The sequence below is a fragment of the Alosa pseudoharengus genome, unplaced genomic scaffold (genome assembly GCF_046254945.1).
Source record: "Alosa pseudoharengus isolate Yale_2024_CS ecotype anadromous, Long Island Sound unplaced genomic scaffold, YU_APseudo_1.1 YU_APseudo_1.1_scf_11, whole genome shotgun sequence".
In the NCBI taxonomy this organism is placed as follows: Eukaryota; Metazoa; Chordata; class Actinopteri; order Clupeiformes; family Clupeidae; genus Alosa; species Alosa pseudoharengus.
The window spans coordinates 29,727,305-29,846,210 of record NW_027468576.1 but is presented as its reverse complement, the minus strand read 5'-3'; the positions used below and the strand labels follow the sequence as shown (position 1 = coordinate 29,846,210).

At 40.1% G+C, this 118,906-nt stretch overlaps 10 protein-coding genes, 1 long non-coding RNA gene and 11 other non-coding genes across 29 annotated transcripts; 10 read left to right on the top strand and 12 right to left on the bottom strand.

Moving 5' to 3' along the window:
* Nucleotides 1-1,021: 1,021 nt before the first annotated feature.
* Nucleotides 1,022-3,656, bottom strand: cts12 (cathepsin 12). The gene is made up of 7 exons (XM_076275447.1): nt 3,501-3,656; nt 3,238-3,360; nt 2,858-3,022; nt 2,463-2,684; nt 2,018-2,186; nt 1,339-1,444; nt 1,022-1,121 (listed from the first exon to the last, which is right to left on the bottom strand). Exons 1-7 carry the CDS (start codon nt 3,654-3,656, stop codon nt 1,022-1,024), a joined length of 1,041 nt encoding a protein of 346 aa, XP_076131562.1.
* Nucleotides 3,657-7,179: 3,523 nt separating this feature from the next.
* Nucleotides 7,180-13,897, top strand: ankrd29 (ankyrin repeat domain 29). Its single transcript, XM_076277643.1, has 10 exons — nt 7,180-7,283; nt 7,926-8,036; nt 8,603-8,701; nt 9,483-9,581; nt 10,119-10,217; nt 11,348-11,446; nt 12,277-12,375; nt 12,536-12,631; nt 12,888-12,986; nt 13,268-13,897. Exons 1-10 carry the CDS (start codon nt 7,272-7,274, stop codon nt 13,346-13,348), a joined length of 894 nt encoding a protein of 297 aa, XP_076133758.1. The 5' UTR covers nt 7,180-7,271; the 3' UTR covers nt 13,349-13,897.
* Nucleotides 13,898-14,249: 352 nt separating this feature from the next.
* Nucleotides 14,250-20,768, top strand: LOC143117222 (vacuolar protein sorting-associated protein 4B-like). The gene is made up of 11 exons (XM_076278800.1): nt 14,250-14,475; nt 15,000-15,111; nt 15,385-15,529; nt 16,492-16,547; nt 17,166-17,285; nt 17,487-17,643; nt 17,852-18,000; nt 18,238-18,319; nt 18,486-18,705; nt 19,879-20,019; nt 20,111-20,768. The coding sequence occupies exons 1-11, from the start codon at nt 14,449-14,451 to the stop codon at nt 20,210-20,212; spliced, it is 1,311 nt and encodes a 436-aa protein (XP_076134915.1). The 5' UTR covers nt 14,250-14,448; the 3' UTR covers nt 20,213-20,768.
* A 69-nt stretch (nt 20,769-20,837) lies between these two features.
* On the bottom strand, nt 20,838-27,923 carry plekhb2 (pleckstrin homology domain containing, family B (evectins) member 2). The gene is made up of 8 exons (XM_076278802.1): nt 27,827-27,923; nt 27,206-27,261; nt 26,014-26,166; nt 25,638-25,740; nt 24,006-24,045; nt 23,148-23,234; nt 22,888-23,005; nt 20,838-22,684 (listed from the first exon to the last, which is right to left on the bottom strand). Exons 2-8 carry the CDS (start codon nt 27,240-27,242, stop codon nt 22,548-22,550), a joined length of 675 nt encoding a protein of 224 aa, XP_076134917.1. The 5' UTR covers nt 27,243-27,261; nt 27,827-27,923; the 3' UTR covers nt 20,838-22,547.
* Nucleotides 27,924-30,848: 2,925 nt separating this feature from the next.
* Nucleotides 30,849-35,884, top strand: ing5a (inhibitor of growth family, member 5a). 2 transcript variants are annotated; one of them, XM_076278797.1, is made up of 8 exons: nt 30,849-30,954; nt 31,996-32,067; nt 32,183-32,349; nt 32,579-32,690; nt 32,773-32,872; nt 33,887-34,022; nt 34,252-34,313; nt 34,398-35,884. In XM_076278797.1, exons 1-8 carry the CDS (start codon nt 30,918-30,920, stop codon nt 34,435-34,437), a joined length of 726 nt encoding a protein of 241 aa, XP_076134912.1. In that variant the 5' UTR covers nt 30,849-30,917; the 3' UTR covers nt 34,438-35,884. The 2 variants fall into 2 exon arrangements, with proteins under 2 accessions (XP_076134912.1, XP_076134913.1); XM_076278798.1 differs by lacking the exon at nt 30,849-30,954 and adding an exon at nt 30,985-31,653.
* Nucleotides 35,639-37,370, bottom strand: cep19 (centrosomal protein 19). Its single transcript, XM_076278799.1, has 2 exons — nt 36,677-37,370; nt 35,639-36,440 (listed from the first exon to the last, which is right to left on the bottom strand). Exons 1-2 carry the CDS (start codon nt 36,804-36,806, stop codon nt 36,085-36,087), a joined length of 486 nt encoding a protein of 161 aa, XP_076134914.1. The 5' UTR covers nt 36,807-37,370; the 3' UTR covers nt 35,639-36,084.
* An 84-nt stretch (nt 37,371-37,454) lies between these two features.
* On the top strand, nt 37,455-44,270 carry pigx (phosphatidylinositol glycan anchor biosynthesis, class X). The gene is made up of 7 exons (XM_076278796.1): nt 37,455-37,475; nt 38,452-38,554; nt 39,541-39,628; nt 39,717-39,852; nt 42,124-42,343; nt 43,689-43,789; nt 44,052-44,270. Exons 2-7 carry the CDS (start codon nt 38,473-38,475, stop codon nt 44,205-44,207), a joined length of 783 nt encoding a protein of 260 aa, XP_076134911.1. The 5' UTR covers nt 37,455-37,475; nt 38,452-38,472; the 3' UTR covers nt 44,208-44,270.
* Nucleotides 44,271-44,778: 508 nt separating this feature from the next.
* On the top strand, nt 44,779-56,992 carry pak2b (p21 protein (Cdc42/Rac)-activated kinase 2b). Its single transcript, XM_076278795.1, has 15 exons — nt 44,779-44,888; nt 46,193-46,567; nt 46,771-46,877; nt 46,990-47,137; nt 47,604-47,635; nt 47,783-47,911; nt 48,044-48,179; nt 48,271-48,334; nt 48,448-48,496; nt 49,686-49,798; nt 50,009-50,126; nt 50,452-50,551; nt 52,097-52,293; nt 54,322-54,459; nt 55,803-56,992. Exons 2-15 carry the CDS (start codon nt 46,381-46,383, stop codon nt 55,887-55,889), a joined length of 1,605 nt encoding a protein of 534 aa, XP_076134910.1. The 5' UTR covers nt 44,779-44,888; nt 46,193-46,380; the 3' UTR covers nt 55,890-56,992.
* A 4,148-nt stretch (nt 56,993-61,140) lies between these two features.
* Nucleotides 61,141-63,336, bottom strand: LOC143117217 (uncharacterized). Of its 3 annotated transcripts, XR_012985957.1 has the most exons (5): nt 62,846-63,336; nt 62,100-62,225; nt 61,850-61,988; nt 61,554-61,606; nt 61,141-61,445 (listed from the first exon to the last, which is right to left on the bottom strand). It is a non-coding gene; the product is annotated as an uncharacterized LOC143117217 (long non-coding RNA). The 3 variants fall into 3 exon arrangements; XR_012985956.1 differs by having other exon boundaries at nt 62,100-63,336; XR_012985958.1 differs by having other exon boundaries at nt 61,850-61,956; nt 62,100-63,336.
* Nucleotides 63,337-68,264: 4,928 nt separating this feature from the next.
* On the bottom strand, nt 68,265-68,336 carry trnad-guc (transfer RNA aspartic acid (anticodon GUC)). Its single transcript has one exon. It is a non-coding gene; the product is annotated as a tRNA-Asp (tRNA).
* Nucleotides 68,337-85,098: 16,762 nt separating this feature from the next.
* On the bottom strand, nt 85,099-85,170 carry trnad-guc (transfer RNA aspartic acid (anticodon GUC)). The gene has a single exon. It is a non-coding gene; the product is annotated as a tRNA-Asp (tRNA).
* Nucleotides 85,171-85,260: 90 nt separating this feature from the next.
* Nucleotides 85,261-85,332, bottom strand: trnad-guc (transfer RNA aspartic acid (anticodon GUC)). Its single transcript has one exon. It is a non-coding gene; the product is annotated as a tRNA-Asp (tRNA).
* Nucleotides 85,333-85,853: 521 nt separating this feature from the next.
* Nucleotides 85,854-85,925, bottom strand: trnad-guc (transfer RNA aspartic acid (anticodon GUC)). The gene has a single exon. It is a non-coding gene; the product is annotated as a tRNA-Asp (tRNA).
* Nucleotides 85,926-86,578: 653 nt separating this feature from the next.
* trnad-guc (transfer RNA aspartic acid (anticodon GUC)) lies at nt 86,579-86,650 on the bottom strand. The gene has a single exon. It is a non-coding gene; the product is annotated as a tRNA-Asp (tRNA).
* Nucleotides 86,651-87,521: 871 nt separating this feature from the next.
* trnad-guc (transfer RNA aspartic acid (anticodon GUC)) lies at nt 87,522-87,593 on the bottom strand. The gene has a single exon. It is a non-coding gene; the product is annotated as a tRNA-Asp (tRNA).
* A 1,500-nt stretch (nt 87,594-89,093) lies between these two features.
* trnav-cac (transfer RNA valine (anticodon CAC)) lies at nt 89,094-89,166 on the top strand. Its single transcript has one exon. It is a non-coding gene; the product is annotated as a tRNA-Val (tRNA).
* A 140-nt stretch (nt 89,167-89,306) lies between these two features.
* Nucleotides 89,307-89,378, bottom strand: trnad-guc (transfer RNA aspartic acid (anticodon GUC)). Its single transcript has one exon. It is a non-coding gene; the product is annotated as a tRNA-Asp (tRNA).
* Nucleotides 89,379-89,585: 207 nt separating this feature from the next.
* On the top strand, nt 89,586-89,656 carry trnag-gcc (transfer RNA glycine (anticodon GCC)). The gene has a single exon. It is a non-coding gene; the product is annotated as a tRNA-Gly (tRNA).
* Nucleotides 89,657-90,172: 516 nt separating this feature from the next.
* trnag-gcc (transfer RNA glycine (anticodon GCC)) lies at nt 90,173-90,243 on the top strand. The gene has a single exon. It is a non-coding gene; the product is annotated as a tRNA-Gly (tRNA).
* A 9,574-nt stretch (nt 90,244-99,817) lies between these two features.
* Nucleotides 99,818-99,890, top strand: trnam-cau (transfer RNA methionine (anticodon CAU)). The gene has a single exon. It is a non-coding gene; the product is annotated as a tRNA-Met (tRNA).
* Nucleotides 99,891-100,850: 960 nt separating this feature from the next.
* cirbpb (cold inducible RNA binding protein b) lies at nt 100,851-108,892 on the top strand. 5 transcript variants are annotated; one of them, XM_076278793.1, is made up of 8 exons: nt 100,851-100,986; nt 102,640-102,746; nt 102,850-102,956; nt 103,065-103,185; nt 103,496-103,712; nt 103,837-103,886; nt 106,199-106,293; nt 108,741-108,892. In XM_076278793.1, the coding sequence occupies exons 2-7, from the start codon at nt 102,647-102,649 to the stop codon at nt 106,201-106,203; spliced, it is 600 nt and encodes a 199-aa protein (XP_076134908.1). In that variant the 5' UTR covers nt 100,851-100,986; nt 102,640-102,646; the 3' UTR covers nt 106,204-106,293; nt 108,741-108,892. The 5 variants fall into 5 exon arrangements, with proteins under 5 accessions (XP_076134908.1, XP_076134907.1, XP_076134906.1 ...); XM_076278792.1 differs by having other exon boundaries at nt 103,834-103,886; XM_076278791.1 differs by lacking the exons at nt 106,199-106,293; nt 108,741-108,892 and adding an exon at nt 104,228-105,187 and having other exon boundaries at nt 103,065-103,179; nt 103,834-103,886.
* Nucleotides 108,893-109,573: 681 nt separating this feature from the next.
* LOC143117213 (granzyme-like protein 1) lies at nt 109,574-111,522 on the bottom strand. The gene is made up of 5 exons (XM_076278787.1): nt 111,349-111,522; nt 110,708-110,873; nt 110,376-110,511; nt 110,058-110,285; nt 109,574-109,969 (listed from the first exon to the last, which is right to left on the bottom strand). Exons 1-5 carry the CDS (start codon nt 111,407-111,409, stop codon nt 109,820-109,822), a joined length of 741 nt encoding a protein of 246 aa, XP_076134902.1. The 5' UTR covers nt 111,410-111,522; the 3' UTR covers nt 109,574-109,819.
* Between the last annotated feature and the right edge of the window lie 7,384 nt (nt 111,523-118,906).

Genomic DNA, 118,906 nt, shown 5'->3' with positions numbered 1-118,906 from the left:
CAACTTTGTATTCATCTAATATAAAGCAGTAAATATATTTCATCCCAGCTTTACAACATAGGCAGGGCAGTCCAATGTAGGTTTAACATTCTATTAGGACCACACCCTAAGAACAGGAAGAGAGACTGAGAGACAGACATAAAGGGCATTTGAAGAGGCTCATATGGACTGGCCAGTGGATGCTCTCTAGTAGGGAAGCAGCACTCTCATTAATAAATTATAAGACCCTTTTGAAAGCATAACTGCCTTTTCACTGGATAACCCCCCACCCCCATCCCAAAAAGAAAAAATAAGAAAAAGCTCTTTTTGAAAATGCTGTTCATGTTTTCATTCTTTTCATATTGACTTGGTTGTGTGGTGGTTAGCATACAATGAACAAAAAAGGCAGTGCACCGATCAGAGCAGACATCAGCTGTAATACAGTTATTCAATGAATAAACACGGTTTATGGTGTGTGTATGGGCTTTTTTTTACATGATTGTTAGAATGTTATTCTATTTATTTTTTCAAGCAGTCTCTCATTGGTTTAACATTTACTGAACCTCGGAAGTTAATAAAGACAATAACATTTGTAAAATGTATCCTTTTGAAGCATTAAGAGCACCATGATCTGAGCACCAAAATGTGTGTTTTAAACATTAAACATGAACAGATATGCTGATTACAAAACATAAAAAATTTGGCGAGGCCAACACAGTCTCTTAGACTGTATCTGACAGCATTACAAACCCTACCATACACAAAGACTGTTCTGGAGAAAAGAAATAGCAAAAAGGAAAACAGTGCATCTCATCATAAACTGGCTCTTCTTGTTGAGTCAGCTTATAGACACAGATGTCTGCTTACTGTGTCACTGAGTCATGGTTTGCCCTCAGTAAACATCATACTACTAAGACAACTACAATGACAAAACAAAGAAACATGCTACAGTAATTGCCTTTTTGCTTAAGGAAAAAAAAAATTGGCAATTTTTTTATTATTAATCACAAATAAATGTGTTGACTTTTTGATTAATCGCTGTTTACATGACTGGATAGAGGGCGTAGCTGGCAATTCCACAGGTGTTATTTCCATTCCGGATAAGCCGCATGTATCCTCCCTCTCCCCACCCTGAGCCCCAGCTGAAAAGGCAAGAAGACAAGTAAGAGGCTGACTATTACTGTCTCGATTCTGAAGACCACAGAATGTTATTGATTTAGCATGTTAGGAGATGTATTTTCACCGTATTAGAACAACCATTAGGAAACATACAAGATAATTCAGAAATGGGGGGGGGGGGGAATTAGACAATAACGCCATTGTATAATAAGACACAGTGGTGTCTGGTAGTGTGCCCACCTGTTTTTGATGATCCAGTAGTCCTTTCCTCCCTCTGAGCCATAGCCCACCAGCACCACTGCATGGCTAAGGCCCTGAGGGCTGCAGAGAGGCTCCTCATAGATCCCTGTCAGGGCAGTTTCAGAGGAATAACAGTACTAAGAGTTCATTATTTTTAAAGCAACACAATATGGTAACTAGTATACCCCTTGATGTCAAATTTCAACATACTGGATATGGCAGTACCAAGTGTGTCAAGAACTGACAAAGAGGGTCATGCTCCTGCAGGGTTTAACAAAGTTGCGATACCAGGCATTCCAGACACGCATCCGCTGTGTCAGAGGCGCCACTGTCCATTTTATAAGTAAGTTTATCGTTAAAATGCGTTTGAAACTGTTATTTTGAAAGAGTGTTGTGAATTGAACTTAAAATACTTTAAATTAAATTAAAAAAATAATAATATTTTTGTATTGCTGAACTTTTTTGTATATAGAATATCTACTACAATACTACTACTACTACTACTATAATAGAATTCTATTATACAAATGATATTGTAAATTAATTTCCTTTAATTAAATTTAATTTTATTAACATTTTTTCTGCTCAGCACAAAGTCATTTTGTGTATTGAAAGAGTCTTATTTCAGTCTCATTGATTCTGTTCTAAGAAGTGTGGTATGGGGGGGGGAGTAACATACCTGAGCTGTAAAACAGGAAACTGGTGTGGTCAGCATCAATAGCAACTGTGATCGGCCCAACAGTTGCCACAGCATCAGCCAAGGCCTGTTCATCTCCAGCTGGTATGAACCTGTAATCAGTGATCTTGGCCACTGCCATTGCGTTGTCATAGAAACAAGGCTGGGTATCCTAAAAAGAACCATTAAAAACCCTTTGTTAGGAACAACTCTCTATTGGACTGTGATTTGTAATGCATAGCCAAACTAAACTTTAAGTCTTTAACAGATAAAATTGAGTTGAAAAACCCAAACCCAGAAATATGGTAAGTAAACATTACTTAATTACTTATTTACTAACTTATTTATTTTGTCTACTTTATTATTATGAAGACGATAACGCATATGCTGAAAATATCTAAGTATCAACATTACACTAACCTACAATAAACCAAAGAACATACATTACCACTGATGTATAAGGGTACGTGTCAGCTGATTGCAGACCATTTTTCACCACATAATCATAGGCGTTGGCCATCCAGGCACCACTGCAGCCATGTGTCCCAAAAGACTTGGAGCAGTCCACCAGGTTTTGCTCGCTCAGGGACACCAGCTTGCCAGTCTTCTTAAACACCTGTCCCTCAATGGCCCCCGTAGTGCTGAACGCCCAGCAAGAGCCACAAAAGCCCTGTCAGAACATCACAATCAGGAACTTCATACATATCTACTGATGATTTTTTCATATTTCATTCTGTTTTTAAGCTTCCTAATAAAGAAGCACACATGACTCTCATGATCATATTTTTTTAACACTTTATATATAAGACTATTTAGCAAACTATATTAACTTGACAACTCTACCTGGTCCTTGACTTCAGTGACGTAACCCATAGTTCTGTAATCCACGGTGGCCAGCCCCAAACGCTTGGCCCCAGCTCTGAGTTTACGCGGAGACACATCCTTCCCTCTTTTCGCATTCTGTATGTTAATTTTGGCCCCCAGCAGACGCTTGTACTCTTGATGGGTCTGTGGAAAAGGGAAGGAGTTAGATTTTTAAAAAAAGCTATTTCTATGATGTAGCAAATTACCACACCACTGTTAAAAAGAATCTAGCTTTGCAAGGTGGCCATATTTAGCCATTTGAATAGTAAACTCTACAGAAAGTTCCAAACTCTACAGAAAGTTCCAACAGCCCATTATAATGTCGTTGAACTAGTTTGAGTAATTTAATTAGAACTCACCAGGTCTCCATATTTGTTCATGGCCATGGTGAACCCTCTGCTCCCTTGGAGGACGTTCATATTGTTGTCTTTGATGTACCTCAAGTGGCTCTCCCAAATCCCCTTTCTTTCAAAGTCATCCATCTACACACATCCATCTGAAATTTTAACAGGCAACAAAACATCTGTGTGTGTGTGTGTGTGTGTGTGTGTGTGTGTGTGTGTATGTGTGTGTACAGTTGGATTGCAGTTGGATTTTTAACAAGGTCAGTGTGTTGACTTGCCTCTTCATCATATGACACACCATTCTGCTGTTTCCACATTGTCCACTCGCTTTCCATTTCTTCATCTGAGTCGGCGGTGGCATAGTAAGGGTCCCACAAAAGCAGGATGACCAGACATGCTCTGGTTAGGCCTCCAATCCAGCAAGCTTGAGACATGACTAATAAATTGTAATTTTTAAGAAACTTTAATTCATGCCTATAAGTCAAATTTGCCTGTGGTTTAAATTATCCATCAAGTAGAGCACAAAACATCTTTTCAACATATTTTCAAAGAACTTAAACACATAGACAAGTGCACACACTCACACAGTCATATTCATATTACGATATTACAAATAAATACATCACTTATAAACTATCACCATAATTCTTGTACTATTCTGAGCTTTACCATCCTCAGCACTGTAATTTTGTAAGTATGAAACTAATATGTTAACAAAAACACTCACCCATCTGCATGTATAAATCCTGTATGGAAGGGCAGCAAATCAGTGTGTCTTCAAAAGCATACAAAATGTCTGCTCACTCCTCCTTATATTCCCTTCAGTGAGGGGTGTGACCACACTGTGTGCCCCCGTCAACCCAACTTAAGAACAAGATGTGATCAATTATGTTTCATAACCTAAAGAGTAAATACCTAAAGTTACATTTGGAATTAATTAACACTACAACTACAACTACAACTACAACACTGGAATAGCTCTGAATTTTATGATATTTTGATGATATAGATTAGACAACTTTTTAAAAAATGTTTTTGGGGACAGCACTTTAGTGTGTTCCTTGCATTTGAAATTAACTTCATTTTAGTTCATGGTTTACAGAGTTTATATCAGCAATAAATGAATTTTGTAGGAGGTTGTAAGTGGTGCTCATCTGGTACAACTCAATGTTTGAGGCATGTGTGTGATCAGTTTAAGTGTCACCCTACACCAAAATGCTCACAAAATGTTTTATAGGGGTGTTTTGAAATCTGACATTCTCATTTGAAATGTGCTGTTGTCTTTCAACATGAGAGGAGACAACGTGCAAGAGTCAGTAAATGCCACCATCAAGACAGCTTTAAAGTCAATTAGAGGCACCACCCAGTGTAGTGCCAAAACCAACTGTTTGTTACATCACTGAGAGACAAGGGTCCCTGTTGAACCTTAAAAAAGCAAACAGCCTCATAGACCCTGAAATAAAAAATAAAAAGACAGAAGACTAATGAACAGTTGTTACACAGATCAAGATTTATCTCCAGTATCGGTATGGATGAGTCGAGCTGAAGAGAAGATTACACCTTCATAGTCAGGCTACAGGCTGGCACCATTGACTCCCCTGTAGCGTTCTGGCGCAAAGCACCAGGGCAATGGAAGAACGAGACAAAGATCAACCTGTACCAGACGGGTGGAATGAATTAGGAAATATGGGTCATTATCCAGACCATCAACTATACCCAGCCTAAAAAAACATGGAGGGTGCATCGTCTGATGAGTGTGTGTGTGGCTGCCAAAGCAATGAGCTCTTGTGTACACATTAATGCCAGCTCTCTTGATGCCAGAGCTGCAGGATGATGAGAGAACAGAAACATGTTTTGCCTGTTCAGCACTATGGACATGTATTAACACTCACTGGGCAACCCTTACGCAGGATGGTAAAGGGAGATGCTCTCACTGACATCACCCCATCTGATCATGACAGAAACACCGGACCAGAAGAAAAAACAGAAGAAAAACATAGGAGCATAGCATGGCCTCAGAAACAAGCTAGAACTGAACATGATTTCAAAATACACCTCATAAGTAGAAAAGATACAAAACCCTTGATGATGTCTATAAGTCGCTTATGGCCGAATGATTGGAAAGACTTTGCAAGAACATGTTCAATGTGGGTGACTTTATTTAAGTTTGTTTTGACCTGTCTTACAACCTGTGATGCATAGAATGTTTGAAAAGGACTAAAGCTCAAACTTTCACTTGATGATAATTACAGCGATGTACGCTCCCTGAGATTAGAGTTAAGCCCTAAAAGCTCCAGAATCATACAAATATGTTGCTTTCTGAACAGTCTGTACTTATCTAAACATCTCTTGAGTGACTGCAGTTTCAGGAAAAACCCAGACCTCTTTTACGCTGCGATTGACACCCCTACTTTTTCGTGCCAGCATACCATTACCGTCTTGTGTCTGACTTGAAACAAGCCAAAACTTGTTATTTTTCTGCTCTGAATCGTAATAAAAAATGGTGTAAGTGTGCAAATTGCAGTTCAATGTAAGTGCATGGCAAACATCCAGTGGCAGTCAGGTGTATTTGTCAGTGGCTAAAGAAAACAACCCACCTGTCCAAATGATAGCACCATTCTCAAGCATATGTTTGGTGAAAAATGATGTGCTGGGACAACCCGTATAATAACAGTTTGTGATGAGATAATTATACGTGTTGAAAAGTTTGCCCTGCAGGGCATTAGAATGAAAATGACAGGTAAAATGGTGTGTAAAATATGTGTTTCACGCCAGCAGGTATAAGGTAGGCTTCTCCTCTCCAAAACCTATAATGGGCCTATAAAGACCAATTAGGGGGTCTCGATGTTAGTGTTTATTTGCTGCACATTATTTCATTTATTTATTGCATTGTGAAATATAACACGCAAACCATATTACAGTTTTAGATCAGGTTTACTTGATATCGGCACACAAAGACTCTTCACAAAACTTCTCAAATAGATCTTTTTATACTATAGGTGGATAAAGGTGGATGAATAAAGATATTATCCATATCCAAATAAGAGAGCCACTGAAAATATTCATGTATCAGTAGCTATCAAGTATACTATTAGGCCTACATACAGAGCTTCCTTTACACACAGGCCTACATTAGGCCAAGCATCTGGTGTGTTCCCAGGCATATGCAAGGGCACTTTTAGCACATCTATGTCAATATAATGACAGCATCAACATGGAAACACTTGAGAACCTTTCATTATGGTCATGAAAGTACATCAATATTGTTTATCCTGTAGGTTAAGGATGAACAACCCAAAATCTTGATACTGTCAAAGAGGAGAGATGGCACAACATATTGCCATTTTTAAAATGGAGATCAATAACCTTGAGGTCATACACATGGATATTTGTATGTCTTTCATCAAAAGTGTGACTCCCTCTACAATTACTGTAATCTCTCAGTTTACCTGCTCCAGCCACAAATGTGGCATATCATACAAGAACCAGCAAAACAAAATCAGAGAGAGAGAGAGAAAGAAATTCAACCACCTGACACTTATATACCTACTTCAATATTCCTTTAGCCAACATCATTTTACAGACAAGGAATATTCATGTTAAAAACTAATTTTTACTAACATTCATCTACTGGAATATTATTGTTTTTATTGCACTGATTATAATGGTAATTTAATGTAAACATCTTTGCATGGATGTCTGAATGTTTAACTTTTAGAGGGATTTAACTAAATAAATATGTTCTTATAATTCACAGTTGATTTTTTATATTAATGCGCAAGGGAACAAAATATAGGGTACAATGTCATGATAATATCCTCTATCGTTTCCGAGAGTATGTGCGCCCCTGAAGGTGTTTAGTGCGATTCGATCGAGGGACAACACTGCGTAATAGCTAGTTGGCTTGTAGTGGCTGCGTGGTAGTTATTACAGCAACGTCAACTGGGCAGGGTGGACAGCGAGATCCCTTTGACCGTCAGCGGTCCTGAAGTTAGCCGTCGGTAAACTGTCTTCACCTAGAGCAATGAGTTGCGAATAGGACACGGAGAATGTCGTTTAAGGTAAGAACCACTTTCAATCTCTACATTCTGGTTTAAGATAAACCGCTATGACGAGTTGCAACTGTATTGTAGCACTGACGAGCACTATGCCTCTCAACTGACATTTCTTAGCCGAAGGCGAATTGGATAGCGTATTTTTTCTGGCATGAGCATAACTTCGCAATGACACCGGTGTTCACTGAAGTCGAATATAAATCTTTATTTTTGCTGGTGCTGGATGCCCTGTCGACATTTCAATGTACAGACAAATTACTTATGAACACAGTCTGCGCAGCCAGTTAGCCACTCTGCCAGGCGACCAGCAAGCACTATGGAAGGGAACGGAAATATAGGGAAAAAAGCTTTCCTGTCGTGCTCTGCTATGCAGCGTTTTGCCATTTTATAGTCTCTAGATATTAAGCATATTGACGTTTGTGGATTCACACAAACTGCTTATTCTGCCTCTGCATTTATCCATACAATTCTATATGGGGATGAATATGGAATAGGAGAGTCGTCTGTTTTGATTGCGCTGCATTAATAGCCAATCAAGTGCCAGGTAGCTGGTCCGCGGGATTCTGTGCGCACATATAGGCTGCCATGTAATGTCTCTCTGTGCACTGTGATGGCCATATGTGATATCTAGGTACATGTGTTTTGCAGAAGGAGACGCCCCTCGCCAACGCAGTATTTTGGGCAGCACGGAAGGGAAACTTGGCTCTGCTTCAGCTGCTTCTCAATAGTGGGCGCGTGGATGCCGACTGCAAAGACTGTGTATGGCTAACAGAGCATTTATGACAAGGCAGTGTGTCTCTCTGTGTGCGTGTGTCTGTATATTTGTATTGATTGTGAACCCACCCTATTTAGTGAGAGTTTTGGGATGTTCAAATCTGAAAAACAGAAAGAGACAATGTCATTGTAATATCATTGGCCATTTCTCATTGCTGTATCGATTGCTGTATGTAGATTGTATGTGCACATGTTGAATACTTTTCATGTTAATGCTTACTGTACTATAGAGCAGTGGTTCCCAAACTTTATTTTGGCGAGCCCCACTTTGACAATGAAAAAACAATTGCACCCCCACTCCTATAAACACCACCACCACCTCCATGCAAAGGCTGAGTCACTCACACATTACCTAGTTGCTCCAGGATCCTGCGAGGGTTCGATTGCAGTGATTTTTCTTCCTATGAGAAATATAATAGCTACATAGTGTCTTTCTACATAGCTATATCATTTCTAGAGTGGGAACATAAGGACCACTGCTATAGAGTTGCTAGTAATGTTATGAGTATACTGATGATGATATTTGTGATGATGTTGTTCACCCTTTCCAGTATGGCACCACAGCCCTTATGGTTGCCTCATACAGCGGACACTATGACTGTGCCCGGGAGCTCATCATGCAAGGAGCAGATATCAACTTGCAAAGAGAGGTATTCAGACCATTCAAGGCACCATTCAATTGCCAACCCTTGTTGGTAGCAATTGTTTTTGTGTACAGATCTCGGAGCCTAGGCTGCCTACAGAGACGCAGTTTTTTGACGGCTTGCTTGTGAGGCAGGCAGCTAGCAGATCGTTAGGAAAGATTAGATGAATGTGATCATTTATGTTTGAGCCTTTTTTGGGGCTGAAATCGCTGATACAACCTTTACGCTGAAGTCAGAGGGAGATGTCATGAAGTCAGAGGGAGATGTCAAAAGGAGATTAACTGTTCATTTATGCAAAACAAATAGTTCAACTAAACATAACTTACACTAATAATTGTCTGTGCCAAACAGTAAGTGTGTTTTGATTTACTCAGATTAGAGGCTTACATCAGATTTACCACTCAGCGAAAAGGCATTTATCTTTTTCAACTGTCAGCTACCTCCAAAACATTGCAGTTCACTTCCTGGAAAGGTTACCTGTTGAGCCATGCAAGGAGACCTAACAGCGTATTTTCCGCATTGCATTATTAATGTGGAAAATATTCCCTGACTGCTATAGATCAATGTTAATATGATGGCTTCTGTGAAGACTTACCATCATAAAAAGCAATGACTTGAAGTTCATGGTGCAAATGTACTTGGAAGATAATTGGTGCAAACAGCTCAACATTTGCCAAGTGAGGACCGAGGGCTAAATTGTACTGTATATCATCCTTGTGTGCCTGTCTCTTTGATGCCTGGAAGGCCAACTGATGATGCTCTCTATGTGTCTTCTGCTTTGATCTAGACAGGTTCTACTGCACTCTTCTTTGCTGCCCAGCAGGGACACAATGACATTGTCAAGCTGCTGTTTGAGTTTGGGGCCTCCACAGAATTCCGGACCAAGGTATTTAGAGTAGCCTGCTGTCATTCATGTGTCAACCTATGCAGACAAAGTGGATAATGAAAGAGAGCTTGACTGTGTGTATGGGGGAACTGTGTTAAACCCCTCCATCTTCATGACATCTAATAACCTACTAATTATGTCATTGCCAGTCATGGTAACAAAATTAAGTGATAATGTCCTCACTAAAAAATATATTTTAGTTTCAAGTTATCACAAGATTAAATCCTGCTAAACAAATATCCAGATATTGGACAGTTGGTGTGCTCTAGTCTCCATAGCATGTCTGAGCATTACCGTGCCGTGCAAACCTTATTCTTTAGTTGTATTGTTTGTATAGACCCTTTCAACAATAAAAACAAAAACAATGCTTGAACGTTCTATTTGGGCCCCAATCTACTTCCTCTGCATTAAGATAACATATGGAATGTTAAAAAGGAAGTCTTGTGGGGCCAACTATGATGCTGATAATGGAACTCTCTTGAAAGGGTCTATAAAGACCACATTTTAAAATGCATCTGATACCTATCTACTGTACAGGATGGTGGCACAGCCCTTTCTGCCGCAAGCCAGTATGGCCACAGCATAGTTGTCGAGACCTTACTGAAGAATGGGGCAAATGTCCATGACCAGCTAAATGTGAGTATTTCTTGCATACTGCTGCATATTGCTGTCTTCTACGTATTTCTCAGTTGCATGCGATACTAAGTATGTTCATGAATAGAAGATCAGTTTCTCTGTGGTTGCACTGATAGTGGGGCATTGCAGTGAGCTTGACAGGGATTGGGATTTAGAGAGGATGGCTGGGCCTGGGGTTGACCGAGGGAAAAGGGGTTGTAGGGGTGGGGTGCAAGCAGATGGAATCAGCCCACTGTTTTTCTGTGCATATAATCATATAATCTTACGGTACTTTATTGGCTTGCCTGAAAGTCAAACGTTTCTGTGTATCCACCTCTCTGGCCTACTTTAACATTATCCATTGTGCAATATGCACATGAATACACAATTACCTATAATAATCCTTAGTAAAGTGATTGGTTAGGACAGCCGTGGCCTACTGGTTAGCGCTTTGGACTTGTTACTGGAGGGTTGCCGGTTCGAACCCCGACCAGTAGGCACGGCTGAAGTGCCCTTGAGCAAGGCATCTAACCCCTCACTGCTCCCCAAGCACCGCTGTTGTTGCAGGCAGCTCACTGCGCCGGGATTAGTGTGTGCTTCACCTCACTGTGTGTTCACTGTGTGCTGAGTGTGTTTCACTAATTCACGGATTGGGATAAATGCAGAGACCAAATTTTCCTCACGGGATCAAAAGAGTATATATACTATACTGAAGTAAGATTTTTATTGGAAACTGAAAATGACTAAACGTAAATCAAATGAGACTTTCTTTTTTGTCGGCATCATTTGCTAACAACAGTTAGGCAAGTTAATAAGCTAAGTGTCTTTGATTGGCAAAGACTAGCCTCAGGTCACAAGCTAGTATTTTAGCAAGTCTATTTATCTTCAAATAAGTGTAGGGGATAGAATTACATGCCCCCCCCCCATGTCTATCTTCTTGGCTGAATACAGAATTGTAAGCTATGTTTAATAAACTTTCAAAGTAAAACTACTCTCACCAGCACCCACCCTTGAGAAACTCCTGTACTATTTCTACCACCGACACCGAGCAGTGTTCTCATGAGGATCTCCCAGGCTGTGGCTATTTTTAAACGTTCTGTTGGTCAACACACACTATTTATGACTAGCTGCACTGGGATATCTCATTTCAGGACGGAGCCACCCCACTATTCCTTGCTGCCCAACAAGGTCATGTGACAGTTGTGCGTCAGCTGATATCATCTGGAGCCAAAGTGAACCACCTGCGTGAGGTGGGTGGGTAGCCCCCATGACCCCTAACCTGTCTCACGGGTGTCACGCAATGCATTACTTCATTAAGATTATCTAACAACAGGTTGGCAATAAAATAAGGAGATTTATGATGGAGCCATTCCATCATTCAGTTGGCCTTGTCTAAGCACTACAAAAGGTTACGTAATGTCTGACTTCAGTTGATAAACACATTTCTGTAATTACATCGAATTTACTGCACTCACACATACGCAAACTCATAATTATTCCTTTAACCTGTGCTGGTACAGGGAGTAATTTAAATAGGGTGCTTACACTGAGCATTTACCCACGTGTGCCATAAAGCAGAAGTTCTTAAACTGGGGGTCGCCAAAAATATGGGAGGGGTCACAAAATAATTTGCAATTTGAATTAAATACATTTTCCTAAAGGTTTTAGACCAACATGTTTAAAAACTGGGATAGTTAGTAGCCCTAGATGCAGGCTTCTAATTCACAGTGTTTCCATAATGTTTCTTTGAAAATGGATGTTCTGTTTACACAAACTCAAATCTCTGCCTCTTGCAATGATGACCTTAAAGATGATGTACATAAGCTTACCAGTGACAGAACACCATGCAGCCTTTTAGCCACAGAAGTGAAAAGGCTGCCATTGAACATAGCCTACCTATGAGAGAATTTCTGCCTCTACAACATTTTCCATTGTAAAAACCCATTTCGCCAGTTGGAGAGGGGGGGTGGGGGGTCGCAAGACTTGGCCAATGTTTTTTTGTGGGGTCGCCAAACAAAAAGTTTTAAGAACCACTGCCATAAAGCATACTCCATGTCCCATACTTTTTGCTTGGCCTTAGGATGGCACTGCCCCCTTGTGGATGGCAGCCCAGATGGGCCATGGCGAGGTGGTGAAGGTCTTACTGCTGCGTGGAGCCGACCGTGACACGGACAGAAAGGTAAACACCCTCACTCATCACATGACAAAAGTTCTGAGAACTTGTTTGAATCAATTTTGTTAGGGTTTAACTGGTTTGAATATGTTAATTCAATCATTTGCTTGTTTCCAATCTGTTTCCTTATGGACTATTTGTTTGTGGATCTGGTGTCTGTTGATAGGATGGTTCCACGGCCCTTTTCAAGGCTGCATTTAAAGGACATAATCAAGTCATTGAGGAGCTTCTGAAGTTCTCCCCCTCTCTGGGCCTTTTGAAGGTTGTACCTATGTATTTCAATCTCACACTGTAAGAGCTCTATAATTAAGACACCAAAGCATACAAACTTTGTACCACTAAAGCAATTTAAATCACTCTGGTAGCTGTCATAGTTGTAGTATACAATTAAGATATATACTGAACAGTTATCATGTCATAATATATCTCTAACAATATTTAAACCTAATTATCAAGTAAGTGAAGTAAGTGAGTAATTTGTATTGGAATAAGTTATTTTGTTTCGATCCTCATTGCAGAATGGTTCAACTGCTCTTCACGCAGCTGTCATGGGGGGAAATCCTAAGACTGTATCACTTTTGCTGGAAGCAAATGCGGATCCATCTTTACCAAATAATGTGAGTATCACAAACGTTAAATCTGCTTTAGAGATTAGGGACCAAGGAAACTTAGAAAAGTAAGACATGCAATGAAAGGGTGAGAAATATACAGAAAAGGATGTGCACACATTACACTAACAACATCAAAGGAAATATTGTCAAAGCAAGAAAGATTCTTACGGTATTTCTATTTCCTTCTGACTTCTTGTATTTGCTCCATATTTATTTGCTTCAGAGTGCTTTATTGACCAATTGTATTGGTTTTTATTTTTTTTAATTTGCTGTTTTATTCTTAACAGAATAATGATTTCCCTGCTGATCTTACTAAGAATGACAGAATCCTTTGGCTTCTACGACCAAACATCGCCAATGGAAGTTGATGACTACTTTACCCTGGTCCTTATGTTTGACCATGGGTGTCCTAAGAAATAATGTACTTCCTGCCAGAGGTCAGATAGCAAAGCAGTTTGGATATTCCAGTGATATTTAAGAGGATATATTTTATGGTGCTTGTTTGCAACTGAAGCTATGAATTAAAAAAAACTTGGTCTCTCAAGCCTGTCTGAATGAGATGTCTACAATCAGTGCAATATTTGGTTGAACTCAGTATTAAATTAACTAGGCCTAAATGTACTCATACTTCTTGTAGCAACAACTTCAATGAAACCGATTCTTTACAAACAAGTATTGCCTTAATGATAATATTTTTGCTGTACTGGTGGATATGTTACTAACTAAAATGTGTTTCATATGGAATCAATTATTGGGTAATAGAAAGACCTTGTTACTGTAAATAACAGAGCCATAATAATTTAAACCGTTTACCACTATGAATGACATTATTGTAAGATTTGGGGTTCTTTTGCCTTTTCTTTTCCGGTGAATTGCTCTGAATGTTTGGTATTTATGCTGTTAAAGGCTATATTATTATTATTTATTCTTGTTTGCCCTTTGTTTGACAAAGCCTACTTTTTTGTTATTTATGGAATAAAAAAGTTTGTGTTCATGAAATCCATTCCTTTCATTTTCATCTGTCTTAGTTGAAAAGGAATCATTCATGCTGCTCGGAAAAATTTGGTGATTTTGCCAGTTTTGTCCACGGGGAGCAGCATTGTCAGAAAACTTTAATCAAGTTTCGGTTGTTGTTGTCTATATAGCCTACCGGTGGAAACTACATGCTAGACTACATACAGTGGTTGGCCACTCCCGCACAACCACTGTTGAAGCGCCTCCAGTTCACCCGTGATGCTTGGTCATCCAAACCAACCCCTCCCACATCACTCACCGTGAATTTGTGACGTTGGCAGCAAACTCGGAAGCAACGCTGTAAACAGGGAGAGGAATAATCTGTATTCTCTTTTAGAATAGAGATTTGTGTGTAGCCATGTAAACGTATTGTTAAAAGATTTGACGCATTTTAGGTACATGTACTTTCAGTAGTCTACAGGTAGAATTATTTAATTTAAATAGCCTACGCAGGATGGCCAATAAATCCAACAACCTACAGGTAAGTACAGTACAGGTAGCCTGCCTGCACGCACTGCCTACCTACCTACCTATGCTGTCCGATTTTGTAATACTTCTCTGAGCTTATTTAAAGGAAACAGAAACTAATCCTAGCGTGGTATCGTGTCCCTGTTGTTTTATGGGTCTCTGTAATGATGTCCATCTTTTTTATAATGTTAAAAACGGGGATTTTGATAATAGCTCTAAACAAGGAAGCGCGTAGCCTTGTAAAGGTGTGGAGTCTGGGTAATTCTTAATTACAACCAACTGAAGCTGAAATGTATCCTTATACAAGTTTACAGTGTTTTCCACATCAATTGTGTAAGAAATTAAAACAGCACTGAAATTAGCAGACAACAGAAGTTTAAATGTCAGTCTGGAAAGTTGACATCATACTTCTCGCCATGCTTATCTGACAACACAATCCAACCAATGACAGTGAATAACATCTTGTAGAACAAGGTGTCTGTGGTATGATGGGCACACCCCTTTCTTTTGTCACAGTGGTTTCTTTTTTCCACACAGAAAGCCATTGACCTGGCAGGCAAGGCATCAGAGGAGGACAAGGCAAAAAACTATGAGGAAGCCCTGCGTTTGTACCAACAATCAATACAGTACTTTCTCCACGTGGTGAAATGTAATGAGTTTTTAGGCTGCTGCCACTTTACTCCAAATTCACCCCAAACACATAGCAAAACTCAATAACATGTCACCAGTCTGTTGTATAATGGTCAATTGCACAAGAGTTAGGTCCAATCGAACTATTAATTAATTTTTGATTGGACGAGAGTCTAGTTCGGCCTTTGGCCTCGTGCCCATGGCCAAACCACAGCCATCCACACTCTCACTTGTGCCATATTGATATAAACCAGAGTACAAGCATAATGTAATGCACCTCCATGTCTTGCAGATGAGGCTCAGGGAGAGAAAGCCAAGCAGAGTATCCGGGCCAAGTGTAAGGACTACTTGGAACGTGCAGAGGAACTGAAAGGATACCTGAACAAGAAAGAAAAAGCCCCACCATCCAAACCTGTAAAAGAGTCGGACAACAAAGGGTGAGGGAGACTTTGTGAAACTGGCACAAAATAGAACATGTGCTGTATACAGACAGATACCAGGCCATTGTATTCTCCAGGTAATACTGTGGTAGCAGGTTTTTCATAAAAGACCCATTACCTCTTAATATGTTCACAATGGCACACAAGCTTCCCTGATTCTTTCCTCCACATCTAATATGCGATGGAGAATAATGTATGACATTGTTCTATGACGGCGTAGTCTTGTTATATGTTTCTGTATTTCAAAAGTATTTTCGGCCTTGGTTGGTATGTGTTTATTTGTTTATTTTAGTAACATCTATGCCATGAGATTTAGGTAAGCTCTATTTGCTTGTGACAAAATAGCTACTTTATAGGGTGTGTTTGTAAGGTGTGGCTGTACAGTACGGGCAGAGAGCATTTATGTTCATAACAGATCATCACAGTAACAGAACACCACTTGAAAATCAGGATTATGGGCAATGCAACCTAATGCACATGTCCTTAAGATGGTCTTTCTTTATAAACCATGCTGCCTCATGGTTGCTGTTTATCTGTCTCTGTTTAGTGATATGGCAACTTGGATGGCTCTTTGTGCTCACCAGTCTAGACCACAAAACCAGTGCTTTATGCATTAGCTGAGTACCTCTGGTTGGTTTTATGGATATACAGACTGAATTGCTGACTGGTTTCAGGGAGCAGTAAAGTCTTGGTCTTGGTTTGGACTTCATTAGACAGTCGAGCAGTAGCTTTCCCAGTGATCAAATAACCCCATAAAAAATTGACCTGAAGTCAATGTGCCTTGACATTTGAGTCGATAATGCTCATTGTCTGTCTATTGATTCATTGGCTTCATTCATAGTGCAGAAATAATGGTTTGTCATATCTGATGCATACTAGACTGGTCGAGACGCATAGATTGGTCGATTATGGCACATTAAACTGAAACTGAGGACATGTTACATGTTACACCTTTACAGAGGCGACAGTGATGGGGAGGACCAAGAGAAAAAGAAGTTCCAAAATCAGCTTCAAGGTAAAAAATAACCAATGCTCCTTTCACTATGATTACATCTTTCATAATAATACAATTTTGACATATTCTCTTACCCATGTGTCAAAGTAAAGATAGGCATTTGCAAGTTCATCTAATTCAGATACAACTATAATTAACAGTGTCCTTTAATTTAAAATGTATAAATGTGAGCGTAAATCCGGAAAAAAAAACGTAACCTTAGCACACAGAATGTGTCTATACCACACTCTAATTTTTTTTTTTTTTCATGAAGCACTCTAGATTCTCTAATCAAGCTTGTTCTGGTGTCCTTGAAAATAATGCCAATAGTAAAGACAATTTCACAATTTGTGTACTTTCTTCCATATGGATTTGCAATGCTTAACATTTAATATTTGTGAAAATAATTATTATGATTTTTTTTGTCTCTTCAGCAACATGATAAGGAGTCAATACACTAAAATTGAGTAGCTGTGAAACATTCTAAAAGAAAATTGCAAAACCTTAATTAGAGCAGGTTTTTTGGTGTTGCGATGTCTTTACCATTAAATAAAATGGTTTTTATTCTGTCACCAAAGTTGTGGTGATTAATTAGGTGTTTAATTAATCACCACACTCAATCACTCTTGTTAATTGTAGGTGCAATTGTCATGGAGAAGCCAAATATAAAATGGGACGATGTGGCTGGTTTGGAGGGAGCTAAAGAGGCATTGAAAGAAGCCGTCATTCTCCCTATCAAGTTTCCTCACCTATTTACTGGTATATCTCTTAATGCTTAAATGCTTGTATGCTTTTCTAAATGCTGTCATTACTTGTCATGTAGAATTTCACAACATTGTTTACATTCTAACTTAATTTTAACCATTGATTTCTTACTGCATTTCGTTGCCTTTGTACTTGTACTCTGCACAATGACAATAAAGTTGAATCTAATCTAACCTTACGTATCTTGACCTCAAGGGAAAAGGACTCCATGGAGGGGTATCCTGCTCTTCGGCCCTCCCGGAACAGGGAAGTCTTACCTGGCTAAGGCTGTGGCCACTGAAGCCAACAACTCCACCTTCTTCTCCATCTCTTCCTCAGACCTGGTATCCAAGTGGCTCGGAGAGAGTGAGAAGTGAGCGTCAGATACCTGTAGAGGGACAGGGGTCTTTGGGTTAGAGTGTTAGATGATGACCGAAATATGAGATAGGGTTGTTGAGAATCAACTCAAGCAATCAGTATTGCAATAATGTTTATTCTACATAATAACTCTCTCTACAAAATGAGTAGAAGTGCCGTTTTAATATGAAACCTTATTCCCATACCTCGCTCTTCGTGTTCAGATTGGTGAAAAGCCTATTCAGCATGGCCCGAGAGCACAAGCCTTCCATCATCTTCATCGATGAGATCGACTCTCTCTGTGGCTCAAGAAGCGAGAATGAGAGTGAAGCTGCTCGTCGTATTAAAACAGAGTTCCTGGTCCAGATGCAAGGTGAGCTAAGATACCACAGGAATTTTTGATGCTCCTTGAGGACTTCCTATCCTCTAGTATTGACAGATGCAGCGGTAATTCCTAGCTAAAGTCTCCTCTGCACTGTAGCTTAAATGTTAAAATGTATAAATGTTAATACCTTGAATGTTATTTTATTGCTTTGAATATTGCCAAATCAATACATGTAAATTGTGTTAAGTTGTCTCTCTTCTAACTGGTCCACCTCCTTTTTCATAGGTGTTGGAAATGACAATGAAGGCATTCTTGTGCTTGGAGCTACCAACATCCCTTGGTCACTGGACTCTGCTATTAGAAGAAGGTGAGGATAAGAAAAATAAAAACACATAATGACCAACATAACATGTACATCATCTTATCATAATAAAGAGAGAATGTGTTTAGTGTATATTGCATGTGTGTTTTCATGAGCACGAAAGCTCATTCAGTTCTGTGTGTGTGTCTGTGTGCTTGTGTCTGTGGCTTAGGTTTGAGAAACGCATCTACATCCCTTTGCCTGAAGAACACGCCCGCTCAAGTATGTTTAAGCTTAATTTGGGCAACACCCCCAATGACCTGAATGAAGAAGACTTTGTCACTCTTGGTCATAAGACAGAGGGCTACTCTGGTGCAGATATCAGCGTCATTGTTCGAGATGCCCTAATGCAGCCTGTCCGGCAGGTGCAGTCAGCCACTCACTTCAAACGGGTAAGGAGAAAGAACTTCATCATAGTAACGTATAAGATGTCTGATTAGATACCGATAGCCCCTTACATGAGACATAGTGAACACACCAACATTTTGGGAAATTAGCTTATTCACTGTCTCCCCCAGAGTTAGATAAGATGATACCCTTCTCGTCACTGTGCCTCTGTCTGAAGCACCCACTGTTAGCATAGCTTAGCATAGTTCACTGAGGTGGGCAGTTCCAACTAGTTTATAGCACCCACAAGTGACAAAAGAACAAAAGAACTTCACCATGTTCCCATTTACATGTTGTGACTTGTATAGTTACAACATATAGGCTACAAATAGGCAATTTTCTAAGCATATACAAACTTGGAACTATTTTCTCATTCAGGAAAAGCACTACTTGGGCGGAGTGATTTGCATGCAGCACCTGAAAAGTTGCAGTAGCAGCGTTACGCCTAAATAAGAATGTACTTCCAAGTATATGCTTAGAAAATAACTAAGTTGCATTTGACATTGAAATGTGTGCACATTGTAATAATACTAGTCAAACATGTAAATAGAACAGTTCTTTTGTCACTTTTGGGAGGCTATGCTAAGCTATGCTAACAGTGGGTACTGCACGCACAGAGATGATCAAGGGGTATTATATAACTCTGAGGCAGCTGGTGAATAAGCTCATTTCCCAAAATGACGGCGTGTTCCTTTAAAAGCCAATTGGACAGAAGCACTGCCGGTCCAATGTTTGGGGTCACTTTTCTGGAATTTCCATTCCACTTCATTATAGACAGAATGCCAGCTGAGATCAGTTGCATTGTTTTTTTTTAATCAGAGCAGCAGTTTTCAGATTACATTATGTGCAAAAGGGTTTTCCAATGTTTTCTCAGTTAGCCTTTTAAAATGATATCAGATTAGTAAACAGAATGTGTCTTTGGAACATTGATGAATGATTGCTGATAATGGGCAATGTAGATATTGCCTACAACTGTATACAATGGTCGAGAACCTTTTTGCAATTATGTAAGCACATAATGTAATCTGAAAACTGCTGCCCTGATTAAAAAACAATGCAACTGATCTCAGTTGGTATATAACTTTTGAACTTTGATTTTCAAACTTTTGATATAAGCAGTTCAATGTGTTTCTTCAATTAGTAATTACTACTAACACATACCACATCCATGATACCAGGTACGTGGAAAGCAGTGGAACAAACCAGATGTGGTGGTTGATGACCTGTTGACCCCATGCTCTCCTAGTGATCCCAATGGCATAGAGATGACCTGGATGGATGTGTCAGGAAATGAACTTTTGGAACCTGTTGTTAACATGGTAAAAAATAATTACGGATGTCTTTTTCCTCATGTACCTGATGAAGTAGTGAAGTCAGAAACAAATTTTTCATGACTGCCTCTATTTACAGAAGGACATGCTAAAGTCACTTGAGAAGACCAAGCCCACTGTGAACGATGAGGACTTGGTGAAGCTTAAAAAGTTCACAGAAGACTTTGGTCAGGAGGGCTAATTACCTGCAGAGGACATGACACCAAAACAATACTTGTGTAACTTATATCTGTCTCATCTCTGTCTAGTACCATTCCTTCAGTGTTTACATACTATATACATCTCAAAGTGCCAAGGGCTGTCTCTTCCTTCTATTGCACAAACAATGTTGGGAAGTAAGTCACTGTATCAGGATTATGTATTTAAAATACAAGGATGAGTAACTGTGTTTATATTTAGTTACAGTTTAAATAGGTGGTATTCAGAATACAGTTCCTTTGATCACTTGATGAAATTATCTTTTAAATCCTTGTAATGTGTAGGGCTAGACTTTTCAAACTTCAATTGAAATATTTTTTCTAACCAAACCATGTATATGTCTTATTGGTGCCTCCTTTTTCTCTCTAGTTACATTGATAGCCTACATAAACCCCCTTAGGGAATGCAATATCAGTTTTTTTGCAAGCCAATGAGGCCTTTATCCAGCTAGCACATTTTAGACCATACAATATAGGTAAGGTCCTGGCTCTAGGACATGGGTTCCACAGACAATAAAATATAAGACAATGCTGATGTAATCCAAAGTATTCTGAATATGTCTCTCAACTCGACTAATCTATTGGAATATGTCACAAAATACATTTTAGGGAATGTATTCTGCAATCTATAGTGGAACACATTTTAAATCAATGTGACCTCCCCAATACTGTGCCCATTGGCAGTTTACATTTAATTTTATAGTCATCTGTTACATATTTTATTCAGTCTCTTGGTCTTGCACACACACACAATATAGTAGAATCTTGAATTAAATGTTTTTTTTGTTTTTTTTTAATCTTCAAACTTACACTTAACTTGCACCTGTATGTGCATTTATATTAGCATGAGAACTGAAAATGTAATCATTTCTTTTTTTGGAAAACAAGCAATATATATATATATATATATATATACATTCAATCACCAGGAAAAGGTTCTCCATCACTACTTTCATACATGTATTCATTTTATTTTAATGTTAACTTTGAGTAAAAGTACAATAAATTATTGACTTGAAATCCAAGACCTTTGTAAATAATAGCAATACATTTTTGTGCAATGTAGCAAGTATGTTAAAAATCCATCCTCAAGAGAATCATCAGAAATGCCACTCAGAAGATATTACATAAAGTATAAGCAGAACAAAGTAATGAACTTCTATCAGATTGCTGGCCTTCATCTCTTAGAGGACAAAACATCTTCAAAAGTATTGAAACATGGTCAGTAACTAATTTAAAAGGGAAAACAAATGATGTGAAAAGCACAAAGCAATGAAATAGTTTCAATGACAAAGAATTGATTTGTGAAAGTGCATGGTGATTTGAATGGAAGAAGTCCTGATCCATCATTTATAATGGCTGGATGCCCTGAGGCTACTGGATGAAGCACGTATGGAAAATACATATAGTTTCCCTAATTACCCTTCACATTTGTGCATCTTAAGACCTGAACACAACATTTTTCTGTTTGTACATATCTGAGACAATAAATAATTAAACATATTCTGAAAGACACAAGGTGATGAAATGTTCTGACCAACCCCAAAGTCTTGGATATTTGATATAGATATATACACAGATAAATGGTCTTTCAGACTCTAATTCTTGATCTTAGGGAGTGTAAAGTCTACTGCACATCAAAGAAAGCATTTAAAACATGTAAAGAATAACAGGAAACTAAATTCTAATTATGAACACATCAGAAAAGAAACATCCCGGAGATGAGGAGGGTGTGCTTGGGTGTGCAAAGGTTAAAGAAAGTGCAAAGCCACAATTGCCGAAACAGGGATACCTCCTCCAACAGACCCTGAAGGCACCAATACTTACATATTAGCCCAAATAAGCAAAGTACTTGATATCTACCCATATTGCGTCAAAGGAGGTTTCACTTATCTGAAACTTTGATTCCATCATGGTGACTCAAAGTAGGCTTCGATGAAAAAATCACATAAAGAATCTATCTAGTACATATCAAAATTAATACTCATTAATAAATTAATCTAAGTAAAGTGTTGTTCCCTTCATTATTATATTTGTCATAAATCAGTTATTGTTATTCTGTGGTTAACAGTTATTCTCGTAGGTGTGTAACTTACTTACTAAGAAGCCTGACATAAAGTGAGGTACAGGGGATAATAGGTCTTTGGTACAAAGACAGGAAGGTTAGTTCACACAGATACACTTTAAAGCCCAACTAACACAAGGATAATAGCTATTATATTGCAGTGATACTGCAGTTAAACCTTCACTTGGACAGCTGCCTTAACAGTATGTGATCTGTGGAGTAAGAAATCTTTAGATGAGTTTGGGACCACCATATTAGAACACAGAGAAGAGAGATCCAAGAGCCAATCCAGTCGCAGCACCTGCAAGCATGCCCAGCGCTACTTCACCAGCGTCGTCGCGGCGGCGCTCTTGGACAACAATGTGGTTGACTCCAGGAGGAGGGTAAGCTCCTGTTTAGCAGAAAAAAGCATTGTAAGCCATGCACCTCTAATCGCATGCAAATTGATTAAATTATAAAACAATCCGATTAAACTTTCAATTATTTCAGGAAAACGGTAAACAGGAAAACTTGAGCTGACAAAACTTCACTTCATTCATTCAGTTTTTTAGTCTTCCCATAGTTTTGAATTGAGAACTTGAAAAGTTCCCATACCTTGATACTGGTAAGGGTAAGCAACGGTGTAGTATTGACCATCAGGAGAATAAACCATTTGTGTGCCATGTGGGGGAGGCTGAGGGACGTAGCCTCCATATTGGTCTGGACAGTAAACCTGTTCAACAGAAATTATAGCAAAACGTTTACAGACAAAATACTATGGATACCAAAATAGTGTTATGACTAACTTGTCAGGTCCTGGAACCAAATAAATGGTGAAAATGTAACAAAAGGCCTAAAATACCGGCAATTGATACCTGAGAGGCTGGGGCACACTCAGAGTATGGCGGAGGAGCCGTGGCAACAACTTCCTCAGCCAAGCCAATCTGGGGTGTAGCCACAACCTAAAATAAACCCAATACACAATATCAACACTGTTGTTTAGGAAACACAAAATAGTCAAATTAGCTTCATGGTGGCCAAATGACCATGCCCTAACATAAGCAAAAGTTACTGACCAAGGAATAATTTAAAGACGTACAGCTGTTGAAGGGATTACATATGATGCTGCATTTTGATCCATTATATGTGATTCAAATTGTGGTTAAACTGAGCAGAGGGTAGCATTTACTGAATGATACTGCATTTTGATCCAATTTGTGGATAAAATAGTTGTTAAACTGAGCAGAAGGTTGTATAGCATTTACTGAAAAGAGGAATGTTAATGTAGATTCCTATTGGGCCCTGTAGATTTGATGGGCAAACTTTTGATGTGTAATTTGTCTTCTCAAGCAAGACTTAAAGCAATTTATCAGAAATCTTTGACAGAACTACACATAATTATCTACTTTCATATCTCGAACAACCATGGTCATATCTGAATTCTGGCACAGTGCCGGAGAACTTCAAGTCCTATCTCATGGCCCCTGGTAAGAGCTACCTGACATTTCATAATTTCATAATTTACTCAAGAAACAAAATGTATTTAACAAACAAAACACACAATCCTTCCAAAACTTGATTGTGTTACCCACAAATATAAAACCGGACATGGTCTCAATTCAAAAGTTTGTAGCTTGCATCAACCAACAGGGAGGGATATAATAGTTGAGTTAGCCTTACAGTCTTGTTATATCCCTTGCTTATCCCTTTATGTTGCAGATAAAATCACTCACCGTGTTAACTCTAGCATCCTGGAGAGCCATTGTCCATGCCCTGTGACAAAAAAATAGTCAAGACATAACCTCAGAAGAAGCACTCAGATTGTAATACCAAGAGTGACAACTACAAGGGGGTGAGGGTTGTCCAGATTAGACAGTAAGGCTACATCCACACAATTCCATTTTCATTTGAATCCGAAACAATCTTGTTACGTATTGTTATGGCTCTCATCTCATCTACGCTACTCTGCCATTTTCGAGCTCACGAAATGGAACGATTTCACAACATTTTCATTTGAATTCAAGCTTTGTATTTTCATGTGGACAGGGAAGTCTGCAAATGACAGAAATCCATGTTCCCTTCGTGACTGGACAGTCTGATATTTCTCAACTCCCATGACTCACTTCGACTTTCACTATTGAGTCATTCTGTGTCAAATCGGATAAGGTTGTTGCTGCACCATCTCAGATTATGTTTAAACCTTGTCTATATCATTAGTGGGTCCTAAAACCAAGGTCTGTGATATATTTCTGTGCAAATCTTCTGATTTCAATTACCAATATAAGTCCCATTCACAGAATAAATGCATGTAGTTACAGCATGGGAATACCAAAATAAACATTTACAATAAACAATAGATTTAGCGCCCCCTCAGGTGAAACACGGCATAGCATTTTGCTCCTTTTATAATGGTGTTATGTTCCCAAAACACCTGTAACTACATGCATTTATTCTGTGAATGGGACTTGGTACAATATTGGTACTTTACACACTAAATGTCCATATATTTACCTATTTCCACATATATTTTTATGGTCCTACTAGCTACCCCACATACAATTTCAATTGCATGAAAATGACACAAAAATACAAACACGCCTTGTTTTATCCTTATTATTGTCATTGCCTTTTGTTTTGAAGACTTCATATTTTGGGAGAACATTAACAAAGGATTATATTTCTAGAGAAAATCCTGATAGATGGCAGGTGTGTTACAGTAAAGGAGTTTTGAGACCCTCAATATCACTTTTTTTGCATGTTTTTTCTATAAAACCAATGGGACTGTGGAACAGACTTGATTGAATCGTACTGAGAACATGTTTGTCTTCCATTCTACAAAGTTTGGTCAGGCTAGGAATAATACTTTTTAAGATATGAATGTCCAAACATGGCCTCCAAGATAAGGCCTTTTAGTGAGTGTAAACAATCAAGGGCAAAAAGACTATGAAAACAATAGAATTGAACAAAAATATTTCACAGGTTTTAGTTATAGAACCTAAACATTGTGTAGACAAACTTTGAGGAAAATCGTAGTCGGTGCTGCAACCATTTTCCTGGATTCTGTCTGATTTGACACAGAATGACTATTAGCCTGCCAGAGGTGAATGCAACATGGAGAACGAAATACAAGCTATACTGGTCTTGCCATCACTGGTAGCATCTGAAGTGCAGTTAAATTCTGCATTTTATTTGACAATGCTGACAATTGTGTGAATGGTCATGTGATTATAGTGAACATGTGATCCACACTTCAGGCATCCATAGTGGAGAAAGTTTTGGAACTGCAAACGTGAATCTTGACAAAAGATCATATTAGTTTTAAATCAAAAACGGAATAGTGTGTGGATGTAGCCAAAGTGTCTTACAGAGCATCATCAGAGCTGTCTGCACAGATGCTGATAACCCGTCCATCTCTGCAGACGATCTGCAGAAGGGAATCCCGACCCTTGCCCTCAGGTGGTGTCAGTTCTGTGGAGAGAGAAACAAAAATAAAAAAGATTATGCAACAAAGGTCATTTAGCTGTTGTAACACACACACAAATATACAGCACCATGTTGGTAAGGCTTCCAAGAGTTTAAACAATAGTACTACTAAACTCTACAAGAGAAAGTAAAGAAAGTTTAAAACTGAAAAAAAAAACCTGACTATATGCTTTCAACTCTTAAGAGTTTACATACATTGTTCTACACTGATATGCCCCTGTAAGCAATACTGAGTAGCGATAGCAACAGTCTCCCCACCTCGACATGCATTTGCATTGCGGATGTTTATGCAGTCAATTCTCATGTGTATCTCATCCTCCATGTCACGTCGCTGCTGGTCATCATAGAACACAAGCCTTCCATCAGACCAAAGGTCAAACCAATTCTTTTTCCATCGCCGCAAGATGGTGCCTGTAAAGTTTGACACATTTTTATTTGACTGCTCAACCAATTCCATTAAGGTGCAAAGGTACCAAAGTACAAAGCACCAATCAACTCAACACACAATTCACCTAGGCTGACTAAGCAGACATACAACTAGTGGTACTGTAACCCTTTAAAGCTCAGTGGGCATGTGCCCACTCAGATTTTAATATATGGATTTAAAAAAAATGCTATTTTAATTATTGTATTACTGGTATCTCTGTCATATATCATTGTGGTAATTTTATATTATGAGTCAATCATAATCACTGTAAGCCTATTTCATAGATCATATCTCATAAAGTCACACCCTTTCCTATAGGATAGGTTTCTTCCACATGATGCAGGCCTTGATGCGCATGCACCAGAACTCTGTTACACACTAAGGTAGGAGGAATTAACAGTGTGTAGTTGAAGTAGAACACCAATCCCTTTTTACACTTGTAAAAGGAGATGCAAATACACACTTTGCGTTTAAGAAATACAGGCCTTGATTGCTTTGCAAGATAGCTGGCAAGTACCAAGATTGTTACTGTATTAGCCATCTAGCAATCAGTTTGTTTAGTCTGGCTATTGTTGGTCCTGATAACATTACATCCTATTTAAAATTGGTAAAGGGGAGCTGTGTGAATACTGACAGTGAGCTAATATTTCTTACCATGACTATAACAGGTTATAAGCCAAACACTGAATTTAATATCCTATGGTGAATGCAGAGGATTAATCTCGGCATTGAAAACACATGAAAGTGTAAGGTTACAGAGCTACCAAAGTTCATTCAATGAAGTCTGAAAATATGTCTTCCACAAGGGCACTGCTCATCACTATGTTCAATGTCTAGCCTACAACAGGCTATTCAAGCAGGTGTCCTCAATAACTGCATTCCATATGAATTCCTTCATGAATTGAATCAAAAGAGTATATATATATATATATATATATAAAACTTTCGTCTTCCTGACTAAGTTAGAAGTTGAAAATAATAACCTTAGTTCAGAAGTAACGATGTAGTATGCCTACTACTTACTCTGTCTATGAAGCCATCCACTTTTTACAAGAGCCATCCTGGATCTAGCCGCAACACTGTAACGTAGAAAAACGAAAAGTTACATACGACCCATCCAACTGTATCATGCATGGCTTGGTGAAGTTAAAATGTAGTCTAAGCAGAGTTAACGTAAACTAAGAGCCAATGACCCAAGGAAATAGGCTTATATTCAGGCCCACGCATGTAGCCTACTTCAAAAACGAATGGTCAGGTTAACATTTAAGCCTATTTCGTATCGCTTCAAATAGATGTCTTCATGAAAATATTCCAAAACTAAGAATCTGAAGGCCGCTGGTGTACTGATAACATTGATGTATTGATATGAAACTTGCCGCAAATTTCAGCACAGACCACTGTCTGTACGAAGAGGACAGTTCTGCGTAAACGTATTTTTGGTGCTAACCTACTTCAAAGTTCATAAAGAGGTTGCATTATGATTTTGTTTGTAGGTTTACAACAACATGCTATAGCTAAAGTTCCGCTAGCATCATCAAGCTGCCTCTGACTAATTCGGGTAAGCAGACAGACCAGCGAAAAACAAGATCTCTGAATGTATGCATGATGTCCTACAATGCAAGTAGAACATTTTAAATGAAATACCAATAAAGGCGTGGATCCTGTATTTTTGTAGATCAAGACTAGAAGAGAAAACAAGATCCAGGGACTCCCACTCGATGACTAACTCATCAGCTGACTTTTGAAATGTTGATGATGAGACTCACGAATATCCGGTCTGGAAGCAAACAGTAGGGTTGGCTCAAAATATGGAGTGGAATTGAGTGCAATTCAGGACACATCTCAATCCATAGGCTATCCACGTGGAGCCTATCAAACAAACCTGTCCCAAGATCTGGGTGCAAAAGGAGGTTCTGTCAGGAAACTCTCGTTTAGTGAGTGAATACAGAAATAAATGAAAGCCCCAATAAAAAATGAAATATGAAATATTAAATGAAATAAAATCAATAGACAGACAGTGACTGAAACAATTTCCAAATATGATCAGTGCCTGGTTTGAACGGCTCACTGCAATTGATCATCTAATGTTTAATGGTTACTGCAATTGTTTAGCAATTGCAGGCCTATGTTTAGACATTATCCATATCCAGGACATTACACTTGAATGGAGAAGGCCTACAGTCTGTGTTAGGTCCTAAAATACATTTTTATTAGCCACCAATAATTTCCATGCCATGGTCATATCCCTCTTGACTATGTTTCCTTTTGGCTTTCCTGTGGCATTTCTGTGTTACAGTAGTCTCTTGGTTCTTAAACTTTTTATCTGGCCCCAAAAACATTGGCTAAATCACGACCCCCCTCTGTCCTTTCAAAATGTGTTTTTACTTTGGAAAATGTTTTGGAGACAGAAATTGTCTTTTCTCACAACCTGTGTCAACACCAAAAGCATTAATGTCAATGGTAGCCTTTGACAATCTGATTTATTATTTTCCAAAGGATAACTAGCACTCATCCAATGTATAACTGGCGTTCATGTAGAGAAAAAAGGCTGCATGGTGTTCTATCACTGTTAAGCTTATGTAGCCTAGCAGCTTCAAGCTCATCACTGCACAAGGTAGAGGTTTGAGTTTGCTTAAACAGAACATCCACTTTCAGGGAACATTATTATTATTATTATTATTATTATTATCCCATATCTAAACACTGTAAATTGGAAGCCTATCTAGGGCTACTGAATATCATATTGACTTAAAAACCTTTAGAAAAATGTATTTAATACAGACTGCAAATCATTTTGCAATCCCTCCCACAGTTTAAGAACCACTTTGCCCTACTCCAAAACCTAGGAAAATGCCCTTTGGTAACATATAACATTGTTTTTATTTGAATGGCTTTTCAGCAATTGACATGAGGGGAAATAGGAGCCTAAAGGTTAAACAAAAACATATTAGTTTAAAATGTTAAAAGCACCTTTTTTATATAAAATACCACACCAAGTAATAACTTGTAATGGCACTTTGCTTTGTATCATCCCAGTCATGATATTTGTACAGTTTCCTTCAAAAATCAAAAAACTTACATGAGAGTATGTAGGTTAGAAGGACTTTATTTAGAGTTGGTCTTCATTTTATTTGCACTAAACCTTAACATTATTTGCATTGTTGTTGTCATTACTACTAGCTACTACTAGCCTATTACCAACACTTCTACTAGGCTACTACTGCTACTATCCTGTTGCTGTTATTATGATTATTAAGACCATTTATTATTATTTCCACTGTGTGCACATAGTGTCTGATGGTGACAAATATGCATTTGTACTTTGATTTCATTGGTTTAATAAATACAGGCTTAATATAATTTAAATACAATAAATAATGTAAACAAAATATAGAATCAATCATAATAATGTATTAAATTGTATATATTCCAACAATATGTATAGGCTACCTTAAAATGTGCTTTAAACAATTCTTAAGAAAAACACATCGGAATACAGCATAAAACAAGTGACAATTTCAAAATGTGTAGTTTTTGTGGTGGTTGTGGTACAATCTTCGAACATTTGCATGTAATTGTGATGGGACTGACTGTGGTGCAGACAGTGTGGAACTGCTGGTGAGGTAAAGGCACATTTGTGGGAGCAACCTACAGGTTTTTTAATAATTCTAGTTTCTGTTTTTCATTTTGATCACTTGAGCCTGTTCTGCTTGTTCTGAAAGTGGGTTGAGTTGAAAAGAGCAGAAATGCAGTTGTCCTGGTGTGGGTCAGAAGCACTGGCCAGCAGGTTCCATGCAGTGTCTTCGGACATCTCATCAGCCTCAACATCGCTGAGGGTATCCTCTGTTTTGCTGATCCATTGCATCTTTTACTGACTGATCAAGCTAAAAACAAGTTCATACAGGCCATATGCGTACACGTTTAGTTAAAAGAGAAGGCCTACTAAGACAATTTCTCTGAATGAGTTTGCCCAAGATTAAAATGTGTAATACTGTGCTTAAGTCCAATGTCAACACAGATTTGTTGTTACTCTTATGATTACCACATATTTAGCCTACTACACAAAATTTTACATCTTTTGGTTCCAGTTTTTTAACAGTGTTAAAATATAAATTCCTTTAAACATCCCATATGTAGCTGCAGGCCTAAAGAAACATATTGCTAGGCATTGCTAAAGCAAAACATGTTGCCTAAGGTGCCTGCACACTAGAGAGCCAACAGCTGCTTGTCAGAGGCAGGGGAATATGAGATGGAATGAAAGTCGTGATGAAATTAAAGAAAAAACATTTAACATGTTTAAGAGGTTATTTTATCCTTTGCCCTAAACTGCCTTAGCATTGTCTGCAGATTCCAGAATAGAAGCAGCATCAGCAGCTCTCGTGGCATCAGGCCCGGGCAGGCTTTAGCCTATGGTGAATGAAGAATCTTCATACACGATACCTGTGTGTAGCCAACTGTGTGGTGTAGGTTGAGTTTCTTTCCTCTTCTATATATATTTTCTAGCCTACAGCAAAGATCCATGATTTACTGCTCCGCTTCAAGCATCATCTCTGTCTACTACAGTTCCTTAAAGGAGCCAAACCAGGCCAAACCCTCGTGTTATCCAATCAGAGGAGCTTACCCTAATAAGTAGTTTTTGACCCAATAGTAAAGAAGGACATCATGAATTATTAATTTCAATTCGGTTGCTGTTCGAGAGTAGAGAAAATATTTTAACCACTCCGAAACAACTGAAATGGCGACGGCAATATACCTTGAACATTACCTTGATAGTGAGTAAAAAGATGAATCTAGCTGCTATGTCGCTGCTATTTTCTGGTGCTTTGGACATCGGGCTGGTAGTTTGCTAGCACCCCAGCAAGCGTTAGCGGGCTATCATAGACGGCTAGGTAACATTCGCTACAAAACAAACGTTCTACGCATAAAATTAGAAATCATAAGAATTTGTCATTAAACTGCTGGTGTCCGCTTCGAGTCCAACAGTTGTATTTCTTAACTTTTCCTGAGAACAAGGGAAGTTTGGTGTGTGTTTTTGGCAGTGCCGTGCTGTCGTTGTCGTACTGTCAAGTTAGCTTAGCTTGTCAAATGCACCTATGTTTTTCAGACGGCCATGCTAACATTAGAAGGTGTTTTTAATCAGGAAACTGTACGCGGCTAACCTAGCTTTGCCGTTATGGCTGCTGTTATGCTCTTGGAGGGAAGGAAGCAGTTAGCCAGTAAAGAGTTGTGATGGCACAGGTCACATCGTGGTAAAGTTAAATTAGACGAGCTTTCATTATGTAGCGTCAATGCTGGGTTACAATAACGTTAGTGTTTATTTTGTAATGTTTATTAGCGCGAGTTAGCTAAATATCAGCCTAGGCAATATTGACAGCTCGCCGTGTATGGGTGTAAAGTGGACTACAATAACTTTTGTTCTTAATCTTTTGAAGGGTGTGTGTTGTTCAAAAGAGCAGCTAACCGTTGAATTGGTAAGCTTGGCACTTGGCAGCTACTATCAGACAGCTCGCAACGAATCTTTTATTTTCTGGTAGAAAACCTTTAACAGGGTAGAGGGCGGGATCTGTTGTTTGAAAGTGCGTCACAACAGACGATGGTGTCGTCCGACATAACCCGTCCTGTAAACAATGTAGCGGGACACAACCAAAAATAGATACTGATGATTACAATTGTACAGTCCTTACTTGTAATGTTACGATTGTTTTGGGTGTGACCACCTGTTACAACCTGGTGTTGGTCCAATAAGTTTAAACAGGAATTACCATGTATAGTTTAAGGCTATCCATCACTACATGCACTTTCATCCCCTCCAGGTATTGAAAACCTGCCATGTGAACTCCAAAGAAACTTCACATTAATGAGGGAACTAGATAGTAGAACTGAAGGTAAGATGCCAAGATATCACATACCATCAGGAAATCTCATTGGTTATGAGGACTCAAGTTATGAGCCATCAACTATACTTTATTGAATCTTTTGTGGCTCTTTACATCTTGACAGAGAAAAAGGGGGAGATTGACAAGCTAGCTGAAGAGTATATTGCAAATGTCCGTAGTCTGGCATCTGAACAGAGAGTGGAGCACCTACAGAAGATTCAAAATGCCTACAGCAAATGCAAAGAGTACAGTGACGACAAAGTACAACTTGCCATGCAGACATATGAAATGGCAAGTGTTGTCCTTTCCTGCTGTTCATGTCCTTGGTATAGGATTATGGTCATTACTTTATTGTTGATTTATTTTTATGTACAATTTTCTTACATAACATGAATATCAACACAATCGTAATTTGATATCTGCCAAATGATGTTGCTTTGTCAATACAGTCATTAAAAAGAAATTTACTCAGAAAGTTACTCAGGTATATGACCAGACTGTTTACATCTGTTTCTTTCAGGTGGACAAACACATCCGAAGGCTTGACGCAGACCTAGCACGATTTGAAAATGAGCTGAAAGAGAAGCTGGACGTCAGTGGCTATGAGAGTCCAGATAGTCGTGTACTAAAGAGTGAGTTTGAAGGGAAATAAGTTGTTTGCTGAAAAACAATATATCACAATTTTTGTTTAAATTTGTCTCATCATCCTGTCAGAAGGAGGAAGGGGACTGAAAGAGAAGAGAGGCCCAAGAGGAGGCAGAGGAAGGAAAGGGTCGGATGAGGACTCACCACGAAAGAAAAAAATTAAAAACAGGTAAGCCAGTGCCCTATGCAAACAAAAAGTGTTCAGTTGAACCCATGAAGTACAGTGACAACATCGACATGCCCAGTCTCATGTCCCTCCTTATCCTTGGATACCTATTCTATTGGCATGATAAATTAGAACATGACTAATGATCTCCATCCCAGTTGCAAGTGTAGCAAGAATTAATTTACAATAGTGTCTTTTGAAATGTAGGCCCTGTATGTAGTTCACAACAGATAGACAAGGACCAAAATGTAGAATGAACTATAATTTCATATTCACCGGCCACTTTATTAGGTACACATGTTCAACTTCTCATTAACACCAATATCTATTCAGCCAATCACTTGACAGCAACTCAATGCATTAAGGCATGTAGACATGGTCTGCTGAAATTCAAATAAAGCATCAGAATAGGGAAGAAAGGTGATTTGAATGACTTTGCATGTGGCATGGTTGTTGGTGCCAGACAGGCTGTCTGAGTATTTCAGCATCTGCTAATATAATATACCACATACTTTGGTCAAAATTCCAAAAGGAGTAAGCACCACAACACCCTTTTCAACCCTATCTATAGAGTGCTATTCAGATCGTCCTGTTTGTGTGTCTGTTCCTTTACAAACATGAGCGTCATTCATGACCGTTTTGCTTTGATATGTTGCAAACAGGTCCCAATCTTGCAGGAAAAAGCTAAGTTTAACTTGGCCCAGATAGGTAAAATTGGGGTGGTCTTATTTAACAAGCTGGTCGACTTGATGTCACTTTAGCCATCAAATCTGAATGGCTTGATGAATCACATGTTTACAGACAAAACAGCCAAAAACAGGACTGGCTTGGGTGGTTTTTGCATTAGTAGCCACTCCAGATATCCAAATACATGCGTAAAAGCACGTAAAAAGTTGAATATATCCTTAATATGTCCCCCTTTAAATGAGATTTCTCGTCAGCTACAATAAGATGGTTGCTGCATAAATCTGTACTAAAACTTCTGCTTGCCCTGTTTTGTTTTTTCTTTGCCTTCAGTCCTGAATTTAGTGACTCACTGTTGTCAGTTCAGCCATCGGATGTCTTGGATATGCCAGTTGACCCTAACGAGCCAACGTATTGTTTGTGCCACCAAGTCTCATATGGTGAAATGATTGGCTGTGACAATCCCGACGTGAGTTTTCTAACTCGACTATTTATCAGACATAATTTTCATAGCGGTGTAAGGAAATTTCATGTTGTGTAGTGCTTTGCTCTGTCTTTTGTTGTTTACCTATTTGTCAGGGTGTCTTTAAGTAAAGGCAAAGTTAGTGCAAAGTCTTGACTCATACTGTTCTGAAATAATGTATTAAGCAATCATATTAATCAAGCTTATGTCTATGCTTATGATTTTGATTTATCAGTGTCCAATTGAATGGTTCCACTTTGCCTGTGTTGACCTTACTACAAAACCCAAAGGGAAATGGTAAGCCTGACACTGTGTAATTATATAAACATTACTCGCTGTGATTGTTTTCGATCAACACTCATTCATACTTCAATCTTTCAGGTTTTGTCCCCGTTGCACCCAGGACCGGAAGAAAAAATGAAATGTATATTTCGGAGGTTAAAAGATTACTTTTATATAATATATGTATTTTTGTTTATGTAGAAAAATAGTGTTATATATATATATATATATATATATATATATATATATATATATATATATATATATATATATATATATATATATATACACACACACACACACACACACACACACACACACACACACACACACACACACACAAAGGTCTCCATAAAATCATGACCATATTTCTCTTAAAATGTGGTCGAAAAAGCTTTTATTTTTTGAAGTACTTGAAATTATTTGTCTATGGGGGACTTTATCCAACATTATTGCATCCTTCTCCATCCATGCCTCGATATTAGTATTGGACTTAAACTTCACTTTCAGTTGATTCTTGTTTTTCATAACATGGGATGACAAACACTTGTAGTCTTGGGCTTAATTATATAGTTATATAATTATATTCCATGAATTTCCATGGCTCTTGCACTTGTCTGTAATTATGTTTAAAAGCGACAAAAGAAAGGCATATATTCTAACTCCGTCCAGGTGGGCACCAAACCAACAAAACCTGAAAAAAAACCTATTTTTAACTATCTGTCTTTTGAATGTACCACAAAGGGAGGAGTCCCAGGCAGAACTGCTGTAATATTACCAGAACAAAATGATCTGAATGCACTTTTGTAAGCACTGCTGTTAAGTGAAATGGAAAAGATTAACTAGTATCAAATGATATCCGTTTTAAATTGACTTGTGGAAGATGCTTTAATCCTACACAAGATGTTGTAAAAGCAAATCATGAGAAACACATTCTATTATTGGCAGAGGAGAGAGCACAAAACCAAAAGCATACCAAAGTTAAATCTGGCCATTGTATACGTTGTTGTGCTTATGACATTTACTGCTGTTTGTTTTTTGTTTTTGGTTATATCTTAAACCCAGTCAGGTTAAATGATAGCCCTATAACTACTTGTGTATTCCACTTTGCCAGTTTAGGCCTAAATGTTTTCCAAGACCAAATGTGAACAATAAAATAAGCTTTGGTGTGTATTTAGAGATCTGTATGTATGCTACTGGCACATTCTGTTTAATGTTAATTTTTTCCTACATTTGGAAAATACAATGACACTTGCAGCTACATTGTGCTATACAAAGAGTAAATTGAATTGTAAACTTATTTATTTTGCCAGTCATCAGTAACGAATTGGAGACAATCATCAGGAGAATGCAAATTTAATGGCACGTGATTAAAAAATTTGCCCAAAGATAATTCCACTGCTGTCCACTCTGTATTTCTCCTACTGAAATGGGTACTTTTGTATTTCTCATGGGGCATATTCTTATCATTTGACTGTGAATATAAAAGTATCGTTATTTCAAAAAGAGCACTGTTCCTAGAGTGAGCATTTTTGTATATCAGTGTTTCATATAAAATGTCAATAAATAATAAATATTTATCAGTATTTGATCTTTGTAGTTTTATTTTATACAACACAACCGGAGTATGATTCAATACAATTCCTCTGTCCCCATCTTAAACTTGGTTTTCGAATAATGATTGATGATTCAATGATAACCCAATAATAATGCATTTTCCGATATTTAGCACACTGTTCCTTTTTTTAAGATTGTATGGCAAGACAACTCAATGAAATAATTTTGGCTAAAAGCCATCATCTGATCCATCATCCCAGCTGCAGACTCCCTGACTCTCCATCTCTGGAAACTCCACCTCGAGATCATAAACAAAGTCCGGGTCTCCCCTCTGCTTTCTGTTGCGCTCAAAGACCTTGTCCATTTGAGCTTTCCTGTGTGCAAGATCCTCGTCGCTTAGCTTATTGAGGTCCTCCTCGTTGGGATCTTCATTTCGCAAACCAGCCAAACTTTGTTCTGGAGTGAGCCCCCGCATGTGTTCACGCAGAAGTACATGAAGCTTCTCTAGCTGGCTCACGGATATACTCTCCAGGTAATCCCTGTGACGAGGGTTATGTTTCAACCGTTCTGCAGCCTTGCTGCAATCTACAGTTATGGAGAGAGACAGACCACTCCAGAATGAAATCTCAGAACCCTCTTTTAGAACACAGGTACTGGCAATGCCCTACAGTCTATTTAATGTACCCCCTGTCTTCGTTAGGTCATTGCCATATTCATTGCCATATAATAGACTCTATTATATGGCAATGACCTAACGAAGACAGGGGGTACATTAACATTCATTTTAAATATTGTAGTTGTAATACTGGATAGGTTCTTACCTGAAAACTGTGAGAAATCCCTCACTGGAATAACGCGTTTTCTCATCTTGCCAGTGTCCTTGGCTTCATAAATAACCACGACAGAAGGTGGGCTAAAATTCACCCCACATCGTTTAGCCACGAAAGGCATTGCTGCCACTCACTCTCTAGTTATGAAGTCTTCTAAGCAAGATGTGTTAACGTGTAGGTAAAACAAAACACACCTTTTCTCATTTATAAACCCATCTTTGACGGGAGACCGTTGAATATGTCTGTTTCTCGGTTAAACCAGTATGCTAATGGCTAACTAGTTTAACAGTAACGTCTGTTATTGAATAAAATCACTGTTGGTTTGAATAACCTGAAGATTATGAGCAATCATGACTAAAAAGCCTACCACTCGCTTATGCAACGTCCACATACACCGTATCTGACGTATCACACATCTTCCCAATAAACAAAAAGCCTACATTTAAATTTACCACATTTTCGTGACAGTAGAAGATAAAAGGTTTCTTCCTCTGGTTTCCTCGTTTGAGATGCACTCATGGATGCACTGTTTGGCTGTTTGGAGAGGTACTGGATTGCCTGATATTTTGGCGAGCATAGGCTACTGTAAAAAGTATTTTTTGTTTGCGATTTAACAACGACTTATACGGATCTAAACAAATAGGCCTATGCTTATTTTGTTACACGCAAGTTTAGTATTCTATTCTACCACCAAAAATCTCAGTTGTCTGTTCTGGCATCAATAAGGGCAGCCCACAAGAGGGCTTAATTTAAAGGGAAGCAACCCGGAAGCACCAAAGCAATTCTCCAGGTTGGGCTTACTGTAATCCAGAGTAAAATTAGACATTCTCTTGTAATATAGCCATATATAATTGTCATTCTTCAGTGGAACGCAACGAGTTTAATTGCAAACGGTGAAGAATTTGAGAAATATGTTGCGAGTTTATGTGAAAACACTCATTTGTGTACAAGTAGGCTAGCCTACATTTGTGGATTTCAGGCTATTATAGCCCAGCAAGGCACAGTAAAAATGGGCAGAGAAACTGGCACAGGAACTTTTAAAGGGTATTTCAAGTTTATTATTATGTACTCATAAATAAGCATTTATCAGCATTGAAATTCCTTGAGCTCAAGTGTCCATTCAACTTCAAGAATAAGTAAAAAAGTGCCATTATGTAGGGATTTCCAAGGACGGTTCAGCATCCTGATGACTTGCGGGTAGAAACTATCCCTGTATCTGCTGGTCCTCATGCTCTTGTATCGTCTGCCAGAAGGCAGGAGGGCGAAAAGACAGTGGCTGGGAAGACTGGGGTCAGAAATTATACGCTTGGCCTTTCTTCTGCAGCGCTGGCTGTAGAGGTCCTGGATGGATGGTAACTCAGTCCTTGTAATGCGCTGTGCTGATCTGACAAATCTTTGTAGCGATTTTCGATCCTGGGCAGTGCTGTTACCATGTTGTTATGCCACCTGTCAGAATGTTCTCTATTGTACAGCGGTATAAGTTGGTCAATATTTTGTAGCATGCCAAATTTCCGCAGACGGCGCAGAAAGAAGAGCTGCTGTCTTTGTGACCACACCAATATGGTGTGTCCAGCTCAGATCCTCACTGATGTTTATACCCAGGAATCTGAAGCTTTTGACTCTCTCCACAGCTGCACTCTTGATGTGAATGGGTGCATGTTCTTCTCCCTGCAGCTGTCTGTAATCCACTAGCTCCTTGTTTTTTGTTACATTGAGCAGCAGACTGTTATGTTGACACCATGTCATTGTTGCCACCTCTGCTCTAGGCAGACTCATCACCATTCTTGATGCAGCCGATTATGGTGGTGTCATCAGCAAACTTATTGATGGTGTTGGAGTGGTCACTGGCTGCACTATCATATGTGAACAGTGAGTACAACAGGGGGCTTAACACACATGATGAGCCTAGATGGTATTATGGTGTTGAAGGTGGAGCTTTTCAGAATAGGATAGAGAAACAGGCTAAAAAGGGAATGGACTTTTACCAGTTGCAAACCTTGAGTAAAGATGCAAGCTTGCGTGTATGAAATATTTCCTTTGTTTCCTTGTTGCTTTTTAAACAACATTTTGTTAACAACACTTCTAGGGACAACTTGCACTGCCCTATCCTACCCATAATGTTCTATTGCAAATGTACATACTGCATAGCCATGTTCTACTGTTCTCATTCCATTCTTACTGTTCTGCTTTGTATTCTTTTATGTTTTTCTATTCTTTAGTCTTATATGTTAAGTGAGTAAAGTGAGTGTTGTACTTTGAGAGTAGATTAACCAGAGTCAAATTCCTTGTTTGTTTACGCAAACCTGGCCAATAAAGCTGATTCTGATTTGGATACCAAGTTGTTCTATATATACAGTCTATGCTTTAAACAGCTTGATCCACACTCCAGTCCAGTGGGTGGCGGTAACTAATGCACCATTATAGCTAACTGCCAACTGCTATGATGAGAAGAAGAATAGAAGCGTCTGTCAAATGTTTCTTCAACTGGCTACGATGAAATATTAACAACTATAAGAAAAATGTTATTTACAGAGTTGAATGAAAAAAATACGTATCTCATATTTCTACCAAAATCAGCAGAAAGACAATGTTTGTCGCCTTGCTTTGCTAACATGGAAGTACTCGTTTTGCAACTTGGTTAACCCACCAACAGACAGAAGAAAACATTTAAGGGGACCGATTCATCAAATAGGCTAATGGACATGATTTTGCTCAGTTGTGTCTGTTTCCTATGGGTTGGGTGTGGGTTGAGCGTCGCGCAGCCAGAGAAAGGTAAAATTAAAGAATATCCCTGTTTTATGCTACGAGCTAGGCTATTGAACCAAAGAGTATCATCTAATTATTTCCTTCTGTAGGTGGCGATGGCTGTGACTTCCTTAAAACGACACAGTGGTTGGATTCCGTGAAAGTGGCTATGAACTTGACAAAAAGTGGTTTTCATAGGTATAGGCTATTCGGTTACGTTTAGATTTTCTCTAGTTGTCTAACCAGGCCTGTGAGTCATAACATTCTTTACTACATTGATTTTCAGAGATCTTATATACACTGTTCAGTTTGGTGCTCCTTTCCCAGAGGACCTCGAGGCTCTTCTGGTTCAGAATGTATCCAGTGGGGTGTACATGGACGTTTACCAGTTGCAAACCTTGAGAAAAGATGCAGGCTTGCATGTATGAAATGTCCTTTGTTTCCTTTGTTTGAATTTGAAATGGCATGTCATTTAAAATGTTTATTTATGGATGAATGATATGGAAGCATATGAGTAGCTTTTTTCAAATGAGAATGCAATCTGCAATATGCAATTCAAAAAGACATTACATTATGCAATTGACAATTCATTATGCAATGTAATATTGCAATTTGCAATAATATCCAACAAATTGTATTTTAATCTGCAAAGTGACAATGAAATCCTAAAATCAATTCCAATAATTTTGGTTAAAAAATAGAATAAACATGGATTGAATTGCATTCCATTTTGCCATGGTACTTCAGTCTCAAAATTCAAATGGCAATTCATTTTGCATTTCAATTTTCAATATTCAGTTTCATCATTTAACTGTCAATTCGTTTTGCAATTTAATATTTAAAGTGCAATGTAGGATTGCATTTTAAAAACATATTTGGCAAAACTGTCAATGCCAGCTTGAAAAGATTTTGGATTATTTTGGGCAAAACGTTTTGCCATCGTTTTGAGGCATTTTATTCAAATGGAAAAGAAATAGCGCCCCCCGTGATTGCATTGCACTTTGGTCACGCTCTTTGTGTTGCAAAATTCAAATGGCCATTCAATCTGCCAAACGCATTGCAATCTGTCTACGGGCTAATGTCTTATTAGACATTCTCTGTTCTTACCCAGTTAGCGTTTGCAATGGAGGAGTTTGCAGTCTCTGGCCGACAGACCCGGCTGTAGAGTACAGTGACAGAGGGGGCATTTGCGATTTTCAAGGGGGCACATTTTTTTTGGGGGGGGGGTGGGGGGTGTTGGCGCCGCAAACATATCATGTCACAGTTGATGAATAATGTTAACCGTGACCGCGAGTAGGCCTAGTGTCCGCGAGACCCAGCTGTGTTCTTACATTATTAAGGCTCTTATGTTGCTGCTGATAACTTTGCCAACCAGCGGCAACTTTAGTAGCATCCCTCCCCCCAGCAATTAGTAGCCTACAAATAAGCATCGTATACAACAATTCAGCGAGATAGATTTGGCCAAACGTGGGCCCGAAGCGACCGCACCCCCTGGTTTGCTTATGAGGCTAGCCAGACCACGGAGGGGAGTCTCCGTTGTGTGTGTGTGTGTGTGTGTGTGTGAGAGAGAGAGAGAGAGAGAGCAGGGCAAGGAAAGGCTGTGAGTTTTAGCCTAACTAACGACAATGGACGACAGAGTGGGCGATCTAGCCCTACTTGTCCTGTGAACTCCAAAGAGCTCCGCGATCTCCCTAATAGGAGAGGTAACCCTCTATTCCCTCCAGTGGTATCCACAGAAGGTCTCCCCACCGTCTAGCCCCCATTAGCTGTAAGGCCTCAGAAATCTTTGAACGGACCAGGTTGACATCAAATCGGACAAGTAGGGCTAGATAGCCCACTCTGTCGTCCATTTTCAGTAATCTGTCCGTTGAGTCAGACTCGTTGACACGGTGGTGTTCTACATAATCAGCCAGAGACCTTAGTGCAGCTGCAAACTTCTCCATTGCAAGCACTAACTGGGTAAGACGTAAACACGGAAGTGACGTAGCCTAGTTCCCGCCTTGACGAGAGACTTGACAGATTGCAATGCGTTTGGCATATTGAATGGCCATTTGAATTTTGCAACACAAAGAGCGTGATCAAAGTGCAATGCAATCACGGGGGGCGCTATTTCTTTTCCATTTGAATAAAATGCCTCAAAACGATGGCAAAACGTTTTGCCCAAAATAATCCAAAATCTTTTCAAGCTGGCATTGACAGTTTTGCCAAATATGTTTTAAAAATGCAATCCTACATTGCACTTTAAATATTAAATTGCAAAACGAATTGACAGTTAAATGATTAAACTGAATATTGAAAATTGAAAAGCAAAAGGAATTGCCATTTGGATTTTGAGACTGAAGTACCATGGCAAAATGGAATGCAATTCAATCCATGTTTATTCTATTTTTTAACCAAAATTATTCAAATTGATTTTAGGATTGCATTGTCACTTTGCAAATTAAAATACAATTTGTTGGAAATTATTGCAAATTGCAATATTAAATTACATAATGAATTGGCAATTGCATAATGTAATGTCATTTTGAATTGCATATTGCAGATTGCATTCTCATTTGAATAAAGCTACTCATATGCTTCCATAGAATGAATTAATCACACAGCAAGTTAAATGTTTTCAAGAGATTATCAAAAGTCGGTTACTTAATATATACAAGTGTAAGAATGAAATAAACATGTAATCCATACACCAGGTGCTACTTGACTCAGAGGTGGATCTAGAGGCACCAGCCTATGAATCGCCTGGTTTTACTGCCTTCATCTATCCTCGGCCAGATCCTACAACTCCAGGGCATCTCACTGCAACAGTGCCCATTCATGGGCGTTATCATAGGCCTTCTGGACCAGGAACACATGTACAGGTGGAAATAAAGTATACCAAACTGCTACTAAAGTCAGACTCCTGTGAGCATGGTAAGTCTTAGGACCTAATGCTGAGGTTGCTCTACATCCCCATAAACATTACCTCACTAAACAGATGCTGTTATCCTAAGTGAGCTGCAAATCCCTAACCTGACTCTCGCCAGATGAATTTCGTTCCGCCTAGCTCCACTCATCCATCTGGGACCAATCCATTGGAGTGTTGTTTCAGAAGGCTGGGCCTAATCAAAAAATGCTTGCATATGATTGAATAAGCCACTTGTCCGTCATCTATTGACGTGCTACTTCAACCACTCACATCGAAGCCAACCCGTGACGCTGATAACAGTCTCATGGTGCATTCAGAGCACCTCGGAATGACAAGGACCGCCCCCATGGCTACTTTGTTTTTCCGACAGCAAGTGTTCAAGTGCTTTGCCATCGAATGTGTGACAAACACGGATGCCACAACAAAGGTTAAAACATACTCACTAATCCTAAACAAACAACTGTATTTGCTTAAAATATAGTGTAAGATGCTCGTGAAAGAAAGATATGCAGCTTTTCAAGTGATAAAAAGGGCAAATTCCCAAGTTCACATTAAAACTGTTGGACATGAAAGGCCACATGGACTACAAACGAACTACAACGTGACGACAAAAGTGATGACGAGCCCCTAACTGGGCAACTCTGTTAGCAAAATCTAGCCCCAGTTTCCGACCTCTGACTCACACATTACGTGACGTGAATGACGCGGAATGATGATGTTTTCACTCGGAGAAAGGTTTTTACGAAGCCAATGAACGCTAGGTCACAGTCGCTTCTACGCTATGTCACATCTATGAAACTCCCGCCCTGCGTCCTGATTGGCTGTACCTTAAAATCGGTAAAAGAGGTCCCAGATAGATGTGAGTGAAGCTAGGCGGAGCTAAGCGGAACGAAATTCATCTGGCGAGAGTCAGGTTAGCAAATCCCTTCTTTGGTAGGAAACCATTTGCTAGTTGGATCCTGGCTCTGACTTGGCCATGAAACCACTTAACTGCTTTCATTGTCTTCAATTTTTTCTGTAATAGCAGCAAATTTGACCAATTATAGACTATATACAGATATTATAAGGCCAAATATTTGAGAGTAAGCGATTCTAAAGTGTATGTTATTGTACTATTGTATTACTGTAGTGTGTTGTATTATTGTGTGTAGTAAATTAAAATAAATAGTAATTATAGTATAGTAAATTAGTAAAATCCTGCCAAAAGGTGCACTTGCTCTCTCGGCTGGGGCGAATGTATGAGCAAACAGCATCTCTGCACATGCCTCTTCAGACTGCTGATCAGTTGCACCAGGATGTGTTTGTTATGGAAAATGTAGGTGACAACAAACTTCCTCTCTTCACTGTTAGGTAAACTACCCTTTTCCAATCTCCCTTACAAGATTGTGTATGGGCCTTGTTCAGTACACAATGTAAGCATTTGTTCATGGATTGAGATCGAACATTTGCAGGTATGGGGGACATACAGTTTTCCTTCTTTTATATCTCTGTTACTAACATGGTTAACGTTGCATGTGTAGTCATTTTCACAAGGTACTTGTAGGCTGACATGAATTCAGAATAGTGTCGGTAATATGTGTGCTTCTGATTGTGGGCTCTCCAGCATCAGCAGTTTAGGGCTTAACTAGATGAATGACACAGCAATACTCTACTCACTGAAACGCCTTAGCAAGCAACATGACACCTACTAATTATTTTCTTTTCTCTATGTAGGTGCCACAATCATTGGCTATGGACTTACCTGTTGGTGACAAGTCTCTGCTATTTCTTGTTTGTGGTGGGACTCTGTGTGTTACAATTCTGTGTAACCTTATTCTCGCAGCAACCATCTGGAAACATGGCATATTCGAGTTCCCCCCTTATCTCTGACCTGTTGTTTACAAACTGATAAATGCTGTTATTTTGGAATAAATATGGAATGGTTTAACTTTTTTTTTTGCATGTGCATTGTCTTCTTGCATCTGCCAAAAATAAATTACATCAGACCTATGTGGATTGGAAAGAGTCGTTAAAATAGGCTACTGTTGATTTATTATACTTATACTTCAGCACATTTCAACACAGTGTTACCACCTTTACTACAGTCTTTTTATATGGCTACCCTCTGGAAAGCGCCTCCAGTCCCTCAAAGCCAGCACTGAAAGACTGAGAATTGGAGCTTCTTTCCCCAAGACATACGGCCATGAATACGTAACTGTCCCAGCACTTTTCCTTTTTTAAAAGCCCATTAAAGCATTTATTTATTTGTATTAACCGTCACATTGTTTATTTTATTTTACTTATTATCTGTTATTTTTTTCTTTCTTGCTCTTCTACTTTTTTGCAGTTGCTGTTGCGATCCCTCTTTTCACTGCTTTTTGTTTCTGTGCAAGTGACAAATCTGTGGAGTGCTTTTATTTTGACATGTCAAGGAAATGTGACCCAGAAGTAGGCATGAGATTAGCTAGATGCTAGGTTCATCCAGGTCGCAGATCCCCCTCCTCTTCTTGTCCTGTATGACTGAAGATTCAAAGCCACTGTATACATAGCCGCTTTTAGGAATATAATTTGGTAAGTGTTCTCTTAATATATAGTTGTGTGTTTACATTTCAGTGGCTTCACGTAAACCGTAACTGTTTTTATATTGGAGCTTTCTGAGCCTGGTCAGTTAGCGAGCTTTGAAGCTTATGTTAAGTTTAGAGAAAGTTTAGCCAGCAAGATAGCTAGCTTGCTAGGTAGGTGTTTAGCCAGAGTTAGCGGTACAATGGACAGGTTTTTTCCTTTCCTCCCTTGAGCTGACAACGTTTATGAACCAAGTGTGGAAGAGCATTCACCGCACCTTATGCATCTGAGTAATTTAAGTTATCACTAAGTAGTCAGCCTATTCAGAATCTTCGATTCTGCATATTTTCTTGTTCAGCAGGTTGTGGCTTGCTACGTGTGCTATACATGATAAATGAGATCATCGAATTTGCTCAGCTAGTAGCAAAGCTACTAGCTAGCATAAATATATAGACTTGGCAAACACCAGTGTTTAGGATACTTTAACGTTAACTTAAGGTGGATACAAATTGGAGCTAGTCTTTTTGGAGAAGTTGTGCAACTTGACTTTAGGTTGCTAAACTTACTATAAGGTATCATGATAGCAAGGTAGCGAATAGCCTTAACACATTGAATGAGGAATTTGAATTGTTTGAGCGCCGGTCTGTAACAACAACTCGGCGCTTTAATGCAAACATTGTCTCTCATTTAAAATCGAATATGGAAAACATTTTCAAGGCAATGACTGAACAAGTTTGAACTAAGATACCTTGTAAGCGCACGTATGCTTGTGCTAGGTATAACGTTCTAAGACAAATTGGTTGTGTGCTCGCTCCTGCTGTAAACAGCTTGCTGGCAACCTTAACGTTATTCCCACAGTTGAGGACTTTTCTTTACACATTACATTGGCAATTTCGCTTTGGCTTGAGCTAGGTAGATGACGTTCCAAGACAAATTGGATGTGCTCGCTCTTGATGTAAACACAGCTTGCTAAGCAACGTTACTCCCACCATTTTCTTTATTCATTGCCTTTGGCAATTTGAGTTGTTTTCTTTCCAGAGGATGGGAAGTGGATAGCACAGCTCATTTGTTGTATGGTTGTGAGTGCAGTAACTCACCTGTAACGTCTTGTTATTTTCCCTACAGTACTTGCATTAGGTATGGTGACAGAGAATTATGTGTAATAATAACTATATGTTCTGTGTGGAGATATTTTGTGTCATTTCTTGGCATAACTATTTAAATGTGTAGAATTCATGTAAAAGGTATGGTATGGTGCAAATAAAAAGAAAATGTCTTTCTAAATCACAGGATGTATTTCTGTTTGTCTGCAGTGCCATTCCCGATCTTGTACTTTGAACTCTTCCTCCAGCTCTTTTCACCCTCTCCTCCACCTGTCACTGCATCTCTCTTGCCTCTGCACATTTCTCACTCTTCTTCGATTTTCCTCTCCTTTCTCCTCATTTCCTCGTTTTCTGTCTCTCTTGTTCTCTGTCTCTTCACTCACTCGCTCTCTGTGGTCATGTGTGACAACGGGGATCACGAGGATAAACCCCCCGCCCCTCCAGTGAGGATGAGTAGCACCAGTTTTGGCAGCAGCGGGAAAGACCACACACTCTCAGCCAATCACAGCTCCAAGCCCCTGCCCTCTGTGCCAGAGGAGAGGAAACGCAACAAGATCATCTCCATCTTCTCCAGTGGGGAGAAAGGTGACCTCCCTACTTTTCACCCTGTCCACCTGCTGTCACACCTTGTAAATAAATTTTCTGTGGGAGACAGAAGATCTAGGGTTGTATTTGCAATTGTTTTGTAAACCCGAAAGTAATTTGTCAGTGTGATTTCCTCCGATGAGGGTTTCATAGATTATCCTTGCAGAAAATGGTTACATCTATTTTACTTGGGTGATTTTCAGTGGGCAGAAGAAAAGACAGAGACAAGGAGCGGCCTGAGATTTCTCCACCGTCTGATTTTGAACACACAATCCATGTCGGTTTTGATGCAGTCACAGGAGAGTTTACAGTGAGTATGAGTTCTCTTCATCTATGAAAGGGTAGTTGACAGATGCAAACTGAGATGTACCGCCACTAACCACTTGCTTGTTATAAATGGCCTCCCTGCTTGTTGTCCATAGGGTATGCCAGAGCAGTGGGCGCGGCTCCTGCAGACATCCAATATCACCAAGTCTGAGCAGAAGAAGAATCCTCAAGCTGTACTCGATGTTCTGAAGTTCTACGATTCTACAGGCAACGGCCGCCAGAAGTACCTCAGTTTCTCATCAGGTGTGTTTTTTTATGTGTATCTATCTGTCTGCTATGGATATAGTTGGAGTCGTCGTAGTATCATAGGTGGAATCAATAATCAACAGTAGTCTTACTGGGAGGCTACACCAGGCTCGTAACTAAAGCGTTCCATTTGCGGAGTGTCTGCTGCAACAATTAGCTTCCACTGTAATCAATGGAACTGGCTACACCAGACGTGATCGATGCTGTGTTAAAGTGAACCTACTATTGGTCCTGACCTCTTTACAAACTGAGTAGCTGAGATACTTCAGTCTGTCTGGCTACCAATAAATGGCAATGGCAATGATTCTACAAGACAGTTCTATACGATTCTACAGCTCCGATTGAGCTGGCTGCAAATCTCCATGGCAGAGCCTTTGAATGTCCTGTGCTTAAAAAGAATGCGGTATCTTGTTGTGGTCATTGAGGTTCATCTGTCTGTGTCCTTTATTGTATGTGTCCACAGAAAAAGATGGTTATCCCCCAGGCCCACAGTCTGTAAGTACTAGGCTTGGAACTAATGCAGCATCTTTATTTTTTATGTGATGATGACTGTAGTAGGGGATTTGTCCCATCAAAAGTCTGTGGTTTATTCACTCTGCAGCATTTGTCTTCCCCCATGTTTTGTTCTAAAATATCCCACAGCCTGTCAAGAAAGGCACAGAACCTTCATCAACAAACACCAAAGACATTGATAACGGTGGTGATGACGATGAAGACGATGATGAGGCACCTCCACCTATTGTCGCACCCCGCCCTGAACACACCAAGAGTGTGAGTATTGTCTCCCTCACATTTCTGCTCTCTAGCAATCCTCTGGATCTTTTTTCATTAGCTTCAAGGTTAACTGCATACACTCTGTGTACATATTACTTCATTCTTTAATCATTTTCCTATACCTTACAGGTATATACACGACCCTCCATGATTGATCCCCTGCCCCCGCCTGTGACTGCTCCAGACGGGGACTCGGCCTCCAAGGCAGCTGACCGACAGAAGAAGAAGGGCAAGATGACGGATGAAGAGATTATGGACAAACTGAGTATGACTGGCATCCACTTAACTTTAACATTATGTGCCACTGTCCCCCAAAACATCACGATGATTAATTTCTGTTCTGTTAATCTGCCCAGGAACCATAGTTAGTATTGGAGATCCCAAGAAGAAGTATACACGTTACGAAAAGATTGGGCAAGGGTAAGTGTGAATGTATTTGTGAATGTATGCATGTGCAGAAATGTAAATTTGTATTAGTATGAAAGCAGATTTAAACAGATTCAGTGAGAGTTGCTGTCTTTTGTCCCCCTCAGAGCTTCAGGAACGGTGTACACTGCAATAGATGTTGCAACTGGACAGGAGGTAAGGGACTACGGCTGCTCGATTATGCCAAAAATCATTAACACAAGTATTTTGTTCAATATTTAGATCACAATTATTAAACACGATTACTTAGTGATTTTGGAACTATCATCCATTTTCAGGACTGAAAGTGATGTTGAGCAGTGGTTCTCAAAAGGGGGTATGGGAGGGGGAACAAACACTTCACACATCGCACTTGCAAAATGTAATAACATTTCTAGTGGGGGGCGTGGCCACAGACCTTGCTCTTGCAAAAGACATGAGACATAAATTAGCCTACCCTTGTACCAACAGTAACTGACACCACTGTCTTCAGCCTGGCTAATAAAAAATAAACTAAAATGTATCATTTGATCATGAAATCTACATGACCGTTCCTTCAACCACTGTAGCAGACATCCGCAGGTAGGACATCAGGCTACCATTTGATTGCTGTATAGGTTCATAGGTTGCAGATAGTTTCGGTTGAAGGTGCATTCTTTAGGTTTAACAGCCGCCTTTATGGGCTCACGTTCGCATTCTTCACATAACACACAAGAGTGCATTAGGCTACATTTTAACCAGCCATTTTAAAAGCTATTTCCTGTTGTTCCTATCTTGCAAACTCTTACTACAGTAAAGGCTCATAATCGTTTTTCATCTTATTTCTCCCCCCTACTCCACGACACCGTTTTTGAAAAACATCAAAAGTTAATTTATCTCTAGTTTTTGAGCTAATCATTGTTGCCATTTACAACACTTGTTTATGGTCTTAGCAATGCTGTTGAGGTGCAATCACCCGTAGCTCACTGCTTTGTTCCTAGCACATCCTTACAACTAAGCACAACACAGACGCCATAGGCACTGGCTATCACAGCTAAGTTTAACTCGCGAGGAAATAGCCGCTTTGACTAATGTCTTTCTAAATAAAGAAACCTCCATAAATACAGTATAATGAGTGATTTCCTCTCAATGTGAGCTTCACATAATCTGGGGGAAAAAGTTAGGATTGACCTGTCCCATAACAGCTGACAACTATCATCTTAGTTTCGGAACTATAGGCTATGATTAATCCATATGCACAGGAATAAACATCAATGTGTAGATTGTGTGGCCATGTGAGGCATGAATAGATTTTAGGCCACCTTTTTCTGTCTGAAGACGATTGAGTCCTCAATGTCCTGCTCATTCTCTTCTCTGTGATCTCAAGGTGGCCATTAAACAGATTAACCTCCAGAAACAGCCCAAAAAGGAGCTCATCATCAATGAGATCCTGGTGATGAAGGAGCTGAAAAACCCGAACATTGTCAACTTCGTAGACAGGTAAAGCCTTGTTGATCTCACCTATGGGAAGACTACATGTATGATCATGTCCGTAGCCTTTGCTACTCCTACATCTTTTATTAACTAATTAATTCGAGTTCAGTTATAGATCACAATCAACAGTTAAACGTTGGTGAACAGGGTTGTGAGTTGTAATTGTTTTTCTTAACCTTTTGTTTATTGATTTGTCTTCCTATATTTGCCTTATAGCTTTTTGGTAGGTGAGGAGCTCTTTGTAGTGATGGAGTATCTGGCCGGTGGATCTCTCACAGATGTTGTGACAGAGACGTGTATGGATGAGGCTCAGATTGCAGCTGTTTGTCGAGAGGTGATGTAGCAGCCTGATTTATAGACAACTTTTCATGTTGTATAATCACAGTAACCATGACTTGAATTGCTAAGTTTTATTTCAGTTTGATTAGTTTGATGAAGTTAATCATGTGATTCTATACTGTATAATATAACCTACATTGTTTTTCATATATTATATTAATTGTTCCACCATATAAAATTGCAAAGTATTGCAACAGTAAGATTAAGATCTTTGTTGAACCTTTGATGATGTTGTCTCATTAACTGATTGGTGCACCAGTTCTTTCTATAGACATTACAATGATTAATTTCTTCTCTCTCTTTTCACTCTATTTTGCTAGTGTTTACAAGCATTGGAGTTCCTGCATGCCAACCAGGTCATCCATCGAGACATCAAAAGTGACAACGTCCTATTGGGCATGGACGGCTCGGTTAAACTCAGTGAGTAAAAATGAGTGAAAACATACACTGATAAAAGTGTGAGATGATCATCAGTAGGTCCCTTCACTGGTGTCTGTTTTGGCAATGAAATAAGACTTTGGCTACATCCACACTATTCCTTTCCTTTTTAAAACCTGTTCTCCATCCTCACGCAAGTTTGCAATTTGCGAATAGGCGAGGGACCCCTAGACGGTAGAGAATGGCAGATCACATGACCATTCGCACAAACCTCATGCAATTCAGTTTAACAAAGAATTAGTTAAGCCTGTATTTCCATGTTGCATTCACCACTGGCAGGCTAGTAGCGCCTTGCTAGCTCGTTAGTTTGTCAGCAAGGTTAAACAAATAACTGACCTAAACACAATCAATGGAATTGCATTTGTTTCAGTGACTTGTGTGTTGTGTGTACATTTTGATTGATATCATTGATGCATCGTAGATTTCAAAACTTGTTAAAAAGTAGTCCCTTCCAACTTAAACACTGCCATGTGTTTAAGTTTTCATTGACAGTTGTGATAACATGTTATAGAAATCATGAGATTGTAAGCGTTCTAAACTTCTAAAATTCCTTTTGTCGTTTTTATTCATCCTTACACAACTTTTCTCTTGCCCTGACATTCACCATGTCATTCACTAGCTCTTACTAGGTTTGTTTTCCTTAGTGCCTGGCTTCTTCAGCACTGTCACATGGCATAACCTTGCGTCATCATTTCAAAAGGAAGAAAGTAGCCTTGGAAAGAATACTTGTGTTGGAAGTATTAGTTAATGAATCTTTTTCTTAATGGTCATTAAATCCTGCAGAATTTCTGTATTAAAAATGCCGTAAGAGTGGTAGTAGTAGTAAAATCATCTGACTATAATCAGACTAACTAGATGCGACTAAAATATGACCGCCGCCCAGTCCTGCATATTATCTCCGCAAAAAGAAATCACTCTTGTATCGTGTGTGTGTGTGTGCCCGCGCTTGACTGTATAAGTATAAGTGTGTGTGCATGCCTGTGTGTGTGCTTGTGTGTTTCTGTGTGTGTGTCTGCGTGCACGCGCTTGTGTGCATGCTTGTGTGTTTCTGTGTGTGCGAGCGCGCTTGTGTGCATGCCTGTGTGTGTTCTTGTGTGTTTCTGTGGATGTGTGTGTGTCTTTATGTGTGTGGGTGTGTTTTATATGTGTGCATGGTTATGTGTGTGTTTGTGTGCGTCTTCCAAAAAAATATGGTCCTCCTAGGCCCTACGGTTCTCGACATATTCACAGAAAACTGTGTCCGCCCTACCCACATTTCGGGGTGTCTGGTGTGGTGAGGGGGCGACGGATCAAATGATTCCATGTCATCTTTGTGGGGCTACATGCCGACCAAGTTTCGTGCAGCTCAGTCTTTCAGTGTCCCGGCAATTGTTAACACAAAATCACTGAGGAAAAAAAAGTAAAATCCGGAAGAAAAAAAATTCTGACCAAACCTTGCTTGCGCGGCAGTCATAATAATAGTTGACTTTTATGATTTATAATTGTCTAATGATCTATTTTTCTCTGTCTCTTGTCTTTCACTTTCAGCCGATTTTGGGTTCTGTGCCCAGATTACTCCAGAGCAGAGCAAGCGCAGCACCATGGTGGGAACCCCCTACTGGATGGCGCCTGAGGTCGTGACCCGGAAGGCTTATGGGCCCAAGGTGGACATCTGGTCCCTGGGCATCATGGCCATAGAGATGGTGGAAGGCGAGCCACCATACCTCAATGAGAACCCACTAAGGGTGTGTACAGAAAATTAACTCTCTACTTTCCTATAATCAATTCAGATCTGTAATCACCAACCTTCCTGTGTCAAATTGTACCTGTTTTATGTAAATGTTATTTTATTATTGTTATTATTGTTATTATTAATATTTTCTGTATTTTTATTTTTCCCTTCCTCCTTTATAACGTTATGTAGGTCATCTTATTATTTGTTTTATTTTGTTTTATTAACCACAATTATTATACTATATCTCTTGTTATTTCATTGTTACTGTAATCTCGGCTTCACTGAAAATGAGGACTACCCTCTACAGGGTTCCCGCGGATCCTTAAAAAGTCTTAAAAAGTCTTAAATACAACTTTCGGTTTTTAAGGCCTAAAAAAGTCTTAAATTGTCTGGGATGTCTTTCATTTTTGAAAGGGAGGTATTAAATTTGCGCATGGGACCGCCAGCAAGTGCAAGAGAGCGAGTGCAATGTCTCCATCCGGTTTTTCGTGTAGGCCTATTTCAAACGCAATTGTATAAGTGACTATAAGGCAACGGGAGGAAGTGTAGTGGTTGCAGAATGAAGATGTTTTTCACGGGTGTGGTTAAAGGTGTGAAAACGGTAATAATATGTACAAATATGCCTGACGTTTTCGTGGTGTAGCCGAGGCCTGCGCGATACGCAGGTAGCCTACGTGAGTGGTAGAATGAGCGGGAGAAAGAGTTGGTAAGCCAGTTGGGGGCCATACGTTGGAAATTTAGGCAGGACATAGCCTATGGATTTTAAAAGCCCTGTCCAGTGCAGCCATAAGCCGGACGCTCATTTGTCCTTTTTGGAGTTGCGCTGGGCATCATGGTTTGGTTTCACAAACTATGGACGCGAAGACTGCTGGTCAAATTATGAGCAGTGCTTCTGTCACTCGTCTGATAATTTGCTGCGAATGAAGGAACCACAGACTGACAGAAAAAGAAAACAAACGTTTCGCAATCAGGAGGAAATACTGTACATGTTAAGTTGATCTGTTTGCATCTTTCCAGCGTGTGTTGCTGGCCTAGCCTAGGGAAGAAAATAGCTGTCTACGTTATAATACCTGTAATATCTGTCAACAGCTTGCTTGCCAGCCTTTCCCAGTAGGCCTACTTCGCAAAAGTTGTGAATCTGCATTTTTTTTTAATGTCGGCGACTGGCTACATAAAAACGTGCGTTCATAATACGTGCGTGTTTGAGATGAAACCAGCAGTTTACAGCAGGATCCGAGGAGGACCTGTCTCTTAATTAATTTAAAACAAGTCAATGGTTTTACAATGTTTCAGTCAAGCTTTGGTTGGTTTATTAGTTATGCAAAATGTAAAGTCGTGGATTAACTTTAATTTGCTGTGCTGCATATGGGACAATAGATGCACATAGTAAATTATATAAAGTAGGCCTATTAAAATATTTAAATAGCTTAGTCTAACTTTGAAAAAAATATTGAAGGGAATCCAGTCCAGTGCACATGTGTCTGGCAAGTAGCCTAGGCTACTACAGACAGGTGAAGAACATTCAGCCTCAGCCAGTAAGCACAACCAGATATGTACAGCCAGCTTCAAAAGCAAGCAGCCCAGACCCTAAAATTGGGCATTTATAGCTGTGAAGGTAATTCACACACAATTATTTTTCTTTCGCCAAAATATGTGGCAACTTCTGTAGACATCCAAAATGGGGTGGGGGTTAAAATTAGTAGGAAAAAAAAACTATTGCATAAAACAATTTTAAGTTGTCATATGTATCTTTTTGCCGTGGTATAGTCTTAATTTTTCCATTTAGATGTCTTGAAAAGGTCTTAAAAGTCTTTAAATTTGCACTTGGAAAATGTGCAGATACCCTGCTCTATGAACCTCCGAGAATAAATAAAGATTGAATGAATAATTGCATGTATTCACAGTGGGGTGAGGGGGGGTTAACAGAAGCCTGCTCCCAGTCTCTCTGTCAGTGTCCTCATTTCTGATCTGCTTCTCCTCTCTGTTTATTTGTTTCTGTCTGTCACTGCCCCTCTTGCGCACTTTCGCACCCTCTCAGGCACTCTATTTAATTGCCACAAATGGCACCCCGGAGCTTCAGAGTCCAGAGAAGCTGTCGCCGGTTTTCCGTGACTTCCTGAGCCGTTGTCTGGAGATGGATGTGGAGAAACGAGGAGGAGGAAAAGAGCTGTTGCAGGTGAGGTTGCTACCAGAGATACGAGTCACCTTATGGTATTGGATTTGTGATGTCTCACCTGGATATGATTAGGCTGATTCAGTACATTTGCAGATATTTGGTACTGTATGTTTGAGTGTCTTTTTTTTTCTGGCATATTAAAAGCACAGTCTCATCACAATGAATCAAAATAGAATGAGAAGAAGGATATGTTGCTATTACTCTTTATTATACCGCTCTTCACAATGCAAGTAGAACGCTCTATTGAAGGCGAAAGTGAAGGCAGACGGTTGATCAGCTGTGTTCTAAAGAACATTTCATTCAAGTTCAGCGTGTGTTGCAAACTATTTGTTTTTCAGCAAAAGCCACAACAAAACGGTAACAAATAAATGTAAAGAGACATATCGTGGAGTTTTATTTTTTCGTTTTGGCAAGTAGCTGTATAATAAGCGGGATAATTCAGGGCGAAACAAGACCCCGGGACTTATTTTCCCAATAATGACCGGCGTTGTATACATTATCCCTTACATAAAACCTACCCTAGCCATTAGCACCTTTCTACATAAGGTAACATCATGTAGAAAGGTACCCACATTGGGTACCCATTATTATCCTGCACATAAACTTTCAAGCAAGCTACCATCAAACATTACCACTCTGTTCCATTCTGCGCACTTCTGTACTTACAATACCTTATTTGAGTGCATAGGTGTGTTAACACTGATTTATGACGACACGTAGTCCACTGCAAGTACCCGGATGGTGCACGTGTAACGGTCAAAAGGTTGAGTGTGGAACGCTGGACACAACAGTTGCCATCTTGGATACGTACTGGAAGGGGAGGGACCATTTTCAAACTTATGATAATGCCGGTTAAGAAAGCTGGAGCAGCAGTGTTGAAAAACACACCTTACAGATGTACAAACAAGTCATAACATTAAACTGTTCCTGTTTTAACATAGTATGACTATGCTGCTGTTTAAAAGAAGACACCAGTAATGTTATATTTAAATGTTCATCATTCCACATGCGATCATCATTTCCACTAAGTTACACAAGTTTCACAATTCACACACAAAGCACATGGAGCACACTGCATGAAAGTGTACTCATGAAAGTATGTGTATTGGAACAAAGTGTAAGACTCATTAATAATACTGACAGAACTGTGATGTCAGACTTGAACAGGTTGAATGTGCATTGCCATTTACCAGTGTGCATTGGCATAATTCAAAAATAAGTCACCATCTTTATAATCATCTTTTCCCATCCATTTTTCTGTTGCCTAGAATGACCATTGTGTTTTGTGCAGGATATAAATAAATGTTAACACCCTACCCCCCCCCCCTCTTTTTCTACTGCAGCACCCCTTCCTGAAGCTGGCCAAGCCTCTATCTAGCCTCACGCCACTTATCTTAGCAGCCAAGGATGCCATGAAGAACAACCGCTAACCTTTCAGATGAGCAGGTCCCCTAATCATCCTGAGCTGAGTGTTCCTGACGTGATGTCAGAAGCCCCTTCTCCTTGTGCCCCCCCCCCCCCCCCCCCCACTTTCTTTTGCTGACGTGCCATCAAGCAGCCAAGCCCTTGAAGCCACGCTGTCTCCAAGACCAAAAACGTAAGCCCCAATCTACAGGGGTTGGAACTCTGGTGGCCTTATGGACTCTTTATTTCGTTTTTTTTTTTTTTTTGTTTATTATTATTTTTTGTCTTACCCAGGGGTGATGAACTCTTCCCCGACACCAACTGAGATGGTATTTTCCCCCTGCATTTTTAAACTATACAGAAAAAAACGATGTGTTCCATAATATTGATGACTCGATTTCATGTGACCGATCAAAAACAAACAAAATCTATCTCTTGTCGCAGATAACTTTTTTTATTCAACCTCTGTATGAATCATGTCTCCATGTTGTATAGATCCATGTGTCTTTCATTTCAAAATATGACGTAAAAAAGACAACATTCAAGTGTGGGTCCAGAAACATATCTTGATTTCTCCACTTCATGCGAAGAACATTGTGTTCGATTTTGTGTCCATAATTTCAAAAAGAAGTAGCGTTTATGACACTCCCTTGTTGCCACATCAGTTTTGAATCTCACCAGCCTCCTTCAGAGGATGGCGTGCACCTTATTTGCCGATGCCAACAGTAGCTTGTGAGTGGTAGGGTTGTCACTTGTGCCTTGTGTACTTGTTCCTACACAAACTAAGTATTGTGAACCGTACAGGATGGAGTCCTTCTTATGGCCGTTTCTTCATTTGACTAGAACCTGGGAAGATAAACTTTCATAAGGTAAAATTTGTTATGTATATTACGAACTTCAAAAAAGGAAACGGTAGTATACAAATTAGGACTTTTAGACAAGCTGTCATTTAATATGTATGTTTATATGTATAAACACTATTTTTGTTTTTAATAACTAACATTATAAATAGATCTGTTGTAAGTCTTGGTCAGGCCTGTTTTGGTGCCTTGAATCTGACTTTATTCCCATGTCAAAAATTGTAACTGTGAAAATAAAAAATAGTGTTTCTTGTCAAATTCACAAAGTCCTTTGTTGTTTCATTGTTTCGGTTAATCTTTTTAATACAACATTTGTAAGTTGTGATTGGTTTCACCAAGGTCAAGGTATTTAATGGTGAATTTTTGGTGTATGGTGCAGATGTGTGTGAGGATATGCAAGAACAACAAACTGAATGATTGCACTCGATGTTGGGCAATATAATTAAACTACAGAGGTTGAGAATTTTCATGGGTGTGTGATTTATAGCTGTATATGCAGGTGGGAAATGTGATTTATGCAGTATATTTCTCAACCTTATCGATTTGATGTCTTTGAAATGGAAGGTAGAGTTTGATTGTCGTGGAAAACTAAAGGAATGGATTGAACAAGCACGTGTGAATTAAGCCTAATTAACTGACTGCATAGAAGAAAGACTGCTCCTTTGCTTTTTGCTAAACATTGTCTTTAAAAAGACTTAAGGTAACAATATAACCACCATATCCCATTGCTCATCTGACTTCCTTTATTACATATTACTGCAAAGCACTCCAGATTGATTATTACAAGTTAAGAACAAAATTATTCATACCCCTGGCAAATATTGATTTAATTTGATTTTGTTTTGTTTGAATTTGAGTTGATTTTCTCTTTATCGATATGTTTGTTCTGACTGAAGATGACACTGCCAAATGCCAAAAGGTTGTTAGACAATGTGGTAGAAACATGGAATCAGAAAGAAGCATTTTCACCTTTTGTTTAATCATTTTTATGAAAAATGGCATGTCCAAAATTATTCATACCCTTTTTAAATAATCAGTGGAAACATCTTTATTTGCCATCACAGCTCTCAAAATGGTTCTTATAAACCTACCAAGCCTCTCCATGTCTCCACAATGATTGCAGACCACACTTTTTTAGCAGTAATCCGGGTTTTGAGGCAGGAACGATTCTTTGCCATCACTCTGGCCATGTGCTCATTTTTTTGACGGATTTAGGTCTGGAGTCTGGCTGGGCCACTCTAAAATATTGATATTGTTCTCTATTAACCATTTCTTGCCTTGTTTGGCTGTATGTTTTGGAGCATTGAGTGGTTTAATGGTTCAATGTGGCCTATTGGGGCAGGTCTCTCGGCACACTGCCTGATCTTTTCCTCCAGAATCTTAATTTTGCCCCTTGTTTTAGTGTTACCATTTGATAAGGTCACCAGGTGGCTTTTGAAAAACATCCCAAAAGAATCATTTTCTCACCCCGACACTTGAAATGGACATGGTGTCATTGGGATTGGGCTTTTTTATGCCAATCTCAAGCCATGTCCTTAGGTTAAAAAAAAGCCAGCAAAAGCTAAATTCTTTGTCCAGGTGTGCGCTTATAAAGGTTAAGCCAGAGACTTTCTAATGAGGAGACACAGCACTTAAAAAATCCTCCATTGAAATGGATGGGGTTAGTTTGTCTACACATATCCCACCCCTTCCTCGCCAAAACGTCGACATGTGTATACATTGAGCCAATCATATGGTGTGATGTGACTACATTGAGCCAATTATGTGCTGTGTTGTGCAGACATCGTGCCAATCATGTGTTGTGAACTCGCCGCTGGAGCACGGTTGGTGTCATGAAGCCTTGCGCACGCGCATTTCTGCCGAATAGGATGCCCGATGAGTACCCAAAAAGCGTTGCAATATGGCCGCTGAGTGGAGGGACTTGCCTAAAAGGACTTTGGTTAAGCTGAGTCGTGCATGTTTGTAGAAGAGTGATCCATGATCAGCATCTATGATGACCAAGTGGTCCATTTAGGGATGGGGTGAAAATTTCAACCACCAAAACACCATACCTAAAGTGGAGAATAGCTATAGAAATGTCAGACAATGGGACCTGGTGACCTCCTTAAAGTAAATGGTAACACTAAAACAAGGGACTAAATGAAGAATTATATATATATATATAGTTTAATAGAATATTTGTTATTTGTTATATGTTTTAATACACTTATTTGAATTAATAGCCTACTTCAAACTGAAATTGTAGTTAGTCTTCCTTTAGAGATGGGTTTTTCTGTTGGGTTTTTTCAATGGTATATACAGTATATATATATATATGGACTGGATATAGGCCAGTGATAACAGATAAAAAAAAACCATCTCTAAAGGAAGACTAACTACAATTTCAGTTTGAAGTAGGCTATTAATTCAAATAAGTGTATTAAAACAACATGGGGGAAACAATTACACAATTAGTGTATTAAAACAACATGAAGGGAAATCATAGGCTTTTCACTGGAAAACACTGAAAACACATCCTAGATGTAGACATCTAGATCCTAAATGTTTTTTGGACGTGTATTTTAGGCCTAATTAATACGTGGTTGTACCTTGAAGGCCACCATAGGGGAAAAAAGGGCAAGTTACGTTAATAACGTAGCTAAAATGTGCAACTTGAAGATGGAGACAAGCAGGCGCCACCTGATGATGAGGTCTGCCATTCCGGGCACATGGTTTCCCAGCAGATCAACTTTAATACAAAAGTAAGCTATTTGCTATTTGTCTGAATACCGCAAAGATACAACTTAACTGAGGTGAACCGATGTAAGCGAAATTATTCGAAATATGTCGAATGTCGTGTGTTTAGTTCACGAGGCCTTAGTGGAAAACGTGGCGAACAAGATGGCACCAAATGTCTTTTCTGTCTCCGCCTGAGGGTAAGTTGTTTAGGCTGTTAACATTAACATTTGGATGTCGCCAACATTTTGTGAGTTAGATTTTTACCATGTATGAATTGAAATGTAGGCTAGGCTATAACATAGGTGGTCGGGAGGGGATCCTTGAGCAACATGCGTTCGAGAGGGCCTATGTGCGCCAGGCCAAAATAGGTTAAATGTCAAACATTTTGTTGATGCTCCCGAAAAGATAATGCATAAATAGGGCTAAATGCATAGGTAATCGAACGGTTTTCATATCGACTATTAATATTCTTTACATTGTATGGGATTTCTGTCAGGATGGGAGAGTGGATGGTCGCTTCAACATGTAACCGTTGGTTGGCCTTTTGGCCTCATGTCCGCCATTGCCAGGCTGTGGAAGGCCTTCTGAGGCGTCGGTCATCGGAGGTATTGATCCGTTTTTTTTGCAATGGTTTCCAAGTTACTGTTTGATAATGATTTGTAAGTTGCAAAATTTTGGTTGGGCAAATGTGCGTTTGGTCTGAATTAGGATGTTATCCCAGATAGCCACTGGACGCTGTAACGGAACAGGGCCGCAACCGCAATACTATAGAGCATCTGGCCTCACGGACTCGTTCCTGAGTTCAAACGCACATCGGGCCGAAGCCGTTTCGGGTCTGTTTTTAGGGGTTGTTGCAGATATGTGCCAGCGCCGCCTGATCATTCTGTTACAGATGCGTAACAGGTGCGTGAAACGATTCCGCCTACCTGACCTGTGCCGGATGTGTTTCGATTCCGCTTAAATCATTCTCCTTTTGCCTTTTTTTCGGCATTTTTATCAGTTAGGGTATCATAGTAGCTATAGGCTACATAGGCACCCAGATAGCAAAATTTGACCGGCCCACCTCTGGCCCACTACCTTGCCTCAGGGTTTTGTGAGTGTTGGCCCAGTTCTGGCTGGGCCTCCGGCCCAACAATGGCCCAGTTACTGATAACTGACACAAAGAATTTCCTCTGGCCCAGATGTGGCCCACACACTGCAAAATGACTCTCATTGTTTCTGTTGGCCCAGGTCTGGCCCACACACTGTAAAATGACTCTTATTGGAACTGTTGGCCCAGGTGTGGCCCACACACTGTGAAATGACTCATTGTTTCTGTTGGCCCAGGTGTGGCCCACACACTGTGAAATGACTGTCATGCATTCTGTTGGCCCAGGTCTGGCCCACACACTATATAACTGAGTGTTGGCTGAGTGTCGGCTGGGCCTCTGGGCCTGTACTGGCCCACACACTATTAAACTGATCTGACTGAGTGTTGGCTGAATGTCGGCTGGGTCCCCGGGCCACATGTGGCCCATTAACTACCAAAAGTACTTGAAAATAAACACAAATCCAGAACTAGTAATTAAAAGCACAAGCTACTTTTATTAACAAGTTTGACAAACACAACCTTGCAAATAAAACAAACATTTAAAAATTATACAAGTTTTTACATATATACACTTTAAAAAATTAAACAAGTTAAAATATACAATCTACTTTTATCTACAACAATCGACATCTTTCATATACAAAAACACAAACAATTAAACATTTTAAAACTGTATAATGATTCAAAGAAATAAATTATTCTAAATGAACATTAAACATTTACAGAATTTACTTTAAATTCTGTATTTTTGTACCATGTACCATGACCTACCCAGCTACATACATGCACACATACTCACTCTCAAAGTATTTTTCAATAGCAGAAACCTTTGCCACCTGCCTTCTCTTTCTGTTGCCGCTTCATTGTTGCCTCCACCAGTTTCAGCAGCACTACCAGCCGGGGGTGTCTCCAAACTGCATTTAGGAATAAAAGAATATTATAAGATCATTATGAGGTCTAAAGCAAGATTTCAACATGTCATCTGTCAGAGAAGTTCTGTTTGTCCACTCAAATATACTTACAGATAGCCACCTCAGCTCTCTGTGGGGGTTGATCAGAGTTCTTTCCATCCATCCTTCAATTTGAGATGCATGGACAGCATGTAATTTCAAAAGAAAAGAAAAAAAACATTAAACTATTTATCCTTTACTGTCTGACTAAATATTACTAAAGCCCAGTCTTGCCACTCTGCAGCTGTCTTGGTAACACCTCCCTGGTAGTTATTTTGGGCAACATTGACATTGTGTGATTGTTAAATGCTGATATATTACCAATGACAATAACCAAAAGCAAGACATATTTGTCAACACATACAGACCTGAAGCACAAAGGCTTGTGGACTTCCTTCACAAGAGCCTTGTGGGTGCTCCAGTTGGTTGGCCATGTTTTCAACAGCGCATGTTTCCTGCCCACTCCAGTTCTTTGCTGACATAATGGATGAGGCAAACCAAAAGCATCTAAAAATGACACATCACAAAACACAGGCCTAGATGAAAGCTGATTCCTATGATTTGGCTCATCTAAACAAAAAAGTATTACTTATTCTATTAAATCAATGTACATCTTACCAAGAGCTCTTCAGGTCTCCTGTTTTTCCAACACAAGAAATGGTTCACACACACGGGTACCCTTCTTCATCCAAAGGAGTGCAGGGCAGGTCTCTGGTCAGTGTGGCCTGGATTCTGAGGTGTAGGCTACATTTTAAAAAAGTCACAGTAACGTTAGGTTAATGGAAGTATATGTGTTCAAAATGATTACATGATCATAAACAACCCCTCAGTACAAAATACAGAACGACCTTAAAATACAGATTTTGATGAGCTTTACATGACCAGGACAGGACCCACCCTGCTACCATCTCTCTCTCTCTCTCTCTCTCTCTCTCACACACACTCTCTTAAGGCATACAGTCTCAGTCCTGCCTGCAGTGCCTGAAGTTGGATAGATAACGATGAAATGCCCAATTACCAATCGCAATATTCTAAGTCATGCAATACTGGTTAACTGTTAAGCTATTTCTGAAATGATTAGATCACACTTTTCTTTGAAAACCACATAATTATGCAAGTATGGCTAACGTTACAGCACTGAACGTTTTTGACTAACCACCAACACTGACGTTAACGGTAATTAGGCCAACAAAGTAGGCTAAGAAATCATAACGTATGTTACCGCTAGCTTCGTCATCGTCAAGGGGGTTAGATTGAAACACCCATTCTTGTTATGCTACTTGTTAAACTTTGTCTGCAATAATAAGCCTACGTACATTCATAATGATTTACATGCAATAACAGGTAAAGGTAAAGTTACTTACCACAGGCAGTGTCCAAAACGAGACAGTTTCGCGCCGTCCTGCTGGTTTCAAACTTAACAGTTGCTCTGCTCGTGGCTCTTCCACATGTAATGGGCCGACAGTCACTTTACAGAATTGGGCCATGTACGTTTAGCGTCCGGCTGTCGCTAAATGTTTCATTTTTGCCGCCAACAGCCGCGATACTGATCATTGTTCGTTCCTGAAGTATCGGGCCACACACTGTATGAAATCCGTCTGCCGAGATTGATTCGAAAACTGGCAGTAGCCCATCAAACCCCAATCGGGCCAAATAAGACACTCAGTAATCAGCCCAACTACTGCGTGTCAGTGTCGGCCCATTCAAGGGGACAGTGCCTCAGCCGACTTGAAACTCCGCCGACAGTGGCAGCACTCAGCCAGGATCGGGCCGACTGTGTTTACTGTGCTTCAGCCGACTCGGACCTCAGCCGACACTGCCAGCACTCAGCCAGAATCGGGCCGACTATGCTTGCTATCTGGGCATGGGCATACATTTTTCACAGTCTGTGGGATGTCTAGAAAAACATTTTCACTAAGGCCTTGCTATAACTAAATAAAAAGCTTGACTTGACTTGGGGGTTCACTCTTTATTACGACATCGACAACCCTCTATTACGACATACCGTTATTACGACATGCCTCTATTTAGACATGCCCCTACTCCGATTTTGTTTAGTACCGCTTTTCCGACATTACCAATCCTCATTTTTAATTTATCTCTGCAGTTCCTGTATCCTATCAAATTCCAACATCCTAGATGCATGGATGAGCTGTAGTCATGTCATCTGCACCTGCAGCTACATCAACAATCCACCCGCCATCCACTCTAAACAATGTTTTTCCCCAATAATTGATATCGGCACACATTTCAGTCAAAACCTCAGGTGATTTTGAACTGGCCATGTGAATAAATGTTACACATTATGTAAAACACAGGTAGCTCTCCTCATTTTATTCTCTAAGCTCTCAGGGGAAAACGGTCGGAAACTCCATGCATCAAACAAACTGTGTGTGCAGGCCACCTATTAATTAATTAACGGCCGTCAATCAATGGCCAATTGCGCAAAGACAGGCGGAATTCTTACGCTCCAGTAGCCTAAGCCACTTCAGTGAACGTTCAAATAACCCCCAGAGTTCAGTGTCCATCAGGGTGTTCAAACTGGATGTGCGATATATTCAAGTTGCTTATATTGCATTTTAGAGGACAATGATAAAGCCCTGTGCAACACATTTTGACTTGCCAGCAGGTTGAATAAACTAAATTTACTACACAGTAATGTAGGCTAGGAATATATCTTTTATATGTCATGCGTGCAGTTGTTGAATTGCACATAACATGTCTGCATATTTATTTAGTCTTCTTTCTCTCGACTCTAGGCTAGCGCATGCATTATCATGGCCCTATAATTGTGCAAAGACAGGCGGGATATCCGACGCTCCTTTTACAGTAAACCACTTCACAACGAACGTTCAAATTACCCCCAGAGTTCAGTTTCCATCAGTCCCAACATTTAGAAACATAATCGAAAAGTCCAAGCGTGAATTGGGTATGTTTTGATTTTGAGAGAGACTGGAGAAGGGCCGTATCTCACAGCAACTGCGATAACCTTGTTTCTTGAAGGCTATCCTTATCTCCAGATATCCACATCTAATGAGGGTCGGCGACTATCCACCCAATACTATTTGCAATACCCTCGATATACATATTGTTGGAAAGCATAGTTTATGACCGTTCGTGTGAGTACAATAACTTAATTTTGTACATTTTACCAAAACGACTGGTTTCGCCTTGCAGGGTCACACTGTTCAACAGAGCTGGGGGTCGTTTCTAGAAAAGTTAGCAACGACGTTGCTCTCAACCACCATAGTACGACGCAACTTGCGACCAAACAACGACATTGTTACACCTGTTTCCAGAAAGCATCGTACCTGTGTCGCAATTCGCTACCTCCGACGTTCGAACACTGTAGTTCCAACAACGTTGTTGATGATGCAGCGATAGATATCATTGGTTGAAACAGTGGCAACGTGTGATACCCCAACCCCTAGAAATTCTCTGCCACAGCCTATGTTGACATTTTTCTCATTTAAACCGAGTGATTAATGCTGGCATTGTCATTATCATCTGCAAAAACCTAAACCTATTGATTGCAAGTATATAAAACATTTTACTGAAGCCAACCAATATGTGCCATTATTTGTGTTGAATATCTATGTTGAAAAAAATATATAGCCTGGACGAATATCTGGGTATCGCAAATGTTATCAATTGGCTCGTGGCTTAACGGCAGCGCGTCAGTGCACTACGCGCTTGGCCGGAGTTCGCATCCTGTCTCTTCTTTTCATCTCTGAGTAAGAGTAGGCCTACGAGACACAACAATAGGTTTTGACCATACATATTTATAGTTACTCTACATCGAGAGACCATAGGTACAAGACATCAGTAAAAAAACAATTTAATCTACGTGTCACACTAGTTCACCTGCAGGTAGCGAGAAGCAAGAGGACAATCTCACATCATAAGAAAATCGAACCTACAACGTTGGGATAATAAGCCATCTGCTTTAGCCACTACACCATTTTATCACTAGCCTACTGTTATAAGGGTCTGGGAAGATTATAATACTAAAAGCAAGGTAATACTTGAATTAACATAAATAGGAAGAATGAGCCAAGTAGGGGAGTCAGTGTCTTAATCAAAATTAAGCTACAGGATAGATCAATCATTGAGTCACGAGATAAACATCCACTTTGCAATTTTTGGTTAGGCGGTTGTGATTTTTGGTTAGGCGCTCCGGACACCAACAGGAACTACCAAGGAACGACACAAGTGCGACTTCCTAGGGGCAGTAGTTCAAACGACCAAACTTTGCGTCCTTGTTTGCGATTGAGAGTTCGAACTACCCTTTCTAGAAACACCAAATCCAAGAACTATGGAGCGAACTGCCAAGGTTGCGACGCAAGTTAGGAAACGATGTTTTTAGAAACGACCCCCAGGTATCTGTGAGGTACACTCTTGGACTCCTTGAGACGCGACTAACCTTTCGGTTGAAGTTATTGTGTGTAGGCTATTATAGAATCCAATCCTGTTGCCCCTGCTATTTATCAATGTAGCCTTTTATTGTTTTTTGCCATGAATCATCTGAACTGTGATGAAACCGTGTTTTGTTTAAAGTTGGGATTACTGTAGGCCTAGGCTATACTGCCCATATTGGAATAAAAAAATTAAGGCCCACCCTAGGCCTACTTCGCAAAAGTCAAAAATCCTGTAAATGACCTCGTGTCGGAATGGCAGAACGTTTGAAAAAAAAGTTGTGTCGCTACTCCGACTGGAAAAAAAATTTGTCGCAGTAGTGGGACGCTTGAAAATTAATGTTAATGCCGCCACTTCAACAATTAGACAAGTAGTGGCATGTCGGAATAGCTGCATGCCTTGACTTGATAAAGGCTACAGGTTTCAGTTGGAGCAATGCATAAAGGATAGCTGAAATAAATCGTTTTAATGATTAAAACGCATAGGCTACTAAACCAACGTGAACAATGACCACGAATTCATAGATTTAATGATAAAAAAAAGAACAACGTGAACAAAGTCAACAATTAAACACAGAATTAATGACCACGAAAAGTCTTCCGCCAAAGATGTAGTGGAACATATTTTTTTTTATATTAAAGGCCAAAGTTGTGCCCAATACTCTCAGTAATAGGGAAAAAATTAAATTAATAGTTATCACTATAAAACTTTTATGCAAATTAGTTATTTATTCATAAAATGTACCATAATTTGCATATACAAAACACACAATCTAAAAATTGGATGAAGCCAGATTAAACATGTATTGTTTCATTATGTTGAGACAATACAGAAAGACAAAATTAAAGAAGGGACTGCGGCTATGTTTCTCCATCATCCCATACATTAGAAAATACTATTTGGAGTCAGATGTTTTGGTATAAAATGTAGAAAATATCAGGCTATTGAAAATATATCAACATAACTACTCCCTAATCAAACACAACATATAGATAGGAAGAAATCTGTAATGAATAGATTATTTAGGTGTTACTGACGTGGATATTTCTCCTCCACAGTGTACAGAAACCTCATTTTGAGAAAAAACCCTTTAAAGATTACAGTGAAAGGGAATACATATTTCAGCGGAAACCACTATTAACAGACAAGTCATTGATATTAAAATCTGTACCTACACCATGTAAAATGCATACCTAAAACCACAGCGCAAGAGACAGATGTAGAAGAAATAGACATAAGCAATATACAGGCATATTGGGGCAGCCGTGGCCTACTGGTTAGCGCTTCGGACTTGTAAACGGAGGGTTGCTGGTTTGAACCCCGACCAGTAGCTGAAGTGCCCTTGAGCAAGGCACCTAACCCCTCACTGCTCCCCGAGCGCCGCTGTAGCAGGCAGCTCACTGCGTCAGGATTAGTGTGTGCTTCACCTCACTGTGTGTTCACTGTGTGCTGAGTGGGTTTCACTAATTCACGGATTGGGATAAATGCAGAGACCAAATTTCCCTCACGGGATCAAAAGAGTATATACTACTAGATAGATAGATAGATAGATAGATAGATAGATAGATACTTTATTGATCCCCAAGGGGAAATTCAAGACTACTTCACTTTACTACTTGTATGAAATTAAGGGGCATAGGATCTCAGCTTACAACCAACTATCCCTGCTTGCTGCTTTTTCTTATTTTGCGCTATTCTTTTGGGATATCACAGATTCGGGCCACACCAGTGTAGCCTATGTGAAAACAGTATCGGCTCAGATTCAAATTGCAGATCTGGACCAAATCAGTGTCAGACACAGCTAATGTCTTTCGTTTACCTATCGGAAAAGTGATCTGGGCCAGATCTGTAAAACGATATAAATACTGAACTGATGGCAGTTAGAATGTTTAAGCTGAAACCTCTATCTGGCACGGATCTGGTTCACAATCAGAAAATGCCTCTGAGCTAGAAATGGAGGCAAAGGGGTTAAAACGGATCCGGGCCAAATGTAAAGGCTATCTGGTATAGGTCAGCTTTGTGGTTATTTTTTACTTAATCAAACTTAAACAACATGTAGGTAAACCCAATATTGCTTGTCACTGAAGATGGATGCTGTGTTACGTCAACGTATTAATTTCATTGTTTCTTTATGTTGAAAAGCTTCCCTTTCCAGAACTTTCAAAAAGAGCCTGCTGGAGTTGGTGAAGAGAGATTTTGCTGACACCTCAAGGGCGCCATCTGCTGTAAGAACTGCACCATGCAGCCCATTTTTTTATATATATATTTATAATAGATGATTTGTCATTACTTACTATCTGAATTAAAATAAGTTTGACTGAGTAAGATTAAATATTTGTTAAAAATATTCGAAGGAAAAGATTTGGCCTCCCCGTCGGGGAATCGAACCCCGGTCTCCCGCGTGACAGGCGGGGATACTCACCACTATACTAACGAGGATTGCCATGGTGACCTCATGGACATGTGACATTTTATATCAGTATTGGCGATAAATACTTCTGCAATAGTGCTGAAATTAATGTCTTGGTTAGTGATCCACACAGAAGAAGTAGCAGTAGTACAGTAGAAATAAAGATTAGATTAGAGGTCTTTATTGTCCACTACTGTGGAAATTCACCTTTGGCCCCACAAACATATAACACACACAAACAATAAACTTCCTTGTATCCTTGTAATCTTGTACACAAGCAAGTCTACACAGCAGGTACAACATATGGAGACATGGAAATGTGCAAAAGAGGTTGATGTCAAAAAAAAAGCAGTAAATAATATAAGTTAATCAGTTAATCATAAAACTCATAGATTATTGATTGATTTAGTAAAATAATAGATGATGGTATAAAAGATTTCTTAAAAAAAATTCTGCTTGATGTATAGGCACTCTATATCTTCTTCCTGAAGGGAGACTTTCAAAAGTGTGATGTAGTGGATGAAAAGGATCCTTGACTATCTGTAGGGCTTTCCTCTTAGTGCGTGTTGTGTACAGTTCCACCAGCTGCCTCTGGGGGTTCATTATGATTTTACTGGCCATATTTATAATTTTTGTGAGTTTACTTTTACTTTATTTTTTTCTGACAAAAAATATACATTTTGATGAAAGTCTCAACATCATGGAAAGCTGTTATCAGTAGCCTTATGATCAGTAACTGGTGGAATTTATTGTTCACAGCTGGTGTTATCCAGCTGTAAGTTATCCAGCTGGTGTAAGTCCAAGCAATCCCATTGTGATATCAATGGGATATATATCAGTGATCAAGCATGACGCTATTACTACTAGTTGCAATTGATTGCAATCATTTGAAGATAATCATGTAGATATTTTACATAATCATCATAAGAGTTTAGCCTACATTCATTCTTTCACACAAACTTGTGTCACAGACCACTTGTAGGTGCAAACAATCAGATTTTTGGTTATTTGACCATCAGTCAAAATAGCCATTTTAATTTGGATAGACACTAGCAATACATCATGGGAGTGGTTAACGTCAAGAAATCTAGACTGGAGTAATTCAACATTTGACAGCTCCGATATGTTTAGTGTTCTAAAGACGTCAAATAGTCCGCTAGAGTTAGCAAATTCATAGCCAAGGACCCAGAAGTGAATAAGCATGAATTGCAATAAAAGCTGTGCTTTCTTTCTTTTTGTCGTACCTGGTAACTGCCTGGTTACCACCCAAAAACGCCCACAAATGCCTGCATGTTCAGACAAGCACCTCTGATGTTTGTCATTTACACAGAGGTTAGCAAGTTAAAATAGTTCACTACAGACTGCACTACAGGCAGGGTTCCCACGGGTCCTTGAAATCCTTGAAATTTTGTGAATCTGAAAAAAATAATTCAAGGCCCTTGAAAGTTTTTGAAAAGATACATAAATAAATGGAGGTCCTTGAAAGTCCTTGAATTTCTTTTTGAGGAAAAAAAATTCATACAATTACGTACAATTCCGCTTATTAACATGTACACGGCCAGCATGATTTCTGCGTGTTTCCCGCGTGTAGTGTTTGTTGCCCAAATATTTAATTTAACATTCTGATGAATAAACCGACAGGTTCATGGTAACGAGTTTAACTTGTTTAGGACAAGTTTATTTCAGCTCAGTTTTATGCAAAATACAAACATGAAAAATAGAATATGCCTACCATCTGTCATATAACCAAAAATAAAAGAAAACTGCGACAAGGTATCCTTGGTCTGTTTAGGTAACATGGTTTAACCATGCCCACGCTTGAAATTTATCGACACATTAGGTCCTTGAATTTAAGGATATTAGGCCTGGAAAGTCCTTGAAAGGTCCTTAAATTTGGTCTTAACCAAGGTGTGGGAACCCTGTACAGGTAACAACCTGAGGAAAGGCAATAAGTTAATTACATTTCTGACAGAATCTGTGATTTCACATCTTGTTTTCTATAACTACATATTGAGAGGAGTAAAAATATCGCTCAGCTTATTTCATGTCAGAGAAGGTAACGCAACTTAGAAACATGGCGCACAAGGAATTTATTCAGCTTTGGTATGCTATACATAACTTGCCAATATAATGTTTACCTAACAAGCATATTGGTACTAGAAAACAAACTTACTTACAGGTTATATACTAACAGGTATTTAAAGGAAATTGTCAAATGAAAATAACTGACATCAAAAGCAAACGAGAATATTGCAAGCAGTTCAGAGTAATGCAGCTAGCTACTTTAGTTTACATGACAATGCACTAGCACCCGCTATGCCATAATGTTGATGCTGATGAGAAAGCATTTTACTGTCAAATAACATGATTGTAGGACTACAAATTAAGATAAACCATAACTAGAACTGATGTAAAACATATATTACCTCAGTTTATCCAGATGTGTGGTTTCCAGTCGAGGTAAACTCCAACGATGTGCAGGTGGCGTCCAGCTGTCCTCTTCAAATGTACAGACTGAAGTGAGACTTATTTTTTCATGACTCATCTTCACGTATCCAAAACATTTCGTACCATAAACCCCTTAACCCATCATAATAAATTGAAGCTTATGTTGTCAGCATTACAGGGAAGATTTCAGAAATAAAATCAGTGATTGGACAGCTGAGATATTAGACGATTGGTCAGCGATAAAATTGTAACGAAATTAAAACGGTCGGGCACATAAGGGTTAATCATTTAGGCTGACTGCTATAACTATTTCATGTAAATGTAATTCATTATTTAATGAATTGATGTCCTCATAAGTCGATTTGGACAAAAGAGTATGCTAAGAAATAAAAAAATAAACAAAGGATATAGAAAAAATTCTCACCACTGCCTCTCCACGCACACATCGGTGCGACACCCAGCAATTCCTAACTACCACTGCTGTCACCAATGCATTCTGTAGGGCAGGCTACTGTATGCCTTCACATGCACCTGCAATTTGTGAAGCAAATCCTAACAGTATACACAATTAAGGCGAGACACGGCAGGTGAAAACATCGTTTTTTCATGCACTGGTCAATTTCGAGATTTTGAGCTAGTCTGTTACCTTAGCATGTATTCTATCACACTACTACAACATAAAAGTCCGATTTACACATTTAGGTGTTTATTTCATTATATTGTGTCTACTCGCGCCTGTATATTTATCCTAAATTCAGCAAAAGTTAGCATTCTAACCTTGCATGCACTCCCGCGACTGTGACCCAAAACATATCGTGTGTAGTAGCGTTGGAAAGCTCTGTTTTTCCTGTATCACGCTATGTGATCCATATATGGACACTTCCTTTGTATCAGCAACCAATCGCGAAAGTTCAAAGACTAGTCTAGGCTGAGAACTATGAAGGTATATTGGGTGCAAAAGTGGCGAGCACATTTAACTGCAGATTTTGCATGTGCACACTAAAGTCGTAAATGTGTAACAGTAAAGTTGAAGTTGTACATATTTTTTTATATCTTGTTAACACAAAATAGGGGCTACGGGTTCACAAATCCTTTTTACAGGTACACAAATCCTTTTTACAGGTACACAAATCCTATCCTGTGAGTCACAACTTTCAAGAGTCACGCACTCGACACTTTTGCTCCAATCGTTGCAGCGCAGTAGGTGCGAAACACATTTGCACATCCGTGTTTCATAATCTGAGAACATGCACAACATTCGTGCATTTGTAAACCCAAATGTGAACTAATGCATCCGAAGTTGTGCATCTGTGAAATAATTTCTCATTAATAAAATTCTACAGATCGCTTTGATTTTCTTGCACGACTACAAGTCAATTGATACAAGTGCTCGAATCTGCTTCTACGAGTGACGATACTTTTGCTCCTGGCTAGGTGATATAATAGGAGCAAAACGATTTGTATGTGTGCACGTCGAGCGAATCGATCGAGAAAACAAGGCGGCCGGATCTGGATCGCGCTCAGACTACCATTGCCTGCTCATAAGGTAAGTAACATGATAATAATATGAAGAAAGTTATCTTGTTTGTTGGTTTACATTATCATGACAGCTATGTTTAGCTTAGTTTACCTGCTTGCTAAATCCTCCAGTGCCAGATCAAGCTAGCTATCGCTAGATAAATAACTAGTTTAGAAGTACAGAAATATAACACTGCCCGTCCAAAATCGTTAGGACACACAATCTGACACAATCGTTCTGCAATTTTCGAACAGCTGACTTGTATCTTGCACGAAGACTATTGGATAGTGCAAGGCAAGTTAGCAATTGTTTGCTGTGCAGACATTATGAATAATAAGGTCGTAGAACTTAACACCGCAACATTTTTTTTCTCGCTTTGTGCAAAGAAAAACTATAAATCGTGTGTCCTTCATTGATAAGGAAACATGCTGAGGTTACTTACTTTATGAGCAGGCAATGGTAGTCTGAGCGTGATCCAGGATCCAGATCCGGCCGCCTTGTTTTCTCGATCGATTGCTCGACGTGCACACATACAAATCTTTTTGCACAGCTATTATATCACCTAGCTAGGAGCAAAAGTCACTCGTCACTCGTAGAAGCAGATTCGAGCACTTGTATCAATTGACTTGTAGTCGTGCAAGAAAATCAAAGCGATCTGTAGAATTTTATTAATGAGAAATTATTTCACAGATGCACAACTTCGGATGCATTAGTTCACATTTGGGTTTACAAATGCACGAATGTTGTGCATGTTCTCAGATTATGAAACACGGATGTGCAAATGTGTTTCGCACCTACTGCGCTGCAACGATTGGAGCAAAAGTGTCGAGTGCGTGACTCTTGAAAGTTGTGACTCACAGGATAGGATTTGTGTACCTGTAAAAAGGATTTGTGTACCTGTAAAAAGGATTTGTGAACCCGTAGCCCCTATTTTGTGTTAACAAGATATAAAAAAATATGTACAACTTCAACTTTACTGTTACACATTTACGACTTTAGTGTGCACATGCAAAATCTGCAGTTAAATGTGCTCGCCACTTTTGCACCCAATATACCTTCATAGAGAACGGAATCTCATTGGCTGTCTTTCAAGGCTGTTTTCTCAAAACGAGTTTCCTCTCCCACTCTGAGCAAGGAAACTCCACTTCAGAAGCACTTACATACACCAAACTTTCTAGACTTATGCCTAACTATATTTCGAAGATATTTACAGAGGGGTTTGTTGATATATTATTCCTAGCCTGACTTGCATGACATTTTATGCCTAAAAACATGGCAAAAATCGATTTTTTTAGGGCTATTGACATTATATTCTGATTTACAGGATAACTAAAGTAGATATTCTTAAATCCCTCTGTAAATTTTTCAACATCTATTATCTGAACACAATGAAAACATAATTTTGAACCTGGCTGTATCCAATGCTCAGGTTTCTTGTTTTAAAATGAATGCAAATTAGCACATATTTAATGAGACAATGCCTAATTTGCACATGTAAACATTAAATTACAGAAAACTTGTAATACATTTTTTTCTCATATTAATGTAAGTAATCAACTGGGTAAGTTTCATAGTGATATCTGCTTGTTAAAAATTTTACCCTATTCACCTGTAGTGTCTCACCTTAAAGGGGTGGTTCAGGATTTTGGACATAAGACCTCATTTCCAAGTAAGCAAGTGTGATATTTATCAGTGGAGACCGTTTTCAACACGTTTCATCCAGTCCTTCTAATTGCAGAGTTCGCAGGTGCTAGGCTAGCGCAAGTCAACGGTATGTGCTAGCCTGCCACTAAAGACAGTCTTACCCACTCCAAAGTACACCCGAGGCAAATTCCAGACTATCGATGTAAATGTCTGTGTTGATAGAATAGTGTGAGAAATACAACTACCCTCGCATCGCGTTGCAATAGTTATACTTTGGTCCCTGAAGTTGGTAGTAGTCATTTTGCATCTCAGCGGCGGACTGATATTACCAAGGCTACTACTAGGTATCCCCATTGGAGTGCGCTTTACTGTTTACTTTTCGGCGCAGTACTACTAACCGGAGCAAGTATAATTCCGCCGCTGCTAAGAAACTAGTCCCTCAAAATGTAATGCGATCGTTGAAATGCAAGGATAGAATAACGTTAGAAATAACACTATCAAAACAGACATTTACATCGATAGTCTGGCGTTATAATTTATTTGCCTCGGGTGTACTTTGGAGTGGGTAAGACTGTCTTTAGTTGCAGGCTAGCACATACCGTTGACTTGCGCTAGCATAGCACCTGCGAACTCTGCAATTAGAAGGACTGGATGAAACGTGTTGAAAACGGTCTCCACTGATAAATATCACACTTGCTTACTTGGAAATGAGGTCTTATGTCCAAAATCCTGAACCACCCCTTTAAGACACATTGCATATTTATCTTGAGTAGGTGAGCAATTTGAATTGCTTAGGCCAGGGGTGGGCAAACTGCGGCCCGCGGGCCGGATCCGGCACGCCAAGCACTTTCATCCGGCCCGCCAAGCATTTCATTTAGTTATCAGGCTGCTCGCTATTTTTTTCCTGCGATAGAGACGACGTTGGTTAGCTTTACTGCAAACTGCTTTTCACTCTCCTTAGATAACGTTTACAATGTCAATGTCAAAACATCATGTTAAATAGAGATAACATCATGTTAAACTAAGTTAACTCTTAGTTATCTCCTTTGCAGCAGATCTAACGTGAACATTATGCAATCCATTTAATTGGGAACGCGTCTGCACTCACGAGAGGGAGAGAGAGCCGCAGGTTCCAGCTGGCTTGTGATTGTTGATAATTGTCTCCTTATAAGAAAGTTTTAAAAGGAAATCATGAGGCAACAGTAGTTCCCACTACTGACCATTTGAAAACTGTGAGAGGGCCCAGCCGTAGGTACAGCACTAGCCATAGCGGAGCAGGCAGAAGATCATTGAGAAATAAACGTGAATTAAAGCGACTGTCTTAAAGCGACAGTACACAATTTATACATTTGTTAAACAGCATAAAATTAGCAGTATCTATCTATAAAGCAAGAAGCGTCTGTGTGTCTGTCTGTCTGTCTTTCTGTCTGTGGCACGCATATCTCGCTGACCGTTTGTCAGACTGATTTCTTGAACTTGGCAGGTGTCTTGCTATGGGCATGAGTAAGTGCAGTGCCAAATTTGACGTTGTTTGAATAAGAAATGCAAAAGATATCGTTAAATATATCGGTAAAAGAAGCACATTGGCTTTCACCGCTAGCCACTCCCCGTCCCACACACCACTGTACTGTAAGCTACCAGTGAGGATAGAAGCAGGGCTTTGGCTAAGCTGGATCAGTGTAAGTTATACGGGTAAAAACGTAACATGTCTGACCTAAACAATAAAGTGAACTCCACGGATTTTGCAACATGCCAAGACACACAGGTATGCAGTGGCTCTTCATTCTTCAAAATGACGTAAAAAATTACACTTCGAATAGCCCAGGCTACTTTGGACTGTCTTTAGACTTTGAATAAGCAAACGACAATTCCAACTGCAAGGTCCTAAATTGAAACGAGCGATAATGGTCCCGAATTAAAGAACGTCTCAGAATGCCACACATGCAAAGCATAACCAGCGACAAGCAACGAGTGGCAGACAGAGTGTGATGCTATATGAATAGCCCAGGCTACTTTGAACTTTCTTTAGACTTTGAATAAGCAAACGACAGTTCCAACTGCAAGGTCCTAAATTGAAACGAGCGATGATGGTCCCGATTAAAGAACGTCTCAGAATGCCACACATGCAAAGCATAACCAGGGATAAGCAATGAGTGGCAGAAAGAGTGTGATGTCACTTACAGGCCACCAGAGACTGTTTTTGAGTCACACCGTTGCAAATTCCATATGATGCATCATTCCACAAAATGGTTTGTTTTCTCTATCATCAAGTTATTCAATAGACTAAGCATATAGCCTTGACTCAAAGCAGTTGTTAGGATTATGAAATTTTGATTTGTAAAAAATGTCACATGTAGCCATGCTTAAATTCTGCTCACTTCACATTTATTATATTATCTGTAGGCCTATTCATTATTGAATGCTTACCTGGAATTATGTTTTTCCCTATTCTATTTTCAAAGCAGGCCTACCTGCAGGCATGTAATTGGGCTACAGTAATAGCATGTTTGAACGGGCACTGCACTAGTTTTTAAGCAATTAATATTTTAAAACAAATACTTTTCATACTAAATTATAGGCTATAAAAAAATTTATTTTTTTAAGCGTGTGGGGGGGGGGGGGGGGGGGGCTTGTTGTGCTGGCCAATTTTCAAAACCCAATGTGGCCCTTGAGCCAAAAAGTTTGCCCACCCCTGGCTTAGGCAGAATATTGCTTATTATCAGTTATTACAAAAATGATGTTTTCCTTCAAGAGATGTTTTCACATTGGGAGGGGTTTTCTTGTCATTTTTTTTACATTACACTGAAGGCCTACAAAACATACAATAGGGAATATGATACTGATATTGAAGTTGATTGAGGAGGATGTTTGAGGATGAACTGATTTGGACAAGCAGAATCCCGATGTACACTGCAGTTCCAAAGTGATTAAATTACAGCAAAATTACAAATATTCCTGAAATCCTGAAAAGATTTCTCTCTGCTCAAAGTAAGTTACACATCTTTTTATGTGATATGTTGACTATAGTGTATTCTCTCAATTGTATGTTGATCCCAGCATCCCAGGTGTCTTCTATGCAGTACATTACTTTTGCTTCTTGAAAAGCTCTTCGGATCAGGATGGCTCCCTTCTGTCTTGCTGGATCCACATGGCCGAGTGGATCATAGAGACCAGAGACTTGACTTAGCAGTTCTCTCCTGGTGAGTGGGTCTGGGGTTTGTCTTCTTACCTCTTCCCTCACTAAGTCCTGGCCGAGGCGCATATTCACTGCAACCATGACGTGTAGCTCGTCATCGTCAATGGTGTAACCGAGGCCGAGGGCTTTATTATCATAGTCTTTGACTTCATCTTCTCACCTCTCGGCCCTTTCCTCCCACTTTGATCAGAGTAGACCCAGGGCTTCATCCATCTGCTCAATGAGGAGTTTCAGGTGGTCGAGGTTGTTGTGAGAGGTTAGGATGTCATCGACATATGCGTCTTCCTCCAGCACACGTTTCTCTTCTTTGAAGTGGCTGAATGGAGGCAATTTAGCAGTCTCTCACATGGCGACTTGGGCTATGCAACCAGCAGGTTTGTCTCCGATGTTGACTCTTGTTGGCGAAATCCATCTCTGCATCTTCAGTGTCGTGCCACAGGAACCAGTGCAGGTGGACCACTCTTTCTTCCAGCCAGCCAGAGTTGTACATCTTGCGGATGACACCAAGGGCAGCAAAAACACCAGCTCGGAACCTCAGCAGGACAGCTCTGTTCGAATTCAGAACGTCAGGACCTTTGATCAGTATGTCATTCAAGCTCAGGCCTCTGTACTTCTGGCTGCTGTTCCATACTAGCCTCACTGGGGTGGAGACTGAATGTGGATTTGGTGCAATCAGGTGACTTATGTACCACACTGGCCCGGTCCAGCTCTGCAGAACTTCTTTGGACAGCTTCACTACAGCTTTGCGATTAACCAATTCATGGACTTGCGAAGCATAGGCCATTTTCCACTCTGCTTCCTTCGCCAGCTGCTTTCTCTGTTTTGTGGATTGTGGCTTCAACCGCTCACCTGTTGTTGGGTAGAGATGCTGGATCCTCTGTCCATGGATACTTAACGTGCCTGTGTGGTTTAGGGCTGTGGTGATCTCCGTTCACATATGTCAAGCCATCTCTCACTATCTCCATCTCTCTTTCTTCAGCCAGCGTTATTTCTTTACCCCGGGTTGGCAATTCCCGCAGCGACATCCTCCACATCTCGGCTCACAAGCAGCTCCGATGCTTTCCCATTTCCACCACTTCAGAAAGTCTCTGCTGCTAGTGGCTGTATTGGACTGGGTGCTGGGATGGTCCGGAGACTGGATCTTTACAGGTGAGTTCAGTGTATTTGACTGCTGCAGTTCTCATGGGTCTTGCGAAGTGTGTCTTCAACGTATGGGCCATTAAGGTGACTTCTTCAAAGAGGTTTGGGTGTGTGGCTCCGATGCTCTTGCCGAGTGGGCCGTCCCAGAGCACCAAGTCACCGACGGAATGAACTCTCTGGGGCACCAGCTGCAAGAAAGTCCATAGCAGATCAGTTGATGTGACTTGAGGGTCCCTCTTGGAGTGCTGACACGTATCCTGAGGAGGTAGCGCTTGGTTGCGACAGACACTTTCATCCCTCCAACGCCGTAAACCACCAGTGTCACATCTTCACTTCTCAGGTTCAACTTGCTCGCAGCTCTGTGTGTTATGTAGTTCGTGTCTGATGCCAGGTCAATGAGGGTCCCAATTCTTTGTCCATCGTTGGCAGTGACATCAAGGAGCATTAGGATCACTGGGTACTCGTTTAAGCAGTTGTCCTCCAGAAGACCTCTTTCAGCTGCAGTGGAGTTGTATGCCCTGGATGCTACGTTGCAGAAGGTGTCTTGACACTGCTGCACCATCTCCGGTGTAAGTTTGGAGAGGAACTTTTCTTGGGTTTCTGTGTATCTTTTGCCCTCAGTTCTCACTGGAGTGGATTTGGGTGTTCTTTGAGGCTGGGATCTGGCAACTGGCCAGAGAAGATAGTGGTGTTGGTCTTTGCACACTGGAGGTAAATTACAAATTTTCCAGGAATTTCATATTTCTACATGGATGTATTCACGTTAAGCTTCAGGTTGTTCTCTGGGTCATCATTGTCCTTGATGAGGCCTAGGTCTGTTGTTTTATCAGCATACCTAACCAGCTTGTTGGAGGGGTGGCTGGAGTTGTATTCACTGGTCAACTGCAACTGCTAAAGCTTGGCATGGAGATGGTCTTGGCTGATTGTGTTGAAGGCTGAACTGATTGGGACAAGCAGAACCCTGATATACACTGCAGTTCCAAAGTTACGAAATTGCAGGAAAATGACCATTTCTTTATGATATGTTGACTATAGTGGATTTTCTTTTCCTCAATTATATGTTGTTTAGAAAGGTGCAACTCAAGAACTTGAATAACTCCACATCCTTGGTTACTGTATCATAGATGAGTACTGTAAGATAAGGGAGTGAGTATGTCCGGACTCCTTGACCATCTCTACCATTTTGTTCCTGTGAAGCTTCAGGTTGTTCTCTGTGTACCGTGATGTTGGCTGTGACACAGTAGACTCAAGCTGGGTCATCGTTGTCCTTGATGAGGCCTAGGTCTGTTGTGTTATCAGCATGCCTAACCAGCTTGTTGGAGGGGTGGCTGGAGGTGCATTCACTGGTGCACAGAGAGTTCAGATACCGTGAGGGTACACAACCTTATGGAGCTGGTGGTGAGGGGGGCAGCTGCACTTGCTGCTTCCTATTGGTCAGGAAGTCCGTAATGTACTTCCACATGGGATGGGGCAACTGCAACTGCTGAAGCTTGGCATGGAGAGGGTCTTGGATGATCGTGTTGAAGGCTGAACTGAAATGGACAAGCAGAAGCCTGATGCACACTGCAGTTCCAAAACTTGTTATGAGTTCTTTCTGTTCATAAAATTTGGTGTGCATATTTTGGGGCAGCCGTGGCCTACTGGTTAGCGCTTCGGACTTGTAACCGGAGGGTTGCTGGTTCAAACCCCGACCAGTAGGAAGCGGCTGAAGTGCCCTTGAGCAAGGCACCTAACCCCTCACTGCTCCCCAAGCGCCACTGTTGTAGCAGGCAGCTCACTGCGTCGGGATTAGTGTGTGCTTCACCTTACTGTGTGTTCACTGTGTGCTGAGTGTGTTTCACTAATTCACGGATTGGGATAAATGCAGGTATCAAAAGCGTATATATTATATACTTAAATCTTTTGACGTGGTGTCTTGATCATAGTGCATTTCTCTTCTATTTCATGTTGTTGCCAAAGGTGCAACTAAAGAATTTGAATAACTCCACCTCCTTGCTTACTGTATCATAAATGAGTATTGGGAGATAAGAGAGTGAGTGTGTCCGGACTCCTTGACCATCTCCATCATTTCGTTCCTGTTAATCTCCAGGTTGTTCTCTGTGCACCGTGATGTTGGCTGTGACACAGTAGACTCAAGCTGGGTCATCATTGTCCTTGATGAGGCCTAGGTCTGTTGTGTCATCAGCATGCCTAACCAGCTTGTTGGAGGGGTGGCTGGTGGTGCATTCACTGGTGCACAGAGTTAAGATACCGTGAGGGTACACAACCTTATGGAGCTGGTGGTGAGGGGGGCAGCTGCACTTGCTGCTTCCTATTGGTCAGGAAGTCCGTAATGTACTTCCACATGGGATGGGGCAACTGCAACTGCTGAAGCTCTGCATGGAGATGGTCTTGGATGATTGTGTTGAAGGCTGAACTGAAATGGACAAGCAGAAGCCTGATGCACGCTGCAGTTCCAAAACTTGTTATGAGTTCTTTCTGTTCATAAAATTTGGTGTGCATATTTTGGGGCAGCCGTGGCCTACTGGTTAGCGCTTCGGACTTGTAACCGGAGGGTTGCTGGTTCGAACCCAGACCAGTAGGAAGCGGCTAAATGTGCCCTTGAGCAAGGCACCTAACCCCTCACTGCTCCCTAAGCGCCACTGTTGTAGCAGGTAGCTCACTGCGTCGGGATTAGTGTGTGCTTCACCTCACTGTGTGTTCACTGTGTGCTGAGTGTGTTTCACTAATTCACAGATTGGGATAAATGCAGGTATCAAAAGCGTATTATATACTTAAATCTTTTGACGTGGTGTCTTGATCATAGTGCATTTCTCTTCTATTTCATGTTGTTGCCAAAGGTGCAACTAAAGAATTTGAATAACTCCACCTCCTTGCTTACTGTATCATAAATGAGTATTGGGAGATAAGAGAGTGAGTGTCTGGACTCCTTGACCATCTCCATCATTTCGTTCCTGTTAAGCTTCAGGTTGTTCTCTGTGTACCGTAATGTTGGCTGTGACACAGTAGACTCAAGCTGGGTCATCATTGTCCTTGATGAGGCCTAGGTCTGTTGTGTCATCAGCATGCCTAACCAGCTTGTTGGAGGGGTGGCTGGAGGTGCATTCACTGGTGTACAGAGAGTTCAGATACCGTGAGGGTACACAACCTTATGGAGCTGGTGGTGAGGGGGGCAGCTGCACTTGCTGCTTCCTATTGGTCAGGAAGTCCGTAATGTACTTCCACATGGGATGGGGCAACTGCAACTGCTGAAGCTCGGCATGGAGATGGTCTTGGATGATCGTGTTGAAGGCTGAACTGAAATGGACAAGCAGAAGCCTGATGCACACTGCAGTTCCAAAACTTGTTATGAGTTCTTTCTGTTCATAAAATTTGGTGTGCATATTTTGGGGCAGCCGTGGCCTACTGGTTAGCGCTTCGGACTTGTAACCGGAGGGTTGCTGGTTCAAACCCCGACCAGTAGGAAGCGGCTGAAGTGCCCTTGAGCAAGGCACCTAACCCCTCACTGCTCCCCAAGCGCCACTGTTGTAGCAGGCAGCTCACTGCGTCGGGATTAGTGTGTGCTTCACCTTACTGTGTGTTCACTGTGTGCTGAGTGTGTTTCACTAATTCACGGATTGGGATAAATGCAGGTATCAAAAGCGTATATATTATATACTTAAATCTTTTGACGTGGTGTCTTGATCATAGTGCATTTCTCTTCTATTTCATGTTGTTGCCAAAGGTGCAACTAAAGAATTTGAATAACTCCACCTCCTTGCTTACTGTATCATAAATGAGTATTGGGAGATAAGAGAGTGAGTGTGTCCGGACTCCTTGACCATCTCCATCATTTCGTTCCTGTTAATCTCCAGGTTGTTCTCTGTGCACCGTGATGTTGGCTGTGACACAGTAGACTCAAGCTGGGTCATCATTGTCCTTGATGAGGCCTAGGTCTGTTGTGTCATCAGCATGCCTAACCAGCTTGTTGGAGGGGTGGCTGGTGGTGCATTCACTGGTGCACAGAGTTAAGATACCGTGAGGGTACACAACCTTATGGAGCTGGTGGTGAGGGGGGCAGCTGCACTTGCTGCTTCCTATTGGTCAGGAAGTCCGTAATGTACTTCCACATGGGATGGGGCAACTGCAACTGCTGAAGCTCGGCATGGAGATGGTCTTGGATGATTGTGTTGAAGGCTGAACTGAAATGGACAAGCAGAAGCCTGATGCACGCTGCAGTTCCAAAACTTGTTATGAGTTCTTTCTGTTCATAAAATTTGGTGTGCATATTTTGGGGCAGCCGTGGCCTACTGGTTAGCGCTTCGGACTTGTAACCGGAGGGTTGCTGGTTCGAACCCAGACCAGTAGGAAGCGGCTAAATGTGCCCTTGAGCAAGGCACCTAACCCCTCACTGCTCCCTAAGCGCCACTGTTGTAGCAGGTAGCTCACTGCGTCGGGATTAGTGTGTGCTTCACCTCACTGTGTGTTCACTGTGTGCTGAGTGTGTTTCACTAATTCACAGATTGGGATAAATGCAGGTATCAAAAGCGTATTATATACTTAAATCTTTTGACGTGGTGTCTTGATCATAGTGCATTTCTCTTCTATTTCATGTTGTTGCCAAAGGTGCAACTAAAGAATTTGAATAACTCCACCTCCTTGCTTACTGTATCATAAATGAGTATTGGGAGATAAGAGAGTGAGTGTCTGGACTCCTTGACCATCTCCATCATTTCGTTCCTGTTAAGCTTCAGGTTGTTCTCTGTGTACCGTAATGTTGGCTGTGACACAGTAGACTCAAGCTGGGTCATCATTGTCCTTGATGAGGCCTAGGTCTGTTGTGTCATCAGCATGCCTAACCAGCTTGTTGGAGGGGTGGCTGGAGGTGCATTCACTGGTGCACAGAGAGTTCAGATACCGTGAGGGTACACAACCTTATGGAGCTGGTGGTGAGGGGGGCAGCTGCACTTGCTGCTTCCTATTGGTCAGGAAGTCCGTAATGTACTTCCACATGGGATGGGGCAACTGCAACTGCTGAAGCTCGGCATGGAGATGGTCTTGGATGATTGTGTTGAAGGCTGAACTGAAATGGACAAGCAGAAGCCTGATGCACACTGCAGTTCCAAAACTTGTTATGAGTTCTTTCTGTTCATAAAATTTGGTGTGCATATTTTGGGGCAGCCGTGGCCTACTGGTTAGCGCTTCGGACTTGTAACCGGAGGGTTGCTGGTTCGAACCCTGACCAGTAGCAAGGCACCTAACCCCTCACTGCTCCCCGATCGCCACTGTTGTAGCAGGCAGCTCACTGCGTCGGGATTAGTGTGTGCTTCACCTCACTGTGTGTTTCACTAATTCACGGATTGGGATAAATGCAGGGATGAAAAGCGTATATATTATATACTTAAATCTTTTGACGTGGTGTCTTGATCATAGTGCATTTCTCTTCCATTTCATGCCGTGGCCTACTGGTTAGCGCTTCGGACTTGTAACCGGAGGGTTGCTGGTTCGAACCCCGACCAGTAGGAAGCGGCTAAATGTGCCCTTGAGCAAGGCACCTAACCCCTCACTGCTTCCCAAGCGCCACTGTTGTAGCAGGCAGCTCACTGCGTCGGGATTAGTGTGTGCTTCACCTCACTGTGTGTTCACTGTGTGCTGAGTGTGTTTCACTAATTCACGGATTGGGATAAATGCAGGGATGAAAAGCGTATATATTATATACTTAAATCTTTTGACGTGGTGTCTTGATCATAGTGCATTTCTCTTCTATTTCATGTTGTTGCCAAAGGTGCAACTAAAGAATTTGAATAACTCCACCTCCTTGCTTACTGTATCATAAATGAGTATTGGGAGATAAGAGAGTGAGTGTGTCTGGACTCCTTGACCATCTCCACCATTTTGTTCCTGTTAAGCAGGTTGTTCTCTGTGTACAGTGATTTTGGCTGTGACACTGTAGACTCAAGCTGGGTCATCATTGTCCTTGATGAGGCCTAGGTCTGTTGTGTCATCAGCATGCCTAACCAGCTTGTTGGAGAGGTGGCTGGAGGTGCATTCACTGGTGCACAGAGAGTTCAGATACCGTGAGGGTACACAACCTTATGGAGCTGGTGATTAGTGAGTCAACTGCACATGTTGCCTCCTGTTGGTCAGGATGTCCGTAATTCACTTGTAATTGACCTGCAACTGCACTATGGCACATTTTCATGAATTTCATATTGTTATAGTCTTAGTATGGTAGTAAATGCTATTAACAAGTTTGGTTAATACTAGAATTACATATAATTTTCCAGAAATATCGCTTTTCAAGTGGTGCTTCAATGGTGTGGTCACTAAAAACATTGTGTTAAAAGTTAGTAATCTGAAGGATTTTTGGGGTAAGATTCATATCACTATCAATGAATATAATATTTTTGAATTGAAATTATTAGAAATTATTATTAGCAAGATTTGATAATCTGCAAAAGAAATATATATCGAGTGGATTTAAAAAAGAAATGGGAGCACTGAAATACTGAAGGTGGCGCCAGAGTCCAGTAATTGAACGTTTTGAGAAACATTTTGAGAAACTTCTCATGTGACATGTAGTGTTGGCATTTAGAGTTATTTACCACCTTTCCGTGGGGAGAGGATGACTGATGTGATCAGGTTGTGGGTGGAATATCAATTTTCCTTTTCTTATTACTCTTTGCTACAGTCTGCTATTGTTCTTTATGCGGCTGCATCAGGTTCTAAACTCTGTGTTGAGATGCAGACAGACTTGTATTTCCATTTGGAACATGATCTAGTCCTATTATATTTTCTGCAAATCTGCTAAACTTTAAACAGGTCAATGGAAGTACAGCCAGAAAAATTGACTCAAAAGAATTGACTCCCCGTCGGGGAATTGAACCCCGGTCTCCCGCGTGACAGGCGGGGATACTCACCACTATACTAACGAGGAGTATGTATATAGCTTTGCTCTCTGAGGTTATAACTCAGGCATAAACCTGGTTTGACAGTTCATGTATGTTTAAAGTTTCAAAAATTGTGCCTCCCCGTCGGGGAATCGAACCCCGGTCTCCCGCGTGACAGGCGGGGATACTCACCACTATACTAACGAGGAGTACATATTTTGCTGTAAAAAAAATGGAGTTTTAATTTCTCGACTGGCTGAATGTGCCAAGGAACTCTAGGTGTGTACTCTTTATGAAGTCACATGTTTTGCCAGTTGGATTTCATTCATGCTGATTACATCCATCTATCTCAATTCATAAACCTGGTCAGTCAGTTAAAGCAAGACACAACAGGTGAATAAGGGTAAAAATTGTAACTAGCAGATATTACTACCAAACTCAGTCAGTTGATAACTGACATTAATAGAGAAAAAAAGTTTTCCTTAATTTAATGTTTAAATATGAAAAATAGGCATGATCTAATTAAATATAAACTTTAAAAAACTAAATCTGGTTAAAACCAGGTTCAAAATTCTTTACAAAAATTGACTGACATTTCTTAGCTGGCTGAACAAAGAAACTAGCTTTTTTCCTCTTTCTTCTTACTAATTACTGCGATCTATCTTAAAGCCAGTCGGTCATTTAATGGATGGTTTAAATGAAAAATTATTTAAAGCTTCAAAAGGCTTCTCTCCCCGTCGGGGAATCGAACCCCGGTCTCCCGCGTGACAGGCGGGGATACTCACCACTATACTAACGAGGAGTGGTTATTATGAAAAAAAAACAGCATTTTTTTTTCTCAGCTTGTGGAAATGCCAAAGGGTGAAAGAACTGCAGTCTCTATCTCTCTGTGAAGTGTTTTGTGAGTTGGACTTAATTCATGCTGATTAGAGCCAGTCTTTGATTGTTTATTTTTTATACTGCATTTTCTACTCATCTTCACACACTTATGACTTAATTCAAAAGTGGAGAAGGTCACAGGGCTGCCATGGGTCATGGAATTTCTGGAATATCATGGAATTTTGGAAAATCTATATTCCAGACATGGAAAGTCAGGGAATATTCATTTTTTTTGGGGCAAAGTCATGGAATATCTTGGAATTTTGTTGTACACATAGACAGCCAAATTAGCTTTTTTCTTGGTAATATGTAAAATAAGTCAAAATAAGATTAAATAAAGTCAAATGAATTTATGAGAAAGCGTAAGGTAAGTGCCTTTAAATTAAAAACAATACCAACTATATTCTTTTCACTTAATATAAGATTAATAACACTTTGTTAGATATCAGTTTTGTAGTGTTCAAGCGTGCTTTCAAAATGGATGTCTCCCGTCGTTCTATTGTATTTATATAAATTATTCATAAGCTCGGAGGCCTTGTTGCTGGAGAGTGCTTCTGCAAGTTGTAAAAAAATGTACTCCCCGTCGGGGAATTGAACCCCGGTCTCCCGCGTGACAGGCGGGGATACTGACCACTATACTAACGAGGAGTATGTACACTCAAGGAAAAAACTGCAGGTTTTTTCTCAGCTTGTTGAAATGAAAAGGCATTTTTTCCCCTCTGTAAGGTTGCACGTTCTTCAAAGTAGACTTTCTTCATACTGCCTGTTAGATACTTTTGTGGTTGTTTGTCTTTATATGTGCAGTCTGGGTCGGCAGAGTAGGCAGTGCTTGAGTCGGTCACCGAGTTGTTTGCCTAAGCCACTTACCGGAAGTTGCAAAAGAACCGTGGTGGGAGTACCCTGAGTTCGAAATTTCAAGATTGCTGCGCCCATAACAGTAAATGAGAGCTGTAGATATACTCTGTTTGTTAACAGTTCTGTCTACAGACTTTTGTTGTCTGCCTTTGATTGGATACTGATCTTTGGTATGTTAAGACGCAGTGCAACTTGCCATAGATAGTTAGCCTCAGTTAACAACCGGATCTCCTTTTATGGGCAAAGATGGCAGCTTTTTCAAAATGGTGTCTTACAGGGTTCATGTCTGAGTGCATGAATGAGTATGTACACCCTCTAGAGAAAAGGGTTGGCTTCACTTTCTTTATGGGTAAGAAGACCCTTTGTGTGAATTATCTGGTTGGGTCTTTTGTCCTTCTGCTTGAATAAGGGCTCCTTCTAACAATGCAGGTGATAATTGAGTTTCGATGGCTGTCTGCCCGTGACTTAATTCCTGCTGATTTAGAGTCAGTCTGTGTTTGTTTGTTTTATACTGCCATTTTCTACTCATCTTAGTAGAATGTAGTGTTCAAGCATGTTTTCAAAACGGATGTCTCCCGTCGTTCTATTGTATTTATATAAATTATTCATAAGCTCGGTAGGCTTTGTTGCTGGAGAGTGCTTGTTCAAGTTGTAAAATAATTGACTCCCCGTCGGGGAATTGAACCCCGGTCTCCCGCGTGACAGGCGGGGATACTCACCACTATACTAACGAGGAGTAGTTACATGCTATGAAAAAAACATTTTTTTTTCTCAGCTTGTGGAAATGTCAAATATAAAAGAAAAGGGATTTTTCCCCCTCTGTAAGGTCACAGGTTCTTAAAAGTAGACTTTATTCATACTGCATGTTAGATAAGTTTGTGGTTGTTTGTCTTTATACGTGAAGTCTGGGTTGGGCAGGGTAGGCAGTGCTTGAGTCGGTCACCGAGTTGTTAAACGCAAGCCACTTACCGGAAGTTGTAAAAGGAACCATGGTGGCATGGGAGGCCACATCCTAGCCTACTCTTAATTAAACTAACGACCATGCACAACGTACCCAGCAATAAATGACTGAACAATTTCTCTTGTCTTGGGAAATACTTCGTTCAGGATTTAAGGAGTCGATACACACTGGTGATCATGGCAGCATAAAAGAGCTGCAAAGAGATTCGCTAAGGTCGCATGGCGGGTGCTCCTGTAGACGGGCCAATAGACAGTGCCATGCGGAAAATGAATGACACCAAACACACATTTTTTTGCAGCCTCACAATTGTATGACTCCTTACGAAAAACAACTGTAGGAGTCTTCTAGTATTTTGAGACAAAAATATTATAGTAATTTTATAGGAATATTATAGCATGTTGGGACGTAGGCTACTGTAAAAGTATTAGCAAGTATTAGAAGTATGAGTATGTATATAGAGAAAGGGGTTGGCTTCAATTTCTTTATGGGTAAGACGACCCTTTGTGTAAATTAGGTTGGGCCTTTTGTCCTTCTGCTTGAATAAGGGCTCCTTCTAACAATGCAAGTGATAATTAAGTTTCGATGGCTGTCTGCCCATGACTGTTTTGCCCCAGAACTCGTCCTGAGGCCCATTCAATAATTGATGGCTGTCGTTTGGCTTTCCTGTCTCCAGGTGGGAACCTGGCACCAGAGCAGGAACCTTTTTAGCATAAGAAAACACAATTATGCAGACAACTACACTTTGGGTGCATCCCAAGCTCTATTTGCATGCGGCTTTTCTTCTCGGTCCTCTAGCTAATTTCCAAAATAAAACCTATCTGGTTATAAGCTCATGTTGTTGAGGTGGTCTGCCATCCTGTGCCCCACACGCACTGACTGTTTGTAAACTTTTCCCAATTACTAATTAAAGACACCCTATGACCTAGAGAGATTGGAATTGAGACTAAATGGTTCTCATAGATTTTAATTCCTTTTACTTTGCTCTTGCCAATAACTCAATTATTAGTACTCTTGCCCATGATGTGAGAGGTAATGTAACAAATTACAATTTGTAAACAACAAATTGTAATTTGTTTTGTCTGTCTGAGTATGTGTCCATACTTCCTAGACATATCCTAGTAATGGAATATGCTACTTCATGCAGTTTGCACCATGTGATTAGGTCAGTTTGTTTGTGCAAAAGTGATCACAATAATCTCCCTGCTGAATGAAAACATTGGCTTAGTACAGGCCATGCAAGCCATTTTATATGGTTTATTTTCATGTTCATATATCGTTTCCGTAGTGTAGTGGTTATCACGTTCGCCTCACACGCGAAAGGTCCCCGGTTCGAAACCGGGCGGAAACATTATTTGTTATTTCATTCATTATTTTTTCATTGTTTTTTACTTTTTGAAAATATTATTTTCAGTCTTGAGATGTAGGGGATTGGGAGGTGAAGGATGACAGCTGTAGACTGCTGCACCTCACCCATTTAAAAAGAATTATCTCCCCGTCGGGGAATCGAACCCCGGTCTCCCGCGTGACAGGCGGGGATACTCACCACTATACTAACGAGGAGTGATTTTTTGAGGAGAATGTTTCATAATTTAATCTGTTGAATTGGGTTTTTTTGAGGCCCGAGGAGTATTTTTTCATAAGTGATTATTCATAATTGATTCAGTGAAAATGTAGTTTTGCATCGGTGTTCTGCATTATTACTTAAATGCTACTTCTTTTATTTAGCTTGAGATGTTTTTTGTAAACATGCATGAATTGTCTGCATAAGCATTGGTGGTTCAGTGGTAGAATTCTCGCCTGCCACGCGGGAGGCCCGGGTTCGATTCCCGGCCAATGCAACACTGTTTTCTTTATTCAGACACAGGATAACTAAATTATTGGTACTCTTGCCCATGATGTGAAAGGGAGGGTGTTGTAATTTGAAATTTCATGGCTTGAAAGTGGTCAGAGATAAGATCCTACTGTAAATGTGAAAATCTTTGAGTATGAATAAAAGTTCATGAAGGGGGTAAATTTATTCATCTAATTTGATTTCTTTACTCTGCATCTGTAAATGAACCCTGGCAAATCCAGTACTACCAACAATACTAAACTTGAAAACAGATTTATAAGGTTCAGATGTTCTAATGCAGACATAGGAGGACCTGGATAGGTAGCCTAAGGTTGTGATTATGTAATGACGTTCCCATGTATTCCTTTAAGAGCCATTGCATTGGTCCTTATTTATGCACGTAATTGGAGAGCTTATGAACTATAGCAATACCACTGGAAGTCATGAGTGAATAGTCCAAACAATGAAGAAGAGTCTTTAAAAGAATTAATTTTAAAATGGCAGATGGACAAGTGCTCCATATGCATTGGTGGTTCAGTGGTAGAATTCTCGCCTGCCACGCGGGAGGCCCGGGTTCGATTCCCGGCCAATGCAACATTGTTTTCTTTATCTTAAATGAACCTTGGCAAATCTAGTATGAACAACATTACTAACAGGATTTATAAGGTTCAAATTGTCTAATGCAGACCCTGGCCGGGCAAAGCTGTGATGCAATGATTTTGTTCTTATTTTGTTAGTACCTATTGGGCCGCAGCTACATTAAAATTTCTCTTGTATCGTTTCTGACTTTCAACATTTATTTTGGAAGTAGATAATGGAAACATGGGAAATTAGCCTCTGCAATATGTATTAGGCTTATTTTTATTAGATGTAATTTGATTTTATATTTCTCTGTTTGTTTGAAGTCTTAGTAAAAAGAATAGACTAAATAGAAATTAAATTGAGAACATTTTTAATACAATGCTATTGATAACTGAAACGCATCACATGTGGCCTAGTCTACAAAACTCCTAAAAGTAGCACGATGGTAATTTACAGCTAGTATATTAACCTACAACATGATGTAACCCAGGGTTCCCACGGGTCCTTGAAATCCTTGAAAATTTGTGAATCTGAAAAAAAAATTCTAGGCCCTTCAAAGTTTTTGAAAACAGACATAAATTAATGGAGGTCCTTGAAAGTCCTTGAATTTCATACAATTCCGTCCGCTTATTAACATGTTTCCATTATTTCGCCACCACTTCTGTCGATATTATATGCGTTTGCCTGATTTACGTTGGTTAGAACTACACGGCCAGCGTAATTTCTGCGTGTTTCCCGCATGTAGTGTTTGTTGCCCAAATATTTAGTTTAACATATGGTTTAGGAAAAGTTTATTTCAGCTCAGTTCTATGCAAAATACAAACATCAAAAATAGAATAGGCCTACCATTTGTCATATGACCAAAAATAAAAGAAAACTGCGACAAGGTATCCTTGGTCTGTTGAGGTAACATGATTTAACCATGCCCGCGCTTGAAATTTATCGACACATTAGGTCCTTGAATTTGAGGATATTGGGCCTGGAAAGTCCTTGAAAGGTCCTTGAATTTGATCTTAACCAAGGTGTGGGAACCCTAGTAACCGCTATGCCATTGATTGAAATGCGTTTGAATTCCCCTAATTTAATTTATTAGCAGAGACGGTTGATAAAGCGCCCTTAGCATTACTTTAATAACTCGCCACTATGGCTGTCACTTTTGTGAAAAAATCCTGTTCGATTTTTGAGACATAAGTGTTCATTGAATCGATTGTAAAATCGATTTTCCATGTCTAAAGACGTTTCCATTTTCAGCGCCAAATATAGGCCAATCCACGGACAACTAACAGGCATTAGGATGGACGTAAAGAGGGCGCTTGAAGACGCACAAGCCAGCAATATTTCTGATAATTTATTGGCGTGAGGTTTCGTGCACAATGACAAACAGGAGTGCAACATTCCCTAAATGCTTCCATATCGAACTCATCAAGTTATTAGGGCTTATCACTCGTCTCTCATGTCGCACAGGTTGATCGCGTTGTCCTCCATTTTTTGGCAAAACACCAGCAGCACAGCAGCCAATTGAAACAGCTGTTACCGGTGTGTAACTTTGGTGGGAATTTTCTTTTTAGCTCTCGCAATGCCTACTGCACTTTCGGAATTGTTTATTTTCTTTTTCTGCTTATTTGTGAGTTTTGTTACATCTATCTTTTTTATTTGTTTAATTTGTTTCAAATTAATAATGTACATATTTGGTTAAAATCGATTCCCTATTTTACTTTTTGCAACTTGTGTTGGTCGGTCCAATCGATTGTGCAATGCACGTTTTTATGAGTGTCAAGGAAACACGGTGTAGGGGAGCCTTCGCGATTTATTAACCATGATGTTTCACACCGCGGTTAGATAGTGATTTTATTAAGATTAATTGTGCAGCCCTATTGGATAGGTCCTGTAAGCAGTGGGGACACAACAATTGAAAAGAAGAATAGAGGGGCGTTCCTGTACCTATCCCTATTTACCTGGGTAGTTGGCCGAGTCCCTGTATGGAAATGAGCCTTACAATGCTCATCTCTGAAAGCAATCTTAAAGGTGCCATTAGGGTTGGGCACCGAAACACGGTTCTAATATGGCACCGGTGCCAACGTAAACGGTAGTAACTGCATCGAATAACAACGTGGATTTCGGTGCCTCATTTCGGTGCTTAAATAGCGTTTTTTTTTTATTTTTTTATACGAGGCATCACTGCATGTCATGCGCCATCTCTAACGTCTTGCTCTGATAGCAACACATCCAGATACAGTTAGCTAACATATGATGAACACTGGCTGTATAACCAGAGGGGTGCACCACATAGGCGAGTGGACAGTGTTTGACAGCTTGCGTGAGCCCAAAGTAGCTTACTTTAAATCGATATCGCGAGCTCCTGTCAAAATCTAGCAGTGGGCCTAACTACACACAAGCAAAAGGCTATGAAACAACATCAACAGTAGGCTAGCTAGTAGGTTACACAATATCCTTGCTAACGCGCTAAATGACATTTATTTGAAATGTTATCAGCAAAGTTGTAAGGTGAAAACTTTATTTCACGGTGTGTTATGGCATGATATTAATCTTTGTGCACGAGGCCCATATAGCATCACAATGAATATGAAGATCATGTTAAAAGTTAGCTGGCAAAAACATAAATATGTAGGTTTACATACCTGATGTCACTGAGCTGTCAAAGAGGCTATGAAACCATCTCCGTACGTTATCGCTAATTAAACATTAGCTGACTGGTGTTAGCGCATAGCCATAGTTGCTGTTAAAATGCCTACTAGGCTAGCGCTGGGAATCTAAACACTTCAACACCGACATGTAGCCTAACATGTTCAAAACTACTGTGTGTTATGGGTTAAGACATGAAATTTCTTGAAGCATTTGAGAACACACTGAATTAACTGGAAAGTAGAGTCCCTGTTAGATTAGCTTGCTTGCAAATGCCGTTGTCCATGACCTGGCAGTTTTATGGCAAGCGGTTTTAACATACCTTATGGCAAACCGCCTACACTGGGTAGGCCTAAACTTGAAAGCAGAGCTTACCATTGTGTGTGCATGCATGGCAAGCTGTTTTAACATTTAAATGTATTATTCGTAGGAGCAATGAGATATTGATAGTAAATTGAATATAACAGTTTAATTTCATGTTCAAATTTGTCTTATCAATAAAAAAAGCAATTCATGCTTTAGACCAGGGGTGTCAAACTCATTTTGGTTCAGGGGCCACATACAGCCCATCTGATCTCAAGCGGGCCGGACCAGTGAAATAATTGCAAAACATCCTTTGACAACTCCAAATCTCCAGCTTAGTTTTTTTCAGTAGGCTATGCTTTACCCTTCAGCCTACATTTGTAGCCTACATAATCACAAGGGATATATTAGATTATTACACATTTATTCAGAGAGGCCAATGAAATTTAAATAAAATGCATTTCACTCTCATAAACAACTGGTTTATTTTTATATTTGAGTGGATAGGCCTACATTTTTACATCTGACCACCTGAACCAACTCACCACACTAAACTCAAGTGGGAGCTATGAAGAAAGTTAACATCCTGCCTTAAAAATGTAAATGTGCAAATGTATGAAAAATAAAATGAATTTAACAAACATAAGTTAGCAGTGCATGAGCAATACGATCAACTGATACGATTAGGTTACATCAGATCAAATAATTTTGTAGGCTAGGTGGCGGTGCTGTGTAATAGGCTATCCACCATAAAGGCCAGATCCTGCACCCATTCCGGGCATTTAAATTGCTACTGGTCTGCCTTTTTTCTCCAAGAACTGTCCAATTTCCTCTCGTAGTTCAAAGAAACGCTTGAGTACGGCACCTCGGCTTAACCACCGTACTACAGCGTGGTATGGTAAGCCAGACAGAATGCCATTATCACTAAGAAAACAGTCAAACTGACGGTGAGTCACACCTCGCGACCTGATTAAATTTACAGTTTGCACAACCACACTTTAACATGATCCAAGTTTAGTGTTTTACAACACAACACTTCCTGGTGCAAAATACAATAAAATGCCCAAACATCTTGTCCTCCGTTTGCAGGCTGCACTTTGTCTCTGAATTTTGTCGCAACGCCTGCTTTTCTCCCGACAATGTAGCCAAACTGAAAGCACAGGACCAGTCAACTCCGAACTTTTTTTTTTTTTTTGGCTGCGCCTAGCGGCTGAATTGAGCATTTTGGTTATTTCTTTGAAAATTCATAACTCCTCACAGGAATGGGCTAGAGATTTATTTATTTTTTGACATAGTCAGAAATGTATTCTCTACAAGTCTGGGCCGGATTAAACCATCTAGCGGGCCGCATCTGGCCCGCGGGCCGTATGTTTGACACCCCTGCTTTAGACCATTTTAATTTAAAACATTTTAAAAACAAAGTACCGGTTCAGGCACCGTTTTGGCACCGGCATCGGATAAAACCCAAACGATACCCAACCCTAGGTGCCATGTGTAAGAATTGATGTAAAAATATCCAAAAAATGAGCTACACGCATCAAAAGAATAAGAAGAAATAAGAGTGATGATGTCCTTAAAAAAATGACAAGGTATAGTGCTGCAGAGATATCAACCTGAATTAGCATGCTAAATTACTAGCCACAGCCCGACGGGTGTCATAATACCAGTTTCGGCCATGGGAGGCGGTATGCGGGCAACATAACCGCCAGCCAAACTGCAATACACGTTTCTCGGTTGTTACTCTAGGGTAGACCAACTCACTTTCTGGAGGTATACTGCCCCCATCTTTTATGGAATGTGGAGTATGAATTGATTTTTTGGCGGACATTACACATGGCACCTTTAAAACCCCTCAAGAGGAGAAAAAACCTTGCTTGGCACATGTAGGGCTCTATCTTGCACGTGGCGCAATTGACTTTATACAATGGCGCTTGTATCATTCCTATTTTGCATTGAGCGTTCAGCGGAATTTTCCCTCCACAGATGCACACAGACGCAGGTCGTTAAATAAGGAAATTAACTTGCGCTCCTGGGGGCGGTTCAGCTGCCTCCATCCTTTTCTCCCTCCATCCTTTCATTGTTTTCAAAAACGTTTTATATCCATGATGGTCTTGAGTTAGTGAATTAGCTTAAATCAGTTTATTGTGTGCTGATAACCAGCAATCATAGATAGTAAAAGAAAGTAGCAAGTACCCTACAATTTCTGTAATTGCTGCATCTGTGCATTGTTATTCTCTCTCCTGCTCAAACAAAATTTGTTTGTGCATTAAGTTGATTTTGAAAATGTCTTTACAAACTTTGCTTTACAGAAAATATTGTAAATAGTCTACTGTCATGCAGTTAATGGGATACTGTGCAGAGTTAGGAAGTTATAGTAGGTCAACTTGGTGTGAAGACACATATAGAGGAAATGGTCTCTCGTTGTTGAGTTGCCTGATGGTAAGCACAGTGTATATGGCCGTACACCTGCTTGGCCATAATGTAGCGTGGGCACAAAGCACATACACTTTGCTCCTCTCATATACACGGACGCAGCAGTTCCCATTTCTGCAAATCATACATAATTACAAGGAAAAATACGAGGATCATTGTGGTGTCCATGAAGATGTGGGAAAATAAGCATAAACCTAGCGTACACAACATTTCCATGAATCATGGATGTGTTGATGACATGAATGAGGAAATATTAGAGGACCTAAGGAGACGTGATGTTGAACTGCATATGCCGATGCCATTTAACCCAAATGCCCAAGCAGTAGCACGGGAGAGGAGAGCTTATCTGACAGAAGAACATTGCAAAAATATTACCATGCATTCATAGTGATTCAGTTAGAGTGAGCCCAAAACATCGGAAATTATGTCTTTGTGACATTTCTGTATTTACATTTTGTCAAAAAGAAAAATCAATAGCAAACTGAACTGGCTGCACCTGACATCCCCCATCATAATAGCAATCCACCATGGAACAAGCGCACCTGTTGTTAAAGGGAATGTGAGATGAAGCTCTGATTGGTTTATTGCATGTTGCCCAAACCACACCCATGAGTAATGAAGCTACTTCAGACCAACCCATTTTAGATTTGTGTCAGGCACAACAGTCATTTCTCCCGCTGGTAAAATAGCAACAGCGCCCAAGATCCGCCCACAAAGCTACTTGTGTTTTGCGCAAAGATACTTGCGTTTCAGATCATTAAAATAGAGCCCGTAATGTCTCACAATACCAATGAATCAATAGCCTTTACTAGCCTCTATAATAGCCTCTCACAATACCAATGAATCAATAACCTCTACTGCGTGATATAGGAGATGGTTCACCATATCAAGCTAGGTGCCCCAGTAGGCCTACATGCAGCCATGTGTCAGCTGTTCCACAGCAAAGCCATTTTCCCCCAAGCATAATATGATGTTTTTAACCTTCTACACAACTATCACAACTGTCCTGCACTGTTGCATAACAAGGTAACCAGTTGCAGTTGTCATAGTTGAATAGGGCTGGGAGGGGCAATGCCCCCCCAAATATTTCTTCTGCCCCACCTTATTGGTCAATTTTAATTGACAGCTATTGAATCTTCCAATCACACTTTTCTAATTCGTCCCGTCTGAATTTCGAGGGTGCTGATTTGCTGGTTGGATAGTATAAATACCAGAGCAGCAGCGTTCCCCTACCATTCCACACTGTGTGCATCACTTGCTGTTTCATACTAAAGTACAGAGGGCTTAGCTATATTTCCATAAAGGTTATAGGCTACTAGATGTAATATAGATTCTTGTTGCTGGTTTAAATAAAGACCTTTAACTGTAGTGTTAGTGTTTGTATTATTCTCGTTTTGAATAAGGTTTGTTTTTTAGCTAATGTGCATGTTAGCTTTCTAAGGTGATCTAGCCAGTTAGTTTGTTAACATTGGTAATTCCTTAACTGTGTTATAAGCAGGGTGGGAATTTTACGGCGGCCACGTCGTTGTTCCTTGCGTTGGCCGTGATGTCCCTTTGAAAATCGGAGGTTCACAGGCCACTGTGGCTCTGTGGCCTTGGTGGACCTTTCTTATATTCTGCTTTGCATCCGACTAGCGATTTTTATTTAGCCTATGGCCTGTCAAATTAAGCTTAGCATTCACAACGTAAATTAATTTAGCCTGTCTTTTAGTGACAGTGGAGAATGTAACAGCGCACGGCAAGAAAGAAAATGCATCCAAATTCACCCATTCTTTGCCGCAAGTTGTTGTGGTAAACGGTTCGCGAGAAAAGTAACTTTAATTTATTCATGTTACATTCTGCGCCCATCTCCCTACCCATTCATCTCGGTGGAATACTTCACGAATTTTCCCCGAACACGACAAACCATATATCAGAAGAAACAGCAGACCTTACCGAATACAAAGGTGTAAAGCATTCCCATGTACAGTTAGCCATTCCAGAGTAATCCGGTTTTACATTTGCAGCAATGTCTAAATGCATGTCTCCAACTTTGTGCTTCAGGTTTCACAGTGTGTTTAAATTGTTCAATACATGACAACAGATTTCATAACAGGCCAAATACAATATGTTACAAATATCGCCTAGATATCTGTAAATATTAAAATCAGCTGACTAAGAGTTTGTCAAAGTAGCCTTAATGATCACAAAATGCTAAGCATGCATGTAGACTATATGAGTTTCTTAAAGCTGAAATGTCCTTAAATTGTTCAATACATGATTTCATAACAGGCCACATAGAAAATAAATGTTTAAATATAGCCTAGATATCTATAAATATTAAAATCAGTTCTATGATTAACAGTTCTATGTAATATGTCATGTTTGCTATTAAATAAGGGGTTTGAGGTGAAAAGTAAGGCATTTGTAGGTGAAACTGAGCGGTTTTGTTGCGTAGTGTAAATGTTGTGTGTGTGTGTGCAGGGGGGGGGTATTCATTGTGCCCACCCCAAATGTTCTATTCCCCCCCCCCCCCCGGATCTGAGCAGCCTAGATCCGGGCCTGCCAGCTAGGCCTCCTGGCACTGCCTCTGAGAAGAACTTTTTGGCTTTAGATGATAGCCTACTTCTTTGCTTTTTAATTACAATCAATCTGTTTATAAGAGATACAAATAAAAGACTAAATTCTTATTAAAAGACATTCTTATTTAAGTTAAACTGTGTTGCCGGTATTTGTGTGTGTGTGTGTGTGTGTGTGTGTCTTCTGGGAGGGCGACAAGAACAAAACCCAGAGTATTTGTTTGCTTAATACTGAGAGTGGAGAAACAGCGCAACTAAACATGTTATAGCTGGTTAGTACACTAACTTTGACTGAAATGCTTCTTTTACAGGTTGTCGCCAGATCGGATAGCACAGGGGTGGGCAACTAATTTCCCCAAGGGGCCACATGACAAACTGGGACTGTTGAGGAGGGCCGGACCCAAAATACCGAACTCAAGTCTGAACTCAATTCTGGTCAATTCTATTCTGTTCTTGTATAACATTAAGTAAATCATATGGTTTTGTTTACTAGTCGTAAGAACAGATGAAAATGTTAGGGAGACAAAGGAAAAACAGCAATTTAGTCTATGTCCAGTATTTAATCCTCATTCTCGAAAATGATTTTTTGACATTGACATTTTTTTCAGTTTTCAAAGACTGATATAAAAAAGTACTACAATATCTATATAATTAGGCTAGGTCATGAAAATGTGAAGTACAACCGATAGGCCTGTGCCACCATTTCATCAACACTCAGCAATATTTCATCATTAAATCATTACCATCATTAAATAACTCTATGCAGAATTAGACTACGAAAATGTGGAGCAGACAATAGTAGGCTGTCATTAGTTAATCAACATGCACAAAGAAAACTATTTAAAAAATGTAGGCTATGTTTTTGCTTTAACTTTATGCACATAACTGTGATTGGTCAACTCGCTCTGTGTGTTGAGCCGGCTGCTTCAAGCAACCTGTGGGTAGTAGCATCATAGTTCGCTAACATAAGCTTTGCAAATAAACTCAGACATATTTTGGTTACAATTACGGGTTATCCGATTGTAAACTGTCTACTTGCTAGTAACGTTTTGAAATGAACACTTCGTATCGCCAACAAACAGCAGGAGTTCGTTCTGACAACCTTTGCGGTGGTGAGCGACGCAGACATAAGACACACAAAACTTTGAAAGGTTTACGCCGACTTAAAGGCAACTGCATTGTGTCGACGCAGAAGCATAAATTCTATTCACCAGCACAATTTAGTGAGGGTGTTTACATCGTATGCATCCACGCACAAATGTATGGGCGTACAAATAGCAGTCGCTTTCAAAATAAAAGCAATATTGATTTGCGTGCATCTCTATGCTAGGCTCTTGACTATTTGTTCTTTCACGGACCTTACGCGGGCCGGTCAGGGAAAGCCCACGGGCCGGATGTGGCCCGCGGGCCGTATGTTGCCCATGTATGGGATAGCAGGATAGATGGCTACCACCACGAACAAGAAGTGATAGTGAATGTTGCACATCTGCTCACAGCACAACGAACTAGCTGTGCTGTGCTACCCCGGCCTTCTGGTCATTTCAGGACAGGTGGTGAATATGCGGTTCGCAGAAATGAAAAAAATTATATCGGACAGAACATCGTAGTTTAATTACGTTTTTGAACGTCATTTTTTTCTAGTCCCCCAAGCCTCGTTGGCGCAGTAGGCAGCGCGTCAGTCTCATAATCTGAAGGTCGTGAGTTCGAGCCTCACACGGGGCAAATGTTTTGACCTCTGCAACGTTCCAAATGCATCTCATGAGTTTGGTAAAATACGTGAATTGAAAAGGGGCAGGTGTGTTTGATCCAGGAAATGTAATTAGTGCCTACATGGACCCATAGCATGGACCCGGTTGGGTGGTGCACCTAGTAAATCAGCACGTTACGATAAAGAAGGATTTGAGCGAGTTAAAATGGTTGTTGTTGAGAAAACAAGGTATTCAGTGTCGGAGTGAAGATGTTAGGAGCAAAATAAAAGAACAGAAGGTGCCGTTACAACACTCCACCGGAAACAAAGCGGCCTGAAAGCTTTTCGTGCAAAGAGCCCATGCTTGCAAGTCTAAAAGACCCTTGTTCCCGAGACAACACCTCATCGGCTGAAAAAAATAAATAAACCTGCCCTATGTTATTCACGACGGAGTGGATAGCTGCATGATAGCTTAAAGATACTCACATATCCACCTTCACTCACGTTGGTTGAAGATGCAGCCATGGATTTTGTAGTAAATAGCGTTTGTTTGTGTTTGTTTCAATTTATTATCAGATGCTTTTGTACAAAAACCGTAGGGCCTACATTTTATGAACCAAGAACCAAACGAAACACACCAAAGAGTTAGCTCACCCCTACGGTATTCCATAAGAACTTCGACGCAGGGTTTCGTTTTTGTTTTCGTTTTTTTTTTTTGTGTGTGTGTAGGGTACTCACGAAATGGGCAGCTAGTGGTCGTGAGGAGATGTTTGCTGAATGTGACAGAAATGTTATGGGCTTGTAATCGCGTAAAGTCATTGCCTGTAAGGCTAGCTTTAAACAACCTAATTTATGTGAAAGCTCTCAACTGTAAAACTCGAAATATGAATTAATGCTATATGCATAGGATGTTTTTTCCAATGAGTGTCGGACAAAAAAACACTGTTCATTAAAGCTTTCAGTTTATTATAAAACGTGATTAAGCAATACTGATAATAAACATTCTGGGCGTGGCTGTTTACGTCACGTTATTCTTATAAGCCTGTGATGTCGCTTCTTCCGCCATTTCCTCGTTAGCTATCTGCCTGCGAAGTAAAATCATTCACCAAGAGCCTCCTGTTCATCACAAAGGTGAGTACCATCAGCGGGTTGTTGCTTTGTCTCATTTTGCGCAATATGAGTACAAACAAATACAATGTGTGGTGGGGGTGAAGTTGCCTATTAAAATGCTATAGTTATACAGCGATAGTCATGTGTTAATAACAAGTAGAAGCTTGCTAACATGGTATGCTAACAAACGGCAGGACTGGCTAACCTAACCTAGCTATCATTGGCCTACGAGATACCAAGCAGCGCAAATCGGAACCAAGCTGTGGAAATGCTATTCTACTTAAGCATGAAAACGGGTGTACATTTTATATTGTAAAAGACATTTATTTGGTGCGGTTCCCCGAAGTGTTCATTTGGTAATCGTTTTAGTCGTGCCAAGAAAATCGTGTTTTAATTTTTTGTGAAACAAAATGGCTGCGACGAGCTGACCCACATAGCAGCATGACAAAGGAATGGGGTTGGGGCTTCGGGTTTATTTCTGGTGAATGTAGATAAGGCGCGCATGTGGTGACGATAAAAAAATAAACTTTAAGATTTTTAGCATCTTTCATGTTTGTTTGTCTTAAAGTGTAACTAACACTAGGGATGGTTGAATGTGTTCTATGTTTATGGTAAACCCTGAATTGGTTGAAATTATTAACGTTAACGTTAGCAAGCAGAAAATGGCTGCGGGCCACACATTAACGGGCGTTGCACACGTGGTGGTTAACGAAGTTCCTTCGACTTTTGCTTTCGTTTGCCATTATTGCTTGGTTTTCTCAGATAATAAAAATACTGCTACGAGTTTATTCATAAAATGAGATTCAAAGTGTTTACTGTAGGTAGCGTCATAAGCACAGACTTGTATTTCAGTCATGGCGGAATGGTGCTTGTCAGTTGAGTAAAGGAGATTGGACACAGGAAGGAGGAAATGCGTGCCACCATTTTAAGATTGCTAGCATTTAGTTCTGAGGCATATCACCTGTGCTTTTAAGTTCTGAATGGTTGGATGGGAAATCCCTGGAAGCGAACTATTATTTTTATACTCTAAAAGGATGGGAGGAGTAAAGAGGCCGCCACCTAACACAAGTGAGACTAGGCCAGTGGATCAGTCTTTTTTCAGTCCCCTATGCTTGAATTGGTTGTGATTGATTTGATGATGTCTGTCAAAATTGTGCATCAGATTTGCACTTGTTTAGGACATGCATGCATATCTAGTAAATAACCAGTCCTAGTTATTGCAGCCAACATTAAAGGAAGCAAATGCGATTTAAACAGAAGTGGGACTGTTCATGTTAAGTTTTGGGAATGACTTCGTGTCAAATCCTCTATAGTGGGGCAACTACTGCACATTTGGCTGAATTGGTCACTTAGGGATGCAAGCGTCAGATTTCACAAGCATTAATGTGTTTTGAAGACATTAATTTCTTAAGCAGCCCTAAAAGTGAACTGCCTGTACATTTTATGCTTGTATCACCAACTAAATGCTGATTGTTAATTCATAAGGTCAAGTTGATGACTCCATTTGCATAGTAGTGTGCTAAATGACTAGCCTGAGTAATCTAATTTGGCATGCAAAATTACTCTTTTTTTTTTTTTTTTGTGACTGGAGTTTTTGCCAGAGTTGAACAAGCCATAAGAAATATGAATGTCTCGATGAATGTATTGACCGTTTCCCTCCATTTTTCCGCACAGGTAAATTATGTCTGACGAAGGAAAGCTTTTCGTTGGTGGGCTCAGCTATGATACAAATGAGCAGTCTTTGGAAGAAGCTTTCTCCAAATATGGAACCATCTCAAAAGGTTTGTATGTAGATATAGATGTATGATTCAGTACATTATTAAATTATACATGATTGGATCACCTAAATCCTGATTTGTGTGTGCAATTTCTCTTCTGTTACAGTCGATGTAATCAGAGACAGGGAGACAGACCGGTCAAGAGGCTTTGGCTTTGTTACTTTTGAAAATCCAGAAGATGCCAAGGATGCAATGTTTGCAATGAATGGCAAAGTAAGTCCACATTTCCCACTAGTGAACAACATCCTTAAATGACATTGCTATTGCTATAACATGCACCTCTGTTGCATTGCTCTTGCTATAACATGCACCTCTCTGTAGTCTGTAGATGGCAGAATGATCAGAGTCGACGAGGCTGGAAAGTCTGGAGGCAGGTCTGGTGGAGGCTTCAGGAGAGGTGGAGGTGGCTTCAGAGGAGGATTCCGTGGTGGAAGAGGTAGAGGTGAGGCTAAGACCTCTAATTCTGTCTTCAATCCATTTTTTGAATTCTGTTTTTGCTCATTCTGAGTTTGTGTGGCTGTTCACATTTTGTTAATAATAAATATGGCCAATGTCAGACCAATATCCTACTACAGTGTGGCCTGAAGTCCTGAACTGACCTGCATGCAATGCGACAATGTTGATGCAAGTCCAATGAAATCTAAGCCATCAGATGTGTAGCCATCAAGTGGAAGAATTAGTTTTGTCCTGTTCATGTTGACCCCTGACCTTAGAGAACACAACCTTGTTTGCCTGTGGTTATGCTTTACCAGGAGGTGGAAGCTACGGAGGAGAAAGAAGCTACGGGGGAGACCGGGGATATGGCGGCAGCAGCGAAAGAAGTTATGGTGGTGACAGATCATATGGCGGCGGAGAAAGGAGCTACAGCAGCGGGGACAGGAGCTATGGCGGCGGCGGTGGCGGCGGCTACAGGAGCAGCGGTGGATATTCGTCAGGAGGTGGCGGCGGCGGCGGCTACAGGGGGAGCAGGTTGGTGTACATCTTGCATCTCATTTGCGTGGCTGAGGCGTACAAGTTGCAAACAAAAAGTGCATTCACAACTAGTGTTCTAGGAATTTTCCATAAAAAATGACCAAATTATTTGTTTCAGAAGTTCGGGAGGTTACGAGGGCGGTTCCTACAGAGACAGCTACGACAGTTATGGTATGTATCCAAGATTTTAATTGTGCAGTTGCTTTTATTGCAGTAGGGTAAAGTCCTCACCAGACTCGAGCAGTCCTTTGTCCCTTTCCATCCGTCCTGATTGGAAGTAGCCTGTATGTTCAGTCCAACCACTGCTAAAAGAGGGAGTTTAAAAAAGTCTGTCACCCATGAGGAAGGTGTTGAAACTCATTCCCCGCATCTTTAGTGACCTACTTCAGTACCTCATCCATATGAGCCTCTAGTGAAGGCACTCCTTGCTCTTTGGTTACAGTTCGTTGTGTGAAAAAAGAATGTCCGAATCCTGCAGTGCCTTTACACCTTTGCCTACTTTTTGTCCTCAGCTACACACGAGTAAAAAAACTTCCTGATACCAAGATCATCCCTGCGCTGGCTGTATTTAAAAAGATGCGCTCTTCGAAGATTTTTTTTATGGTGTTTCCTGGTTCCAGTATTCCATCAGTCATACAACAGAATTTTTGAGTCCTTTTTTATTGTGTTGAATAATTTTCAGGGTCTCCATCCGCAAGGCAGTGTGAGATCCTGTAGTATTTAGTTGTTGTAAACATGAATGACCATGAAAATTCTTGTACCTTTAGTTCAATTTTCCCCTCGTAGTGTTTACTAGAACACAGAGGGTAAAGAATTAATTTTCTTTTTAAATGGCTGAAATGTGTTTTAAGCTGTAAGTGAAATGCTCTTGTTCATCACAGCCGAATAGCTTCTAAATTAAAATCTGTCCTTTGACCCACCATTCAGAATGACCAATCGCAGCAGGGCAACAAGTCCATTTATTTTTTTTGTAGTCTTGAACTGGAATATTCGTGTTGACCCTGCTCTTTGAAGGAAAATCAATTGAAACAATATCTTCGAATGAAGCTAGACTAGCTGTGATGTGTTCTGTGCGACTTCCTGTCTGTAATGCATACCTTTAGTGTAACAAGGTGGGCATGCTGTCATGGACTGCCAGTCTCCTGCAGACCTCCTTGGTATGGCTAAAGAGTTGTAAATATTCAGTAAGCAAAGAGTGAACTTTCTCTGGGGAAACAACCTCTGGTGAATTCAAACTGCCTCAGGTGGCCCGAGGTTCTTTACTCTTTGAAACATGAATTTTTAAAAGTATGCTCTTTGGTGGATTGAACTTTGAAATATAAAACCTCTTAAATTGTCTCCACTTTTGTTCTTTCTGAGGTGAACTGTCCTGTGTACCAACACCTCTTAAGAAAAATTTATTTCTTTTTACAGTTTCTTTTGTAAAATTTGGCTTCATGGAGCCTATTAAACAAGCCATTGGAAAAAACTGATCTTGTTGTGCCTCAAAAAGTCATCTAATTGTCTCAGACAGGTTTTGCCTTCTTACATTGTAGTTAAGGGGTTTTCATTAATCTGAATGCAGCTGTAAAGGGTGGCTGGGATGTTTCGGGATTTAGTTAGTAGTGGTAAGGTTTGTCACAGTCTCCAGTGAGGCTTTAGGTTACTTGATACTCTATTGTGGGTGGGCTGGAATTGAGTACTTTAAGAACACCCAAATATAATGTTGCTGTAGTAATAGAACTATTGAGTTGGCACTGGTTCTGTGTAATGCTTCATTGCGTCCAAGAAATCTCTGCATTTTGGAAATCCACAAAGTCCTTGGAGAATGAAGTGTTTTGGCCTACCGACATGTGAAACGCGTGTGCCTACCGACACGAGATGAAAGCTGGCTCTCTTGGCTAGTTCATATATGGAGATAGGCCTGTAACGTGAGGTAACCACTTTTGCTCTCCTGTTCGCATTCCTCAATCCGTTCTCATTTTAATGTCCATCTTGCTACTCTTAAAAGCTCCAAAAAAAGCCACCATGTTTTTTCCACCATGTTCCTAAACGATGCATGTCCTGTAACGTAATGACTGTCCCAAGTGTGGGAAATGTTCAGAAACAAAACATGCGCACACCAAGCCTCTGAAATATGCCCTGTACACCGCAATATCTTGCTGATAGATCAAAGCAATTGGACTTTTTTCTTTTTTTTTTTTCAAACTACTCCTGAAGTGCCCAAGTTATGGTCTCTTAATGTTCAAGAATGCTCCCTATTTCCTTGACGGCTTGTAGTCAGCACATCTTCATTGCTTGTTACTGTAGATGCATCACTGAACTGGCGTTTAAAAAAATGTATCAGATTTCCCCTTCTCTAGCCCGTTCTCACTTCTGCCATATACACTGTTTTGTGCATTGTTTAGATGTTTAACTTGGGATAATTAGTAGTTAAAGCCATGTAAAGTGTACAAATGTAAATATGCATTTTGAATCTGAATGTTTTTTTCATCTTTGTGCAGGTTAACTGGCCTTTCTTTGATCCTGATGGATAAGATCTGACTCTGCTCCTGACCTTGGGGATTGAGCAAGGCGTCCTTGTGTGCACCAAGCCAAGGTATATTTGCCACTGGAAATTGTATGTGTACAGCTCATGCATAGTTATTTTTTTGCGTGGCAGAAAAAATATGCTCCCTGAAGGAATGGTACATCAACAGAAAATAAAAGGGGAGACCACTCCGAATTTTACGGTCTAATGACTGTCACTGCATTATGTTGCTAATGACTCGTTGCCAAGGACTGCGTAACAAAGATGAAAGGCGTTTTGTCAATCTGCTCTTGATGATGCACTCTCAAAATAGCAGTGTTGACGACGCAAATAATACACTTTATTTTGAATTAGTTGTATGCACACCCCTATATGCTAGAAGCTATTCAGTTGTAAATGGCATTTTCTGGTCTTACTAAAATTGAACTGATTGTCGTTTTGGTCCCAAATGAAAATGTACACTTTATATCCCCAAACAGACCATAAGTTGTCAAGAGTTTCTGTTTAAATTGGCAGGGACACAAACTAATCACCTTGTAGTTGAGCCTCCTTATAATTAGATGCAAAAATGGGTAACTTATGGAGGTTTTGACAGTCCATGAGACACAGCTGCAGTCCAGAAGTTGGGGCCTGCTCAGTTTAGGCTGCGTACTGATTGGCTCTGGAACTTCCAAAAAATGACTTGTGAACATCTCTGTGCATTCCACACAACTTTGGAAGTCCAAGTAGAGTCTCAAGTCTTTGTGCTCGAGGTCAAGTTTTTGAGGGGCAAGGTCAATTCTTTTGTCATGAGTCCAAGTCTCAAGTCTATGGCCATCTGATCTGTCCCTAGCACTGTATTGTTAAATATGAATTCAAAAATCTATTGAAAGATCTCTTTCAATATTTTTTGTTTTGTTTTTTTGCTCGTTACAATTTGTTGTAGTGTTCTGGGGTGAATAGCTCTAAACTATACTGCAACATTTCCATGTTTTTTTTTTTTTTTTTTCCTGAAATAAAATTTGGGCAACCAAGAGTGGATGTGAACTCGTGGAGCTAGCCTAATTTTGTTTACATCCAGAACTTGCATTGGGTCTTCAATTTAAGACTCTATAGTCTAATCTTCTGCTACTTAACTCATCCCTCAAGCCCTCTGACCTAGTGAAATATTAACCTAAGTCTGTCACCATATGGCCAACTATAAAGATGCAATCTGCCCGTTCCCAGCATTAGCACAACACTTGCGATTGTTAGCTTGGTATCCGTGACGATATGCCAAGTTTAACGTCTTTCATTAGTAATTTAATGGCCTATCTGGGTGCGTTTTGAGATGCCTGGTGAAATTAGACGTTGAACTGGCATAATTGATCCTGGTGCCACATATTTTGCATGTAGCTGTTCGCTTATTTACATTGTGCATGAAGTTATTGTAACCGAAAGTAATGATAAAAGGCACAACTCCGGGAAGACTTGTTGTCGCCATGGTCTATGAAATCATGTGAGTGCACGTACATGGCGCATTCGTTACGTTGCGCATTATAGCAAAGGACATACGCTCATACGTTCAGACTCGACTCCCCATCTCTGGGAATGCAGCATCCATCGCCTAGGCCAGGGATTCCCAAACTGGAGCGGTACGCGAGCTGCTACTAGGGGGTACGCGAGATGAAAAGGGCAATGTCGGAAAGGTGTTAGAAATGACTAATTAATCGAATTAATTCAAAAATAATAATTTTGAATTGGGTTATAATATTGAAACTTGAAATTAAAGGAATCTATAGCAGGCTGTGTTTTGATTTAAAAAATATGCTACCCACAATGCATGTGATTTCCTGCAGGCAGCCAGAATATCTGGCGTGCTAGTTTCGTGGAAGTAGAGGCTAGATAGAAGGCTATGCAGACATGGAAAACTGGCTAAAAACAGGGACACTGTCCAAAAGGCCTAATTAAAGCGATTGAAGAGAAGCAAGAGAAACAGAGCAGGAGATGGGTAACGATGGGATGAGGGGGGGGGGTGCGGAATGATGGAGGTGGGGCGCAGGGAGATAAAAGAAAGGAGACAGAAAAGACTGCGAAAAAAACAAAAGTAGCCTATGATGAGGCATATAGACCTAGGCTTCATGTGGATTGGGAGACACTGCCCAAAGCCACAGTGTGTGGTTTGCAGTGAGGTGCTATCTAACCAGTCTAATGTTCACACATTTTTTTTTTTTTTTTTTGGAGCTCATAGACCAGTTGCACATTTTGATTTTGTTATTTGTTATGTAGGGTGGCTAATTAAACATGATGCCTGGAATGCGTCAATAGAATGTTACTTTTCGGATGGTGGGGGTACGCGAGCAGAGTCGGGTTGTAGAAGGTGGTACGCGGGGGAAAAAAGCTTGGGAACCGCTGGCCTAGGCCTATTTGTTCTATGTGTGCAGAGAAAAGTGCCATGTTCAAAGTGATGGTCTTAACTTGTTTTACAACATTTTCTAATTTTGAGTCATGTCAGTGTCGACCATTAAAAACCATGTCACTGTCTTTGGCTAATTCAGGTTCTGCACAGGAAGAAGACTTTCCTGATGTAAAGGAACCACTCCCAACAGGCAGCTGCAGGCTAGGGAGAACGTTGGTAGATTTGCCCATGGAAATCCTGTGGTATACTTTGAATTTCTTTTTCTCTAATAAAGGAAATTGTGCTGGAGAATATGGCCATTCGTTCATTTTTTTTGCGTCAAGGGTTTACTTATGTCAGTGGGTGTTTTGCCAATTTGTGTGTGTTCACTGAACAAAACTTTAACATCTAAAGTGTTAATACTGCAAGCTATTTGGAATATATGCAATTGTGAAAATACTGACTGTTTAACAGCCTTCTGAGGACCTTCTCCCACATATTTAGAACTGAACTCCCTTGACATGAATGCAGTGCACAGTAAATTTAGAACTTGAGTATGTTTATATTCAGTGTTGATGAATGACCAATTACACAATCATATCAGAAAACCTCCGCTTAATCAGTAGTCTTCCTTACTGCTCCACAGGAATTTGTGTTCTAAACCACAAAATTGAATAGTGATTATGGCATTCGTATGCCAATGTTAACTTATACTAGTCAGACTTTTGCTTTATCTCAATTTGCTGTACTTAGCCTGTAGCTAGGCTTTGGACCAGGTACTGGTATTCAATTAGTGCTCCTGTAGTGTTACTTGGATAGATGATTGGTTCATTTCTTTGGGGTAGTGTGTGCATTTTCTGTACTCTCACTTTAAAAAAGAATTGCTGCTGAATTGGGTCATGATGCTCAGTCTTCAAAGCAACACTAGGGGGCAGTTATGTCTCATAAAAACAGTGTTGGCTTTTTTGTTCAAATAGACAACCAGCCCATTAGAACATTTTCAAACACTTTAATGCACTGATGAATACATGGACATATAAGGCACAATAATGATTCAGAGTTCTCCAACTTGTCTTGGACATGTAGCTTATAGCTTGAAAAAGACATCTGATGAATAATTCAGGGACCTAAGACATTGAAAACTTTGGGTTGAAGGAGACTGATTTAACCAGTTGATTTACAGAAAATTAGTTCCACATTGATTTATTCCGTTATCAAATATTGTTGCAGCTAGGTGTTTTAATGGCTGGTATTCATCATCTTGTCAATCCAGTGGCGGAAGTGAGCAATCCGAGTGTAGTAGTGGGTGTAGGTTTCACCGTCAAATTTGCATGCAGACACCACCCCACACGCAACTTCACCACAAACCAGTGGGCCTCCAGAGTCCCCCTGTAAATTGCAGGTAAAATGTAATCCAGCTCAACTCTAACATTTTAAACACCATCAACAAGGTTGTAAGCATAATTTGCTCACTTACCTGAAAAGGGCCTATAGATCCTCTAGTACAGATTGTTGCCGGGGTGTCACAGTTGAGAGAGGTGTTAATAGTAACATTAACTTCTCTCAACAAGTCTGAGTTTTTTGGGTGGTTAAAAACCGTTGAACCCCATCCTGAGACCAGACAGTCTGTTGTTGGGATGGCATTTTTTTTCTCAAGAAGTGCTAACAGCCCCACCTTGTTGGTAAGCGTAACATTTTGCTTGAGCTGCAATGACATGTGAAATGCAATATTGTCAAAGGTCATTCAACACAAAGGAACAAAGTTATATGAACCAACTAGGCCTACGCAGTTTACCTTCAGTAGCATAATATCATTTTTCACTTCATTTTTGTTTGAAGTGTAGTTGGGATGGGCAAATGGTGTAGCTTCCACTCGTAGGTTTTTGTCTAATTCTGACTTGTCATGGACACCAGGGAAAACAAACATTCGCCTGAAAAACAAAGTGCTCAGCTAATAATGTAGGAGAAATATTTACCATTAGGCTACACTGACCTCTTTTTATGTTACCTTGAGAGATGAAACCACAATCTAGGCTAGGCTATTGGTCAACATCTGTATGATTGAATTGTTTGGATATTTTGTAAAGTTATATGTTGAATGGAGCCTACAAAAGCTGATCAACTCACATTCCTTTGCAGTGAGCTGCTGTCATCACAAAATCCTCCCTCACAAGGAAACCATCGCATTCCATCCAAATAGTTTTCTGACTTTCGTACAGTATTAATACCATGTAGGGACGGCTGTGAGGTTTTGCCACATGTCCACCGATGATGTTGTCTCGCATGCAGTCCCCTATAGATACACAAGCACCCTAGATTATTTCAGTAAAAAGAAAATGATCCTTACACTCCTACAGTGATAGAATGTCATGCAACCATGTGGTGTTGAAATACTGGTACTGATGGCTAATTATTAGTTACTTAACTTGCTATCAACATAATTACTGATGCTTTGACCTTCAACAGTGATCCTTTAGAATTATTCCATATGTGGAAGTCTGCAAGAATATGCGTTGACAGACGAAAATTGCCTATTAGGCATCAGGCCTATTTGGTTTTCATAATCTGATTGATACCATCCAGATATGTGAAACCAACTGTGCATGAATAAACAGCAGGCATATTGTAGACTCCATACTCTACACATAATTGACTTGTTGAATCAGCCATTTAATGCCGGTAGGTAATGATTGAAATTACTAAAAAAGGCTGACTAAAGTACAGCACTGCTTAGATTTCACAAAGTTTGTATTTATTGCATTAATTACCTTGATTGAAGACAGGCAGCATGACCAAGACAATATTGAGAAGCTGGTGGAGGTGCATCATGACAGCAGACACGATTCTGGGAGACTAACGCATCAACTCTGGTTTAATATACATGGCCTTTTTATTGGCTAAGAGCAAGGAACTGAAACCTGTTTTTTTTTTTTTTTCAGTGCACCTACAAAAGTTAGATGGTCATTGATAACTTATTGGAGTACACAATACTTATCTCATGTTAACTCAGGACTACCTGACAGACTGCAAAGTTCTATCTGAAATAACAGATAAAATGCATGCACATACATTGAACAGATTTGAAGAAGTAAATTAATTATTGATGTGTCTGTACAAACACATGATGGATCATTAAGAATGAGTCACCATACTCTAGACAGCATGCACACATTGACCATATATCTCAGTAAATCTCAGACAGTGCTAAAGTTTCTTGTCTTCAACCAAATATCCTATATTATTGATAGCTCAATTTGTATTACATGGACTGTATAAAATAGAGGAGTTGTTTGCAATATTGAACCAACTTGTATGTAAATCCAAACAGTTCTGCAACACTGTCTATGTAAGATATGGCAGTTTAAATCATATGAATCCTCTTGACACAATAAGCAAAGTATATAAGTATAAGTATATATACTCTTTTTGATCCCGTGAGTGAAATTTGGTCTCTGCATTTATCCCAGTCCGTGAATTAGTGAAACACACTCAGCACACAGTGAGGTGAAGCACACACTAATCCCAACGCAGTGAGCTGCCTGCTACAACAGCGGCGCTCAGGGAGCAGTGAGGGGTTAGGTGCCTTGCTCAAGAGCACTTCAGCCGTTCCTAGTGGTCGGGGTTCGAACCAGCCCCTCCGGTTACAAGTCCGAAGCGTTAACCAGTAGGCCACGGCTGCCAAAGACAATGAGCAAGGTGGTTCAGTGGCCTATTGTGTAATATACTGTTGAAGTAGGTCTAATCTTTTAGCTAGGTGCTCCGTGCGTTTATTTTTTATTGGTTAAGTGGTCCTTCGTCTGAAAAAGTTTGAGAAACACTGGTCTAGACTAAAGTATGCTCCCTCCATACCTGAACCGCATGGTTTTATTACACTGAATGTGTAACAGAGGGTTTGGTGAGGAAGGCAAACCGAATGGATCTGAAGCAGGAAACTAGAGCTTGAACAGTAATGAGAATTGCAGAAGCAGACCTGGAGAAAGTGTGTGTGTGTGTTTTGGGGAAGCTAGGGGCATTACGATTGGGATGGTTTTGTGATTGGTCCTCACTGTAGATTCAAAAGTAACATAATGACAGTCCTAACAGACCCATCAATCATTGCACAGTTTACATGTTTATATTAACATATACATAAAATATTTAAAAGGAAGAGGAAAGATCACAGCAGTCTTTAGCAGGGATGGATTACTGCATGGGCCTACCGGACCCAGGCCCAAGGGGTCAGAGGGCCCTGAAGCCCAAGCCTTTGCATGGAATCATTGCCTCAATATCAACAAATCAGGATGTAGGCTATGAATCTGATTGAATTAAATTGCCCATCCCCAAAATGCACCAGAATACAGTAAATCACATCAAACAAATAAAAAAAATTCTGGGGCAGGACCCCCAAACCCCCCTCCCACATATGCGACAATTAGTGGGGGGCCCTTAACCCTTAAAGGAGTACCGTCACACCAGTGTGACGGGAATGTTAAGAAATGAACGTTCTAAAGAATATCTGGGTTCATTGAATTCAACATAGAATTTTAGAACCTTCAATTGTTGCGGAACTTAGAACGTTCAAAAACCTACACCTTTAAGGGTTAATACATCTGGGCCCAGGGGCCCGAAAGTTCATAATCCGTCCATGGTCTTTAGTTAATGGATTAACTGTCATCCAGACAAGTCTTGCCAAAATGGCGTTACATGCAAGACCAGGTTCATAGACCTGCACAGTCCTTAGTTTATCCCTTCTGCACAAGCACAATTTGGTTTTGCAGTCCGTCGTCACATGTCATTTCCAGGCCCAACCGCTTTATTAGCACGATAAGTCTGTTTTCAGAACCTGGAAACCTTGTCACCATCTCCGTTTTAGTGAGGGCAAAAAAAAAATTGCTTGACTCTTAACAGTAATTAAGACCACCGCGTAGTGAAGAGGCGATCATATAGGTTTAGTCAAGAGTTTTTTTTGTCTGGATTTTTTATTTTATTTTACGATTCCCGGGACACTGAAAGACCGGGGTGCATGAAACTTCGTAGGGCCATACAATAAATTAATTTATGTGTAAATTTAGTGACTGTACACCAACTGGCCTGCAGCTGGCTGGACACAGTTTTCTCTCAATATCTCGAGAACCGTAGGGCCTAAGGTGACCAATTGTTGTGTGTATTGGCCTCCAGGGGCCATTTCTTTTTTTTTAAATATAGTTTTTTGCCCTTTTATGCCTTTAATTTACAGGACAGTAGAGAATGACAGGAAGCGAGTGGGAGAGAGAGTCGGGGTGGGATCCGGAAAGGACCACGGGGCGGGAACCACGGAACCCGGGTCGCCGGCGTACGGTGCAGGTGCCCCAGCCAGCCGCGCCACGGCTGGGGCCTCCAGGGGCCATTTCAACCCATCCTATATTCACTTATTTTAATGATTGCATTGTAATTGTACAAGTTGTAAGTTGTAATTGCAAGTATCTTTGGCTAACAGGTTCAAAACCTGCACAGAATTTGAAGGCGAGGTTTGTGACCCTGAGTCTATTGGGACCTGAATGTGGTACAAATACTGTGCATGCAAACATGAGTCAGCTCAATGCTCCCAGATACCACACTATTGCTTCATAGTTATTGTCATGCATGAGAACTTTGCTTGTTGATAGACTTCACACTTTGGCCACCATGTAAATTAATGCAAGATAGGAATAAGCTTTGCGCCGCATTATTGATCGTCAAAATAGAGCCCAAACACACACATATACACACACAGTAGACATGCAGGCATATGTATGCACACACGCCCGCACATACACACACAGGCATGGCACACAAGCACACACACACACACACATAAACACAAACACATATACGCACACACACATGCACAAACACACCCACACACACACATGCAGCTAAGCAGAAACATGCACACACACACACACACAAAATCTATTTGCTAATTAACTTTTTGCCTTTATTGAGATGGGACAGTAGCCTGGCTTCACCAGACTCACTATTTTTTTTTTTTCAGTTTGTGACCCTGAGTCCCCGTGGTAATTGGGACCTGCAAACATCAGCTCAATGCTCCCAGATGCCACACTATTGCTACATAGTTATTGTCATGCATGAGAACTTTGCTTGTTGATAGACTTCACACTTTTGGTCTCCATGTAAATTAATGCATCAGTTAAAAGTCTGATAAAGTACTCATGTAACATATGCTTTTAAGGAGTCACATTAGGAAGTTCTCAAGAGATGGTATTTCAGTTGTTCAAGTGCGATGGTGTAATTTTCTACTTTTTGTGTTTTCATTATTTTTTGAGTTGATGGATGGACATGAAGATTCTAGCTGTAGTTGTATGGACGTTTTTAGTTTCAAATACCATTTCCTTCCCTGAACCACAGACATGCTGAAAGGTCTTTGCTGTTTTAAAATTGTTTCTATGTTCAACTACTGACAGTCATTGTACAGTATCTTACATGTTCCTATACACCCACTCTTATTAACACTGTCTCACTGACTTTCGTAATTGGTATGACCGACTTTTCAACCTCTTGCGAAACATGTAAATGCAACATTGTGCAAATGGAAAAGGAGAGGTGCTGTGAGAAGTAGAGGATGCAATAAAAGATAAGATAAAGGACCATCCCTACCTGAACATCATGCACGTTACTGTTCTGTTTCAGTTTCCGGTGTTTAAACTGGAGATTTGTCAGAAAAACCACAATGTTGGTTGAAGGCATTCTTATGCTTGATCTTGCCAAACATGCATGCTCCAGAAATAGAACTCAAATGCAAAAAAATGAAGAATGAAGAATCTGAGCTTATAGACTGACTATGAATATACTTCATATAATTTTTGATACAGCCTTTACGGTGGTAACAACAGTGCAGGCAAGGCCATGGGAGATGATTGCCTTTCTGGCACATAGTCAAAGGTGGCGATTTATGAAGATGTCTGTGTTAAGTGAAAAAATCAATGTGTCTGCCTGTGTAGAGTAGTAAGGTGTCTCTTGTAATAGTCAAAAATTGTAAATGCCCCCTGTATGGGCATCTTACATTTTATTTACCCTTGTCAGATGCAGTCTAAACAAATATTGGAACATTTTCTCTATTTTCTTTCTGTCACTTGCGTTGGTCTGCTATTTTTAACAATAAGTATGATGCAATAGAAGGATATATTTAACAGATTCACTGTGGACAGAGAGCATTCAATGCTGCACGACAATCGACTGTCATTAAGATACTTAGAGAGAGTTGCAGGAGAAGGGGATGGAGAAAACTTGGGAAATGTGACTTGTGGTTTACAATAATCTGCAGGAGTAGGGCATGAGAAGGCTGCTCTGTTTTCTTTAGGGTAGCAGGTGGCAACAGCATGCAGCAGTCATGTCACCTTGTGGTACATCTAGTTCGGTAAATGGATATTAAATATTTATATATTTACAATTACAGAAGGAAAATATGTGTTGACCCTCCCACCCACACACACACACTCACCCACATACACACACACCCCAAATTGTTATTAATACTTATTTTGCCGAAATAACATTTAAAAAAATTCAAACTGAAAGAAGTCTCCACTGTGCAGTTGCTCTGCCTATCTACAATCTGTGGAAGCACTGTGTCATTTGTGTCATTGCTCATTTAGGGTCATGAATGGCTTTTATCATGTTTAATTGACAGACTGCGAAGGGGATGAACAATCTGTTATCTTGCATCTGCCCACAGACTATCTTGAATAAGGACAGTGGGGAGCTCTGTTACCAGCTCCAGTAAAGTCACAGTGTCCTTTTTGGACTGACAGTGGAGGCACAGTGAGGAGCTTAGTTATCATATCCATGGAAATATCATTCAAGGAAATTACATAAAATACCAAAAGTTTCGAAGCAAAGCTACCAAACCGAGAAATATAAGTGTGTTGTATGCATTTAGTCAGTATTGTCATATAATGCATTAGAAGTTCTTATGACAAAGTTCTCATGTTTGTCAACAATTGTCTTGAATTTCCCCTTGGGGATCAATAAAGTATCTATCTATCTATCTATCTATCTATCTATCTATCTATCTATCTAACTATCTATCTAACAAAGGGTATTTGTAAAACGTACTCTTGACCTGTACTAAATACTCGGTAGTATACAAGTATTGTGTGTTTGCCATGGAGTAAGAAGTATGTAGTTGCTTACTTGTCATTGTAAATGCCCCTATTTACATTTTATATTCAATTCACTCTTGTAAGAAAAAATGGTAGGCTCATATCTGACTTCACTAGACTATGAATGCATTTATTTATGTTGTAAGACATGTAAAAGAAATGAATTACACCGACACTACGCACAAATTCATTTAAACTTAAACTGCACTTCCCTAATAACTTCTGACAGCAGAAGGTGGGGCAATGACATCATCGATGGCAAAGTATGCGGCTTCGCCATCCAAACGAACTCGCAAGGACGGCGTTTTCGAAATTTTTCACCCTGGGACCAGGTTTCAAAAAAGTGCGTCTTCGGGCAGTGCGTTTACAGGATTAATTTAGACGATCGGTCAAAACGATGCTAAACATGTGCGTTTACACCAAAAAGCGTCTCCGTGTGAATGGCCCCTAAGTTCGCCTCCGGATGGAGTCTATGCTGAAACAATTTCGAGATATGGGAAAGATTCAGTAAATTTTGTGGAAAGACATAAATTGATTGCATAACAAGTATTGTGCCTGGGAAAGTCTGCTGGCTGTCAAATCCAAATGATATAGCCTACTTCTGTCATACTGCAAGAACATATTTAAGGTGGTGCTTGCCAAATGTCATTGAACCATTCCTATGAAGGTTATATGTTTTTCTTAGGTTGGTTATTAACAAACTTTTACAGTAAAAAAATCTATCAGCAGCACATTTAGCACTCAGCATTTTGAGATCACGTCAGCTCAGCCGAGACAGGGGACGTGTCTTGGAAAACTGAAATTTTACAGACACAGAATTTCTCAGAAGCAGATCCCCTTGGGTCACCCTTTGGGAAAAAAGGTGGAAATTCACCTTTGGTATTTTGGGCATTTGATCTTTTGTGTGTGTGTGTGTGGGGTGGGGGGGGGGGTGCAAATAGTGGTTGACCAGGGACAAAGAAAGAGAGAGGGAAGTGTATGACCAAGGAGAATTTATCTTTACAAAGCTCTTGTGAGGGGGGCCTGAAAGAAATAGACGGCCTGTGTTGGTCATTAATGGTTCAAGAGGGATGGAGAAAACAGACCAGGGATCTCATCTGAGGGCCCCGGCTCACAGTTGTGGCAGGGAAGGGGGGGCTGCAAGAACACTATGTGCTTCAACCCCTAAACCCCCCCCCCCCCCGACCAACTCTACATAAATCATCCCTCTTATTTTCACATGCATACATGCATTTGTAATGGTGTTTTCAGCCTCCATGTGAGATCACAAATAACATCATCACTCATTCTGTTGCAAGCAAAGATCTTGGATCTTGTTTTAGGAGTGCATTTATTTGTAGCCAACCAAATCGTCACATGCAAAACGTTTAGTGATAGATTACAGTTTTATTTTAGTGTATGGAAGGTGCTATTATTTGCATTGTTAAAGTAGTTACGTTTTCATTTCTGACAGTCCTGATAAGATCAAGACATTTTTTTTCAGCCGAAAAATGAAATCTGCTGATGTGTTGTTGTGAACTGAACAACACAGTGGAGTAATTCTAAGTATTTCCCTTGAAAACGAGAAGCTGGGGAGAGATAAAAATCTTTAGTACATTTTAAAGTCAGTGCCTGGAGCGAGTCTGTCTTGGATTCTAACAGAGAACTTTCAGCCCATGTACTATTTTTTAGCAATTTGAGAATTTATAACTGTAACTAAGCAGAACTTCCCTTGTTAGATTTAAATACTATTAAATCTCAGGCCAAGGCCACCTTTCACAAAATATACTGTAATTTTCCAGGATCATCCTAGTTGTGTTATTCTGACAAAAATTAAAGGGATGTGAGGGTTAGGTAAGAGGACACACTGATGATGGTTGCTGTGGTGTATCCATTCTCAATGAGACTGTAATTTTGAACATAAAAATGTGGAATAAACCCAAAACACAGTACTCCACCATACACAGAGCCCGATTAAAATCAACAGATGTTAGTCAGGTGACTTTTTGAGCTTTATTATTGCGAAACACATTCATATAAATTATTTCACCATCACTGTTAGCATGTAAAACTTTTTTGTTTTTGTTTTACCGTAGTGAGTTGAACTCAGTCAGGCATAGTTTTTGAAGTGATGTCCACTGAGATAATGTTGTGGCTAGACTTTGGTCCGACTGACTGTCACCATGTATAAGTGCTAACATATTCAGTTTCGATAGAGGAATTCTCA

Coding starts and splice junctions, on each gene's coding strand:
- cts12 (XM_076275447.1), bottom strand. CDS start 3,656: ATGTCTCAAGCTTGCTGGATTGGAGGCCTAACCAGAGCATGTCTGGTC. Junction 3,361..3,500: donor GTGTGTCATATGATGAAGAG/GCAAGTCAACAC, acceptor GGATGTGTGTAG/ATGGATGACTTTGAAAGAAA. Junction 1,122..1,338: donor TACTGGATCATCAAAAACAG/GTGGGCACACTA, acceptor TTGCCTTTTCAG/CTGGGGCTCAGGGTGGGGAG.
- ankrd29 (XM_076277643.1), top strand. Junction 10,218..11,347: donor ATGTCCATGACCAGCTAAAT/GTGAGTATTTCT, acceptor ATCTCATTTCAG/GACGGAGCCACCCCACTATT. Junction 11,447..12,276: donor AAGTGAACCACCTGCGTGAG/GTGGGTGGGTAG, acceptor GCTTGGCCTTAG/GATGGCACTGCCCCCTTGTG.
- LOC143117222 (XM_076278800.1), top strand. CDS start 14,449: ATGGCCAATAAATCCAACAACCTACAG. Junction 17,644..17,851: donor TGGCTCGGAGAGAGTGAGAA/GTGAGCGTCAGA, acceptor CTTCGTGTTCAG/ATTGGTGAAAAGCCTATTCA. Junction 18,320..18,485: donor GACTCTGCTATTAGAAGAAG/GTGAGGATAAGA, acceptor TCTGTGGCTTAG/GTTTGAGAAACGCATCTACA.
- plekhb2 (XM_076278802.1), bottom strand. CDS start 27,242: ATGGCTCTTGTAAAAAGTGGATGGCTTCATAGACAGA. Junction 26,167..27,205: donor TGGATGGCTTCATAGACAGA/GTAAGTAGTAGG, acceptor CAAACTTTACAG/GCACCATCTTGCGGCGATGG. Junction 23,006..23,147: donor AGTGTGCCCCAGCCTCTCAG/GTATCAATTGCC, acceptor TCTGTTGAACAG/GTTTACTGTCCAGACCAATA.
- pigx (XM_076278796.1), top strand. CDS start 38,473: ATGCAGCCGATTATGGTGGTGTCATCAGCAAACTTATTGATGGTGTTG. Junction 42,344..43,688: donor GTCAGACTCCTGTGAGCATG/GTAAGTCTTAGG, acceptor CTTCACTGTTAG/GTAAACTACCCTTTTCCAAT. Junction 43,790..44,051: donor TTGAGATCGAACATTTGCAG/GTATGGGGGACA, acceptor TTCTCTATGTAG/GTGCCACAATCATTGGCTAT.
- LOC143117213 (XM_076278787.1), bottom strand. CDS start 111,409: ATGATGCACCTCCACCAGCTTCTCAATATTGTCTTGGTCATGCTGCCT. Junction 110,874..111,348: donor GCTGCCTGTCTTCAATCAAG/GTAATTAATGCA, acceptor GTGTATCTATAG/GGGACTGCATGCGAGACAAC. Junction 110,512..110,707: donor GCAGCTCACTGCAAAGGAAT/GTGAGTTGATCA, acceptor TTTGTTTTTCAG/GCGAATGTTTGTTTTCCCTG.
- ing5a (XM_076278797.1), top strand. CDS start 30,918: ATGGCGACGGCAATATACCTTGAACATTACCTTGATA. Junction 32,350..32,578: donor CCATGCAGACATATGAAATG/GCAAGTGTTGTC, acceptor TGTTTCTTTCAG/GTGGACAAACACATCCGAAG. Junction 32,873..33,886: donor AAGAAAAAAATTAAAAACAG/GTAAGCCAGTGC, acceptor CTTTGCCTTCAG/TCCTGAATTTAGTGACTCAC.
- pak2b (XM_076278795.1), top strand. CDS start 46,381: ATGTGTGACAACGGGGATCACGAGGATAAACCCCCCGCCCCTCCAGTG. Junction 47,912..48,043: donor GCCCTGAACACACCAAGAGT/GTGAGTATTGTC, acceptor TATACCTTACAG/GTATATACACGACCCTCCAT. Junction 48,497..49,685: donor ATGTTGCAACTGGACAGGAG/GTAAGGGACTAC, acceptor TGTGATCTCAAG/GTGGCCATTAAACAGATTAA.
- cirbpb (XM_076278788.1), top strand. CDS start 102,647: ATGTCTGACGAAGGAAAGCTTTTCGTTGGTGGGCTCAGCTATGATACA. Junction 102,747..102,849: donor ATATGGAACCATCTCAAAAG/GTTTGTATGTAG, acceptor CTTCTGTTACAG/TCGATGTAATCAGAGACAGG. Junction 103,713..103,833: donor GGCGGCTACAGGGGGAGCAG/GTTGGTGTACAT, acceptor TATTTGTTTCAG/AAGTTCGGGAGGTTACGAGG.
- cep19 (XM_076278799.1), bottom strand. CDS start 36,806: ATGCCTTTCGTGGCTAAACGATGTGGGGTGAATTTTAGCCCACCTTCT. Junction 36,441..36,676: donor GGATTTCTCACAGTTTTCAG/GTAAGAACCTAT, acceptor CCATAACTGTAG/ATTGCAGCAAGGCTGCAGAA.